Consider the following 111,908-nt stretch of genomic DNA (forward strand, 5'->3'; position numbering starts at 1 on the left):
AGAGAAGAAATAATAAAGTAACATTCCACTTTTTAGGTATCTTGATGAGAAATCATTCCTTCAAGAACTGTATGAAGCGTCTTCTATATGACAGTTACTATATCAGGTGCTGGTAATACAGGAATGAACAGTGCTAATAAACTACTGCCCTAGTGGAGATGGGTGTGGTGATAGTTATTGGAGACAAACTATAAACTAAAATAGCTACACTAATCAATCTCTCTAGTAGAAGTAAGATTTATGGAGAAAATTAAAGGAAAGGAAAGGAAACAGGGAGTTCTGGGGGAAGTTGTAACTTTAAAGTAGAATTTTCAGGTTTGGTCTCATTGAGATCTTGGAATGAAGAATCAAAGAAAACAAGATGTGCTAACCTTGAACTTCAGTTTTTAATTGCCAAGGAAACAAGTGAAATGTGGAGTTGGCAGTTGTATACATCAATCTAGAGGATAAAGGTCAGAGGCAGACAAGCAAGTATGGGAGGTATCAGTCACTAGTGTTTAGAGCTACGGACCTGGATGAGATGATCAAGGAGTAACTAGAGACTGGAGAGCAAAGTTTAAGCCCTGAGGTATACCAGTGCTGAGTGACTCCAGGGAAAAGAACAGCAATACAGAATAATAGGTACTTAGACTTTGCTTCTCAAACTGGGTCATTATTTGTGGGCCTTTTCCTTGTCAGATAGTACTTTATCCTCTAAAGAGGTAAACCATTAATCAGTCATGGAGGTGCATGCCTATAATCTCATCTGCTTGGGAGGCTGAGGCAGGAAATCACAAGTTTGAGGCTAGCCTAGGAAACTTAGTGAGACCCTCAAAATAAAATGAAAAAGTCAGGAGATATAACTCGGTGGTAGAGCACTTGCCTAGCATGTGTAAGACCCTGGGTTCAATCTCCAGCACAGCAAAAGTTCCCCTCCAGAGAAGAACTGCATTTTTTTTTTCAGTGATTGGGATGTGTTTACTGGGGATTGAACCCAAGGGCACTTAACCACTGAGCCACATGCCCAGCCTCTTTTATTTTTTATTTATTTTTTATTTTTTGCTGACTTTGAATTCACTATCCTCCTCCCTCAGTCTCCTGAGCCTCTGGGATTACAAGTATATGCCACCTCATCCAGGTTATTTTTTGTTTTGAAACAGGGTCTTACTAAATATCTGAGGGTCATGCTAAATTTCCCAAGCTAACCTTGAACTTTCAGTTCTCCTGCTTTAGCTTCCCAAATCGCTGGGCTTATAGCTATGCCCCACCACTCCAGGCAGGACTGCTATTCTTATTATAGTTCAGGATACTTCACATTAGGTATCATGTATCTGTATAAAAGGGAAACTCCTGATGATAAGAGTCATTAATTAACCCATTTTGTCACATCATCGAAGATGTGGAACACCTACAAAAACTTAAATTGAACAACAAATATAGTACTTATGATAACTTTGAAATCATTATGTATGCAGAATTGAAAATTTGGGACTAGCCAGGCATGGTGGCATACATCTATAATCCCAGCAATTCAAGAGGCAAGAGGTTTGCAATTTTGGGGCCAGGCTCAGCAACTTAGCTAGACAAAAAGAAAAATGAAAAAGTCTGAGGACGCAGTTCAGTGATAAAGCACCCCAGGTTCAATCCCCAGTGCCATTAAAAAAAAAAAAAAAAAAAAAAAAGAGCTGGGCATGGTGGTATAGGCCTTTAATTCCAGTGATCTGGGAGATTGAGGCAGGAGAATCCCAAAATCAAAGTCAACCTAGCAATTTAGTGAGGACTTAAGCAACATAGCAAGACCCTGTCTTGGGAGTGGGGGAAGGCAAGAAAGAAAGCAAAAAAGAAAACTTGGGACTTGTTGGGTTAAAGAATTTCCCCCAAGTCACACAAGCAACATAGCAACAGGCCTGGGAACAGGTCCAGCCTCAGGATACTCAGGATACACTTTATATATTTCTTAAATTTTTATTTGTTTATTATTTTATTTATTTATGTATTATCATTTCATAGCACTTTACCACTGAACTACATCCCCAACCCTTTTTATATTTTATTTTGATACTGAGCTTGAACTTGAGCTCTTCCTGCCTCAGCCTTCCAAGTGGCTGGGATCACAGGCTTGAGGTACCACACCTGGCTGGCTCTTGGAATACACTTTAGCCATAACCTTGCAACAACTCAGGTTCTGAAGTATCCATAAAAGCTGTGAAACTGAAGAAATTTGGGGAAGAACAAGAAATCTAATTGTTACATTTGTTCCTGTCCCAGCTAGTCCTTACTGTTGTGTAGATGAATTGCCTGGTTAATGAAAGTCACATGCTGAGACAAAACAGAAAGTTTACACTTTAAAGGAGCCCCTAACCTGGAGGGTGACAGTAGGTACAGGGCAGTATGTTGTTTGTAGCAAAATCCAAGGTTAAATATAGGATCATGGGCTGGGGTTGTGGCTCAGTGGTAGAGTACTTGCCTAGCACGCGTGAGGCACTGGGTTCAATCCTCAGCACCACATTAAAATAAATAAAACAAAGGTATTGTGTCAATCTATAACTAAAATATATATATATATATATATATATAAAACAGGATCATATGGGTAGCAGGGTTAATTTTTTTTTTAAGCATGTGGAATGGCACCCAAGGCACTCTAATACTGAGCTACATCCCCCAGCCCCTTTTAAGTTTTTTCATTTATTTATTTATTTGGGTTTTTTTTTTAATTACATTCCTGGGGATTAAACCTAGGACCTTGTGCATGCTAGGCAAGCACTCCACTACTGAGCTATATCCTCAACCCTTTTGGGTTTTTGTTTTGTTTGTTTGTTTGTTGTGGTACTGGGAATTGAACCAAGAGGTGTTTTGCCACTGAACCACATTCCCAGCCCTATTTATTTATTTTTATTTTGAGACAGGGTCTCACTAAGTTGCTTAATGTCTTGAACTTGTAATGTTCTTTTCTCAGACTCCTGAGTCTCTGGAATTACAGGTGTGTGACACCTTATTTTTTATTTTGAGACAGAGTCTTGCTAAGTTGCCCTGGCTAGCCTTGAACTTGTGATCCTCCTGCCTCAGTCTCTGAATAGCTAAGATTACAGTTATGCGCCACCATGCTTGGCTTCTTTTTTGTTGTTGTTGTTGTTTTGTTTTTTTGTTTGTTTGTTTTGTTGGGTTTGTTTTTTGATTGCTAGGGATTGAACACAATGCCTTGCACATGTTAGGCAAGCAGCTTACCACTATTCTTCTGACTAGTCTCAGAAGTACATGGGATATATACTTAACTAAGTAGATATAATACTTGAAGAATACAGTACTACTATTCAGAAGAAATCCTGAGGTCCTACATGTTAGGAAGAAAACTTTGAATTTGTTTTGTATAGTGATTAATTCCCTAGGGTGCAACTTCTGGTTAATGTTTTAGCCAGGATATTTCTGTACCAGAGAATATAAGATCTTCTTGGCTTAAATTCTTGTAATAATGAGAACAAAACTGTATAAGAGGGAGGGCTGGGGTTGTAGCTCGGTGGTAAAGAACTATTTGTGAGGCACTGGGTTTGTTTCTCAGCACTGCATATAAATAAATAAAATAAAGGTCCATCCACAACTAAAAAGAAAAAAACTGGGGCTGGGGTTGTGACTTGCCTAGCATGCATGAGGCCCTGGGTAAGATCCTTAGCACCATACAAAAATAAAATAAAGGTTATTGTGTCCACCTACAACTAAAACAATTTTGTGTGTGTGTGTGTGTGGTGCTGGGGATCGACCTCAGGGACTTGTGCTTGCAGTGCAAGCTCTCTACTGACTGAGCTATCTCCCCAGCCCCAAAATATTTTTTAAAATAAAAATAAATAAAAGAAAACAGAAAAAAAAATTGTATCAGAGGGAACCTGGAGTCCTGAGCTAGTGAGAAGGGAAAATACTGTAAGACCTGTGGAGACTTGGAGAGAGGTGCCTATTCTCTCCTTTCTCCATTGCAAGCAAAGGAACAAGTCTTTTTATCACCTGGGAAGCTTCCTTTAAACTTTGAGAATCTAATAGCCCTATATGAAGGCATCTCCAGTAAAAAGGCCACAGCTTTGTTATAATGAAAATCACATGCCAGTGCTATGCAGGTAGGCTCCAAGTGTTAGCCATCTGAGACCATGAGAAACAGCCCAGGGTAGAGCTCTCTGCATAAGACTAAGAGGGAGACAGGAAGACTCCAGGCTCCAGGACCCCTTCTCTTTGGAGAAGTCCTACTTTTGTTACTTTTGCTCTTGCAATAAACCTGCTGTTTGCTTGGAAAAATAAAAAAGGGACACAGGATTTTGCTTTGGATGTTTGTTGGAGTAGCAGATAAGAGTTCACAGGAGTGTTTTCAGATTTTTTTTTTCCTTTATCCCAGAACTGTTGGGAGAACAAATCATGAAGCTACAAAGTGAGTTAATTGCTTCAGAGAAAATATGAGATATTTCGTTGTCAACTCCTAATATGGCTTCTTTAAACTGTTCTCCAAAAATAAGGGCCGTTTGGGAACAGCTTGTGTTTTCCTGTCGCTTTTATTGCTTTACCTCTAGGAAATTACAAACAGTAGTCCCTTATCCTTGCGAATAACCTGGGGAGCTCTTTAAATAATACTGAAGCCTGGTTCCCTATACCCGTACAATTAAATCAAAATCTCCAGGGGTGGTGTTCAGACATTAGTGTTTTTTAAAAGCTCCCCAGGTCATTCTATGCAGAGTTAAGAACTACCTGTTCTAGAGTCTCACACTGATGTATTTAAAATGATTAGTGCGGCTTTTGAGCATGCCCACATCCTTTACAGCTACTATGCCTAAACTCACTAATCCTTATCCAGCACCCCAAACTTGCAGTGTCCTTCCACAATCTGTGGAAGAAACAACGTCAACGTTCCTTTCCCTCCCTTGAATGAAACCTCTAATTGGTCTGGACCGAGGTTGGAAAAAGTACAGGTCTGCGGCCGTCGCAGGGCTTTTGACCTCGGGGGCGGCGGATGGGGAGAGGGTGCTCCCAGGCCTCGGAGACGCTGGAGAGGCGCCAGGTGAGGCAACCCGGATCTGGGTCAGATCCCTCTCCGACTCTTTTGGACTCCGGATGCCGAACCGCTTCGGCTGCGCCGCCTACTGACTACATTTCCCACAATGCACCCGCGGAGCGGGCTGGGTCGGGCCAAGCGTCTGGAACTGGGCCTCCGCGGGGAGAGGCCAGCGAAGGCTGAGGGCTGCTTTCCTGCGCCGGAGGCCGGGTGAAGGACGACAGGGGGAAATTGGTGCCTTACTGTGGCCATGTCTGTGTTCACAGGGGGACGTGGCCCCGAGAACCTGCGCCGACAGGCCTGGCCCGGCCGGACACCCATACCCCGCCGGGGGTCCGGCAGAAGGCAGTGACTGGCACCCTGTGTGCGTCCTGGGTCCCCCAAAGAAACAGGTGAGTCTGACTGCCAACCCACGTGGTCTAGGGGCGCCGAGAAGCAGGAGAGCTGTCATCTTTGGAGGGAGGGGCTTGAAGACTGGGGTCCTGCCACCCACCGCACCGTTTGCGATAGGAGAAGTGGGTCTTCCTGGGGTCCCTAAGTCGGCTGGACCTTAGCTGGGGAATTAAAAAAAAAAAAACAAGAAAGAAAAGAAAAAGAGGCCTGGAATCCATCCTTTGGCCAAGAGGGTGAGATAGGACTCACACCTACCAACGCACACATATTTGACCCTCATAGTACTCTGTAAAAGCAACCCAAGTGCTGTGGAGCTCCTGGAAGTGTCTTAGGGCTCAGGACTTTGTTCTCAAGGGTGCCCTGGCTAGGTAACTGGGCTGCCGTTTGTACTGAGGCAGGCTTTCTAGGCTCCAGTTCGCTTGAAAAGTGTGAGCAGCCTTTGTCGAGGAGGGGAGTGGCCGCCAGAAGTGACAAGTTCCGGTCTAGTCTTTCAGCAAAGAATAGATATCTTGCCGAAGTAGCCATAGCACAGTCTTACTAGGACCCTGTCTCTACACGTCCTTCATCCTGGCAATTTCCTCCCAGATAGACCACTCTCCAAAGGGTCAAGGCAGGGTGTAAAGCAAGCACTATCCAAGCAGGAAGAGAGAGCAAGGTGATTAGGCCGCCAGTAGGGAGGGGCTCTTGCAAGGCCCACCCCCTCCAGGCACAGTAGGAGGGCTGATTGCACCAACCTGTTTGGTAACATTGCTCACAGGTCTTGCTGGAGACTTCTAGGGAAAGTAGCAAGTCCTGGGGATATCTGGAGGGGCTGCCTGAAAGGGGTCCCCATACAGACATCTGGGGCTGGTTCTGAAAGACCTCCCTTGCCTAACTGATTCAGGCCCAGCCTCCCAGGAGCTTCAGTTGCACAGATTATGGTCTACTGGGGGTTGGGGTGGGTTTTGTGTGATTCACTGAGTCTTCCTGCCTGAATTTCCAGGATAAGTATTCAGAGAGCTGTTTGCTCCATCAGGCTTTCTGGTGGAACCCCAGACTGACCTTGGAGAGACTGAAATGCTACATGATCTTACATGGCAGGGGGACTGTGGTGAAAGAAGCACTCACTAGCTGAGTGTGGTGGCACACCTATGTGATCCCAGCAACTCTGGAGGCTGAGGCCAGGAGGATCACAAGTTCAAGCCAGTCTCAGCAATTTAACAAGGCCCTAAGCAACTTAGTGAGACCCTGTCTCAAAATAAAAAATAAAAAAGGACTGGGAATGTGACTCAGTGACTAAATGCCCCTGGGTTCTATTCCTGGTACCAAAAAATAAAAAAGAAGAACCCACTACCCCCAGACAGCTGACTCTGCTCCCTTTCCCATGCAGGTACCATACTGGGATGCTGGGTATACTCAGACATACTGGGTTTAGTCAGCTGCAGCCTACAAGGAATCAGTGGAGAGTGGGTTCTCAGGATAGGACTAGACCTTATTTGGCTCTCTGACCCAGAAGTGCAAGGCCACAGAGCAGGGGCACTTTGTAGATCAAACAAATATGGGAGAGGCTTCTAGGAACAGCAGAGAGCTAGTCATCTGTTTCTCAACTCTAAAACTCTAAAACTTTTTTTTTTTTTTTTTTAATTTATCAACTCTAAAACTTGTAAACAGCCTGAGTCCCCATAGATGGCTCTTGGCCTGACCTGACAGGTGGGTCACTTCAGGCTAGAGCACACCTGACTTCAAAAGATCAGAAATATGTTTGCCCAGGTCATTCATCAAGTGTTCCTATCTGGCTGAGCAAACTCAAAAAGTTCTGATTTACATGTTACAGACCACTGGATCTGTGTGTGAGGACAGTTACACATGGTCTGAATGCAAATCACGATGTACTAATGACAGCAGTAAACATACAAATGCCTACTCTATACCAAGGTGACCAGATTACATGTATTATCTTCTATGACCCAGTAAATCAGTAGTTTTATCACCATTTTTTAATTTTTTAATTTTTGTTACTGAGGATGGAATGCAGAAGTGCTCTACCACTGAGCTACATCCTCAGTCCTTTTTTATTTATAGTTTTATTTAGAGATAGGATCTTGACATACTGCCCAGGCTGGCCTCAAACTTGCAATCCTCCTGCCACAGACTCCCAGTTAGGTGGAATTATGTGTGTATACCTGGGCTATCTCCATTTTTTTAAAGAATCTCCATTTTATAGATGAGAAAACAGAACTGTAAATCCAGCTCCCTCTAATTGCAGAGCCATTGTTCCTGAATACTTGACTACCACCTAAGACAAGTCTTCTCCACAGAGTTGGTTTATTCATTTGGTTGGTTTTTGCCTCATTTGACATGTGGATCTAGGTGTTCACAGATCTTGCACTGTCTTCCTTCCAAATATGTTTATCTGGCAAATGTTGATTAAACTCCTCCTGCATGTGGCTCTGATTGCCTAAAACTTGTAGCAGGCCACAGGGTGACCTTCAGTCCTGTGAAATAAACCAGGATGAGCAGGGATATTGCTTAAAGGCCTCTCTGATAAGGTAATATTGAGCAGCAACCTGAAAGAAGTGAGGGAGTGACTAATATACTAGTCCAGGCAGGGAAATATGTAAAGTAAGGCACAGGGAGGAATTTCAGCAAGGGTAAAGTTTGAAATAAAGGAATACTTAGGATGTTTAGGAAAAGCTGATGTGACTGAACTAAGGCAGAAATAGTTGGGAGAAAGGGAAGGAGATGAGGTCAAAGAAGTAAAGGAGGAGCTGGATGCAGTCACACATGCCTGTAATACCAGCAACTCAGGAGGCTGAGCAGGAGGATTGCAAGTTTGAGACCAGCTTTGATAATTTAAAGAGATCCTGTCTCAAAATAAAAATAAATAAATGAAAAGGGCTGGGATTGTAGCTCAGTGGTAGAACACCCTAAGTTAATTTCCAGTAACAAAAAAATTTTTAAAGTACAGAAGTGAGGGCATATAGGATAAGGCCTTTTACATAGAGTCTCATTAAGTTGCTTAGGGCCTCACTAAGTTGCTGAGGCTGGCCTCAGATTTGTGATCCTCCTGCCTCAGACTCCAGAGTCACTGGGATTATAGGCATGCACACCGTGCTGGCAGGAAATTGACTTTCTTGCTGAGTAGGTTGTGAACAGAGGAATTACATGTCCTGACTTTTGTTTCAAAAGGATCACCTAACTGTGAGAAGGATAGAGACTATGCATGGGCTAGGATTGAAGTGGAGAAACTGATTAGGAGTAGAGAGACTGATTAAGAGACTGTTGCAACAATCTCCTAGAGAAATAATGTTGTCGTGGACCAGCATGGTTGATAAGAATGGTTAGATTCTGGATATAGGTATTTATCACTTAATGTTAGTAAACTGTTCCAGAAAAGTTGGACATTTTATCTGGAATCACTTAGTATCTTCTTCCCATTTATTTATTTATTTATTTATTTTGCTCTGCTGAAGATCAAACCCATAGCCTTCCATATGCTAGGCAAATGCTCTATCACTGGGCTATAACTCCAGCTCAATCTCTCAATTTATCTATTTACTTATTTATTTAATACAGGGAGTTGAACCCAGGGGTGCTCTACCAGTTATATTCCCTGCTCCTTTTATTTTTTATTTTGAGACAGTCTTGCTAAGTTGCTGAGTGTCTTGCTAAGTTGCTCAGGCTGGCCTTCAACTTAACAATCCTCCTGCCTCAGCCTCTTAAATTTCTGGGAATACAGGCATGTGCCACCATGCCCAACCCACCCCAGTTATTTTAAATGGGAAATCACATAATACTTTTATCATCAAACTGAAGCCCCTGAACCCCAATTCGATTTTCTTTCTTTCCCCATTTTTTTGGTACGTGCGTGTGTGTGTGTGGGGGGGGTGGGTATTGGGGATTTAACCCATAGGTGGTCTACCACTACATCTCCAGCCTTTTTTTTAATTAATTTTTTTTGAGAGAGGGTCTCAATAAATTGCCCAGGCTGGCCTCAAATTTGCAGTCCTCCTGTTTCAGCCACCTGAATAGCTGAGCAACCCCCAATTTTCTAAAATAACACTAAAACACAAAATATATATATAATATATGCTTATTAAGTTACAGTATTTGGATATAAATTGCATAAAATATTCCCACCTGATCATCAAAAAAATGCTTTTGCTTTCGTTCTTTTTTGCAGTGCTAGGGTCTGAAAATGCAAGGCAAGTTCTCTGCCACTGAGCCACACCCCCAGCTGTTTATTGTTTTGAGGTGGTATCACTGTCTCATTTAGTAACTGCAACAGCCATCCTACAAGTAAGACCTCTTTTTTGGCACTCTTTTTTTTTTTTTTTTTTTTGTGCGGTGGATTGAAATCAGGGGCAGTTTGCCACTGAGCTACAGCCCCAGTTCTTTTTATTATTCATTTATTTTGAGACACGGTCTCACTAAGTTGCCGAGGGTCTTGCTAAATTGCTGAGATTAACCTTAAATTTTTGGTCCCCCAACCTGTCTCCCAAGTTGGTAAGATTACAGGCATGTGCCTCCATGCCTGGCCACTTAGTGATTTTTTTTAATCAATTCTATTTGTAATGTAATTTGAGACTTTAAATGTACATTACTTTGTTAAAAATATAGACCAAGTTTGATTATGTAAATATGCATTTTTCTATGTAAACATAAGCTGAATCAGTTTGGTATATTATTTATCTATTTCTGTGTAGAAAAATTATCCCCAAACTATAGCTTAGAACAATATTTTTTATCTCTTACAATTTTTGTGGGTCAGGAGTAGCATAGTTGGATGTTTCAGGCTCAGGGTCTTTCATGAGGCTGCAGTCATCTGAAGGCTTGACTGGGCCTAGATGATCTATTTCCAAGAGAACTCACTTACATGACCAGCAAGTAGGTACTAGCTCTTTGTAGGTTTCCATGAGGTTCTCTCCATAGGGCTGCTTATATGGCTGATGGTTTTTCCTAGAAAGTGACCCAAGAGAACAAGGCAGAAGCGATAATGTATTTTATGGCATATGGTCAGAAGTTACATGTCATTATTTTCTCCTTGGTTACATGGGTCATTCCTGCTCTGTGTGGAAGGGAAATATACAAAGGCATGAATACCAGAAATTGAGGACACTGGAGATAAAGACCACTTTTTAAGGGTTTTTTGTTTGTTTGTTTGTTTGTTTGTTTTGTTTTGTTTTTAATATGGGATCTCTATTATCCAGATTGGCCTTAAATTCCTGAATTTGAGCAATCATCCTACCTCAGTCTCCCAAGTAGCTGGGACTATAGGCATGTACCATGGTGCTTGACTACATCTTTTCTTTTCTTTTCTTTTGGTATCAGGGACCAAACCCAGGGGTGCTTAACCACTGAGCTATCTCTAAATTGCAATCCTCCTGCCTCAGTCTCCCAAGCCACAGGGGTTACAGGTTTGTCCCCACCTAGCTAAGGAACAACTTTTTAAGGGGATGATCGGGTACTCAGTTTTGGGCACATAACTTTGAGATTACATCAAGGAGACAATTAAATATGTGTGCCTCCATAAATCAGAGTGAATGGGGCTAGAAATAAAAATTGTATCCATTCATGTATAGTTGAATTTAAAACCATGAGACTCTCCAGGTGTGCACATGCCTATAATCCCAGCACTTCAGGAGGCTGAGGTAGGAGGATTGTAAGTTCAAAGCCAACCTCTGTAACTTAGCAAGGCCCTAAGCAATTTAGTGAGATCCTATCTCTAAATAAAATATTAAAAAGGCTGGTTAAGCACCTCTGGGTTCAATCCCCAGCACTAAAAAAAATACATAAATAAATAAATAAATAAATCCGTAAGACTGAATGAGATCACCATGGGACTGAGTGAAGACAGAGAAGAAGTCCAATGACTGAACTTTGGGTACCTCTTGTGAAAAAAAAAAAAAATACAGAGAGAACTAAGAGGGGTAGTCCATGAAGTCAGAGGAGAACCAAGAAAGGAGAGTGGTAGTACCAAAAGCCAAGAGGAAAAAGTGTTTCAAGAGAGTGGAAGTAATCAAATGTATTTATTGCTGATTATATGTAAAGTGAGATGATCAAGGTCATTAGTGACCTTGATGGAAGAAGTGTTGGTGGTCCAGTTGGAATGAATTCAAGAGAGAATGGTAGAAATGGAGGTTATAGCAGAGATCCTTACTGCTTACCAGTTATCTGTGAGCTCCTCACATTTCTCAGCCACTCAGCCACGTCACTAGTTCTGAGCAGTCTGGGCTCTGAAGCATTTAAGAGCTGGTACATGATCCTTCAGCTCTGCTCTGTCTTCCCCAACCAGGTGATGTGAATGACATTTCCAAATGACAGAATTATAAGATGCTTGTAGCCTGTATTACTGCTTGGAAGGGAGCTGCTCTGAATTGCTACCAGACCCAACTAGATATTGTGTGAGGAAAAAAATAAGCTTTTAGTTGAGCGCAGTGGCACACACCTGTAATCTCAGCAACTCCAGAGACTGAGGCAGGAGGATTTTAAGTTTGATGTCAGCCTGGGCAACTTAGTGAGACCCTAACTTAAAATTAAAAATAAAAAGAGCTGGGAATGTAGCTCAGTGGTAGAGCACCCCAGGTTCAATCCCCAATACTGGAGGGAAAAAAAAAAAAAAGTCCTTATATGTAAATCTTCTACCGTGTTGTCATTCATTTATTATGATTCACAAACTCCAAATATTGACTATTTTAAGAGGGTGTGTTTGTTATAAAGTACAGCAAATGACATGGTAGCTAGAGAAGAATGATGTGTGGGGAAGGTGTATTTTAATTTTTTTCAGTGCTGGGCATCAAACCCATGGCTTTGTACAAGCTAGGTGAATGCTCTACCACAGAGCTACATCCCCAGTCTATTTTAATTTTTTAATTGAAATAAATCAAACATACAGAAAAATTCACAAATCTTAAGTACAGATGCTTAAGATTAAAATGTAGTTATGCCCCAATAAAACCATCTTAAGTTGAAAATGTAAGTCAAAATGCGTTTACCACACTTAACTTACCAAATATCCTAGCTTAGCCCCATAGTATACCATAAAGTACTGGTTGTTTCTTCTTGTGATTGCTTGTTGAACTGAGAGCTGTTGGCATGTTGCCACTGCCCAATATCTTAAGAGAATATGACTAGCCTAAGAAAAACATCAAAATTCATAATTCAAAGTATGGTTTCTACTCAATGCATATTATTTTCCTACCATCATAAAATTGAAGACCATCTGTACAGCTCAATGGATTATCACAAAGAAAACATATCCAAGGAAGAGTGTTTCCAAGATAAAAGAAATGTCAGTATGTTGGTGCTAGATTTTCCAAGATGGGGAGAAAGAGAGAGAGAGCTGTTAAAAACTATGTTTCTTTTAAACAACAGGGACTGGGATCTGGTATACAGTGGTCGGCTATAGAAGTTTTTTTCCTGGACATCTGCTGATAAAACTGCTTCCCCCACATCTACTAGGGGTACCCTCTACCTGGCCTACAAGCTGTGGAAAGACAACTAGATCAGGTTAAATTTGTCCTGGCCATTTGATGAAATGGGCATTGAGAGTTCTCACATCTGTAGCTGTTTTTATTTACTTATTTTTTGTATGTGGTGCTGGGGTTGAACCCAGGGCCTTGCACATAGTAGGCAAGTGCTCTGCCACTGAGCTACATCCCCACGCCCAGTTACTAGTAAGGGAAGTCCTTGTGCCAAATTCAAGAAGTACAAAAGGATATTCAGAGAAAAGAAGAGCTTCAACTTGAAGCAAAGCCAACAGGGTCTCACTTCTTTCTCTGCAAGCACTAAAATATGCAAAAAGAACTTTGTCAACTTAGTTTTTGTTTTTTGTTTTTTTCTCCTCTGGTACTAGGGATTGAACCCTGAGGTGCTCAACTACTGAACCACATTCCCAGCCCTTTTTTGTATTTTATTTAGAGACAGGGTCTCACTGAGTTGCTTATAGCCTTACTAAGTTGCTGAGGCTGGCTTTGAACTCACAATCCTCCTATCTCAGCCTCCTTAGCCACTGGGATGACAGGCTTGTGCCACCACACCCAGCTTCAACTTAGTTTTTAATGGGAAATAAATGTTCATGGCAGAATATGGAGGCAAAGATATCAAGGTATAAAATTGTTTTAGTTCCCATATGCAGGGCTTTTTTCCTGAAGTAACATTGAACAAGCTGCTTAGACTCTCAGCTTCAGTTCTTTCATCTATGGAGCTAGCTTGATAAGAGCACTTGCCTCATAGAGGAGTGCTCAGAATTACATAACTTAATTCATATAAACTTCTTAGCATACTGCCCAGACACCTACTAAGTGTTAGCCCCTTTTATCAGTTTGTTAAAATATTGCATTTATGACTGGGGATGTAGCTCAATGACAGGATGCTTAGTTTGATCCTTAAACACTGAAAAAAATTGCATTTTATGTATATTTTAATTTGTAAATTTTTTAAATTAAAATATTTTTTATTTTTACAGATACATTTTGATTCATTGTACACAAATGGGGTACAACTTTTCGTTTCTATGGTTGTACACAATATATATTCACACCATTCATGTAATCATACATATATATAGGGTAATACTGTCTGTTTTATTCTACTGTTTTTCCATCCCCACCCCTTCCCACCCCTTTTTCCTCTACAACACCCAAAGTTCCTTCATTCTTCTCTTCCCCCCATCACCCCCCATCATTATATATTGTCATGCACTTATCAGAGAAAATATTCAACCTTTGGTTTTTTGGGCTTGGCCTATTTCACTTAGCATGATATTTTCCAACTTCATCCATTTACCAGCAAATACCATAATTTTATTCTTCTTTATGGCTGAGTCATATTCCATTGTGTATATATACCACAGTTTCTTTATCCATTCATCAATCGAAGGGCATCTAGGTTGGTTCCACAATCTAGCTATTGTGAATTGAGCTGCTATGAACATTGATGTGGTTGCATCACTGTAATATGCTGATTTTAAGTCCTTTGGGTATAAACCGAGGAGTGGGATAACTGTGTCAAATGGTAGGTCAATTCCAAGCTTTCTGAGGAATCCCCATACTGCTTTCCAGAGTGGCTGCACCAATTTGCAACTCCACCAGCAATGTATGAGTGTGCCTTTTTCCCCACATCCACGCCAACACTTATTATTACTTATGTTCTTGAAAATAGCCATTCTAATTGGAGTTAGATAAAATCTTAAGGTAGTTTTAATTTGCATTTCTCTAATTATTAGGAATGATGAGCACTTTTTCATGTATTTGTTGATCACCTGTATATCTTCTTCTGTGAAGTGTCTGCCCAGTTCCTTAGCCCATTTATTGATTGGGTTCTTTGTGTTTGGGGTGTAAAGTTGTTTTTGTTTTTTTGTTTTTTTTGTTTTTTTTTTTTGTTTTTTTTTTTGTGGTACTGGGGATCGAACTCAGGGCCTTGTGCTTGCGAGGCAAGCACTCTACCAGCTGAACTATCTCCCCAGCCCAGGGTGTAAAGTTTTTTAAGTTCTTTATAAACTTTGTAGATGAGTGCTCTGTCTGAAGTGTGTGTGGAAAAGATTTTCTCCCACTCCAATTTTCTCTTTCACATTATTGATGGTTTCCTGTGCTGAGAAAAAACTTTCTAGTTTGAATCTATCCCATTTATTGATTCTTGCTTTTATTTCTTGCACTTTGGGGGTCTTGTTAAGGAAGTCTCGTCCTAAGCCAATGTGATGGAGATTCGGGCCTACTTTTTCTTGTATTTGGTGAAGGGTCTCAAGTCTAATTCCTAGATCCTTTGTCCATTTTGAGTTGAGTTTTGTATAGGGTGAGAGACAGGGGTTTAATTTCATTTTACTGCATATGGATTTCCAGTTTTGCCAGCACCATTTGTTGAACAGGCTATCTTTTCTCCATTATAAGTTTTTGGCACCTTTGTCTAGTATGAGGTTACTGTACTTATATGGGTATGTCTCCATGCCTTCTATCCTGTACCATTGATTTACCTGTCTATTTTGGTGCCAATACCATGCCATATTTGTTACTATTGCTCTATAGTACAGTATATAATTTTTTAGTTGTAGGTGGACACAATACCTTTATTTTATTTTTATGCAGTGCTGAGGATTGAACCCAGGCCCTCACGTGTGTTAGGCAAGCACTCTTCCACTGAGCCATAACCCCAGCCCCAAGGGACACTTTTTTACACTATTTAATTACATCAGTGACTGCAAATTGCACATTCCCCCTCATCCTCCTTGATTTTGTTTGTTTCACAGATAGCCCAAGAGATGGCTGCTGATATGCACAGGAAGAAAAGTAGTGAATGCCCTGATGGCACATTGGCTCCTTCTGATGGACAGAGTGTGGAAAGAGCAGAGAGCCCCACACCAGGACTGGCCCAGGGGATGGAGCCAGGTATGGGCAGAGTGAGTAGCCACTGTCATCTGACAGCTGGAATAGTCAGCCTCTGGCTCTTCCACTCTTTCCCACCATTCATTTTTCGTTCAATCATTCATTGGGTATTTGTCAGGTGCTATGATACTGCAGGGAGCCAAACTAAGTCTTTATCTGGTCTTCCTTTCCATTTCATGTTGTGCTGTTCATCCTGTGTTCTCAGGCTGCTAGTGTGGTTCTCCTCCTGTTTGTGTCTACTGTGTACCTCCCTGGATCCTTTCCCTCCTTAGCTCTCAGGTTAAATGTCTCCTTCTCACAAATTAGGCCTACTCTGTACAGGACAGTAGTCATTTTGTGATTTTCTGCATGTGTTTCCCATCTCTCTCTTCTTTTAGATTGTGTGCTCTTTGAGCACAGGGTGATCATATTACCAATGCCTAATATGGTGCTAAACTTATAATAGAGAATCAAAATATAGCTATTCAACCACTTTGTCAAAATTATTAGTACAGGAACCAGGCACAGTGGCCTCAGTGAGAGGTTGAGGCAAGAGAGTCACAAATTTGAGGCCATACTGGGCGACGTAGTAAAATCCTGTCTCTTTTAAGGGGACTAAGGGTATAACTTTGTGGTAGAGCACTAAGCCTAGCATGCTGAAGGCCCTAGGTTCCCTCCCCATTGCTGGGGGGGGAAAAAAAACTAATAAAGGAAGACTGACATGGTCCCTCTAAGGGGGACACCACAGGCTATGGAGTCAGTCAGGGACTGTGACCTGAAAGGGTGAGGAGTCTTCTTCCAGGGAAAGAAATTCACTGATTATGGGAGCTGCTCTAAGCACAGGGCAAGGTACTGGGCATTCAACAGTGAACAAACAGGTTCCTACCTTACCACTGTAGTTGGGTAGGGAAATAATTGTCAAGTGTCCCAAAGGAAATCAAAGAGAGTCATGTGATAGAGTGCTGAGGTTGTAGGTCAGATGAAGACATAACTAACAGTTTTTCCTAGAGCTGAAATATAAAAAGCATCAAACCACATGTGGAAGTAGGATTGTCTTATAGGCAGACAGCAGGTGCAGAGATCCTGAGGTAGGTAGGGGCATGTTGAGAGGTCTAAAGGGCAAATGGACGAAGGTCAGTGTCAGTGTCACTTAGGGAGAGACCTAAGATGGGAATGAAAGAGGTAGTCAAATACCAGTCACCACTGCTGCCATGAGGGTTTGGGTCTTATTGCCAGTGTAATGAGAGAAGACCAACAGGCTATATGTTGCAGAGAAGCATGAGCCATGGCAGGAGGGAACAGTGACTTGATCCCATCAAGAGAGAAAGTCATGCTAGAGTAACCATGTTAGGTACCTCGCTGAAGAGATTGTCTGCCAGCAGCTCCCTTTCTTGACCTACAGGTGCCGGGCAGGAGGGTGCCATGTTCGTTCATGCCCGATCCTATGAAGACCTGACTGAGTCAGAGGATGGGGCAGCTTCTGGGGACAGTTCCAAGGAGGGGGCTGGGGGTCCTCCATCACTGCCTACAGATATGCATCAGATCAGCCAGGACTTTAGTGAGCTAAGTACCCAGCTGACAGGTGTGGCCCGAGACCTACAGGAGGAAATGCTGCCAGGAAGCTCTGAGGACTGGCTGGAACCCCCAGGGGCAGCTGGGCGACCAGACACAGAGCCCTCCAGGGAGGGCACATCAGAGGGGGATGAGGAAGACGCTACGGAGGCATGGCGCCTGCACCAGAAGCATGTCTTTGTGCTGAGTGAGGCAGGGAAGCCTGTGTACTCTCGCTATGGCTCTGAGGAGGCACTTTCCAGCACTATGGGTGTCATGGTGGCCCTAGTGTCCTTCCTGGAGGCAGACAAGAATGCCATCCGCTCCATCCATGCAGGTGAGTCACCTGAAGGGGGTGGTGGGGAAGGCTGCGCTGGTCAGGGTTAATTCATAGCAGGTTTTGGATTACTACAGACTAGAGGGTTGGGATGTGCTGTGTGATTGAGGGTTAAGTCCCTCCATCCACCTCTCTAAACCTCAAGGTCCTCATCTGACCATAGGATAACAACAGGGGCAGTCTCATGGGACTGCGGTGAGGGCTAAAGGTGACTCTGACATAGCTTTATTATAGAAAAAAGGTGAAAATTGGCTGGAAGGCAGGGGAGTGATTAAGAAAACAAAACAAAACAAAACAAAAACTGGGCATGGTGGCACACACCTGTAATGCCAGCAGCTCAGGAAGCTGAGGCAGGAGAATCACAAATTCAAAGTCAGTCTCAGCAACTTAGTGAGGCCCTGTCTCTAAATAAAATATAAAAAAGGGCTGAGGATGTGGCTCAGTGGTTAAGTGCTTCTGGGTTCAATTCCCCCCATACCAAAAAAAAAAAAAAAGATGTCCAGCTGAGTTAGCATTTACCATAAGAATGTATGTTTTCTGTTTCAGAAGAGCTTGTGTTTCTGAGGGAGTGAATCTGAAGCAAGTGGCAGAGAAAGAGAACAAGGGGATTAGTATGGTGACACACACCTGTTTAATTGCAGGGATTTGGGATTGTAGTACAATGGCAAGTTCTGAGCCCAGCCTTGGTAACTTAGTGGAAACCCTGTCTTAAATAAATAAATAGCACTCCTGGGTTCAATCCCTAGTACCAAAAAAAAAAAAAAAAAAGAAAAAAAGAAAAAAAAGAAAAAAAAAAAGGGTGGGAAGTATATGGGTTACTGTTTTTATCCTGAAGTCCCTGCTGAGTACAGAGCTCTGAGAGAGGAAAAGATGTGGAAAGTGAAGGGCAGAGATCTGGGTAAGGCTTCTGGGGGAGGGCCTGAGGCTGACGCTGTGTCCCCATCCTCAGATGGCTACAAGGTGGTATTTGTGCGCCGGAGTCCACTGGTGCTGGTAGCGGTGGCACGAACACGGCAGTCGGCACAGGAGCTGGCGCAGGAATTGCTCTACATCTATTACCAAATTCTGAGCCTTCTTACCGGTGCGCAGTTGAGCCACATCTTCCAGCAGAAGCAGAACTATGACCTGCGACGCCTGCTTTCAGGCTCTGAGCGCATCACCGACAATCTGCTGCAGCTAATGGCTAGAGACCCCAGCTTCCTAATGGGGGCGGCGCGGTGCCTGCCCTTGGCCGCCACAGTGCGAGAAGCGGTAAGTGCCAGCCTGCAGCAGGCTCGTGCTCGCAGCCTAGTCTTCTCTATCCTGCTGGCCCGCAACCAGCTGGTGGCGCTCGTGCGTCGCAAGGACCAATTCCTGCACCCCATTGACTTGCACCTACTCTTCAACCTCATAAGTTCCTCCTCATCCTTCCGCGAGGGTGAGGCCTGGACTCCGGTATGCCTGCCCAAATTCAATGCAGCTGGCTTCTTCCACGCACACATCTCTTACCTAGAGCCTGACACCGACCTCTGCCTGCTACTTGTCTCCACTGACCGTGAGGACTTTTTTGCTGTCTCTGACTGCCGCCGCCGCTTCCAGGAGCGCCTTCGCAAACGCGGAGCTCACCTTGCCCTGCGGGAAGCACTGCGCACACCCTACTACAGCGTTGCCCAAGTGGGCATCCCTGACCTGCGTCACTTCCTCTATAAATCAAAGAGCTCAGGACTCTTCACCAGGTGAGGGAGGGCACTGCTTCAGGAACACAAGGATATGGGGAGGAGGAGGCTGGTTGGTCCTGAGCTCTAAAATGTAGCCCTGAAGCTGACCACCCCTCTGGGAGTGGACCAGCATGCCAGGGTTGTTGTGCTCTGGTACGAGGGACCCAGACTTCCATCATGCCATGGAAATACACCTATTTCATTACCTGTAAGCCCTGAAAGTGACCATATACTCAGGGAAGAAAGCTAGAACAGGGCTCTCCCAGGTTCCTTGCCCTAGAGCAACTCTGCCCTGGGGGGTCATTTTGGTCCAGCCCAGGATGCAGAGTCCTCCTCCACTTGATCCTCCAGTGAAGGAGCTGGGCAGATATGGCAGCTTCTGTCCTCCCTTTACCTTCTTTTGGCCCAGAGGATTTCCCAGCATACCATTTATCTACTCCAGACCTATCACTCTGTCTTAGACACCTAACTCAAATTGGCATCTCCAAGGAAAAAGATATGATGAATTTGGGAATGTGAGGGGGCAGAGCTCCAGTCTCCTGGGGAGCCTTCCAGAGGGTGGGAAGATGATGACAATATCCTGTCCTAGGGGAACATCTGGAGAGTAGAACATGTGGTAGTTTCCTTGCCTAGCAATAGGTTTTCTAGATCTCCAGAGAAGGCAATAGAAGTCATTCCTTTGTGAACCCACTCCCTCATCTGCAGTCCTGAGATTGAGGCCCCATACACCAGTGAAGAGGAACAGGAGCGGTTGCTGGGCCTCTACCAGTACCTGCACAGTCGTGCCCACAATGCCTCCCGCCCACTCAAGACCATCTACTACACAGGCCCCAACGAGAACCTCCTAGCCTGGGTAAGGTAGCCCTTGTTAGGCTGGGCTTCATGTAGGTCTTGGGTAGGGTCCATGAGGGCTATCCATCTTAGATGACCACCTTTTGCCCCTTCTCCAGGTGACAGGCGCCTTTGAGCTCTACATGTGCTACAGCCCTCTGGGGACTAAGGCATCAGCTGTCAGTGCCATCCATAAGCTGATGCGCTGGATCCGTAAAGAGGAAGACCGCCTCTTCATCCTCACACCCCTCACCTACTGATGGGAATGTGTGCAGACTCAGCCCTTCCAGGCCCATTGGGCATGGAAAGCCCATGGGAGCCTCCAGGTGGGGGTGACTTCTTCTGCCCAGCCAGCAGACAGGGACTATGGGTTGGTGTGTGCATTAAAGTACTTTGGGAAGACACTGTTGCACCCTGTCACTGTTCTTTTACCCATCCACTATCATGTACAAACACTGGATCCTCCTCCCTATCCCTGCACATGTTTCTTCATATATAGGAGCACACGCAGGTCACTCACCTCCTGCCCTTGCACTAGCATCAGGGTACACACATTCAGAGTTGGACCCTTGGCTGGGGTTGTTTTAGTTCACCTGAAATCTTGTCATTACTGTCCTATCTTTGTCCCCCACTCTACTCCTCTATGCCAAGTCTGCCTCTTCACTTGCCTTCCCTCTTCAGGGTGGACCCTCCAGCTGCATGCCCTGAAGGACCACCCAACAAAGGTCTGACTGTGACTCTGATTAATAGATTACTATACATCAGCATGGTTGAGTTGAGTAAAATAAATGGAAGTGGCATAGTCTGGGCTATGGTATGGGTCAGAGCCCTTGGTGAGGCACATATTCAGAATTCAGTCTCCCTGTAGCTACAGGCCTCTCCCTACTTAGGCCTTTTTTTTGGTGGGAACTACTGGGGATTGAACTCAGGAGCATTCAACCACTGAGCCACATCCCCAGCCCTATTTTGTATTTTATTTATAGACAAGTTCTCACTGAGTTGCTTAGTGCCTCGCTTTTTTTTTTTTTTAGATGTTGATAGACCTTTATTTCATTCATCTACCCATATGTAGTGCTGAGAATTGAACCCAGAGCCCCACACGTGTTAGGCAAGTGCTCTACCCCTGAGTCACAACCCCAGCCCCTAGCTGCCTCACTTTTACTGAGACTGACTTTGAACTCATAATCCTCTTGCCTCAGCCTCCTGAGCCACTGGGATTACAGGCATGTACCACCATGCCCGGCCTACTTAGGCCTTTCCATTAAGGGTATCTGCCTCAGCTCCCCTACCTCAGCCAGCACTTTCCTCATAATGGCCCCCCATGAATGAGCTAGAGGATCTGAGAGGAGGTCCACTTGACCTCCAGGGCCTCTAGGAATGAATCTGCCTTAATAAGGGCTGATGTCACTAGGTGCACTGGTTCTTCCTCAGTTACCCTGTTCCCTAGCCTGACATGGTCAGAACTGCATAAAACTCCATGGACATCCCAGGAGGCTTCTTAGTAAAGGCCCAGTCACTCTACCCTGAGAACTTTGGGGGCAGAGCCTAGGACACAGTGCAGAAGACCTCCACGTTTATTGTTGGGGCTCTCCTTGTTCTACTACAACCTCTCGTTGGTCAGGGGAGCAAGAGGCCTAGGAAATGTTTCTGGGAGAAAAAATCATCCACTGAATGTGATCAAAAGGATACTTCAGCCTCTCAGAGTTTGGCCCAGATTTTTCTGCCTTTAAACCAAAGAACGTGTCCTTGTGGGTAGCATCAGCCAAGGATACACTGGGACAGTTGTATTCATCTCCTAGGAAATGGCAGCATATCTTCTGTCATTGGACCCAACCTAGATCACATTTGAAAGTAGCTTGGCAGCAGGCCACATACCCAGATTCCAAAGTCAACAGGGAGTAACCCCACATTTGGTGAGTGCTGCTTATCCTTCACACATGCCTTAAATCTCTTTTCTGCCTGATTTTATATATATTTATTTATTTTGGTTGTAGGTAGACACAATACCTTTATTTATTTATTTTTTTTGTGTGGTGCTGAGGATGGAACCCAGGGCCCCATGCATGCTAGGTGAGTGCTCTACCACTGAGCCACAACCCCAGCCCATCTTTTTTGCCTGTTTTGAGCTTCTGTTCTTCTCCTTGCTCTTGGTTATGACACCAACCCACTGCCTCAGGGACCAGAATGATACCAGGGCAGCTGCTCTGATTGTTACTAGTGTTCTGGTAAACGGTCAGCCTCTAAGTCACAGATGAAGAGGTCACGGTTAGATAAGTCTACCTACCTAGTTAATGGGCACCTAGAAGTGTGGGATTTACTTATTTGGGGATCAGGGTGGAATGACAGGCAAATAAAGAAGGTATTGCTAATAGAAAACCAGCATGTACAAAGTCAAGGACCTGGTTTTAAAAAAAAAATAGCCTGATATTTTGCATGAAGCTGGAGGAGTCTATAAGACCTGGGGTTCTCAACTTCCAGATAAAGGTCTAGCAGTAGAGAGTTGAAGCTGCAGTATCATTGGGTCATACTGCAGTTGGAGAGAAACCTCTGCTGCCACTAAAGTGATCTCTGGATAGGAAAAAGAAACTGGGTCTAGTCCTCTGGAACAGTGTTCAAAGTAGGCTGAAATCCTGAAGAGGGCAAAGTGCCACCTCCTTTATTCATGGCGACAAGATGCCAGGGTAGCTGGGCAGTTCCTAAACCAGTTATGGACCAGGTTTGGTGAGTCTTGGAGGAGCACTTGTACTACTATCAGACCTTCTCCACAAGCCTTTCCTGCCCTCTTCTGCAGAGCTAACCAAGGAGGAAGGAACAAAAGGGTGCTCCTGTGGACCCCCATTATTGAGGATCAAGGATGCCTTAAAGGGGCAGCCAACATTGTGGCCACATGGTGGCAGCAGAGAACCAATTGCTAGCACTGCATATCCACCCCCCCCCCCACATCCCAAAACCTGTGGGTGGATGATCCAGGAGGACTGTTGAAGTCTTTTCCCGGCCCCTAGAAATCCCTCCCAACATCTGGAGGTTGGATAGATTCCAGGTGGAAAGTATTTCATTTCAGTTCTGTCCTGTGTGACTACATCTAGACGTGTTGACCATGGAATCTGGAAGGGTGCCACAGTTTTCACTGGGTGTTTATTCATTTCCGGGCCAATTCTGGATCAGGAAAGGGAGTGCCTTTTATGTTACCTTGGGCACATGGGTGTGACTGCTCCACGTTCCATTTCCTTTCTCAGTCACCAGGTGCTCAAGAAGATCCAGTCTGGAAGGAGGGGAAGTCCTGCCCAGGAAATGGAGAAAGCAAGGAATACTCAAGAGTAAACTGTATTGGGATATGTGTAGCACAGTGTATGGGATCCAGGAGAGGGGACTGGAACAGCCTGGGTCTTGAAGGCCCCTTTGGGGAGGTGCTATCTCTGCTTTGAGAGGAGGACAGAAAAAGGGTGCTACTGGAAAGAGGAACAGGATTTGCAAAGGTCAGTTTAGGAAGGAGGTATAGGCAGTGAGGTGTGCACTGGGTGGGGAGTAGAGGTAGGCTAAATCATTTGACTCCTCCCTTCCCCAACCTCCTTACCCACTGCAGCCCTGGAACCCACTGATAATACCTTAGAACCACCCTGTGAAGCTTCCTTCCTCTGGGGTCCAGGCCCACTGGGTTGAAGGGGCTATCTGGTTATGGATCTCCACCTCCAGTGTTAAGGGAGGTCACTTGCCAAGAGACAATACTGAGGTCCAGAAGAAGGAGATGACAAAGAAGAACTAGATTTCACCCACCAATTCACAGACTGGATAAAGAACTCTAGTTAACCATCTAACCAGAACTTCATTCTTATTTCAGAAACTGACAGTAAGCCCAGATAGGCCTACAGAGCAAATTATAGAGACCCTGGGAACCAAAGCCCACACTCTCACCATATCTTGGGGCACTACAGCAGAAACTTTGTTGGCGGGATCTTTCCGGAGACCAGTTTTATGGGTTGTGCCCCTACAGCTTCCACACACTGAAGCTGCAGTGGAGGAACCAGAGGTAGGGTGAGACCTTCATGTAGCTGCCTCTGACCAGAGAGGCATATCTTAACTCATGTCCCTGGGTGAGCAGGGCACAAAATACTTTCCTCTGACAAGGCTCAGGGCAGGCAAATGGAAGGATTGCCCTTGAAGTGTGGCACACCACACCATCCCCAGTCTCTTCCCCACATGGTAGGTCCCCCAGATGGGCTATGGGTAACAGTATCTGAGGGTGTTGTTCTAACCTAGATCCACCAGAACAAAAGAGCCAGCCTATCCTACCCACTTTTTACCTAGACATGGTCAGTTGTTGGGAGGGACAAAATGGGATGGCTCAGGCCTGCTCTTTTTCTCTCCAGGTCTCTCCACGCACACCCACCCACAGACCCTTGAGAAATAGGCGCCCAAGAGAAGGTGTAGGGCCCAGATTTCCCAGGGTGGGGGAAAATCAGATGGGCTGACAGCCGAGCCTTCGACACGGCTCCGCCCAAAGCCCCGCCCCCAGTACGGCCGCGCCCGCTCGCTGCTCTCAGTCGACTTTCCTCCAAGTTGCAACTCCAAGCTGAGACCCAGCGGCAGGTGAGAAGGCTGTTCCTTTCTCTGTCCGTGTGTCCATCAGCATCAGGTACTCCGAGTGGAGGGCAGAGAAGGGGGGTTGGGCTTCACAGAAACGGCGGGGCTTGGCCATCCAAGGGCTTTTCCACTGCTTCTCAAATCTAAGCTCAGACCTCCACTCTGTTCCCAGCCAAGGCCTGAACTCACAGGGATCCCTAAGGGGCCCCAGCTCAGCCTCGATGGAGCTTCTTCCGCTGCCGCCACTGTTCTTCCTGCTGCTGCTGCTGCTGCTGCTGCTGCTGTTGCCTCTGCCTGCGGTGTCAGGGTCGGTGTCGGACTGGAACTGGCAGTGCCCTCGCACGCCCTATGCGGCTTCTCGCGACTTTGAGGTGAAGTACGAAGTCCCGAACTTCTTCGCTGGCGGCGCAGTACAGGCCTTGGCTACCTACGAGGGCAGGGATGGGAGTGCGGTGTTTGTGGCCACACGAAATCGCCTGCATGTGCTTGGGCCTGACCTGCAGTCTGTTGAGAGTCTGTCCACGGGCCCTACAGGGGATCCTGGCTGTCAGACGTGTGCGGCCTGTGGCCCGGGCCCCTATGACCCATCGGATGACACAGACACATTGGTGCTGGTAGTGGAGCCGGTGCTGCCCGCACTGGTCAGCTGTGGCTCAAGCCTGCAGGGCCGCTGCTTCCTGCATGAACTGGAGACCCGTGGGACAACTCTGCACCTAACAGCACCTGTCTGCCTTTACTCAGCCCACCACAACCGGCCCGAGGATTGCCCCGACTGTGTGGCCAGCCCACGGGGCACCCGTGTTACAGTGGTTGAGCAGGGCCAGGCGTCCTACTTCTATGTGGCATCCTCACTGGATGCTGAGGTGGCTACCAGCTTTAGTCCTCACTCAGTATCCATTCGGCGCCTCAAGGCAGATGCCTCAGGATTCGAACCAGGTTTTTCAGCATTATCGGTGCTGCCCAAGTACTTGGCCTCCTATCACATTGAATATGTGCACAGCTTCCATGCAGGAGCCTTTGTTTACCTGCTGACTGTTCAACCTGCCAGTGTGACAGACTCTCCTGGTGTCCTGCAAACACGCCTGGCACGGCTCAATGCCTTGGAGGCAGATTTGAGCGACTACCGGGAACTGGTCCTTGACTGTCGTTTTGCACCTAAGCGCCGGCGCCGTGGGGTCCCAGACTGGGAGCAGTCCTACCCAATCCTTCAGGCAGCCCACTCTGCTCCAGTGGGCGCCCAACTCGCTGCTGAACTGAGTATCACTGAGGGCAATGAAGTGCTATTTGGGGTCTTCACCACTGGCAGGAATGGCAGTCCTGGTATGGGTCCCAACTCTGTTGTCTGTGCCTTTCCCATCGACCTGCTGGACACCCTAATTGATGAGGGTGTGGAACGCTGTTGTGAGTCCCCAGTTCGTCCCGGCCTCCCACGAGGCCTTGACTTCTTCCAATCACCCAGTTTTTGCCCTAATCCGGTAAGCAGAAAGAAAGGGTCTTTACCTGTGAACAGTCTGTTGGTGGCTGAACACAGGCTGCTCCCTTCCATCACTGAGAAGGCCTAGGAGGGGGAGGGCAAGCAGAGAGAAGCATTCTCTTCTACTCAGTTCATGCAGACTGGGGGTGGTGTGAAAAATCAGCCAAACAAATGCCACACTGGAGGCTCATCTTCCAGCTATTCTGGCCTCTGATGCTTCCTCACTTTGTATTTTTGCCCTCTCAGCCATCATGGCCTCTGATTTTTTTTTTTTTTTTTTTTTTTAGGTAATTTCTTTGGTTACATGAGAATGGGGTTGTATAATTGTCTCTCTGCCAGCACAGTTCCCAAATTGTGGGTAAAATGATGAACATTCCCTCCAATCTGCCCAGTCTGCCTCAGGGACATACACAGAAAAATTTGCAAGCAGGTACAAGTACACATGCAGGCTGATGCTTACAGATTCCCAGGCTCACAGCTACTTCCCAACACAGTTTCACTTTCCTTTTGGGAGCACTTGTTTTGCTCTACTTTCCTAAGGAGGTGGGGTAAAAGTTGCTAGAGAACCCCTGACCCTACTAGGTTTAGGGAGCCTCCTAGGCTTTGAAAGTCTGGGGGTTTGTTGGGGAGCCTGTATGTTCTGTGTTTCACTAACCCATTCTCAATAGGGTAATTGGAGGACGACTCTGGACATAGTGAGAAGGCAGCTTGACTCTAGAATGTTCTGGGAGCCTCAACCCAATGTTGTGCAAGCAACTATAAACATCTGGGGATGAGTAAAGGCCTAGGAGGGACTGGTTGGAATTGGTTCACCCCTTACTTACTTCCACCATAACTGAGGCCCTATCTCAGGCAGGAGGTTTCACATCCCATGCTGAAATAGCGGATCTGTCCAACAGACCTTACCCACGTTCTGTCCAGTCACAGTATCAGTGGGTGAGAATAAAAACAAACAGGACTATCCTTAACAATTTTTTTTTTTTTCGGTGCTGGGGATTGAACCCAGGGCCTGTGCTTGTGAGGTAAGCACTCTACAAACTGAGTTATATCCCCAGCCCTAGGACTATCCTTAAAATGCCACCTTGAGTAACATAGTGGTAGAGTGCTTGTCTAGCACGCATGAGGCCCTGGGTTCAATCCCTAGCCCCTGAGTCTCCTGCCAAAAAAAAAAAAAAAAAAAAAGTGGGAGGGGGGAGAGAAAAAAGAAAAGAAAGAAAGAAAAAACACCCTGAGGACAAAACCAAAACTAATTCCTTAATGCTACTGAAATAGCCCTATCCAGCTGGGCACAATGGCCCACACCTGTAATTCCAGCAGCTTGGGAAGATGAAGCAGGAGGATTGCAAATTCAAAGCTAGCCTCAGCAACCTAGTGAGGCCCTATGCAAGTCAGCAAGACCCTGTCTCTAAGTAAAATGTTAATAAGGGCTGGGGATATGGCTCAGTGGTTAAGTACCCTGGGTTCAGTTCAATCTCCAGGAAGGAAGGAAGGAAGGAAGGAAGGGAGGGAGGGTGGGCAAGCCCATATGGGTTGAATAGAGCATTGGATGAGTGCTCTTCCACCAAGTAGACCCAATAGCCACTGCTCTGAATCTCTGGTCACTCTAAGCCCTTGATCCTGTTGTGACACTTTCAATTGACTCCCTCTCTAGCTCCTATCAATATCCTGGAGGTGAGAGAACTTGTACCCAGTGTGGAGTGGGGAATCTTCAGCCTCCCTCCCTCAGCTGAATACATCTTAGATTGAGAGGCCCTATGAGTGGTACTCCTTGTCTGGGCCTGACAGCCTGCCTGGCCCCTTCTTCTTCCTTCTGGGGAGTGAGAACCTCTCCCCAACTTGGCTAGTGGTCAGTGGGTTAGAAGATACCCAGCATGACTAGGCAGTGCCAGGCACTAGAAGGACCAATATTGAACCCTGCCCACAGGCTGCCCAGGTTCCCAGGAAGTATGTAACCAGTGTGTATCCAGTATTTGTCCAGTGGCACTGGGCTTGCAGCCTCTGGGGAAGTATTCATGTTGTTCCTCAGGGCTGGTGCCTACCCTCCATGGGTTTAGGTAGAGTGTGGGTTCTCCATGGGACACTGGACACTTAGGGCAAATGTTTTCAGGAACTGGGGGTCCCTAGTCAAACCTATGACCCAGAGGTAAGTTCCTGGATCTAAAGGCAAATAAATAGGGGTGTGGCCCTGGCTGAGTTAGGGCTTCTTTTCAACCCCAGAGACCCACCTGTCTGAGTCATTCTGGAAACACCTGGCAGGCTTCTGGCTAGGGTCAGGCCTCTTTCCTTCTCAAGGAAAGATCAAGTCTTAGTCCCTAAACACACAGGCTACAGACCTAGGGTATGTGGGCTTTCTAGGCCCAGTTCTGCACCTGTTCTTGTCTCCAGGACTCCTGCTTAGCCGAGAGGTCTCGGAAGTGGGTTAACTCTTCAGTGGTCTGATAGAGGCTTCCAAGGCTTCTGTTTTGAAGAGTGCCCTGAGGGCTGGCAAAGAAGAGTTCTAAGCACCTGGGGCTGGCTACTGGGTTTTGCTTATACCTCAAACCCAGCCCCAATACTTTAATTTCATACACTGGCTTCCTCCTTTCCCAGAAACTTCCACAGTTGCTCTAGAAAGTGCAGGCTTCAAATCACGTGCTTGCTAAGAGCAAGAGAGAGGTTAATGTTTCCCAGCCTCCGGGGTGTATGCACCCCAGCCTGCACCCAAACTGTAGGGCCTTGGTTTATTCCCTTTGTACAGAAGAAGTGAGAGGTACAGGAGGACCTTTAGAGTCTCCAGGAGAAGGACCGTGTTATCAACCTTGTGCTGACCAATTAACCTCAGAGTTCAACCCCGTATGTGAGTGGAGAAACTGGAACCCAGAGTGGACAGGATTTGCTGAAGTGCACTTGCAGAGGCACAGCAGAGCCAGCAGAGGGTGGGAGAGGACTCTGGTTAAAGAACATAGTCTTCCACCATGGCTCCTCTCCTAAGGGGTTGTGAAACTTTGTATAAGTGGCCAACCCTCTGAGTTTGTTTCTACTTTACCCATGGTTGTGCAGATGTAATGGGATTGGTTCTATAAGACTCAATAAGTGCCAGAATGGACATGGCAGGGTAGGGGAGATCTGGTCTTCCAGCCCAGGGTTCCTTCCTTCCCTGCCCTTGCTATCTGCAAGAGCCCTATAGGGGAGATGAGGGCAGATAACTAGCAGGCCCAGGGCATCTCTTGTCAGGGCAGGTGAGGGGTGGGAGCTTGGGGCTGCCATGATCACTGACAGAGGTCCCAAAGGGTCAGTGCACAGAGCTAAACTTTGACTCTCTCTTCCCTGACCTTTCTCAGCCTGTCCTGGAGGCTCCCAACCCCAACATCAGCTGCCGCCACTTCCCTCTGCTGGTCAGCAGCAGGTTCCCACGTGTGGACCTATTCAATGGGCTATTAGGATCAGTGCAGATCACCGCACTACATGTGACACGGCTTGACAGTGTCACAGTGGCCCACATGGGCACAACTGATGGGCGTATCCTACAGGTAAGTCCCTCACCCCACAATCTCTTGGCTCTTTGTTCCTGTCTCCATTCTCATTTTTCTCACAGTTGATTTGTCCCAGGTGGAGCTAGTCAGATCACTCAACTACTTGCTGTATGTATCCAACTTCTCATTGAGCAACAATGGACAGTCCATTCATCGAGATGTCAGACGCTTCAGAGACCACCTACTCTTTGCCTCTGGGGACCAGGTAAGGTGGGCATGGTCAAAGTCTGGGGCCAGGGTTGTAGAATCACAGCCTTTCTATCTGTTCCAGGTCTCATCAACCTAGTTTACAATGAGAATCAAAGGGTTTATGGGGCCCAGTTTGCTTCTCCAGTCATTCCTAAGCTGCCTATTTGTCATCTCAAGGTCTTCCAGGTACCAATCCGGGGGCCTGGCTGCCACCATTTCCTCACCTGTGGGCGTTGCCTGCGGGCACAACATTTCATGGGCTGTGGCTGGTGTGGGAACATGTGTGGCAGGCAGAAGGAGTGTCCTGGCTCCTGGCAACAAGATCACTGTCCACCTGAGCTTACCAAGGTACAACTTTCCTAAGGATAAGCAGGGTCTAAGGTGGGGTCAGCAAGTTTTGACCATGATCTTGCTCAGGCCTAGAATATCTGCAGTATCTCCAAGGAGGGTATTCTTGGCAGAGGGGATGAGACATGCAAAGACTTGGGTGGCAAGAAAATGCTTGAATGAACTGGGTGCAGTGGCACATGCCTATAATCCCAGAGGCCAGGGAAGCTGAGGCAGGAGGATTGCAAGTTCAAAGCCAGCTTCAGCAACTAAGCAAGGTCTTAAGCAACTTAGTGAGATCCTGTCTCAAAATAAAAAATAAAATAAAAAGGGTTGAGGATACCTTTCAGTGGTTAAGCACCCCTGGGTTCAATCTGATTTAAAAAAAAAAAAAAAGCTTGAATGAGAACTAGCAAGTGACCCAGAATGGCTAAAGTATGGGGCAGGCAAGGTATAAGGCAGGGAATTCTAGCGGAAGAAGATGGGGCTGAAAGAGATCAAACCTGCACAAGAATTCAGTCTCTCTGTTCCTTCCACTTCAGTTCTACCCTGACAGTGGACCCTTAAGGGGCAGGACAAAGCTGACCCTGTGTGGCTCCAACTTCTACCTGCATCCTACTGGTCTTGTACCTGAGGGAACGCATCAGGTCACTGTGGGTCAAAGTCCCTGCCACCTTTTGCCTAAGGACACCTCAAACCTCAGGTACAAGCTGGTCCTGCCTTCTCTATCCCTGATGGTAGCAACCAAGCAACAATTTCCCTGTAAGACCCTGTCCTCTGCTTATCAGGAGCAAGGGGGTATGGGGTAAGCTGCAATGAGTCTGGATGCTTTAAATCTAGGGAAACATCTCTGTCTTGTTTTGAACTGGCATGTGTTCTACCCATCAGTTTAGTCATGGCCTAGGCAAAGTTAGTCCCTGATCCCCTCAGTCCTACCTGCCCTAGAGAAAGGCATGGGTGGAATGATGCCATCCTCAGGCTCAGAGGAGCCCTGTGACTTGTAGTGGGTATACAGGCAGGTCTGTGTGATTCCTGGCTGACTTCAAGGGTCCCCTGGCATTCTAGCCCAGTGTCGCGGAAGGACTTTGTGGAGAAACTTGAGTGTGAGCTGGAGCCCTTGGGCACACAGGCAGCAGGGACTACCAACATCAGCCTCATCGTGACTAATATGCCACCAGGAAAGCACTTCCGGGTAGATGGCATCTCTATGCTGGGAGGCTTCTCTTTTGTGGTGAGGACATCTTGCCCTGTCTGTGCCTTTGTCCAGTGGGTGATATAAGAAGGGAAGGGCTTGGAGTGGGGGTCCTGTTTCAGCTAAGCCACCTCTATGCCTACTTAGGAGCCAGTGCTGAAAACAGTGCAACCCCTCTTTGGCCCACGAGCAGGGGGCACCTGTCTCACCCTTGAAGGCCAGGGCCTGTCTGTAGGCACCAGCCGGGCTGTGTTGGTCAATGGAACCCAGTGCCAATTGAAACGGTAAGGGTTCTCAGGCAAGGTGAAGGGAAATCACAGGGACTCACCCATGGGGATCCTCACCAGGTGGGGTCCTGAATCCTATCAGGGTGGAGAATAGAGGGCTCAGTCACATGGTCAGTATGGAAGACAGTTTCAGGAAGAAGTATCTGCTGCCCCACTGCAACCCAGAGGCAAGAGAGCCTATCAGAGATCAGGTTAGGGATGTAGCTCAATGGTAGAACATTTGATGTGTGAGTCCCTGAGTTTGATCCCCAGCACTGCTGAGAGAGAGAGAGAGAGAGAGAAAGAAAGAAACACAAGCCTATCACAAACTCTATTAGTTCCAGTCAATAGACTTGTTTCCTCCCTGTCCTCGTGGTGGTCTTATTGGGACCAACTTATCTTCAGACAGATCCATAGAGAGTATGGGCAGGTGGGGGAGACAACCAACAAAGGAACAAGGAGGGATTAGTAGGCCTTGAAGGAGGTAAGCCTGCCTGTCATAAAGGGGGTGCCCCTGAGCCCAATCCCTCATTCCTACAGGGTCAGCCAGGAGCAGATTTTATGTGCCACACCCCCTGGGGCTGCCACGGCCAGAGTCCCCCTTCACCTGCAGGTGGGAGGTGCTGAGGTGCCTGGCTCCTGGACCTTCCACTACCAGGAAGACCCCATTGTGCTGAACATCAGCCCCAACTGTGGCTACACGTAAGTGCTACTTCTTTGTCCAAACTACCCTCTGAGGATTGAGGGAGCCAGGCTTGGAAAGTACCCATCATGCTATCTTCCATAGAGGTTCCCATGTCACTATTCATGGTCAGCATCTGACTTCAGCATGGCACTTAGTGCTGTCATTCCATGATGGGCAAGGGACAGTGAAGAACAGGGTGAGTATCCGCTAGACAGGAGGGAGGAAGTTTGAACCAATCCCCTTATCTCCAATCTCACCCCATGCTGGGCTAAGACTGGGGCAGCCATAAGTGGGGCACCTGACTAATCATTCTTATGTGGGTCTCAACAGTGTGAGGGGCAACTTCCAGAGCAGCAACAATGCCGCCTTCCTGAATATATGGTCCGAGGCCACAAGCGGTGGGTAACAGGAAATCTGAGTGCCTGGGGGGATGGAGCTGCTGGCTTCACACTGCCAGGCTTTCGCTTCCTACCCCCACCCAGTCTACCCAGTGCTGATCTAGCCCCATTGAAGCCTGAAGAGCATGCTATTAAGTTTGAGGTAGGTGTGGGTAATGAGGAAGGGAGAGTGGGAGATTAAGAGGTGGGTCTGGGCCACTGGTGGTCCTCATGACTGTCTCTGCAGTATGTTGGGCTGGGTGCTGTGGCTGACTGCGTGAGTGTGAACGTGACCGTGGGTGGTGAGAGCTGCCAGCACGAGCTCCGGGGGGATGTGGTAGTTTGTCCCCTACCCGCCTCCCTGCAACTTGGCAAGGATGGAGCCCCACTGCAGGTAGGCAGCCCTGCTGGTCCTCCACAGGAAACATGGGTTGAGTGCCTAAGGCTGGGCCTGAGATGCCATCTACCCCCAGGTTTGCGTGGATGGTGAGTGTCATATCCTGGGCAGAGTGGTGCGGCCAGGCCCAAAGGGGCTCCCACAGAGCACATTCCTTATTGTACTGCTGGCCTTGCTGTTGCTTGTGGCTTCAATGGCCACTGTACTAGTTTTCAACTACCGGTGGCGGAGGAAGCAATTGGGTGAGCTCCCCATTTCCATCCTGACTCAACCCCTACTCCCAAATAGTGGCATCTCCATGTCCCCACCTCTGCCTGTCCAGATCTTGGGGGTCTCCCATACTTCTCTGGTGGGGTCAGCCACCAGGAGCTTAGAGAAGCTGACTCTGTAGTCTATCTTTCCACAGTTCCTTCTCCCAATCTCTATGACCTGGCATCCCCGGACTGGACTTATGAACCCACGCTCCTGCCTATGCTCCACTTGGGCGCTGACTATAGAAATGGCCTTGGTGAGATGGAGGAGGAGATTGAAGCTAGGGCCACCCCTTTCCCACAAACCTGTCTCTCACTCCCTCTCCCCCACAGAACTCTCTGCTATTGATAGTCCGGATTCTACCATGTGGGTCCATGCAGAATCCTATTCAGACCACAGGGATGGGTCCTGTGTCCCACTGCTGCAAACAGAGTCCATTCGACTCAGGGACCTGGACTCTGCACTTCTGGCTGAGGTCAAGGATGTACTGATCCCCCATGAGTGTGTAATCACCCACAGTGATCAAGTCATTGGCAAAGGTATGAAAGCCAGATGGGTCTAGGGCAGAGATGGAGTTCTGAGATGACATGAGCTCAGCTCTGGCTTTCTCATGAACCCCAAGTGATCTTGAGTATACAACTTAACTTCTCTGAGCCTCCATTTGCTCATCTGTAAAATGAGGATTAGGAAAATTCTATTTTCAGTGGGTTCTGGTACAGATTAAGTGGGCATGGGAGGGCTTCAGGCTCTGCCATCATGAGGCTACTGCTTACTTTTAATGTTAGATTGGTCTGTTTGACCAATTGGTCTGAGGTCTGGTTGCCAATGAGAGGGTGTGCTATGAGCCTGGGCACTGGGAACCCTCTCACCATTACCCTCTCATAAGGCCACTTTGGAGTTGTCTATCATGGAGAATACACAGATGAAGCCCAGAATCAAATCCACTGTGCCATCAAGTCACTGAGTCGTAAGTGTGATAGAGGTTGGATGAACAGGGAGAGGAGCCCCAGAGTGGGAGGGTACTCCTTCCTGCTGTGTTAACATCTTACTGAGTGACCCTGGGCAGGAAACTTTCTTCCTCCTTTCCCCATCTGACCCTTGTTAAGGGCCTCCCTGTCCTGGGCCTGACCCAAGCCATTCTACAGGCATCACAGAGGTGCAGGAGGTAGAAGCCTTCTTGCGAGAGGGACTGCTCATGCGTGGCCTGCACCACCCAAATGTTTTGGCTCTCATTGGTATCATGCTGCCACCCGAGGGGCTGCCCCGTGTGCTGCTGCCCTATATGCGTCATGGAGACCTGCATCAGTTCATCCGCTCACCTCAGCGGGTCAGTGCTCAGCTGGCCCTGGGGGCAGGGGATTGGGCAGCATCTACAAATGGAACTGTGCTGCCCTTGCTCACTAATAACCTTTGCCCCCAGAACCCCACTGTGAAGGACCTCATCAGTTTCGGCCTGCAGGTAGCCCGTGGCATGGAGTACCTGTCAGAGCAGAAGTTTGTACACAGGGACCTGGCTGCTCGGAACTGCATGTGAGCTGCTAGAGTAGCTGGGGTAAACAAAGGGTCAGGACATGAGAGTATAGCTACACAAGGCCATGTCAGGGAAGAATCCAGTCCAGGCTTTGCTGTGTAGCCCTTGGCATGTTTTCCCTGGTCTGGGCCTTGGTTTTTCTGTCTGCCTCATGCAGACTTGAACTGGACAATGGGGCTCTGAAATTTTGTAAGGACCTGAAACAGATGGGTTTAGAGCCTAGTGGGAGTCAGTTCTAAGTGTGATTTCGCCCTTTCAGGCTGGATGAATCATTCACAGTCAAGGTGGCTGACTTTGGTTTGGCCCGTGACATCCTGGATAAGGAGTACTATAGTGTTCGGCAGCAACGCCATGCTCGCTTACCTGTCAAGTGGATGGCACTGGAAAGCCTGCAGACCTATAGATTCACCACCAAGTCTGATGTGGTGAGACTCCACCTGCCCCTAGGTCCTTGGGGCCTACATGCTCTGAGCACTTGGCCTTACCCATTCAGCTCTACCTAATTCAAGCCTAGGGAATTCCCAGGTTGGGCAACCCTCATAGCTCATTTGTTTACCTCTTGGGCAGATGTGAGATATAATCTGACACCCACCAGGGTAAGAGGAGGCTGTAAATTCATTGGCTTTGACAATTTAGAGTTTGTCCAGCCCCAACTCTGGGAAGTCTGAGGTGGTGGGAGACAGAAGGGAGACATCTTTTGTGGTTTTGAGGAATAAGCTCAGAGTGTAGGGTGGGTCCTGCATTTCTAGCTGAAGGACTCTGGAAAGTAAAGGAAGGGACCCACCTGCCCCTATTTTGGGATGAGAGTTGAGTACCCTCTTCTCTCCTCTCCCACAGTGGTCATTTGGTGTGCTGCTGTGGGAACTGCTGACACGGGGTGCCCCACCGTACCCCCACATTGACCCTTTTGACCTTACTCACTACCTGGCCCAGGGTCGGCGTCTGCCCCAGCCTGAGTATTGTCCCAATTCTCTGTGAGTATGTGGAAATGGCATTGGGGAGGGAGCTGGACTCAAGAGGCGGGGAGGGGGAAGGATATAGTTTCTACTTGGTTTTCTGACTGACTGACTCTGGAAAGGGATCCTCTCTGGGACTCAGTTTTCTCATCTATGGACTGGTCCCACCCCCATGCAGGGCAGGATGCTGAAAAGACCTCACAGTTGTCATGGTAACAGCATTCCAACTCAGTCTGGGTTGAGGCCAGTGGTTTGGTTTCCCAGCTCTTTTCCCAGCTTTCCTATGGGGGGGGGGTTGTTTTCCATCTTTTCCACTCACTTAACCTTAAGACTCCCACAACAGCCCTTTGCATCTCCAGATTAGGGTTTTTTCCCTCAATGTAGTTTCAGATTCCTCATTCCGAGAGGGATGGCAGCCACTGTGTTGTCATCAGTGCCTGTGGGGTGGGTTTGGCTCCCTAAGCAACAGGCATGCCTCAGCTGTGTTCAGGTCTGTGTGGTTAGAACAGGAAGAACCAGGCCCCAGGTAAAAGGCATTGATGACTCCTTTCCCAGGCTGTGCTCCAGAAAGGGTGTGAATAGTCCTTCCTCACAACTCTTGGGCTTGATTTTTTTTTTTTTTTTTTTTTTTTTTTTTGTTGCTGGGGGTTGGGAGGTTGAACCCAGGGGCACTTAAGCACTGAGTGACTTTTTATTTCTGAGGCTGGCTTTGGATTTCTGATCCTCCTGTCTCTGCCTCCTGAGTTGCTGGATTGCAGGCATGTGTCACTGCATCTCACTAGGCTTAACCTTTATTATCCAATGCACTAAGGCATCTGGTTTGAAATAAGGGAAATTAGCTTCACTGCCTACATGCATCTGGGGTGGTCTGCCTGAACACACTCAAGCAGAGATTTCTTTTTTTTTCTTTTTTAATGTTTTTATTTAGAGACAGAGTCTCACTGAGCTGCTAAGTGCCTTGCTAAGTTTCTGAGGCTGGTTTTGAACTCACAATCCTCCTGCCTCAGCTTCCTGAGCCTCTGGGATTACAGGCATATACCACCATGCCTGACTCAAGCAGAGACTTCTGTACAAGGTTTCTTTAGTAGGTTGGAGTGAGGGAAGCAGAGTGGGACAGACACAGGAGAGGTTTCATGCAATCCATCCATGGGACTGCTTGAACTGGAATGACCCTTCAGAGTTTTCTTTTTTTTTTTTTTTTTTTTTTTTTTTTTTTGCAGTGCTGGGGATTGAACTCAGGGCCTTGTGCTTGTAAGACAAGCACTCTACCAACTAAGCTATCTCCCCAGCCCCCCTTCAGAGTTTTCTGAAATTGAGACCATGGGTCAGATCTTTGTACAAGGATCTCTGTACAGTCACTGGTCACAGGTTGCCTGGTGAAGGGTGTGAGCTTGGGAGAGGCATTTCTTTTCTGTATAGGTCAGTTCTTGTATAGGCGGACTTAAGCCAAGAGCCATCAGCAGACAACATTCTCAGTCTCTGGGAGAATTAAGGGGAGCTGGGTGGCATACCACAGTAACCTCTACACTAAGGCAAGTCCTTTTTCCTCACTGGGCCTCAATTACTCATCTGTGAAGTAGGGATGATAACACCCTTAAAGAATTCAAGACATATATGAGATGCTGTGTGTAGGGCACTTAAACTATCATTTAAGGTAAGGGTGACATCCCCAAAATGATGGAGCATACTGAGACCCATCAGGCAAACCCTTACTTCAGAACAATGGTGCCCCTGTTGCTGCCCCAAATACTCCTCTATCAGGACTTTTAACCCCCATTTTACTTCCTTCCTGGAAGATGTGATGTGAAAGCCAGTCACAATGGTACATGCCCATAATTGCAGCTACTCAGGAGGCTGAGACCAGAGAATGACAAATTTGAGGCCAGTCTGGGCAAATTAGCAAGACTGTTTCTCAAAACAAAAAATGAGTTGGGTTCCAGGCACTGTGGCTCCTGCCTATAATCCTAGCAACTGGGGAGCCTGAGGCAAGAGGATGGTAAGTTCAAGGCCATCCTAGGCAATTTAGCAAGAACCTGTCTCAAAATAAAAAGTACAAAAGGGCTGGGGCCAAGCACAGTGACACATGCCTGTAATCCCAGTGACTTGGGAGGCTGAGGAAGGAGGATTGCAAGTTTGAGACCAGCCTCTACAATTTAGTGAGACCCTATCTCAAAAATAAAAAGGGCTGGTGGTGTGGCCCAGCAGTAGAGCACCCCTGGGTTCAATCCTCAATCCTTAGTACTTGGAAAAAAAAAAGTATCTGATGATAATCATGAGAGTTTGTGAGCTAGACCCTAAGTATTTCACAGGTACCCTCTTGCCTTGTGCCACAACTTCTCTGTGAACAGAGGAGAACTCAGAGGTATAGAAAGGGCCTTGCTAAGTTGCCTAAGATCACACAGCCCAGTCCACAGGCCACAGGAACCAAAACTCTTAACCTCTGAAGCAGGATGGCCCTTTGCCAGGGTGGAAAGGCAGTACTGCAGCAGTAATCATAGTGATAAGAACTTCCCCTGACTGGACAATGGTAGACAGTAGACCCTGTCACATGTCCTTTTCTCTGGCCCTACAGGGTTTAACTTCAGGTGGACAGTGCATTCTCCCTGGGTGGGGGTACCCCTGCTCTTAACATCCTCCTCCTCTTACAGGTACCAAGTAATGCAGCGGTGCTGGGAAGTGGACCCGGCAGTACGACCTACCTTTGGAACACTAGTGATGGAAGTAGAACAGATAGTATCCTCACTACTTGGGGACCACTATGTGCAACTGTCTGCAGCCTATGTGAACCTGAGCCCCAGTGCCTTGGATGAGATGAATGTACTTCCAGAACAGTTACAGTCCCCACTTGTGCACAGAAGCATGTTGAGGCCCCGGCCCCTCTCAGAACCGCCTCTGACCACTTGACCTAAGCCCTGGGCAGTCCTATGGACCTGCTTGGCAGCTTTGAACCTAATCGCAGTGGATTAGGTCTCTGGGCCATTCCAGGCCAGAGAGCATTGAACCTCCACCTGTCCCTCCCCTTTAACCTTCCAAGGTCATAGAAGAGGAACAGGACACATTAGGTCCCTCCCTCCACAGTGTGAGCCAATGAGGGAGATCCTTCTGTAAGCCTGTATTTATGGAGCACCTGTTATATACTCTGCCTGCTGGGCACCTAGAACTCAGCAGTGACCACAGAGACACTGATCCTTGAAGTAAAAAAATAAATGCATATCACATATAATATGGTAAATACTATGAATGAAAAATAGGAGACTGCTATGAGGGAGTAGAGGACTGCTTTAGATAGAGGTGAGAGAAGTTACCTAAGAAGTGACATTTTTGCTGAAGCCTTATCAGGTGGGAAATATCAGTCAGAAGCAGATTTGGGGAAAAGAGTTTTGGGTAAAGTAAGTAGCACACACAAAGGCCCTGTAACTTAGTGCTTGGTCAGCCAGAAGGCTCCAGAATACTGGAGACTAAGCAATCACTGGGGGCTAAACAAGGCCCAGATCAGATTATTGGAAACTATTAGATGAACCAAGGGGGTGAGTTGAATACACAAGTATGCAGTAGCTAGTATGGTTTCTTCCATGGCTCGGGTTGCCTGCCCCCATGCCCAGCACTTCTCTAAGGCCCCCTTCTACATCTGCAGCACAACCTACCACATACATACACACAGTCAGGACATGGAGACTTGCCTACTCCCCAAACCTGCCAGTATTTTGCTAGCAAACTTGAGAAAGAGGAACCAGCAGAGAGGCCTGGGCTCCACACTATCAAGGAGCCAACTTTGAAGCACAAACTGCCCAACCTATTTATACTCCTCAAGGCCACTACACAATAGCCACTAGAGGGGCATGTTCCTCTAGAAGGAGAAGTTCCTCCTCCTCCTGCTCCTCCCCCATGCTCTGACTGCTGAACAGACAGCTGGGTCCAGCTGCAGGGAGCTAGGGTGCCAGGGTGCCTGGGCTCAGTATATAGATCACATTAATTCTCCCTTGCTCAGGACCCCCAGATCACCCTAATGGGGGCTGGCTCCCTCTCCTCTGTACTCCCAGCTTTGTGCCCTGTCACACATGGAGCCCTGGTTTGGAGCAAGATCTCCCTGCTAAGTTCTGGTCCTTGAGACAAGAACCTTAGTCCAGAGAGAGGCTCAGTCCTAGGGACCTGAAGGACCCTGAGGATAGGTGCATAAGGTATAAAAGAGGACTCTTCTGCTGGAGTACAGGGGCCCAAAAATGAGAGACCTGTGAGCTGAGGGTGGGTGGAGACAGTCTCTGTCTATTTATAGCTGTACGTCTGATGCCTCTCAGTGCAGGCATAAAAAAGGTTGTGGCCTTGCATACTTGGTCACTGACTTTGTGTGTGTGTGTGTGTGTGTGTGTGTGTGTGTGTGTGTGTATGTGAGTGATAGTTGCCTTACTCAAGGCTGGGAGAGAAGCAAGTGGAGCAGCCCCACAGCTGTATCCCTGTAACAGTTGGAAAGGACTGTCTCCATCCCTCCAGCTTGCAGTCCTTACTTCTTAACTCCATCCTGAGGATCTAAGGATCCGCTCAAAATTCTAAACCCTGGGTTGTGGGGTAGGGGCTCCTTACCCACTACTCACAAGGCAGGAACTCAGAGAGGAAGGGGTCTCTGGACAGCAGAGGAGTTTAGCATGGAAAGGGGACCTAGACAAGAAAGCAGGAAGAGAGCTTAAGGGGTGTCAGATTTTTTGCACAGCCACATGTGGGGTTTGGGGCCTGTTTCTGAGCTAAGAGTTTCCAGGGTCAGAATTCTCCAGGGAGGGGGCACCAGTTAAATAGGTGCTTATGGTACTGGATTATGTAGCACAGCTGCCCCCACTCCCAACTTCTGTAGCCCCCAAGCTCACTCCATTTTTAGGGTCACCTGATAGTTGCAAGTCCATCCACAATGTCATGAGCTAAGAACTATTTTAGGGTTTCAAATTGGTGACTGGGCTATTGGTGACAGGGAGGACAGGTAGAGTGGGTCAGCTCTAGGTCTCCAGGTGGGCTAGGGGGTCCAGGAGACTTCTGAGTGGCCTCCAGGACTGGGATAGACTGAGCTGTCTCTCCCCTGGGGAAGGCTTGAGTAGTGGTTCCAGAATGGCAGGTGGTCAGTACAAGGGGAAGGTTGCTAGTGGCCCTAGCTAGTACCAACCCCTCTGCCTCATCTCTCTCTCTATAGCAGCCTAATGGGGCTGGGGGAGCAGCAGATGACTCACAACCTCCTGATTGCCCATCGGTGTCACTTTGTCTGACACCTGGAGAGCATGCGCAGGACAGACTGACCTGCTTTGATGGAGAACCATTAGTTTGGCCTGAGATTCCCATTATGCCTCAGCCCCAGTCTGTAAGGGAATTTTCCCAAGGACCCAAAGGTTCTCTGGGCATGACACCTGAGGCCAGGTACAGTCCCACTCCAAGCCCATTCACATCTCTGTGGGCTGGTCCTGTTTTAAACTCAGGTGGAGGTAGTTAAAAGAAGTTGATGACTCCTTGGTGGAGCTCAGCATGGGCAGAGGCAGGGGGATCAGTGAGCACCAGAGCTCCCTATGCCAAGGACCCCTCACCTCTCCTGTCTGCTCCCTTTCAGGTTGGTTTAGCCACTTGCACACTCTTGTGACCTGTTATGGTCAGGGCATTTGTGATTTGAGATGCATCAGGAAAGACAGCATGAAGGAGTGGGGTTTGAAGTGGTTGAGATCATAGAATTCTACCAACTCTGAAGAAAGTGCTCCCACCCTTATGAGTCCCTCCTTGGATGTTGTAGCCTGGACTTGGAGAATTAGAGGGTCCAAAGAAGTTGACTCCACCCCTGGGCTCCACAGAAGTGACAGATTCAGCAAAGCATGTGTCCTGCTGACAAGTACCTCCAAGTCAGGGACCCCACTCTTCAAAGAGCAAAACAAATATTTTTGTTCAGCTCTAGTCACTCTGCCAACATGAACTTGTGCCCTGATCTTTCTGACCCATTCATCTGTTCCTATACGCTCTACTGGGCCAGGGTCCTGTATGCTCCCTGATGGAGGGTTGTTCCTTTCATATTCCCTCTGCAGATGTGGTTGGAGGGTCTCTTCCCAGCCAACATGAAGCTATGTGTGCTTTTGGCAGTACTTCTTCACCTTCCCTTTGTTGAGTCCTGGGAGGGGGGCTGCTCCCAAGGGGGTGAGGAGCTCACCTAACCAGTTGTGGGTAGCAGTCAGGGAGACTGTGCTGTTGCCCTCCCTCTGGACTGGTGCAGCTGGCCATCTTTCACAGAGTTACGTAAGCTTGACTCAATTGGGGCTCAGAGCGGTTCATTGTAGGCTATTTTTAAGCTGCAACACATCACAGCAGAGGGGTCACTGCACTGCCAGCTTGCAGGGAAGGTTGTTTAAACATCTGTTATTTAAATTTGCCTGTGCCTTAGAGCTCAGAAGCTGTATCCTCCTGTCACTAGTAGGTTCTGCCTTCTTTATCCCAGTTAGGATTGGCTTATGCCCCTTCATCCTGCCATAGGTTCCCCTAGGAATGGGATTCTCTGCCTGTGGCTGTCTTCCTCTGGGTCAGACAGGGAGCCATGGGAGCAAGAGGAGCCACCTCCTTTACAACATAGTTTTACCTCCATGGAATGGGAATATCCTGACCAGGGGAAACTTCAGGGAAGCAGATCATCTGGCTCCTGGGTAGCTCCTAGAAGAGGGGTTAGGAGAAGAAGACACAAAGTGCTGGGCATAGACTGAGAGTGCCTCCCCTTCCTCCTTGGGGCCTCAGTTTCCTGAGTACTGAGAAAGGGTTGGATCACAAAATTCTTTTGGATTTTTTCAGAATCCTGCCTTTATCTAGGTTGTGCTCCTGACTGGAATGCTTCCCTCTTCGGGAGCACAAGGTCTGATTATAAGCCCGGATGAACTTCTGGGGAAACAGCTCTCACTTTCTGATCCATTATGAAGTGAATGGCTATACTAGGAACCCATAAAAATTCCTTCTGACCCTAATGTCCAGAGTCTTCTCATGGCACAGAGAATGGATGGGAGGTGGACTGGAAAGGTGCAGAATAGGAGACTTAATAGAGCTATCTTCTTCCTGGGAGCCAGAAACAGGTCTGTATTGGAGAAGCAAGCCTAGTTGACCCAGTAGGCTGTAGAGCTCCTGGTAGAAATAATCTTCTGTCCCCATACTACCCCATCCCAGATTGAACCCAGGTCCTCACTTGTGTGAGGCAAGCATTCAACCACCAAGCAACATCCCTGACCCTCTTTTTTTGTGTGTGTTTTATTTTGGAGAGTCTTGCTAAGTTGCCTAGACTGCTCTCCAACTTGTGATCTTCCTTCCTGAGAAGCTGGGATTAGAGGCATGTGCTACTGTGCCTGGCTGTGCCTCTTCCTTGATGCCTTTCCTAGTGCCTCTTCACATCCCCCAAGGCCTTCTAAGTGACAAGATTTCAGCTTGATCCACAGGAGACAATGGTTTTCTGTAGGGACTCAACTCTCTCCCTAGGGGTTGGGGCCTTCCCACAAGCCTGCCAGGAGGGATAGGTGAAGTGTAAGGGGGAAGGCAATGTCAGTACTCCCCTCACAGGAGAGACTCCATCCTGCCTTTCCCTCAAACTGATTTCCTTCCAGCAACTCTTGCCACCCCTTCTGCACCCCACGGGCCCTCAATCTGGGGAATGGGCTCAGCCTGGGGGAGGGGCTCTAGGTTGCCATGGCAACGCATGGCCCTCCTCATTTCCCAGAATCAGAAATAGAATTGGAAGTCCTTCTTCCCGGTGAGAGACTATTTAAAAACAAGTGGGGGGAGGGTACAGGGGTACCTTCCTTAGGGGCCTGGACTGGGAGTGTCTACCTGTTGCTCCTCCTCTTAGCTGAATGAGATGGGAATGGGCTTTGGCCAGTCAAGAATTCTAAGTACAAGGACTCATCCTGGCCTCAAGGGATGTACACCTGGCCTGTACTCAACACCACAAGGTTCCTGGGAGGGCACTGGCTTAGTGGCACCATCAAGGAATATACCCCTCTAACACCTGAGCTACCTGCAAAGTTATCTGGAGGAGCAGATCCATGAAAGACACAACTCAGATCTGGGGCTTAGGGCTGTAGCACCCAGAAGGCAGGCATGTAAGCACCCCTCCAGCAGGACTCATGTCTGTGTGGCTTTGGCATGGCACCCAGTCATCACATAGCTTCCTATAGAATGGGTCTAGAGCCTCATGGCCTAGCTGCAGATTCTCACTTTTCTATACACCACCTAAGACAGGCCTCTCTCTCCTTTCTGGTCTTTGATTTCCTTATCTGTAATAATGGTACAATAGTACCAAGCTCATTGAACTACTGTAAGGCTGGGTTACGTGTTCTCTGCATTGCACTGGCCCAGAAGGAGTATCTTCTCAATCAAACCACATAAAATTCATTTTTCCTTTTTGCATTGTTTGCTTATTTCTCATGTGGGTGAGCAGCCAAATCTGGACAGCCAGAATTCAGGCAGATTCCCTGTCTTGGTTGCCAGTGACAATGTCAGTCATTATTATTGTTATAAGCTGGGTTTCCTTCCCAGATGGAATCTTTTCTCTTCTGGCTGCTTCCTTTGAGCCTTCCTTTTTGGATCTTTAGCTGACTCTACTCTGTTACTCCAAGAGACCCCCGGCCAGGTACTCATAAAGGACTCCAACCTTGAAAAGGAGGGTTATGCCTCACTTCTGCAGAGGTAGGGGATAGCTCAGTGGTCAGAATGGCAGGGGTCTCTTGGGGCAACCCTCTATGTTTCCCCAGCCCTCTCAGGAACAGCCCAGCTTTGATGCTGCACAGGCATTCTAGGCAACAACTAGCACCAATGTCATAAAAAGATAATTCTTGCTCTATTCAGAGATTAGCGAAGCTATAATACTCCACAAGTATACATGGCCCAAGTGCATGCATACACATGCACAGTACTTAGACTCTAGGTCTTCTGCCACCTTTCTGGGCCATAGCATGAGGATAAGCAGTTCAGTTCCTCTGTGTCAGAACCATCTGTCTTAACTGGAGCTTGCATCCAGGGAAAGGTAAAGGGGAGGGGGCCCAGGGGGCATGAGATGTGACTGAGTCAGGCTTTGCCCATTGCCAAGTCAGGTGTGGATGCAGTAGTGCTAGCCTGGATCCCTGGTCACATAGCCTCACACACCATGGCTAACTGTAAATACTATTTTTAACCTCTGTGAAAACAAACTGCTTCAGAGGATGAACCTACAGCTGCATTCTCTACAAACCTGTTTCCTGGGTGGAACGACTGAGGCCTGAAGGGACATAGCCCTGGAAAACAGAGGGAGGAGGCCCAGAGCTCAAGACTGGGGGAGGGAGAGGATCTGCCCCTGCCCTGGGTCAGAATTTCCAGACCCAGGCCAATGGCAATTGGTGGCTGGCTCTACCTAGGACTGTCCTCTGTGGCTGCATGGCAGCTCTGGGCCTGGGGGCCTCATAGAGTCCCCCTCCCAAGCCACATGCCCCTGAAGCCCAGAACCAGCATCTCACTCCTCCCTTCTTTTTTCCCCACCTAAGAAGTAGAAGGTAGAACTGGTCTATAGTTTATATTTCTTATGCATCTACTCCACGTCCAGGCCTATTTTCAATTTGTCCTTACGGTACACACAGCTCTGTGTCCACTACTATGTGCTCAGTCCCACATAGGAGATGTCCCCACTGTGTTATTGGCACTGTGCTGTGTCCCTAACACACTTCATTTTATAAACACCACTTGGCTGGCCCTGTGGCCTAGTCCTGTGCCCTGTGCTCTGTCCCCTTGATAGCCAAGGTGAAGCTGACACAATGTGACAAGAGCTAGAACATTCTGACTTGAGGATTCTGAGCAAACTCCCTACCATCACCCTTACCACCCCATCCCCACCCCAGTGGGATACTGGTTCTGGGCTTCAGGGACATGTGACTCTGGGGAGGGGGCTCTATGAGGCACAGGCAGAGGAGAACCATCTGGAGCAGCAGAGACTGCCAAGGAACTGTTGTCCCTAGAGCTGGAGCTGGGGAACATACAGGAGGGGAGTTTGGGTTTGAGCCTGGGCCTCTCACCCTCTTCTGTCTCCTAGCACTAAATGGTGAAGGGGCTTTGCCCATCTCCCCAAAGGGCCCAGTGCCAGGGACTTCCTCAGAGTCTCCCCTGCCTACCTTTCTCCCCTGGTTTTACACAGGCCCCCTCTGGGGCACTGCCTTTACTCTGGAGTTGGTCTGAGCAGAGTGATCACTCACTGGTAAGGGGAGAGGAGGCTGACCTATAGTTGGCCAACTTCACTGAGGTCCCTGGGTTTCTCTGCCTTCCAAGGTCCCTAGGGCAGGCCTCCCATTCCTCAAAGGGTGGGGCCCCTGACTTCTCACACTGTCACCTCCCAGGTCACTGGGGGCTGTGATGTGTGGGGTTGCCGTGACAATGAAGTGGGGGCAGGGCACCTAGGGCATGGAGCAGGACTATGGAAGCCACCAAGAAGGTGGGGGGCCCTGATCCATCGGGCCCCCAGGGCCACCCCTCAGCCTGCAGCCAGCAGCTGAGGGGTGGCCTCAGAGGGTCCCAGGGACCATGGATAAACTCAGGATCCCTATACTTCAAGCAGGGGTTGTCATTTTCTTCTGAGGCCACCACTGATGCAGCTTGTGGCCCAGCCTCCCAGGCCCACATCCCTGAGCCCATTCATCAGCAACTCCAGGACCCTGCTCAGGTTAGCTCCAGGTGCCGCTATATGCAGAACTCTCAGGATGCTCTGAGACTCTCCTCTACTGGCCCGTTTTCAAGTCCCATTGTAGCAGCCCAACAGCATCTTGTCATGGACGACGGGACCCTGAACCGACCAGCGTGCACACGTGTTAATGGCACCAATGATGTGACCCAGTATGGACCCTACCGTCCCCGGCTTCAGGTGCAGGTTGGAAGGGAGGGCAAGGCTCCAGCTAAAGTTCTGATAGGCTGGGGCAAAGGTCCCTGCAACACAGACCAGATGGCCCCCTTGGGCACCAGGAAGAGTCGGTGGCTACCTTACTTTGTCTCAGCAAAGGACAGTACAGCTGAAGGCCAAGGTTCTCTTCTGGCTCCAGCACAGCCTCCAGCACAGGCTCCAGCACAGGCTCCAGCACAGGCTCCAGCACAGGCTCCAGCGCAGGATCCAGCCCAAGATCAGGGACAGAGAAATGACCCAGGTTCGGTTCAGGCTCCTGCCCCAGCTAAAACTTCTTCTTTGCTGTCACTGACTCCTTCAACTCCAGCTCAGGCTACAAATCCAGTTCTGGATGCGACCCCAAAGCCTGCAGCAGCTGAACCTTATACCTATACCCTTGATCACTTGACTAACAACATTGCAGTCACCAAAGACTTATCTCAAGACCTCCTCCTCAGGAGGTGTGGCAATCAGTGGTCAATCCTCTTGGAATCTTCTAAAACTGCCCCATCCTGCCAGGACAAAGTCCAACTTAAAGCGGAGCTTCCTACTGCAGCACCTACTTCAGAAGTGTTCCCAGACCATGCCCAGGAGCACAAGAATGCCAGAAGGCAGGTGCCACCTGAGCAACATGAAAACCCAGTGGAGAAGCCAATAGTCTATACCTCCAGGCCAGGCAGCCCAAAACCATGTCCAGAGCCCCCAGATACCCCCAGTTTCAAGAAGAGAAACCAGGATGTCAGCAGCTCTCAGCCTGACAAGCAGCCCCTGAATGTCTGCAACAACTGCTCCTGTGTGCCACAGTCTGTATACCAAGTAAACTGCCACAAGCAGTCCACACCCCAACTTCCCAGGGAAGCCATGCACATCCCTGCTTCCAGTGTCCCGACCTGCAAGCTCCAGGAAGCTGTGGAAGACCAAGTGCTGGTGTTCGATATGGCCACAGGCAACACTAGGGTAGGGCTACTGTGCCATGATCCTATGGGCTCACGGGCAGTGCTGGTGGGCCTTGTGCCCAGTCATCCATCCCTCTATGTCCCTGAAAATATACTATCCACCCGGTCATTGGTCAGACCCAACCTCTCCCCTGCCAGCAATCACTCCAGCTTCTGGTCCACCACACCCATGCTGTCCAGCCCTGTACCCTCCAGCCTCTCATCTGGCAGCTACCGAGAGGTGGCCTTGGTTCCCAAGGAGGCCAGGCTCAACCTGGAGTCACGGGACTCTCCTGGAATTGAGACACCTGTGAGAGTTGGGATATTCACTGGGCCTGTTCCACTGGAGACACCGCTCCAATTTGGTGAGAGGATACGGCCCCATGTTCCTGATCCTGGCTGGTCCAAACCTGATGCTGAAAAAAATGAACCTAGTCATACCATCTGGATGTTAGAGTCCTCCAGGATGCCAGATACCTCCGTGATCCAGACCAAGAAACTGCAGTGGATGAACTCAGAGCCTGCTTCATCTGTCGACATGCAGGTGGTGCCCAAACCTCTACTCCAAGAGGATGTAGGCAGCCATCCAGAGAAAGAAGTCATTACTGCTCATCCTGATAAACCTCAGACCAAAGATGCTGGGCAGGTCCCCCTCACTGGTCAGAGCTTCCTCAATGGGCAGAACCTCCTTGCTAGGCAGCTACCTATAGCTGAGGAGGGTTCTCAACTTGGTCAGCCTCCCTCTTCTAAGCAGCTCTCCATTACTGGTCAGCTTCCTTTCACTGGGCAGAACCCTCTTATCAATCAGTTTTCTCTCACTGGGCAGGTACCTTTCACCAGGAAGCCCCCTACCACCACCAAAGATCCCACCCTCCCAAAAGGACCCCTCACCTCTGGAGAGACTTGCCAGGTCTCTACCCAGGAAAGTGAGCCCTTGGACCTACCTACCCATGTAGAGGTACTTCGAGTGCCCTTGGTCCCAGAAGAGAACTGTAGCTTTAGGAATAGAGAGATGGTTGGTATTGGTAGTGCTCAAAGCCCCAGTATGCATCAGCTCTCATCCTGGCAACCTGGCAGCTCCCCCAGGGGCCATGAGGAACACCTTTCTCTGATTGCATTTACCACACCTGGCACTGGCTGTAAAGTCTTGCCCGTGGCCATGGTGGACACTGAATCCCAGAGTGGGAACCAGTTCAAGCTGACAGCTGAGGACATTACACACTCATCAGTGGTCACACACCTTGGCCTGCTCCGTGGGGCCTGCTATGAGCTGGTGTCTACCATGGATGCTCTGTCTGGGCGGTCACCAGTTCTCTGCCGCCACTCTTCAAGCCCCTACCAGAACATGGCAGCTGTAGTGATTGATACAGGCACAGGATTCACCAAATGTGGTTTGGCTGGTGAGGACCATGTCCTCAGTGTGGTACCTTCACAAGTCCAGCTGCTGCAGCACCCAGCCCAGGGCCAGCCCCGGTATGCAGTGCCCGAAAACCAAGAAGGCTCCTATCCTGTACTGAATAGGGGTGTGGTCTCTGATTGGGATGCACTGGAGGTGCTGTGGCAGCACCTGTTCTATTGCAGGCTAGGGGTACAGCCTGAGGAGTTGGCTGTGCTTGTGGCTGACTCCCCCATCTCACCACGCACTAACCGAGAAAAGGTGGCAGAAATACTCTTTGAACGTTTCCATGTGCCGGCCATGCAGACAGTGCATCAGGCCCTGCTGGCACTCTATGCTTATGGACGTACCACCGGGTTGGTGCTGGGGAGTGGCCATGGCACCTCCTATGTGGCACCCATCCTCACTGGGGATCTGGCACCACTCGACACCTACCGGCTGGATGTGGCTGGTGCTGACCTCACCGACTACTTGGCTCAGTTGCTGCTGGCAGGTGGCCGTTCACCACTTAAGGCGGGGTTCGTCAACCAAATTAAAGAAGCTTGCTGCTATGTGGCCATGGACATGGCAACTGAGATGGCCCGCACCCAGACACAAGCCCAGGTGGACTTTGTGCTCCCAGACAAGCAGATTATCACACTGGGTTCTGAGCGCTTCTGTTGCCCCGAGGCTCTCTTCCAGCCTAACCTGCTAGGTGTTAACCAGCCAGGACTTCCACAGCTGGCCCTGCTAAGCATCAGTCGACTAGAGGCTAAGCAGCAGAAGCAACTGCTGGCCAATGTGGTGCTGGATGGAGGCAGCACCCTAGTGAGTGGCTTCCCTGAGCGCTTAAGACAGGAGCTGGGCCCTGGTGCCACTGTGCTGGGCTCTCCCCACCGTGCAGTTGCTGCCTGGCTTGGGGGCTCCATCATGGCATGCCGGGACTCCTTCCAGAGCCTATGGCTCAGTCGCCGTGAGTACGAGGAGGAGGGCCCATGGGCTATCTACAAGTACCAGCTGTGAACATATAAAGTTCTGGTTCTGCTTGCTTTAAGCAATGTTGCATGTTTCAGGCATAGGGTAGGGTGGGGGAAAAGAAATTCTGGTACATGATCAGGAATGGGGACCTGCACTCTGGCACTCCATGGGACCTGGCAACCTGCCCTTTCTGGAGAACCTTGAGGTCCCTTGACTGGCATTGACTGTGATCTGGCTTGACCTTCACTGTACCCCAAGGGCACCACAGAGAGTGGCTGATGTGGGTTTTGCCCCGTTGCCCTGACAACAAGTGTAATTACCCTTGATTGCCAGCTAGTTGCCATGGCAATTTAAACATAATGTAATAACCCACACAGCCTGGTGTGAGTCATGAGGTGGGGGATGGGGGTCATCCCCCTCCCCTAGCTCAGGAAGAAAAGACTGCTTGCCTTCCCACATCTTGGACCCTCTTTGGGGGGCAAAAGACAGCAACATGGACAATGGCTGGGCAATTCTAAAGATGACTGAGGATATGGGCATTGACCCTAAAGGAGGGACCTTGTCACAGTCTGGCCTTCTCAGAGGAGCTGGTCTGGTACCACAGGAACCTCCTAGAGTTTGAACCTTGGTTGGAGCTTTATGCTGGGTTTGGCCAGTCAGAGAATGAGGGCATGGGAGTACTGGCCTTTTATACACAGGGTAGGAAGTAGAGAGGGCCAATAAGTCCTGGATCCTAGATGGGAGGCACAATTTGAGATGGGGAGAGAGGCACTGACCTGCTCTGTAGGCTCTGTGGATTCTGAGGCTCATGTATTCTCCTGCCCCTCTGATTTGCTAGCTTTGGTGAAAGCCAGAATTTTGGACTCCTTCTTTTCCCTAGCCTCCCACTCCAGGCAACTCCTGTTTACAGGGTGCCCAGAGTACAGTTTTCAAGAGGGTTCTCCCAGAAGTCACTGGGCAATGACAGTGCCAACGACCTCTGCTCTTGTTTCAAATTCTGTCCTATGCTGAAAGGCTTCATACTGTCCCTGTTGTTAGTGGGTAGCTAGAAGACATGTCTGTTGACACTGCTTGGCTCTGAATAGGGAGAATAGGAACAAAGACTGGGGTTGACCCAGTGCACGGTCCAGAGTTGAGCGAATGACAGTGGTTTTAGTATCCCCTGTCCAGAGGGCACTGCAGGTTGAAGCCAAAACATTAAACTTGTTCCTACCTTTCATGGCTAGAGGCTGAGAGACAAGCCATGTCTTCAGGTTGCTTTCCACAAATGACAAAGACTTAACCACCCTCACATATACCTGAAAGTAAGGGGCTGCCCTGGTAGGGAGCTTGGAAGCAATGATCTATGGTTGTCATAGACTGGGCCCATTCCTGGGCATGGTACAACCCCTTCCTCTGTTCTGCTCCCACAGCCTGATTTGGCCTGAGATTTGTATCAGGCAGAAAGAGAACCCACAGCTCTAGGGACTAACTACAGTATTCACATACATGTGCCAGCAAGCACGCCTGAGTGCATACAGAATACAGACACACATGCTCCTGGACACCACTACACACACTGTGCTGTTGCCATCTCTCTCAGCATAAAAGAACACACAACACATACACGTGTGCACACACGCACTGCCACGTGCTCTCACCCACATGCACACAGAGTGTGCACAGGGCCAAGAAGAGATGGAGTACTGCCAGCATCAGGCAAAGCTCTAGGGAGTCACCCATTCCCCTGCCTATAAATCCCCATTTCAGCTTCTTGTTGGTCCCATGCCTGGAAAGTCATGATTCTTGGGAAAGACAGAAAATGTGTATGACACTTGGGGTCAGCATGTCATGACTTGGCCACCACATACAACTCAGAGTCCCACCGTTTTAAGGATAGTGAACGATGGCAGGAAGGACTCAGTGCCAGGCCATTCAGTCATTCATTCTGCAGACATTAGCTGAACATACTGAGATGACAGTCTCTGTCTTGCTCGTGCCTGGCTTGCCAGGAGATTCCTATCCAGCAGTGTTGTACATGTCCTGACAGCAACCACCCAGAATTTAGGGAGCGCAGAGGTGGTGCCACAGTCTGGCCTGCAGGTGAATCAAAGCTAGGGAAAGATGTTAAGGGCCCCTCAATACCCCACCTGGAGGAATATACAGTGTCCTTGGTTGAGGTAGTCATTTTCCAGGCTAGTTTTCCAACTCCAGCTCCAGACCCAATTTCCTTCACTTAGATTATCCTGTTATCAGTCATGGATAGCCATGCAACATTCTGCCTCCACCCTTGAGGTCAGGACCAGATGACTTACTGGAATAGGTGGGGTGTTAGAGCCCAGCTTCAGATATTGAAAGGCTTAAAAGTCTGGCCTACAGATACTGGGATGGTCCTCAGGGCTTGTGAGGGGAATGCAGCATGTACTGGTTCTATGTACAAAGGATGAAGATGAGGTCAAGGACTTCTTTCAAATCTTCCTAGCAGTTCTGAACTTCCTTCTTCCAAAGTCCAGGCTTTGTGGGATAACTTGGTGCCACAGTTCTCCTGTGACCCCATACCCCAGCTCAGGCCACCTACATGAGGTTGTTCATGAAGGGTTTGGGCGTGATTACACTGGGAAGAAAACAGTCCACACCATGTCATAGGTGACTTTTATAGGTTGGAAAATTCAACATCATACAAGAGGAAGCAGACTGGGCCAGCAACCCTGGCTGTTACTTCTGGGGAAGACGTCTGCCTTGGGGGTGAGGACGGTTGGCACCCTTGTTGCATTACCCTCTGACCACTTGCACATACACGCACCCTTGACTGTTAACTACTGTTAGGTAGGGGGATGCTCTAGCAATTACTCAGCTGGTTCTTCTAAGTGGATCCCGCCCTTTGGATCGGGTTTGGGGAACTGGGCAAAGTCCTGGTCCCGGAGAGACCACTCTCAGGTACTAAAGCTAAGGGACATCAGTGAAGCTCCAGGGTTTAGGCTTTCCCCCAATTCCCCACTCCCTACCACCTACATTGGGCCCAGGAAGGTCCCTCCCGCCCCTCCGGTCCCTCCGGCCCCTCCGGCCCCTGTTGCCGGATGGGTCAGGAAGTCCAAGGTCCTAAGTGAACCGCTGAGAGCCTGGCTGGGGCTCACCAGCTTCGCCCCTCCAACCCGCTAGTGCCCTCCCGCGAGTGGGATTCCAGGGTTGGGGCGGGCCCAGCTAGGAGGCCCCGCCCCCAGCCCGCCCCCGGCCCGGGGTGCGAATCCACTGCCGGCTAGCGGCTGGCGATGCTGGAGGTTCGCAAGCCCAAGCGGCTGCAGCTGGCGCCGCGTCTGCCCCGCGTGCCCCAAGCGGATTCTACCCGCCACACTCTGAGTCCTTGGCGCCCTGCTGAGCCCGCGATTGCTTCCTCCCCGTGACAACCAGAGCTGCAGGTGCGGGTCAGGGCGGGCTGGGCCCCCGGGTGGGGGGCGTCTCCTGGACGCATGTTGGGGGGCCTTGGGGGATTGTTTCCCTGACTAGAGGTTTCCAGCGCAGAGTGCGTGGGGGGCGCCGCGAGGGCTCGGGGTCCCAGCGGGGGCACAGCGCGCGGGCTCTGCAGATCCGGGGGGTGGCGTGCAGGGTCGGGTCGAAGTTCCCGATTACCTCGGACGGCTCCGGGGGTCCCAGGGGAAGCCTTTGCGGTTCCGAATTGTGAAAACATTAACCCTCGAAGAATCGTGATGCCCCTTGAAGGTAGGGGCCAGGGGCTGAGCCGTCTTCCTCGCTCCCAGAGACGCTTCCAGCCCCTCCCAACTGCCCCCAGGCCCCCACCCTCGGGCTTAGCAGTCACTAATTTCCATGACAACGGAGATTTCTTTATGGGCGACAACCGAAGGGGGCTGGGCGGGGCTGCTGCGGGGTTGGGGGAGGAGGCTTCAAGCTTCTGGGGACCAGCAGCCCCCCAGCAAAGTTCCAGCTTCCAAACCTTCGCGAGAGGGCCAACCCGGGTGGGTGGGGGGTCCAAAGCAAGGACCCACGTGCACGATGGGGGTGCCGGGCGCACATGTTCCTGCTGGGAGGTGCGGGGCTTGCTGCTCACACGTGTGCCTCCCGCATGTGTGTTGCTGTGCGAGCGGGGGCGAGCCAGCAGCACTGGGGAAGGGGGTCAGGGTGGCACCATGGTGGGGAGTAGGGCCCCTGACTGTGAGTAACGGGAGAGGGGGGTGGGCAGTTTAAGCTGAGCTTCTGCCTTTCCCAACTTGAACTATCTGGCAGAGACCCTGGGCTCTTGAGACCCAACCCCCCCATCCCGTCTCCCCACCACACCACCAACTGCTTTTATCTGCACACCCCAGGCAGAGCCTGCACCACCAGGTTCCTTCCTAGGGAACAGGACCCTCTGCCCTTCACCAAAACCTCTGAGTCTGTACTAGTGTAACCTGTTCTGCACCTCCCCTACCCCCCAAACCCAGGCTTTGAGCCCCCCAGAACCTTTAGAGACCTGGTGCTTTACCCTCTTCCCCTTAGTGTTGATTCCTGCCATCTCAAGTGGCTTCTGGGCCTCAATTTTTTCACTGGGAAATTAGTGTCTCCACTCTTTTCAGAGTTGGGCTGGACTCCAAGGTGGGGCGGGGTCTCCCTTTCTTATAGATCATTTGGTGTGAACCCCCTGGTTCCCTAGGCTGGCTTTACATATCTGCTGCTGGCCCTTATCTCTAGCCCCATGATCTGGTCTTCATTCTCAGACAGTTGGGCAGTCCTCTGCCTTGGGCCAGAGTCTATGAATCTCTGTTTAGAGAAATTGAGGCATGGGGCACAGAGGTGTTGTGCAGTTGTTATCCTGTTTCTGGGTTGCCTACAGTGCTGTTTCTGGTCCTTCTGACTAGATCCACCAGGGGGTTGGTGACAGATGAAGCTGAACTGCAAGAGGGGCCCTGGGGACCCAAGGCCTGGAGAGGACAGCAAGATGGGGGTTGGGGAGCTGGCTGGGGGTGTCTAGCTCAGAGGAAGAATTGTAAAGGGAAACATCCAGGTCTTCAAGCTTCTTTTCCATTCCCTCAGTCTTGTGTCTTCAACATATTGGACTTCCTTTACCTGAGCAGCCATAAGGACAAGGAGAGTTTGGGGAACTGTCCTGGCTGGGAAACTGCAACAGCTGACCTTTTCCCCACCAGGATGCCCCAAGAATCTGGCCTCTTTGTCTGAGGGATATGGGAAAGTTCAGTCTTGAAGATCCAGATGCCAGGGGTAGCCAGGATCCAGGGGTTCATAGCACATGACCATGGAGGCCTCAGGGTACTTCTAGGCACCTCAGGTCCTCTCAGAACCTCTTCCCTACCTTCCCTTTCCTCCTCCTGTGTCTGTGTCCCTTTTACTCTGTCGCCTTCTTGCTCCTCTTTCATCACAAGTTCTGCTTTTGTCTGTGCCTTTGACCCTTCACCACCTCTTTTCTAGTCTCTCAGTTCCCCCAATTCCCTTTCTTCAATAAGGACCAGGGTCACAGAACCCATGGGGAGGAGCTAGGTCCAAGTGTCAGGGAATTCTTGGAGAAGGAACCTGGCTAACATCTCTCCCTTCCCCCTCTCCTTGTTTAAAAACTTCCATCACCATAGCAACCCTTTACTCTAGTGCCTTCCTCTGCATTTTCCCTCCTCCAACCAAAGGAAAGTAGGGCCTCCAGTGAATTCTCTTTCAGGGGTTCAAAGATTGGAGCCCCAGGTCCTAGGGTGGGGGTGGTAGGGCAGTTGGCTTTTGGTTCTGCCTGCATATTGAGGGCTGAATTTTCTGTAGGTAGCACTGGACTGCATGCCAGGAGTTGGGGACCCCTCTTCCATATTCCCTCATTAGATGGGGAGAGTCAGCCCCAGGAACTGTTGACAGTGGCTCAACTGTACCCAGCCAGGGTACCCCATGCCCAGGTTCCTGAAGCAGTCCTGATACCAGACCCTGTGAGAAGGTCTCTACCTACTCTTGTGACTGAGCCTAGCTGTGAGTTAGAAAGGGCTTGGGCCTGGGCAAGTTCACTGAAGCAGGAAACCCAGCCCTATTCCCTGAGAGGGGAGGGGAAGGGTGCCTGCAGGCTGATGTTCACAGCTGCCACTAAATCGGGAGGTGTTGCCTACAGTCTTTGGGAGACAGCTGGAGGCCTCCTGAACCCCTCCTGGCCTTCACATTTACTGCAAGCTCTAGAGCCCCACATGGTAAGGGGCCAGAACAGCAAGCAGGAAACTCCTGGTTATGGCTATGAAAAATGGGTCCTAAAACCAAGCTGATCCCATGTAGAAGGGAAAGGACCCTGATTATGGGGCCTCTTGGCCTGTTTTTTACTTGGGCATCCAAGTGACTATTTGAGATGCAGTAGAGCCCCTGTGGAACCTAATACTAGGGTACCAAGGGAAAGAGGCTCCCTCAGGTTCCCTGAGGCTCAATTCCCTGAGTACAATGGTCAGGTCCAGGGGAGCAGGCAGTAACTGGGGAGTACTAGGCCCTCAGGCTCCCTGAGAGCCAGCTGGAGGGCAGTGGCAGCACCAGCCTTTGCACTCCCCTCAAGCTCCCTTTGGCAGCCCCAGGTACACACTGTATTTCTCCTGCAAGAATGGAGGGAGCCAAGTCTCCAAGGAAATGGCTGCTGTGGAGCTACTGTGCCCTCCATAGGCTAATGTGGGTCTGACTTAAGGAAGAACCAGGTCCTGTGTTGTTGGAAGCAGAGCTCTCCATCAATGGGCCTAGGCAATGGGGGTAATAAATGCAAACTCCTTGGTGGCTCCTCTAGCTTTGGGGCCAGGGTCCATCTTTTTGCAGACAGATGCCAGGGGCTTGGTGCACACAACCTTTAGCCTCCCAGGGACTAGCAATGTTACTGGTAGCCTAGCCCAAGGACCCTGCCTGGATTCTGGCTGGCTGGATTTGGGTGTCCACCTATGCAAGAAATAGGCAAAAAATGGAAAAAGGAAATATGAACTTTTTGAACAGTTTGATCAAATCTGGGAGACGTACCTAGATTGCTTCTCCCCATCCTGCAGAAGTAGTTATAACTTATGGGAACAAAAGCAGGTGATGTACCTATGCATTTGTTAGCCTGTGGTAGGCCTGAGTGGGTAATCTCCAGCTCCTATCTTCTTTGGTACCTGTCAATGTGTGTGTGTGTGTGTTGGGGAGCAGGGATCACAGCTCTTTATCTTCCATCTTTCAACAGGAGGAAGTTCCTCTTAATTCAGAGGGGGCCCCCAAATTCAGTCAGTTTCAGCAGTGGGTAGCAGATGGCAGAGTGGGTGGAATGGAAGGGATGAAGGTGCTAATTGGAAACATGGCCCCCCTTTCTCGTCTCTTCACCCTGGAGCCTAGTCTAGGAGCACAGTGAGTTCAGTTAGATTGGTAAGGATAGTAATAATTGGCTGAGATCAGGGCAGCCATAGTAGGGGAGAGACAGATCTGTTCTTGTCCCAGCATTGAGTTTGTAGGACATGGCTCCAGGCTGATGTTGCTATAAATTTTCCTTGGTGGAGAAAGAGCCCAAGACCAGTTCTGGCCCTCGGTGGGCATGAGTGCATATGCATAACCAAAAGCTGGGACCCGAATCAGGCATACACAAAACCTCCCACCACACCACACCAGCAGAGATGGGAGCTGTTGGAATGAAGCTGGGCGGAGATTGGAGAAGGTACCTCAGAGAAGGGCCATTTTGCATCTGACTGTGGAGCATCAGAATTGTTTTAGACAATCTGTTGCAGAGACAACCTTAATGTTGGAAATCACAATAAGAGAATTCAGTTCTGGTCTAGCACCTTGCTCATGTGAAGACTGCTCCATAGGGAAGCCAAAATGGGCAGCACCCTTGCCAATACCCACATTTCCTACCATTGAGTAGACGCAGTAGAGCTGGCAAGTCACCTGTTGTTGGACATTTAGGTAGTTGCTTCTTTTTTTAACGTTATAAATAACTCTGCAGTGACAAATAAGATTCTAATGGGAGGCTCTGGGGGAAGGGCATTTTTCTCAGAGCAAACTCTAAGCAAAGCAATGGAGCTGGGATGCAGGTCCCTTACAACCCTCCTGGGAGAACTGCAGGCTGAGCTACCATCTTTCTGCCTAGTGCAGAGCCCTCAGATTCCAGGCTGGGAGGGCAATTGCTGCCTGTTAGAGTGGATAAGGTCTAATGGAGGTCCCCTCCCCCAGATGTTATAGTGTGGAGATGGATGGCCAGCAGTGATAGGTGGCTGTGCCTCTCTGCTCTCAGCTGTAAGAATGGGATTCCAGCCACATGCTCCTCCTCAACAGATGTAGAAGCAGGGCTGTGACCATGGTGGTGGCAAAGACATGTAGTCAGCAATGATCTTCAAAGCCTCTCTTGTTTGCCTCTCTGATGCCTCACTAGATGGCTTAAACTCCGACTTGAATCATGCTGACAAAATACGTTTGTATTCCCTGAGCCCAAGCAACACAGATGAATTAGTATTGGAATTTGCTCCCTAATACTGAGGGCACATTTGAGGGAGGACCTCCAGAGCTCTAGCCCCTAGGAATTGGGGCTGGTTTATGCCTGGGACAAGTGAGTAGCAGTCAGGTCCTGTTTGGGTCCTTGTTCACTCCTGCTGTCAGAATCCTCTTGCTAAGCTGCAGCCCCCTAGAAATGGCTTCCTCCCTTTACCATTATCCTGGGGTTTTGAGTGCTTTCAGGCAGGGAAGCATGTAGGTACCTATGGCCCCAGCCACACCCTGCACACAGCAAGTGCTGTTGTGTAGAGGGAGCACATACACACTCAGCAGAAGCAGAACAGTTCCAGGGCACCCTCAGTAGAACCTGCTGTAGGCCCAGGCTCACACTGACCAGGTATCATGGAGGTTCTGGGGACAGGTCTGTGAAGGTCCTCTACCTCTGAACAAGGACTGAAAGTATCTTTTCCTCTGGGTGCTAGAACCAGCCACCTAGCACAACAGATGAAGACTGAATCACTGGCCGGGCATGGTGGTGCATGCCTATAATCCCAGCAGCTTGGGATGCTGAGACAGGAGGATTGCAAGTTCAAAACCAGCCTCAGCAAAAGTGAGATGCTAAGCAACTCAGTGAGACCCTGTCTCTAAATAAAATACAAAATAGGACTGGCTCAGTGGTTGAGTGCCTCTGAGTTCAATCCCTGGTAACAAAACAAAACAAAACAAAAGATTGGGCCATAACTGACAGTTGCAGACCTGAGGAGCACCATACCCCAGGTTCAAGAGCACCTGAAATGTACTAAGCCAGTTATATCTGGTCTGGGGCCTCATTTCTGGACCTGATGCTGGGTCCCTAGGGGCCCAGCAGTGTAGTAAGTGCTAGGCAGGCTTGTCCTGCTTTTGCTCATCATTACCCCTGAATATGTCCTGACCAATCCTTCCCCTCCAAGCCTAGCCAAATTCTGCCTTTCCACCCAGATGGAGCTTCTCCCTCAGAAGAATAACCAAAGCACTATGCCTGAATGCAATACTTACTAAAGCAATCAAAGCCATCAGAGTAAAAATTCTAACAGAAAACAATAAAAAGTGTTATCTTTGAGGGTCCTACTCCTTCAATATCTAATTCTTGCCTCAAAGAGAACTCTTATTTCCTTTGGTGTCCTTCCAAAGTTCTTTTTTGGTATCCTTCCCAATTTTGAAGGGGTTTATGAAAGTATACCAGTATGAACTTTAAAATATTTACCTAAATAGCAGCACCCTTCACCCATCATTCTCTCCCTTTTTTACTGGACAACTGTCCTACAGCAGCACACTATTCTTAATAGGTACCAAGTGTTCTTCAGTGTGAATGGCTCCCAGTTTTATTAACACTTTTTTATTGTGAAGTATAATAAAAATCTAGGAATATGCTCCAAGCATGTACATCTTTACAAATTATTATAAAGCACAAACCTGTGTAACTACTACTAAGGTTCAGAAACAAGCCCTCTACCTGGCTGTGGTGGCACATGCTTGTAATCCAAGATACTCAGGAGGCTGAGGCATGATGATTACAAATTTGAGGACACCCTGGGCAAGACCCTGCCTCAAAAAATGAGGGATGGGAAAGTAGTTTAGTGATAGTACGCCCTGGGTTCAATCCCCAGCACCACATGCACGAAAGAAGTCCCAACATGTCCTGATTCAATCACCATCCCTCCTTTCTCTTAGAAGGAACCATTATCTGATTCAAAGGTGCTTATTTTCTAGTGTTTCATTATAGTGCATTTGTATCCCTGAACAGTATGAATTGTTTTTGAGCTCTGTGGCAATAGAATCATACTGTGTATATTCTTTTGTACCCTTTCTCACTCAGCACTATAGGATTAACTGGTTCCAAATAGCTGTAGCTCCTTCATTTTCACTACAGTATAATGTTCCATTATGTGACTCTACAACAATATGTCCTGCTCGTGGTGGATATTTGAGCTGTTTCCAGTTTTTGGCAATTATGAATATGGCTGCTATGAGCATTCTGTACAAGTGTTCTGCACAAATGTATGCGTTTGTGTGGGGCAGATGTTTATGAGTATTTCAGGCATGTTTGTTTGACCAAACTGTTTTTTGAAGGAGAGAGTTGCCCTCTACCAGCAGTGCTCATGTTGTCTACATCTTTGCCAACATTTGCTATCTCCAGATCTTCAGAGATGAATATCTGGTGAATGGGTGGTTATAGCCCCTACATCAGTAAAATGGCTAAAATTTATTTTTATTTATTATTTTTTGTGGTATGGGGATTGAATCTGGTGGCACTCTACTACTGAGCTACATCCATTGCTCTTTTTTTTATTAATTTTTTTTCAATACTAGGAATCAAACCCAAGGCCTTGCACATGTCAGGCAAGCACTCTGTCAGTAAGCTACATCCCTAGTTCTTATTTTTTATTTTGAGACAGGATCTAAGTTGCCCAGGCTGGCCTTGAACTTATAATTCTCCTGTCTCAAACTCCCAAACAGCTAGAATTACAGGTGGGTGCCACCTGCTTGCTAAAATAGCTAAAATTTAAAGAAATTGTTTGATAAGTCTTCTCAAGTGTGTATTATGTAAAACTATTGCCTGATACATCAGTGTAATACATTTATAGTTCTGGCAGTCAAACTGAGTGACTGGATATATGGCCAGAAAACAGGGTATGTCTCAGCCTGCTTACCCTTGAGCCCCTTCTGGTGCCCTGGCTTGGTCTGAGCTGGGTTGGGGTCTCTCAAAGGCAGATCCCATGTGGGAGAAGTGGAGAGTGGTATAGCTGAGCTGGATCCCAATCCTGCCCACAGCTTAGAGCCTGGCAATGCCGTTTGGGTGTGTGACTCTGGGCGACAAGAAGAACTATAACCAGCCATCGGAGGTGACTGACAGATATGATTTGGGACAGGTCATCAAGACGTGAGTGCTGGTCCTGATGGGCAAAGATGGGTGGGTGGGCAAACAGAGGGGGAGTGGAGTGTACCCTACACTAAGGCCAGGACTGAGTGGAGGACCTGCCTGCTACAGCGAGGAGTTCTGTGAAATCTTTCGGGCCAAGGACAAGAACACAGGCAAGCTGCACACCTGCAAGAAGTTTCAGAAGCGGGATGGCCGCAAGGTGCGGAAGGCAGCCAAGAATGAGATTGGCATCCTCAAGATGTGAGTTGAGGCCTGGGGGTAGGGTGGGATAGGAGATAATAGGGAAGGGCTTAGAGGGAAGGTAGACTCAGGCAGTACCAGCCTCTGGCCAGTCAGTGCCCTGTGGCTGCCACAGTGACCAGGGCCTCTCCCAACGGTTCACCCAGTTCTGACTACTGACTTTTCCCTTCCACCAGGGTGAAGCATCCCAACATCCTGCAACTGGTAGATGTATTTGTGACCCGCAAAGAATACTTCATCTTCCTGGAGCTGTGAGTGTGGGTCTGGAGTCCCAGGATTCCCTAATTCCCAGGGCCTTTATTTGTCCTGCCCTCAGCAACTAAGGAAAGATCCCTTTCTGAACCCTTGGGGTTCTAAGTCCCTCTGCCTTGCCCAGTCAGCCACTTGGTGAAGGGAGACCTCCCAAACACTCCTGCCCCATCCCCAATCTTGCCCACGCCGGGCTCAGGGGCTGGTGTCCCTCAGGGCCACGGGGAGGGAGGTGTTTGACTGGATCCTGGACCAGGGCTACTACTCGGAACGAGACACGAGCAACGTGGTGCGGCAGGTCCTGGAGGCTGTGGCCTACTTGCACTCACTCAAGATTGTGCACAGGAACCTCAAGGTGAGATAAGGTCCAGAATCACTGGGTCAGTTGGCAGCCAGGCTGGGGCCAGAGTGGAATGGAAAGCATTTGGGGACATTGGTTCAGACTTTGAAGCCCTCATGGTATCTTCTTCTGCCCACCCATATGACATGTGGCTGGAGCAGCTGGAGAACCTGGTTTATTACAACCGACTGAAGAACTCAAAGATTGTCATCAGCGACTTCCACCTGGCTAAGCTAGAGAATGGCCTCATCAAGGAGCCCTGTGGGACCCCTGAGTATCTAGGCAAGCAGGGATGGGGCAAGGGCAGGTTCGGGGGGCGGGGGGAGTCAACCTTTAGGGAATCACTTTGGGTAGGGGGATGTCCATATTCCAGGTAGTGGTTGTGGATGGTACTGCACTTGGCCAGGCCTGATACTGACTAGCATTTGGACACTGTGTTTGTAGCTCCGGAGGTGGTAGGCCGGCAACGGTATGGACGCCCTGTGGACTGCTGGGCCATTGGTGTCATCATGTATATCCTGTGAGTGGATAGGTAGACAAGCAGGCTTGTAGCTGGGTGGGGTGAAGGCCTTGTCTGGCTATCTTGGGTGACTCTGCTCCCATGCAGGCTTTCAGGTAACCCACCCTTCTATGAGGAGGTAGAAGAAGACGACTATGAGAACCATGACAAGAATCTGTTCCGAAAGATCCTGGCTGGCGACTATGAGTTTGACTCTCCATACTGGGATGATATTTCTCAGGCAGGTGAGGAGGTGCTCAGTATGTAGGTAGAGTATAGGGCAGTGGGAAGGGAGGCGCTGCTCTCAGCTTCTCTGCTGGATTCTGCTCCTGCCCCCCAGCCCATTCATCACCTCTAGACATGGGTGCCCATGCGTAGCTCCTCCCTGGCTTTGTCCCCAGCCAAAGACCTGGTCACAAGGCTGATGGAGGTGGAGCAAGACCAGCGGATCACTGCAGAAGAGGCTATCTCCCATGAATGGTGAGCAAGGCCCAGGGGAGAACTGCAGGAGGAGAGGCCAGGGTTCTCTTGACCTCTATTCCTCTCACACCTAAATGCCCCCATCCCTGAGGCCTTGGCCAGAGCTCTGGCCAACCCACTGGCTTTGCTTGTTAGTCTTGGATCCTATAGTGGGAGGGCTGGACAGAATCTCCCCAAAGGCCCATATCCCTCAGATCCAGATGTACTCGTACCCTTCCCAGGATTTCTGGCAATGCTGCTTCTGATAAGAATATCAAGGATGGTGTTTGTGCCCAGATTGAAAAGAACTTTGCCAGGGCCAAGTGGAAGGTAAGTTTTGATGATTTTTTTTTTCCTTGGCCCAGTCCTAAGTGCTCCTTCTGATACCAGTTTCTTGTCCACACCATACCTCTGCAACCATACACAAGCTTTCCTCAGGTCATTATGAATGACTGTCATTACCTTAAGAAGGAGTACTGAGCAGCTGGCCTTAGGTGGTCAGAGGCAGCTGGGGCACCATGGAATGGGCTGGGTTTGGCTATTGCCAAGGAATGGATCCAGCCAGCCTCATCCTGAGCTTCTCTCCACTGTCCTTTCAGAAAGCTGTCCGAGTGACCACTCTCATGAAACGGCTCCGGGCACCAGAGCAGTCTGGCACAGCTGCAGCCCAATCTGGCTCAGCCACAGACACTGCCACTCCTGGGGCTGTAGGTGGAGCTGCAGCTGCAGTTGCAAGTGGATCTGCCACAGCGGGTGATGCTGCATGTGCTACAAAGAGTGAAAATGTGGCCTCTGCAGACCGTAGTGCCACCCCAGCCACAGATGGCAGCACTACCCCGGCCACTGATGGCAGCGTCACCCCAGCCACTGATGGGAGCATCACCCCAGCCACTGATGGAAGTGTCACCCCAGCCACTGACAGGAGTGCTACTCCAGCCACTGATGGGAGAGCCACACCAGCCACAGAAGAGAGCATGGTGCCCACCACCCAAAGCAGTGCCATACCAGCTGCCAAGGCAGCTGCCACCCCTGAGCCGGCTATGGCCCAGCCGGACAGCACATCCCTAGAGGGTGCCACAGGCCAGGCTCTACCCTCTAGTAAAGAAGGAGCTACTGGCTATGCCCAGGAGTCTCCAAGGGAGGAGACCAGCTGAGTGGGCAGCCTGGTGGGGAATGGGGGGCGGGCAGGAGGGTGGGAGAGTGAATGAGGGGCTTTTCATTGTACATAGAGTCACTGGCATGATGCCCTTGCTCCCCAAGCCCCCCATCCCAGTGGGGCATTCCTGGGGGCCACGGGAGAACAGTGTTATCTCCTGTGTGTATGTGTGAGTGGTGGGCAGGCCAAAGGCAGGGTCAGCCCCAACCCCTGCATGGATTCCTTGTGGCTTTTCTGTCTTTTGCTACCTTCACTAATTTCTGTTCCTTATGGGATGCTGCGCTAGGGATACTCAGGGGGGCTCTGCTCTTTGTCCTTCCCTTCCTGCCTCATCATTTACCCGGGCAGGCCCTGCAGGTCCCATATTTTCCCAGGCCCTAAATTGGGTGGCCTTGCCCTGAGAGCTGGTCCTCCAGCGAGGCCCTGTCAGTGGTGTTAGGCTCCTGCATGTGAAGGTGTGTACCTGTGGTATGTGGGCTGCTTTAGGAGTAGAACTGGCTGGTATAGAGGATCCAAAAATCTAGGGCAGTTTGCTTTAAATCAAGACTGGTCATGTGCTGGCTAGGGGCACTGAATGCTAGCTGTGGGGGTCCTTGGAAGTAGGAGAGAATGAATAAGAGGGTAGAAGCTTCCATCTTTGTCCCTGGGAAGGTCCTCCTAAGAGCCTTGTGTTATTTCTTGCCCTTTTGATTCCTGCAGTGGGTTGCCCTGTACCCTGGACCTCTAGGGGAAAGAAGAAGCAATTAGGATGTGGCAATGAGACCTGGGAGAGCATAGTACAGGACCAGCATCCAGAGCCCCAGCCAAGCTGGATCCTTTCCCTGGACCAAACAGGGAGGGCTGATGTCTCTATTCTCTTCCAGATGTTAACTGCACAGGCTCAGCCCTTAAGTCTTCTCTATCCCAAAGGGGCTGCTGATTGGTGGTACCCCTTAGTCTCATTTGGGGGGTTGCCTTTCACAGGGGTGGATTTTCTGTTCTCAGTTTAACAATAACATGGAGAGGATCTTCCTCTGATTCTACTGCTTGCTTCTATCAGAGGCCCAGGGGCCTCTGAGCCATGTCAAGTTGCTTTTGCTGGGATGAGGAAGTATAAGAATCCCTACTTACCTGAGGGAGGTTGCTGACAGGTGCCCTTTGTCAGACCCTACCACAGACTGGACAGGCAACCATACTGGTCCTCGCCCTTGCTTGGCATTTTGTGGTGGTCCTGCCCTTCTCCCTGCATGCCTGTGGGTCTGCTCTGGTACGTGAAGGTTGGTGGGCTAACTGTGTGCCTGCTGAACCTGGCAAATAAACATCACCCTGCAAAGCCTCTGACCACCCTCTTGCCTTTGCTTCCTCTGTCCTACCAAGGAAGAGTCCCTGGAAGGCAATGGGGAGGGGAGAGGCTGGGAGAAGGTTCACAGGTAGTAGCTGATGCTCTGGATTGCTTGAGCTGAGAGTGAAGATCACTCTCACCAGTGTGATCCTCGAAGGTGGTGGTGGGTGTCCTCTAGAAATCCACGTGGATGTTGCATTCTGTAGATATTGGCCCAGGAATACGTCCTGGGCTGAGAGCTCAAGTGAGGGCTGCTGTCCTCACTTCTCTTGATTAAAGGAGCCTTTGTCTTAACTTGGGTATGGAGCCAGAACCCATCCAGGCCAACCACCACAGCAAGCGACCTTGGTGGGCTTTCCTTAGTTGGGGAGAAGATGTAGGATGAGCATTACACCAAGGTTTGGTGCTATGCATTGATTCCTACTTCCTGTGAACACCTGTGCTTCCACCTAGGCCCAATGGGATTTTACTCTGGTATCTTCGGCTTATAAAATGGGGTTCTGCACAAGGTTTCTTCTGGGGAGAGGGAGTAACCCTGCAAAAATGGTGTGAAGATCCCAAAGGAATCTTGCTCCAGCCCAGAAGGGCCTCAGTGAACTCACCAGGGTTGCTGCTTTCTCAGGGAGGATCTCAAAGATAACTTATCTGCAGTGGGAATAATAAAAAGGGTTGTTAGTTCCTGGTTTTCGAAGCATCTGTGCCTCCAAAATTGCAACCCTAATATATTGCCGGGCATGAGGAGTCCTGGGAGCTGAGAGCTAAATTAGGGTGTTGGTCCTAGTATCTCCAAACTCAGGGATCATTAGATCTTACTTGGATAAAGCCGAGGTTACTGGGATGTCCTGATGGGTTGGGACATATGTATCCATCTTTCCAAGATCACTCATAACCTTAGGCTGAGTGGGTGGGGCATCCTTTTGGTCTGGGAACTATGAGCTGCCAGCACACGGTCCAGCACTGCCCAGAAACCCGGGGTCCCATTGGGACCATCGTCCCATCCCCTTCTGGCTACAGTCTTGACTTTCTCTAAATGCTAAAAGGAGAGAGATGAGAAACCCAGGTCTGGTCATTTCGCGCCAGGTTGGGACCACAATACCCAGCTTTGCTCGGAAGAAGGGTCACCTTGCAGAGTTGCTGATTTCCGCCCCAATCCGAGGCAGTGTACTTGCTCCCGAGGTTTGGAGGAGTTTCCCCAAAATCGCTTGAGAGCCACCGTGCTCTATCCCAGGATTCTCTACGGCCGCTGGGTCGCTAAGCCCCATCTATGCTCCCGCCCCACCGAGGGTTAATCCAATCAGAGCCAAATATTCATGCTTCGTTCCGGGTTCGGTGTCGTTATTTCCGGCTTCCTCCCGGAAGTCGCGCAGTGGAGCCAAATTTGAAGCGAGTGGAGACCCGGGGGTGCGGCTACGAAGTTGGACCTATTGCAGTTTCCTTGGCTATCTGGGCCACTTGAGTCCAGCCAGCATGCCTATCCGTGCGCTGTGCACTATCTGCTCGGATTTCTTCGACCATTCCCGCGACGTGGCGGCTATCCACTGTGGACACACCTTCCACCTGCAATGGTGAGTGACAGCGGAGTAGGGGCCCACGCTTGCCCTGGTACTGCTCTGAGGCCCTGGGGTGTCGGACCTCCAGACAACCCATCCTCAAAGCCCAGACGGGCGGTGAGGACCTCAACAGACCGAACTCCGCAGGAGCTTCCTGACCAGAGCTGAAGTGGGTCAGGTGGAGGTGATAACTGAACCAAGCCCAGGGGGACAGAACTGATGTAGTGAAGAGAGTAGGGGCTTCCATGATCGCTTGTGCAAAGAGATGTGATTTCAGAACTATCCTGGGCAGAATTGAGCTTTCACTACATTAACAAGCCCTTTTATTTCTTCAAGATAGAAACTTGACAGGTTTCTGGCCGCCCAAATGGTTTTGTTGTGGTTTGCCTGATGGCTTGATTGATTATATCCAGAATCAGCTCTTTAGCCAGATACCCCAATTTATTTACCATGCCAGCAAACCCGACAGGCAAGGAGGTGCTTCCCTGTCAATTGTCCTGCTGACTATGTAGGTCCATTTTGTTACGTGTACAGTTGGAGGGGAAAGATTCTGCTAGCAACTGTAGACAGGCTTGTTTGGAGCTTCCAGCAAAAACGATAAGTCAGTGACCCCTGGGAATGGCAGGTAGTAATAGTCACAGGGGATTTGAGGTGCAAAATGCCTCAGGAAGCAGGGTAGCCAGGCAACACCCTGATAGCTACTGGGTGCCCCTTACTTGCAAAGCATTGCTCAAAACAAGGTTGCTGATCGCCTGAGCCCCATGCTGAGAGAACCATTGTTTGGTTAGAAACCAAAGTTCACTTCTTAAAATATTTTATTTACTGTTTTATTCTCCGTTTTCTAACTTTTCACTTTACTCTTTTCTGTGTTTTCCTGTTTTACATGTGAAAACAACATTTAAGTTGTTTCAAAGTTGGACTTTTGAAAATCTTGTCTGATAATCTTTGTATTTAACTGGGCCATTTAGTCTACTTAAAATGTTGCAGTTGGGGTGCAGGGGCAACTAGGGAGACTGACACAGGAGGAGCACAAGTTCAAGGCTAGACAACTTAGTGAGGCCCTGTCTCAGAATTTTAAAAATAATAAAAAGGGCTGGAGATGTAGCTTGGTGGTAGGAACCCCCCCATACACACACACCATTGTTCAATCCCCAGAAACAAAAAGCGAAAGAAAAATAATGATAATTATAATAATGCAATTACTGATGAAAATTATGAAATGGAAATTAAGTCTATCATATTGGTGTTCTCTCTTTTGTCCTGCCTGTTGTTTCCTATTCACTTCTTTCTTGGTTTGATTTGAATTGGTTACATACTTTGTATTACTCCTTTTTTTCCCCTGAATGAGTTTGGAAGATATATACCCCATTTCCATTCTTTTAGTGATTATACTATATATATCCTTACCGAATTTCAAAATTAATCAACTCCTTTTTCATTTTCCCAGGTAACTCAGAGCTTAGAATACTAACACTTATCTACATTATTGTTATTTGACTATTTTAATTCTATGAATTTTTGATGAAATTTTTCTTCTTAGAGGCACGGTCTTGCTATGTTGACTAAGCTGACCTCAAACTCTTGAGCTCAAGTGATCATTCTGCCTTAGCCTCATAAATAGCTGGGACTACAGGTATGCACCACTGAACCCAACTTCTGTGTATTTTAAAATAATTTTTTTATTTTCAATAATTTTTTATTTACAGACAAGTTGTAAAGATGGTTCAGATAGTTTTTATTTATTTATTTTTTTCTGATACCAGAGATTGAACCCAGGGATGCTTAACCACTAAACCACATCTCCAGCCCTATTTTGTATTTTATTTAGAGACAGGGTCTCACCGAGTTGCCTAGCACCTTGCTTTTGCTGAGGCTGACTTTGAACTCACAATCCTCCTATCTCAGTCTCCCAAGCCACTGGAATTACAGGCATGCACCACTGTGCCAGCAATTTGCCAGAATTTTATTGAGAATTTTTGCATCTGTGTTCATCAAAGATTTTGGTCTGAAGTTTTCTTTCCTTGATGTACCTTTGTCTGGTTTTGGTATCAGGGTGATAGTAGCTTTTTCTATTTCATGGAATAATTTGAGGAGTATTGGTGTTAATTCTTCTTTGAAGGTTTTCTAGAACTAGGCTGAGAATCTGTCTAGTCCTGGACTTTTCTTAATTGGTAGGCTTTTTCCTTTTCTTTTTCTTTTTTCTTTTTGGTACCAGGTATTGAACTCAGGAACATTCAACCACTGAGCCACATTCCCAGCCCTATTTTGTATTTTATTTAGAGACAGGGTCTCACTGGCATGGTGAATAAATTGGGGTATCTGGCTAAAGAGCTGATTCTGGATATAATCAATCAAGCCATCAGGCAAACCACAACAAAACCATTTGGGCGGCCAGAAACCTGTCAAGTTTCTATCTTGAAGAAATAAAAGGGCTTGTTAATGTAGGTTTCATTGATTTCAGTTCTGATTTTAATTATTTCCTGTCTTCTGTTGCTTTTGATGTTGATTTGTTCTTCTTTTCCTAGGGCTTTGAGATGCAATGTTAGGTTGTTTATTTGTTGACTTCCTGTTCTTTAAATGAAAGAGCTCAATGCAGTGAACTTTCCTCTTAGCACTGCCTTCATAGCCTCCCACAGATTTTGATGTTGTATTACTATTCTCATTTACCTCTAATTTTTTTTTTATTTCATCCCTAATTTCTTCTGCTATCCATTCGTCATTCAGTAGTGTATTATTTAGTCTCCAGGTGTTAGAGTAGCTTCTATTTTTTTTATTTTATGGTTGATTCCTAATTTTATTCCACTGTGATCTGATAGAATGCAGGGTATTGTCTCTGTTTTTTTGTATTTGCTAAGAGTTGCTTCACGGCATAAGATATGATCTATTTTAGAGAAGGATCGGTGTGCTGCTGAGAAGGAAGTATATTTGCTCATTGATGACCACTATTTTAAAAAAACTTTTCATTTTTCCAAATTGAACTACTATATCCCTTAAACAGTAATTCCCAATTGTTCTCCTTCCCAAAGCTGTGATAATCACCTTTCTACTTTGTAACTTTGACTTCTCTAAGTACTTCATTTAAGTGGAATTGTATTATATTTACTCTTTTGTGACAGACTTACTTCTTTTAGCATAATGTCTTCATAGTTCATCCATGTTAATTGTAGCATGTGTCAGAATTTCTTTTTTCTATTTTCTTTTATTTATTTATTTATTTTTTGTGGTGCTGTGGGTTAAACCTAGGGCTTCTCCCATGCTATAACAATTTATCATAAACTTAGTTGCTTAAAACAACACAGATTTATTATATTATAGTTCTTGAGGTCAGAAGTCTTACATTAGGTCTTACTGGGTTAAACCCTAGGCATGAGAAGGAGTGCCTTCCTTGGTTCATGGCCCTTTTTGCCATCTTCAGAAGTTCATAGCATTACACCATCAAACCTTTTGATGTTGATTTGTTCTTCTTTTCCTAGGGTTTTGAGATGCAATGTTAGGTTGTTTATTTGTTGACTTTCTGTTCTTTAAATGGAAGAGCCTAAATGACTCTGATACTCCTGCCTTACTCTTATAAGGGTCCTTGTGATATTTACCCTACCTCAGAGATGGGGGTACAGTTCAGTGATAGAGCACTTACCTATCATGTGTGAGGTCCTGGGTTCAGTCCCCAGCACCACAAAAACAAAACAAACAAAAACCCTGCATCAGGTGATGCAGCCCTATAATCCCAGGAGGCTGAGGCAGGAGGATCGAGAGTTCAAAGCCAGCCTCAGCAACTTAGTGAGGACTGAAGCAACTCAGTGAGACCCTGTCTCTACATAAAATGTAAAAAGAGGGCTGGGGAAATGGCTCAGTGGTTAAGCAACCCTGGGTTCAATTCCTGGTTTAAAAAAAAAAAAAAAAAAAACCTTCCCTTCTCAAGATCCTTAACTTAATCACATCTTCAAATTTCCTCTTGCTACAGTAAGGTAACATTCACAGGTTTTAGGGGTTGGGATGCGAATGAACATTTTGGTGGTGCTGCTGGTAGTGTTCTTACCATTTTCTTTCTAGAACTTTCATTTACACATTTATTAGAGCTTCTCTGAGTATCTTCTATGTCTCTTATCATCTCTATATTTTCTTATCTTTAATTCTTAAGATTTATTCTGACTTATCTTTCAGTATACTAATTCTTCAGCTTTGTTTAAACTGCTATTAAACCCACTCATTGACTTACAAGTTTTGGCTGGTTTTCAGTTTTAGAATTTCCATTTGGTTCTTTTTGTTCCTTTTTTGTTGTTTTATTATTTGTTCTAATTAGTTATACATGACAGCAGAATGCATTTCAACTCATTGTACACAAATGGAGCACAATTTTTCATATCTCTGCAGAGTCACACCATTCATGCAATCATACATGTACATAGGGTAATAAAGTCTGTCTCATTCTACCATCTTTCCCATCCCCATATCTCCTCCCCTCCCCTCACTCCCCTCTGCCTCATCCAAAGATCCTCCATTCTTCCCTTACCCCACCCCCATTATGGATCAGCATCCACATATTAGAGAAAACATTTGGCCTTTGGTTTTTTAGGATTGGCTTATTTTGCTTAGCTTGATATTCTCCAGTTCCATCCATTTACTGGCAAATGCCATAATTTCATTCTTCTTTAAGGCTGAATAATATTTCATTGTGTGTATATACCAGTTTCTTTATCCATTTATCTGTTGGAAGGCATCTAGGTTGGTTCCACAGTTTAGATATTGTGAATTGAACTGCTGTAAACATTGTTGTGGCTGTGTCACTGTAGTATACTGTTTTTTTTTTTTTTTAATATGTGATGCTAAGGATCAAATTCAGTGTCGCATACATGCTAGGCAAGTGCTCTACAACCCCAGCCCTGCGGTATGCTGATTTTAAGTCGTTTGGGTATAGACTGAGGAGTAGGATAGTTGGGTCAAATGGTGGTTCCATTTCAGGTTTTCTGAGGAATCTCCATACTGCTTTCCACAGTGGTTGTACCAATTTGCAGCCCCACCAGCAATGTATGAGTGTACCTTTACCCCCAATCCTTGTCAACACTTATTATTGCTTGTGTTCTTGATATTTGCATTCTGACTGGGGTGAGATGAAATCTTAGAGTAGTTGGGGTTTTTTGTTTTGTTTTGTTTTTGTAATGGGGATTAAACTCAGGGGCACTCGACCACTGAGCCACATTACCAGCCCTATTTTGTATTTTATTTTATTTTATTTGGGTGCTGGGGATTGAACCCAGGGCCTGTGCTTACAAGGCAAGTACTCTACTGACTGAGCTATCTCCCCAGCCCTGTATTTTATTTAGAGACAGACTCTCACTGAATTGCTTAGCAATTTGCTTTTGCTGAGGCTGGCTTTGAACTTTTGATCCTCTTGCCTCAACCTCCCGAGCTGCTGGGATTATAGGCATGCACCACTGAGCCTGGCTCTGAGAGTAGTTTTGATTTGCATTTCTCTAATTGCTGGAGACGTTGAACATTTTTCATATATTTGATGATTGATTGTATATCTTCTATGAAGTGTCTGCTCAGTTGTTCTTTTTGTTCTGTTGTTGAAATGGAGTCTTGCTGTGTTTCCCAGGCTGACCTCAAACTTGTGAACTCAAGAAATCTTCCTGCCTCAGCATCCAAGTAGCTGGGACTACATGCATGTGCTATCATATCTGGCTTTGTTTGATCCTTTTGCAATTTTGCTATGTCAATGGGGAAAAAAATAAATAAACAATAACCAAATAAAATGTGAAAATTTTTACTATGTCATCTTTTAGTTTCTTATTTTTTAAGCAAAAAATGTTTGGTCTGTGTCTGTGCCCCGAAGTCTGTGGGCATGTGCTTTTTTCCTACATGCCTATTTACTTTTACAACCTTTTTTATTGAAGTATAATATAGAAAAGTACACATATAATAAGCATATGACCTGCAGTATTTTCACAAACTGAAAACATTCACATAGCCAGAATTTGGATCCAGAAACAAGGTTGGGATGAAACTCAGTGGTAGAACATTTGCCTAGTATGTATGTGCTGAATTTGAATTTGATCATCCCTAGCACTGAAAACAAATTAAAAAAAAAAAATAGAAGAAGAAGAAAGGAAGGAAAGCCTAATATTATCAGTGCTAGAAACCTCTTTGTATACTCTTCCAGTTACTCCTACCAACCCAACCCTCCTTACATTTCCCACATAAAGGTAACCACTATCTTGAGAGCATAGATGAATTTTGCCTACATTTTTCCTTTATATAAATGGAATTATACAAAATGTACTTTTTTTCTTTGTATAAATGGAATTATACAAGATGTACTTTTTTGTGTGTCTGATTTATTTTCCTCTGTTACATTTTTGTGATTTATTCATAATAGGATTTTTAAAATATTTTTTAGTCGTAAATGGACACAATGTCTTTTATTTATTTATTTTTATGTGGTGCTGAGGATCAAACCCAGTGCCTCACACATTCTAGGCAAGTGCTCTGCTACTGAGCTACAACCCCAGCCTCATAATACAATTTTTAGTTGGTTGACTTATTCATTCTTCTTGCTTTTGTTATATTCCACTGTGCCTGGTTAGCCTAGATTATATGTTGTACTTGGTATTCAAAAGTGGATACCTATGATGATGGTATTATCTTCCAGAGAGGACTTCATAAATTTAAGAATTAAGTTTTTGATGGTCCACACAGATGATACAAAGCTAACCTCTGTTTACTTGTACCATCTAAGTGTAGCATTTGGGATCCTAGCTTAAACTAGGGGTATTTTCAGAGTCCATATCTATGAGAGACCCTGGGCTTTTTTTTTTTTTTTTTTTTGCAGTGCTGGGGATTGAACCCAGGGCCTTGTGCTTGCGGGGCAGGCACTCTACCAACTGAGCTATATCCCCAGCCCAAGACCCTGAGCTTTGACTGTCACCTCCATCCCAGTCAAGGCCCAATAGGTTGGCAGAACAGCTTCAGGCTAATACTACAGGACCAAAAAACAGGACGAGTTGGTCTAAGTGCCGTTAGGCCTGTGGGAAATGTTATAAACGCTGATAGTCCTGTCCTCCTATGTGGGCAGGCATTGGGGTAGTTGAGTCAGGTGGCTGCCTGGCCCATATTCCCAGCCATACTGGGGCTCACCAATCTGTCGTTCTGCTTTCATTCCAGCTTAATTCAGTGGTTTGAGACAGCACCAAGTCGTACTTGCCCACAGTGCCGAATCCAGGTAAGAGATGGGGATGGGCCCACATCAACTGAACATTGTCTTCTTGCTAGGAAACAGGAATGTAGAAAGATCTCTAAAACTGAGCAGTAACTATAACCCTTTTTGACCTTCCTGGTTTGGGCAAGTTGAGTCTCATGTATGCCCTTGAGTTGCTCTAGAGGTCTATCTTAAACCCACAGGAGCTGACAGATGTACTTGTCATCTGGCCCAATCTTTTTTTTTTTTTTTTTTTTTAATTTCCTGAACACAACTTTTTTCTGGACTAGTCTTCACCTGGATATATTTGACTCTTTTCCTGTCTTTAGAAAATGCCCCAGCACCTAGAGTTGAATGTCTTTTGAGCACTCATCGTGTGTGTCTATAGTGACATGACTTCAGTAACAAAACAAGCAGTACCATCCTGGGGTACCTGCAGGAATGAAGGGATCTTCTGATTCCAAAAGATGTACTTTGAAAAGTTAGGCCTGAGAACAGACCTGGCATGCATGTTAGGCAGGCAGTTGGATTCATATACAACCTTCCTCCTTGCCCATGACCCAGCAAGGCAGTCATACTCTATGTTGTTTTCCCATCCAGGTTGGCAAGAGAACCATTATCAATAAACTCTTCTTTGACCTTGCCCAGGAGGAGGAGAGTGTCTTGGATGCAGAATTCTTAAAGGTACCCAGAATGTGTATCATTCCACTGAACTCTGATTTCTGTGGCAGTTCACTTTCTGCTCCCACACAGGGAAGGTACCTAGAGTATAGAGATAGGGTTATGGAGGAGAACAGAGGGTAAATGATGATGAGACACAATAATCAGAGAAATACATTGAAAAGAGGGAGGTGGCCATTGACTGTAAGACCTCCTCTTGGAATTTCAGTGCTGTTCTGACCAAAGGACAGAGTAATTCTCAAGGACCTCTCACCTTATGAAGGAACTGTAGCCTTCCTGCCTTCCACTTTGCTGCTAGATAGTTAGTGACAGGTTAGAAAATTCTTTGACTTCCCAGTCAGGAAAGATATATGGGTCCACTGTTTCCTAATTGGATGTGCTTCAAAATTGCCTAGGGAATTTGGTATAAAGTCAGATGCCTGGGTCTTCCCCAAACCCCAGTAATAAGAGGGCAAAGCCCCTGGAATCAAGATTTGCACACCAAGTAGAAACACACTGCAGGGGAGGCTAAGTAGCTTCCTTCCAGTACTTCTACTATTTCCCCTCCAAATTTAAAATTTAGCTTTCTTGGGGCATGAGGAGGCTGGTTTGGCAAAAAGCTCCTGAGAAAGTCAGAGTAGAGTTCACAAGTGATTGCCGGACCTTGAGGGCTAATTTGCTGGATATTTTTCAGATCAGAGTTCATTCGACCATGGCCCCAGGGGGTCACAATGTCCTTGTAAACTCACTGTGCTGGGAGTGTGGAGCTTTTATGTTTTGAACCAGCATGTTCAACTGCTCCCAGTTTTAAGTGATGTCCTCTGTGATAAAGGCAACAGAAGCAGCTTCATTATTTCCAGGTTTCAAAGCCAAATCTGTGAAACAGGGAAGCAACACCTTGAGTAGTTTATAGCAAGGGGTTGGAAAATACCCTGCTGAGGTGTGGAAGGAGCCAGGAGACTATGGGTGGTGGTGCAGCAACCTTGGACTAGTTTCCTTTCTCAAGCATACCCTGCATGTCCTTCCCTACCTGCCCGCCCCCATTTCTACTCCCAGCTCTTTAGCTTACACTGACCAGCCCATCAACCAGAAGCTTCTGGCCCTGGAGTCCTGGGTAAAGAGTTCATAACAGGGGGTTTATCCACTCACTAATATAGGCCTTTGTATTGGTCACATCTGAAATTTTGAGTCTTATGTTGAACTTAAAAAGGTGATCTAAAGGAAGGTTAGCCTGGGATTCCATCCAGCTACTACCATGGACCCTTGGCCAGGCATTTAAGTTCTGCAAAACCAGGATTGCCTATGAGGATGCCGAATTCTCTGGACTTCCAAATAAGAGCTGCATGCACTTCTACCTAGCTCTCTGTACTGCTTCTGTGGCTCGGGAACATATATAAGACGTTGAGGAGTTCACTTGATCCTCTCAATCTAGTGATACAAAGCTGCCCTGCCTTACTGATTTCTCTTAGATCCTACAGCTGAAATGTTTGTAATACACAAAGTCAGCTTAGAGCTTACAGGGAGGTAGTCTGTGAAGTAGGCAGGACACAGGGTGGAAAGAACTAGTGGTGGCCCAAGATCCTTGGCCATCCCTGTTCTGTGTCCCTGGTGAGTGCAGCTGATACTCAGAGAGTGTGAGGCTAGTACAGGGTCAGGGAAGTGATGAAAGTCTGTGCTGTTGAGACTGATCTGTGGACCTAGCTTCACTTTCCTTGTATCTATTTTACCTCTTTCCCTGTTCTGGGGCCCTGCTTCTGGGATTATTTTCCTCCATCTTACTTATAGTTTAAAAGGCACACAGAGGTTAAGCAATGTTTATCTCTCCATTGTTAGCTTAGCTTGGGTCTCCATGCTTTCCTGGACCTACAGTCCTCATTGTCCCATCCTGAGGCTGTCACAGCCATATGGGAGGCCATCTGGAGACCAGCTGAAATATATTCCTGTTGGTTATTGTGGGTATTATTTTTCAGAATGAACTGGACAATATCAGAGCCCAGCTTTCCCAGAAAGGTGAGTTTTCAAGAGACAGGGGCCCTGGAAAGCTCCTGATTTGGATACTAGAGGGAGGACCTTAGGAGGAAGCCCTCAAACCTTCTGGTAGAACCAGAGACTCTCTGCTTTATATGTGCAAGAGTATTGCCAGATCTTATGACTGGCAGAAAAGGAGAGGAAAGAAAGGTGAATGAAGCTGTCTGCCTAGACCAGGTGAGCCTCTTCTTTCCATCTGAGAATTCTGGCCCAGGACCCAGGCTGGGGAGTGGGAGACTACCTGATGGGACAGAGTATCTCTAGGGGAAAACTCAGTTGCTGCATTTGACAGTGACCTACTTGAATTCTGGAATAATGAATCAGCCAGACCCAAAGAATGGGAAAACAGAGAAGTTTTCCCAGTAGTTGAAGTAGCAAAAAGAAGGCTTATTTTCTAGGTGAAGGCTATAGTTCAATTTGTCTGATTTGGTGCATGCCAGAGAGAGAAGGAGGGCAACCAACTTTCTGATCTAAACCTTGCTCTTACCTAGCTCAGGAATGAGGTGTAGGAGCTTAAGGGCTCTGGTTCTCATTCTGATGAATAGATGGGCATCTCCCTCTACCCTTCACTGCTGTTTCAGAAAGGGAGAAACGGGACAGCCAGGTTATCATCGACACTCTGCGAGACACCCTGGAAGAGCGCAACGCCACTGTGGAATCTCTGCAAAAGGCCTTAGGCAAGGCTGAGATGCTATGCTCTACACTCAAAGTAGGTCCCCAAGATCTGTGGGCAGAGTTGGTGGGGAGGTGCACCTTTAGTCAGGCTTACTATCCTGGACTTATTTTCTGGTTCTGCCTCAGTCAATGCCTTGGTTTACACAATGCACAATATAGAAGCAAATCACTTCTTCCCAGACCCTCCTATACTATATCCATCCAGTCCATAAGAACAAAGTCATACTGGTGTGCTTATGTATGACCCTAACCCTAACCCTAACCCTAACCCTAACCTTCCCAACACTTCACAGAAGGGCTGCTCAAATAAGACCTCACGGAGGCTAGGCTGTGTGTCCAAAAGTGGCTCACACTCCATTGGTGAGCCAGCCTGAAGAACCTTCCATTAGCACTCCAATCCTTGAGTAGGCTGCTCTCTGGAGCCAGATCAAACAGCATCCTAGGGAGGAGCAGGGGCCTTTGAAGTCAGCTGTGCTGAGCTGACCAGGCAGATCAAAGCCTATAGAGCAAGCAGCCTAGACCCAAATGAATTTTGTATCAGCCTAGGTTGGTGAGCCTCTTGCTCTCCAAGGGGCATGAGGCGATTGATGTGATCCCACAATTGATATTCTGGCCTTGTAGGCAGGAGCAGTCCTTGCTGGATGCCATTTGAAAGGGAAAGGAAGTCATCCTTGTGAACAGACAAGGCCCCAGGATATTTGGTCTCTTTCTTCTGCTTCAGGGATGACTGGATCACATGGCCTGGCCAATAGGAGGGAACAAACTATCACCTAGCTGCAGAGCTGGAGTCTGTGATAGCATTCCCAGGTCAGAGATGGAATGATCTCATGCTGAGGGTAGTCTGGCCAGCAGCTGCTGGCTCAGCTGTCCTATTCTGTGCCAGTTCATAGTTGCTGCTGAGGCCTGGGTTTATGCTGTGAATTTCTTTAGCTACCTGTACAATATGCTCCATGAGACCTAGATCACAGGATCTTATTGGTCTATATATGCTGACATTGGGTTGTGACTGTAGTAAGATACACCTCAGGAGGAAGCAGGCAGGGAGGTGAGAAAACAGCTGGCCTAGGGCCTCTTAGCAGAAAAAGCACAAAACAGAGTGGGGTCCACTTGCTTTCTGGGATTTGGGGGACATATGGTTATCAGCAATTTCAAAAGATATATATCACATAGTTTTAGAGCATGGTTCTCACAGTGACTTTAGCCATGGCTCCCAAGCAACATGTTTGAGTGTGATTGCTCTTCAGAAGCAGATGAAGTTCTTGGAGCAGCAGCAAGATGAGACTAAACAAGCACGGGAGGAGGCCCACCGACTCAGGAGCAAGATGAAAACCATGGAGAAGTGAGTTTAGAGTCGGTGCCTGTAATGTTTCTTTGTACCCAGGGGCTCCAGATGGTATAGCTCTTAGGATGTAGCACCTCTGAGGCTCAAATCCCCACAGGGCATGCAGGACTCAGGTCAGTTACATATGAACACAAATCTTTCTTGGCCCCTGTGGACTCTTCACATTTCCATGGTGTCCCTTGCCACACTCCTTCCTGCCCTGTGCCTGTGGCCAGATGACCTGGCAGGTCTTTCCCTCTAGGAACCTCTCTATATGAAATCCCTGACCTTGAGGGCTTCTGTCAGCACCTCTTCCTCAGCAGCATCCCTGAAGCTTTGCTCAGCTCTGCTATATAGCCTTTCTTTGGGCACACCCACCTGATAAAGCATCCTAGCAGCCCAGGCTATTGCCATAGCAACAGCAGCAAAGGAAGGCAGACGAAGCATCAGCCTCCAGATTTCAAATGCTGTGGGCTGGGTGTGTTTTTCAGGATTGAGCTCCTACTCCAGAGTCAGCGGCCTGAGGTGGAGGAGATGATTCGAGACATGGGTGTGGGACAATCAGCGGTGGAGCAACTGGCCGTGTATTGTGTGTCTCTCAAGAAGTGCGTACTCTGGCCCCTTTCAGTGATATCAGGAGCTAGGCCATGGGTCCCCAGCCATGCCTCTGCTGCTTATCTCTTGTAAAGCAGATGGAGTTAAGTGGCAAGCTCTGGGGCCATGCTGCCTTGGTTTGAATCCTGACTACCTGTTACCAGCTGAGTTGCCTTGAGCCAATTTCTTGGCTTCTTGAGCCCTCATCTTCCTACATGAAAATAGTGATAGGCATGGCTCACAGAATCACTGAGAAGAGTATGAATTTTAAGTGTTTTTTGTTTTGTTTTGTTTTGTTTTTGGTACCAAGGATTGAACCCGGGGTGTTTAACCACTGAACCATATCCCCAACCTTTTTTTTTTTTTTTTAATATACATATTTTTAGTTGTAGGTAGACACAATACCTTTGTTTTTTTTTGTTTGTTTGTTTGTTCTTTTTTTACGTGGTGCTGAGGATCGAACCCACGGCCTCACAACGTGTGGGGGGGGGGCGCTCTACCACTGAGCCACAACCCCAACCCCCAACCTTTTTTAATATTTTATTTAGAGAGAGGGTCTCACTGAGTTGCTGAGACTGGCTTTGAACTTGAAATCTTTGCCTTCCAAGCTTACAGGGGTGTGCCACCATGCCTGGCTTAAGTGTTGTTTTTAAGGAGTTGACATAGCTCTCAGAGCTATAAGCCTGGAGTCTGTTTCCCATCAGTAATATGACTGACCCTGCCTGCCTTGGATCAGAAATTTAGCCCCTGTTCTTCACAATAGTGGTATAAGGTTGGTGGCGGGGAGGCAACTTGGTTGACAGGCACAAAAGCAAAATGCCTTCTATAGGGAATAAGTGGTATAGAGGGCCCCTTAGTGAGGCCAGAACTCCCTGCGTACCCTCTCAAATTACAAATACCTTCAGACCAGGCAGGGAACCATGTCACCAGGCTCCTTGCATTCAATGCAGGACCCTCCACAGGGCCACCTGGCTCCTGCTGGACTCGGATGTCAAAGAAGAAATGAGAATGAACTGAGCGGTTGGGCAAGGACTTGTGTTAGGTTGGTGTTGTGACTCATTCTAACTGGCAGAGTGTTCTGTTCTGGTATCTCTTTCTACCATCACTTTGCAGAGAGTATGAGAATCTGAAAGACGCACGGAAGGCTTCGGGGGAGTTGGCTGACAAGCTGAGGAAGGATTTGGTCTCTTCCAGAAGCAAGGTAACTGAGCAGAGTGCAGGGAACTCTTTTTGTCATGCTTGCTCAAGACTCCTGAGCCAGACTATCTGACCTGACAGCACAATTGACTCCATGAGGCTGGTGAATGGTTTCAGGAGACTGAACACTGATTTTCTGTAGCTTTGTGTACAAACCCTGATTGTGACAGCTTCAGAGACTTATTTTTATACCAGACCCAGAGTGGAAGGGCTCCTGGGACAGCTGCTTTCACTTCTGGCATGGTGCATCCACAGGGTTCAATGTGTAGAGAGCAGACTTTGCTCCTCGTTAACCCCACACAGACAGAGTTCTGAGGTCTCCCTTCGTATCTCTGGTTTCTTCTGGACCCTAAGCTACCCTGACTAGGTAGTGGCAGGTGGGGACAAGGCATATGGCCTTCACTTGGCTTGTCCTTTACTCCCTGTTCTTTCTTGTAGTTGCAGACAGTCTACTCTGAATTGGATAAGGCCAAGTTGGAGCTGAGATCGGCCCAGAAGGACTTAGAGAATGCTGACAAGGAAATCACGGTGGGGCCTTCCTGGCCTGATGAGAATGAGGGATGGTTTATGTGTCCTTTAAGAGCAAGACTGGGAGGGGAGTGAAGGGAGGAGAGAGGACATGTAGGTAGAACAATAGTAGAATGAATCGGACATTATTACCTTATGTGCATATATGATTACATGATCCATATGACTATATCATGTACACCCAGAAGAATGAGAAGTTATACTCCATTTATGTATGATGTGTCAAAATACATTCTAATGTCATGTGTAACTAATTAGAACAAAATTTTAAAATAAGAAAGAAAGAAAGAGAAAGACTGGACTGTTTTCTGCCCAAGAACATGTGTATCAGTCAGTGGTAATGGTTCTGAACTCCCTGCGTCTTCCTGGGTCAGGCAGTGGTCAGACTGTGGTCTATACCCTGGGCCTCCTGGGCAGAGGGCAAATAGCCCCATGCATCTTCCCTCATAATCCTACTTCTCTGAGATTCTTAATCACCAGAAAAGAGGCTTTACCGGAGAGAGGGTGTTTGAGTTTCAGGCCCTGCCCTATTCCCAGTGCCCTTCATGCATGCTGCTTATCCTCTGTGTTATCTCTGGACTCGTTGCCTCAGCTTTTCTCTCACATTCTTCTCTTCCTTTTCAAAGAGCTTGAAAAAGAAGCTAATGATGTTGCAGGAAACTTTGAACCTGCCACCAGTGGCCAGTGAGACTGTCAACCGCCTGGTTTTAGAGAGGTTTGTGGACTCCCCTGGGGTGGTGCAGGGATCACAAGCTCAGAGAACACCATGAGAAGAGTCTTCACTACTCATGGCTCTGGTAGGGTGGGTGGTCTGTGTGGATTTGCAGTTTGTGAACTTCCTGCCCTAGGAGCCAGCCAAGATTTGGCAGGAAAGCAGTTTGAGACAAATTTTGGACTCTGACAAGGAAAGACCAGGGAATGCTGGAGAGAAGCTAGGGATAGCCTGAGAATGAACAGGAGCACTGACTGTCTTGGGGCACCCTGTTTATGGACTAGCTCTCTTTATATATCTGTCTGCCCCAAATTCTGAAGCAAACTTGAAACCACGCTGAAATAATCTCCCTCTGGTCCCAGGAATGTGTGCCTTAAAGCTGCCAGCAGAGGGAGCCAAGAGGCAGAGGGATTGGCGTCCCTGCCAGGAGTGGACATTCATTCTTTCCCCTGAGTGTTACACAGAAATAGAAGCTGAGAGCATTTTCAGGACTATCTCCTGCCTGTAAAAGGACTCTATCCAGGGAGCCAGATAGAAAACTTCTGTCAGTGACCCAATGTTTTATTTGAGCCATTTTTCACTGTCCTTTAGCAAATCAAAATGCTCCCTCTGCCAATCACTTGCTAGTACCTGCCTATCTACTAGCCTGTATGGTGCCTTCTGACTCTTTGCTTTGCACTACCTCCATGTGAGGCTTTTGACCCATTTCTTTTTCTTTTTCTTTTTTTTTTTTTTTATGGATGTTGATAGACCTTTATTTTATTCATTTATTTATATATGGTGCTGAGAATTGAACCCAGTACCTCACACATGCTAGACAAACACTCTACCACTGAGCCACAACCCCAGCCCCAGTGACCCATCTTTTTGCTCCTCCTGTCTGCTTAGCATGTTGGCACCAAAGAATTTTCCCTGAAATAATCCTGGATATCATCCCCTTTGCTATATGCCCATACACTGCCAAGATGGGCCTTGGGACACTCTTGGAGCTGGCCTTGTACACTACAGTGAGTCATTAGACTTTAGCCAAATCACACTGTGAACAATATTAGGACACATCTTCCTTCCTGCCTCTATGCCTTTGCTTTATTCAACTCATCCACGCTAATGAGTCAGCTGCCCTGAACAGCCTGCCTTAGTTTCCTTAGCAGGAATAAATTTACCCTCCTATGCCAGGTAGCACTTCTTCACATGCTGTGCCAGATGCCATGGACCACAGAGATGCTCTAGAATCATACTCAATGTGTACTACATATCTCTGAATAGACCAAGATCCACTGTTAATCTGTGCTCCTCATCACCAATTTTCTTACATGTACACCCCATCCCATAGTACATAGTCTGCATCTGCATAGGAGAGTGAATGCACAGGCCAAATTCCTGTGTTCTTGTACTTCAAATCCTTAATCTTGTTCTCCCTTTCTTACCTCAGTCTGCCTGGAACCAGAACTGCTTACCTACCTGCCAGCCTCCATTTAGATTGGATTGAGAAAGGGCTGTGGGAGTATGGTAGGCATATGAGTTGTCATGAGATCCATCATGGGGTAGGTTTAGACAAACTAGGCTATTTTTGGTCCTTCCTCCCTATCTTACCCTCAGTCATTGAGCATGCCTCCTTAGATGCCCCAGAGAACACAAGGGCCCCATCAGGAGCTTAGTAGGTATAGTATCTACCCTCAATTTATAATCTCAGAGACCATGTGATGTGGATAAACCTTTGGAACCAAAGCCACCTCAAGGCAGTGGGTATAAAACCCTCCCTTAGGATATCACAAACGGCTGCAAATTCCTAATGTGTTCTCTCTGGCTTCCATACTATGGACCTCAGGGTGTTGCCATGCACTTGCCTTCTGTGTTTAGCATTCATAGCTAGAGAAAAGCAAGCACACAGACTGCCTCTAGATACCTAGGGACTTTGTGTACTTTCTTTACCACCTCAAGCTCCTCTGAGGCCTGGACTCCTGTAATAGGTCCTTATTGAGTGCCTGCTACATGCCAGATCCTCCCTATCCTCTTGGAGCTTGTGTTCCTATGAGATAGATGAGGTTGGAATTTTGATGGTTAAGCCCAGAGGCTGCCAGCTCCACACTACGTAATGGAATCTGATCTGGATCTCCCAGATGGGGATGAACCTCCATTACTCTGAATAAGCTTCATGTCAGGACCTATAGCCCATGTTGGTACAGGGAGGACAGTTCTTGTCTCCCTTGCCTTTCAAACCCACAGGACATTCCATTTGCCAGGCCTAAATCCTGCATGTAGTATGACTTAACTTTCTATTTTCTCCAGTATTTTTCTGGACATAAAAGTTAGGGAAGCAGGTCTGTTGCATTTAGCATTAACCCTTCTTTTAACTTGGCACAATCTACTCTAAATCTACTCTAAATCCCCTCCTAGGGCCTTGAGCTCTCAGAAGTAGTTGTTGACCCCTCAGTGGCAGCTTTGTCCTTTCTTTTTGCTCTAATGCTAAAACTCTCATAACTACAAGTGACCTTAAAGACCCTGTCCCTGCCTGGAGTCTGAAGTTTAACAATATATATGGCAATGTACAGACTCATTCTCATCCACCCTTTTGATCTGAAAGAAAAGTAGTTCAGGCAGAGAGGATGGCAAGTGTAAAGACCTGAGGCATAGGGCTGGGGAGATAGCTCAGCTGGTAGAGTGCTTGCCTCGCAAGCACAAGGCCCTGAGTTCGATCCCCAGTACCACAGAGGCATGACTGAACTCGGTATGCTTGGAGGAGAGGGACTGGTGGCAAGGGGGCCAAATTTCTTTGGGGCTTTGTAAGTCAACTCTATATTACATGTTTGTGGTTTTTTGTTTGTTTTTTGTTTTGGTGGCAGTGGGGATTAAACTCTGCGCTATACCATTGAGCTATACTCTCCAGGCTGTTTTATTTTTTAAGAAGGGTCTTGCTAAGTTACTGGTCTCAAACTTGTGATCCTTCTGTCTTAGTCCCCCAAGTAACTGGGATTACAGGAGTGTACCATCATGTCCAACACTTTACCAATATTTTTATTATAAAATATACACAACTTAAAATTTACCTGTAACCATTTTTAAGTACAATTCTGTGACATTAAGTACATTCACATTGCTATACAACCATTATTACCATCTATCTCCAGAACTTTTTCATCTTCCCAAACTGAAATACTATACCCATTAAACAAATTCCCCATTTCTCTCTCTCTCAGCTACTGCAACTACTATTTTACTGTATCACTTCAACCTCACCTAAGTGGAATTATGCAATATCTGTCCTTTTGTGACTAACTAATTTCATTCAGCATGTCTTCAGGGTTCATCCATGTTGTTACATGTATCAGAATTTCTTCCTTTTTTAGACTGAATAGATAATTCTATTTTAAATTTGCAAGCATTCTTTCTTGCTGAGTACATCTTTTATAATATGTGCTATTTTTGTTTTATGATTTCACATTGCTGTGTCTCAAGGTCAGTGTTTGTGCATCATGATCTTCCTTTTGGACTTCTCTCCTATGCTCAGTAGTCCTTGGCCCTCTGATTAGTAAGTAATAGAAAGGCTTCCTGGGAGCCCAGCCTGGGTGAGAGTTTTCGGGGAGTGTGCCACGAGCCAGCATCATGGTGAGTCTTAGCTGAATCCAGGATGCAAAAGGCTTTACTGTTAGGTCAGTATTGACTGACCTAGATTACTGTGCATGGATGTTCATGGATGTTTGTTTGGTGTCTTTGAGACAGCATCTTCCATTTCTTGACTCAAGTTAGCTGCCTGACTGCCTAGTGTCCTGCCACTGGGGCCAAACTTACACCTTCTACCAGTGCCCCAGTGTTCAGGCCTGCTTAATGCTTCATACCCCCTCCTTGTGAATTCTGGCTGCTATCCCCCTGGCCATGCACTGTCTCCCAGAATTTTATGGAAGGCTCCAGTGCTGGTGATGGTTGTCCATTCCATTTGTCATAGTAGGGCTATCCTTTGCTCCTGTCATTTGAGGGTGTCCTTAGGAGGTAGCGACCTCCCAGCTACAGAGTGGGTGGTAAGAAGACCTCTCATGGGCTCAAAGGGCTCCTGACATCTGGGCAGGAGACAGCTAGGGAGGCTTTCATGTAGTGGAGGACTATCAGGAGCCATGAGTTTATGAAGGAGATATTAACTGACCCTGTGCCACACAGGTAATGGATTTGCCCAGGGCCTTGTCTCTGGTTTGGAAAGGGGGCTTCAAGTATCTTACTCATTTCTTGAGTTCCCTGACATGAAGCCATATAAGTTGGCCATAGGTGAGTGTCCCATTGCGTGATGGTATCTCCTAGGAGGGCCTAAACAGTAAAGGAGGGGCTACTAAGCCCCAGATTTTTCCTCCTTAAGACAGAAAATGGGAAGGAAAGAAAGTAGACCACTGACAGAAGGGGAAACAAACTTCTAACTCATAAAGAAAGAATGATATACTGGGAATAATTTAAAAGAACCAGAAATGTGTCCCTATGAGCCAGATATGGGGATAGAGGAGACACCAGGAACCTCCCAAGTCTTGTGTTTAGTTTAGTGAATGACAAGCGAGGAAAACTGACTTGGCTTGAGTCAAGACTGAATAATGTGCCTTAAGCATCACTGAGCATGACCTATGGGGATGACAATAAGAGATCCTAGGACTGGGGATGTAACTCAGTTGGTAGAGTACTTGCCTCATAGGCATAAGGCCCTGGGTTCAATCCCCAGCACCACAAAAAAAAAAAAAAAAAAGAAAAAGAGGTACTGTCTTAATCCTCCTAGAGAGTAAAATGTCTGCACCTCACCAGACTGGGTCTGCCTGTTGAATTCACCTCTCCTAACCTTTACCGAGTTAGTAAATGGTAGCAGAATAATAGTTACTACATAGTGGACATGAGTAGTCCTGGCTGTTGCTTTCTTTTGTGGTTCTGGAAGGGGAAATAAAGCAACCAGTGTAGAGTTGGTTTCAGGTGGGTTTGTGCCATCTTCATTTCCACTTGCATGCAAACAGGAGAGTAGAACTTCTAGAGGGCTGGCCAGGGAAAGGAAGTTGTCCAGGCTTTCCAGATTGCTTCTCCATTCAGATCCATGCAGGTAGCTCCCTTTCCTCTGATCTGCACAGTGAGTGGAACTGGGACTGTGGTGCAGCCCTGAATGGTTCCTGAAAGAAGGAAAGAGCAAGGATATCCTTAGAGTTGCCCCTGCCATTCCCCAGGGTTCTCATACCATAGAAACTGGAGAGCCCTGCCAGATCTGAATGGGCTAGAAAAATCCTGTTAGCTATAGTTTTGTAAGGGAAACCCCACCATCACCACACCAATTACAAAAGTAATATCATACAAATCAAAAATTCAGAAAAAGTGAAGTTATTACAGGGGGTAGTTACTATTGGCTTTGTGGTACATTTCCTTCCAATCTTTTTCTGCATGAGGTGGTGGTGGGGTGGATGTGTGCCAAATCATGTGATTGCATTGCACTAAACAGAATTTTGTGTTGCTGTTTAATCTTTTTTTTGTGTGCATGTGCGTTTGTGTGTGTGTGTGTGTGTGTGTGTGATGCTGAGGATTGAACCCAGGGTGTGTGTGTGTGTGTGTGTGTGTGTGTGTGTGTGTGTGTGATGCTGAGGATTGAACCCAGGGCCTTGCGCATGCAAGGCAAGCACTCTATCAACTGAGCTATATCCCCAGCCCCTGCTTTTTAAATTTAACATATGAATGTTTTCCCATATATTAAAAGCACTTTCAAGAAATACTACTTTCATGCCATCATATTTAAGGTCTGGAAGTGCCAGCCCCTAGGGTACCATTTGCTGTGATAAGTAGCAACATCATGGGGAGCTAGGGAGCATTGCCCTCTACATCAGTCTGTGATGATGTCTCTGACTGGCTCCTTGCACTGCATTCTGAGAAATGAGGCTGCATAGTGAAAGGGCAGTAGTTTGTTGTTTATTCATTTGGGTTTTACCTGCTTACTTCTGTCTTCTAGACTTTCAGTAGTCCCAAGCCTATGTGAAGGACTGAGCCAAGTTGTTTATTCTGTAGAGTTTAGGGCTTCCTTGGGGGTGATCCTGAGTCAGAAGTGGGTTCCAGGTCTTTGGATTTGAACTGTCTGATGCTTTAAGGGGCTGTGGTTCCAAGTAACTAGATTATCTGTGCTTTCAGCCCAGCTCCTGTGGAGATGCTGAACCTGAAGCTCCGCCAGCCATCCTTCAGTGATGATATTGACCTCGATGCTACCTTTGATGTGGATACCCCTCAATCCCAGCCCTCCAAATCCCAGCATGGCCACTCCAAGAGGCTCTGCCTTGAGAAGACACAGTGAGTGGTAGTCCTTAGCAGTTTACATGACCTGGAGGGAAACAACTAAGAACTAAGACATCTCTTTAGATCCTACCCTGATCGCTTTGAGTGGTTGATGAGACTTTGCTGTGACTTTGGTTCTAGCTGCCTCTTCTTCCCTGGCAAAGCCTTTCTTGCTCATCTTGTTAACCCTTATCATCATCCTTCAAGGCAAGGTGTTAGAATGTGAGTTAGAGAGGATGCAGAGGTCCCAGAAGGGCAGGTCTGGACTGGTAGTGTTGGGTTGAGTGCTCCCAGTATCTCCCAATGCCTGCCTACCAGACTCCTAGGCAAAAGACTCAACTTCCTCTTCCATTTGAGACTTGAGATGAGACCATCTCAAATGATGGAACTAGGACCTCACCCCACAAGAGAGTAGTCCACTGGGGCAGACATGAGGACCTGTGTGAAGCCATGCTCTATTCTGCCCCAGACCCTTCCTCTACAGATTCTTTAGGAAATCTATGTTCTGAGAATACTTTGTGTGCTGTCTTACTGAAGATCTTACTGAGAGGCTAACTTGTAGAGGGTCTCATGGAAGTAGTGTCCCCATCTCTGGGAAGACAGAACTAGGCCGGAGCTCCTTAGATGCCTTCTACCTCTATCAGGGCATGACTGGACTTCCTACAGTGAGTGGTGAATTGGTTGGGCTTCCCAGACCCATGTAGAACTTGGAACATGGTGAGATGCCCAAGGACTTAAGAAGCATTGGAATCAATTCACATTATTGGCATAGGTCCAATCTACCTTGACTCTGCCTCTTATCTGTCCAGCTGTTCATAGACCTGCACTTGGGGTGGAGACCACTGAGGTACCTTGCCCAGAACACAGCCTGACAGCAGCTGTGCTACATTGTGAATCCTTTTAGGGACATGTACTAAACTTGGTCCTAGTGTTTTGCTAACCTGCCCCTTGCCTTCATGTCCCACGCTTATAGCTCTCCTGTTCAAGACATTCTCAAGAAGATGCCTAGAGGTCCCAAGCAGGTAAGGGCTTCCCAAAAGAAGTATGGGATTCACTATCCAGCCCTTTCCAGGACTGGGTATACAAGCTGGATTTCTGGAAGAATAGTCCCATCAGAGGTTTCTCTCCTGGTCTAGCAATGAGATACCTCAGAGTCAACCTTGGGACCCTGCTCATTATCCTCTCTGCCTCCTGATGAGGCATCAGAGGATCTCGACCTTATCCACCACCATTACCCTCCCTCCTTTGCTGCCATCTGGCTCTTTAAATCTAGTACTGGGGTCTCCCCTGCAGAAATCCCAGCTCTCACTGGGTGGCCAACATTGTGCAAGAGAGCCAGATGAGGACCTGGCTGGTGCCTTCCCTATTTTTATCCGGAATGCTGTTCTGGGCCAGAAACAGCCAAAGAGGACCATGGCAGAGTCCTATTGCAGCACAGATGTGGTAAGTTTGACTTTTCACAAGTGGTAGGTGCCAGTTGTCTTAGTGTTGAAGTGAGGTAGCCCGCCTCTTAACCCATTAGCCTGTCCTACTCACCTCTTCTTTCTGCCCTAGGTAAGAACAGGCTTCGATGGCCTTGGAGGCCGGACAAAATTCATACAACCTGTATCCTTGTTCTGTAGCAGTGGGCTATGCTGAACTATAGAGCTCACACTATGCCTTATCTGTACCCCAAACCACCAGTGCCTGCAGCCTCAGGTGTATAGAGCTGAACCTTGCTCAGTGTAGCAGAACTGCCTGCCCCCAGATCTGAGACTTTTCTGCCTTACATTCCAGTCCCTTTTCCAGGCCTCTTCCTTGACATCTCCTCCAGACTGACACAGCCATGATTCGTCCAATGCCTGTTAAGCCCAAGACCAAGGCTAAGCAGAGAGTGAGGGCAAGGACCATACATCCTCCCTCCCAGGCCAAGTTGGACACCTTCCTGTGGCAGTGAGAACAGTGAGTCTGAGCAGTGGCCAGACACATGCCTCCAACTAGAAGACTGGCCAGCAGTGTTTAGAGGGATGTCCCCTCTTCCAGGACCAGCTCTGAGAGCAAGAGCAGAAAAGCAAATGAAGAATAGAGTTACAGAGACTGTGTACTTCTTTAGCTCACCTTGCCCTATTCCGCCACACAGAGCTGACGCTACCAGCTTACCATTTCCGTCAGCAAAGGCCTGTTCCTGGTTGCAGCCTCCTGTTCATAGCCATGATCTGATGTGGCCAGGCTCTTTCTGTTCCTAGAGACCAGGATCACTTGTTAACTATATGCACAAAAGTACTTTAGGTTTCTTAGGGTAGCCTGAGTCTGAGCTTCTGCTTGGCTCCCTTGTTGCAGGGCTTGGCTGGGCCAAGCATGGTAGGGAGAAGGAAATGGGGAATGATGGTGTGGGGAGGACAGGGAAATATTTCCATGTAAAATAAAAAAGAATCTTTTTCTGGCTCTGGGAATATAAATTTACACCTGGAAGACTGGCATGATTTTCTAAAGCAGGAACATCTTCTAGACCCAAACCCAGCAGTTTCATCCCTGGGCACATGCCTTCTAAAGGGCACAGAGAGACTCTAGCAAAATGAGATCACTGCAGCTTTGTCTATGTTCTGTAACTTGGGAAAAGCCCAAAGACCATAAGCAGGAACGGAATGGGTAAATCAAGATCTATTCCTTGGCTCGGCATCTGGGGACGCTCGCAGCTCTGGGCGCCCGGCCCAGTTTCTTTCAAAATGTCTACTGTTCATGAAATCCTGTGCAAGCTCAGCTTGGAGGGTGATCACTCTACACCCCGAAGCGCCTATGGTTCGGTCAAAGCCTACACCAATTTCGATGCTGAGTGGGATGCTCTGAACATCGAGACGGCCATCAAGACCAAAGGAATAAACTGCCTCATCCATTAGGATAGCAGGTCGAAGGAAGCAGTGGTGTCCTCAAGATAAGACATTTCAGTCCCGCTGGCAGATACACGTCTTCTGGTGTTTCAACATAGGTCCTACCTTCAGTGGCACGGACCAGGCAGATGATCCTGGGCTCCATGAACTTTTCCTCTTTCAGTTCAATTAGAAACATGCGGACAATGGTGTGGGAGAAATAGCTGATGTGGATGGAGTTTTGGGCGTCCAGGGGAGGAGTCTTCCCTCCTGAAACTCCATTTAGTTTCTTTGTAGTTACTGGCATTAGTATGTGTGTAGTGTACCCGATGGTCCCAGCACATTGGATATAGCATCTCAGTGGCTGTTTGCCTGGTAAATAATTTAGGTGAATGCACTGAGATGCCTTCAGACTGCAGTTGGTGCTGTCTCCTAGGTGAGGTTCAGGTTAATCACCAGAGCTCTTTACGGAGATTTCCAATAATTGGATTGAATTCCAACTCTGCTGGCTGGACACTTAGCTGTTATATACAAAGGCAAAAAGCTGTTTCACTAAGAGCAGAGGACTACACAGCAGTTTGTGAGCTGAACTCTTCTTAGGTGTTATTTCTTACCTGGGTTGTTCGGACAAGAGTAAGCAATAAGGGAATGCCCTAAAATTGCTGTCAGCCCCATACCTCATAGAGATAACTGGTGGATGTGACACAAGTCTTGTACACAGGCAGCTTTCCAACAGCTTCTCACTCCCCTCCTGTGATTATCCATTTCTGTCAGTGAGTCTCACACAAGGGGTTACTCAGGTGTTGTTGAAATGCTGCTACTAGGGTCCTAAGTTCTAGATAGTCTTAATCAGTAGAGCTCAGATAGGATCCCAGGGGATTGTGTTTTTAATAAGTACTCCTGGGGATTTCAGTGGTGGCCAGCTGGGGACCACATTCTGATACAAACTTACACTTTGCTTTTATTTCTGAGAATATCATGTATTATGGGTCAGTATTCTATGTTTAGGTCAGTGACTGGTAAGTTGATTTCAGGAAATGTTGAGGTTAGAGAATAGAATTGTATTTCATTGTGATTCTTCAGCATTTTTCAGATATGGGTAATAAAGTATAAGGCAAAAATACATTAATGGGGGAGTTAGATCGCACATGTATATGGGTAGGTGTGCACTCCACTAATGCAGACATAAGTGTATTAAAGTAGCCTCAGTGCCAGGTTTGTGGGCACATGTCTATAATCCCAGCAACTTGGGAGGCTGAGGCAGGAGGATGGCAAGTTTGAGGCCAAACTTGGCAACTTATCAGTAATTGAGTGAGAACTTGCCTTAAAAGAAAAAATAAAAAGAATTGGGGATGTAGCTCAGTGATAGTGCCCCTGGGTTCAATCCATGGTACCAAAGGAGTGAGTGAGTGAGTAAATAAATAAATAAATATAGTAGCCTTGTAACTTTAATGAGTTTCTGATTAAAACTTCCCAGTCCATACCTAATCAAAACTAAATGTAAATTTAGGCTTGATTCTGTTTTGTAGTGTGGAGATGGGGGTAATTGTTAATGCCCCTTCCCTTGTGTGGGTGTAGACATTGAGACCCAGGGGACAGGTATTTATACTGGTAACAGATGCAGAGCTGGGTCCTAGTCTCTGAGCACTGAATTCTTCATCTATAAATAGGAAGAGAAATAGCTGTGCCCACTTGGTTGTTGTGAGGATTAAGTAAGGTAGCATGTGTTAGGATGTTTGGAGACAGAAGGGAATTATATAGATATAATTCCTTGTTATTATGCATACTGTTTTATTCCAACTGAAGTATTTAGAACCACATTAGGAATCTCTTGAATTAATTTGTTGATTCTAGATCAATAAATTGCATGTCATTCACTGTGTACTTAAAAAATGCTTTTTGTGGTCATAGACATCCCACCCTTCAGATGATCACTATTCAAACTTTGGTATAAAGGCTTCTAGATATTTTCTTACCCATACATGTAAATTTTGCAAAAATCATATTAAACTGCTTTGCAACCTGAAAAAAAAAAAAAAAAAGATCTATTCCTACAGGAAACTTAAAACAAGCACAACAAATAACTGGTAACTAAACTGCTAACCTTTAGGTCTTGACTTCAAAGTCATTTTCTATAGTACTTCCCTTCTTGACCCTAGCCTGGGTGAGCCTCCTAAACTATCTTCTCCCCCTATTTGACAAGAGTTCACCTACTTCCCTAGGGACCAGCCTGGGCCTAGCAGAGGAAGAGAAGGTATAGGGAGGGAGTGAGTACTTTAACTGCTGGCCACCAAATATGAAGGAGCACATGGCTTTATGGAAGGAAGTGATGCCCTTGATTATGGGTGTTGGGCATGTCTGGGGCTGACATGAGCCAAGGAGTTTTAGTGAGGGGAAGTGCAGCATCTTGTTGAAAAGAGTAGGGGCTGGCTACTCCTTTTTACCTCCTGAGTGTCTTAGAATTAACTAACCTTCTGTGCTCAGCTTAATCTATAAAGTTGGGACAACAGTGCCAACTGCTGGGGATCTAATGAGTCAGGAAATAGAATAAGTAAGTATGCGTGTATGTATGTATTTATTTTGATACCTGGGATTGAACCCAGAGAGGCTTAACCACTGAGCTGCATTCCCACCCCCACCCTTTTTTTGAGACAGGGACTTGCTAAGTTGCTTAGAGCCTTGCTAAATTGCTGAGACTGGCTTTGAACTTGGATCCTCCTGTCTCAGCCTCCCTAGCCACTGGGATTATAAGAGTGCACCCCTGCACCTGTCTAGATTAAGTATTTATGACAACTAAATGAAATGTCAGATAAAAAAGAACAACTACTATGTAATTCCACTTATATGAAGTATTTGGAATGGGTAAGTTTATAGATACAGAAATAAAGTAGAGACTGCCAGGAGCTAAAGGGAAGGGAAACTAGGGAGATGCAGTTTAATGATCAGAGTTTGTATTTGGGATGATGAAAAAGTTTTGGAAATAGACAAGAGTGATGGTTACCACCCCCCTCCCAAAAAAAAAAAAAAAAAAAAAAAAAAAAAGACTTGTGCCAGACTAAACACATGGAAAGACATCCTGTATTTGTGGGATAGTTAGCAGTATTGCTAAGATGGCATTACTCCCCCAAAGCAATCTACATATTCAATATAATTCTTATCAAAATTTCAATGGGTTTGTTTTACAAAAATGGAAAAGCTGATTTTCAAATCCATACAAATTAGAAGAGGTCCTAAAGAGCCAAAATAATTTTAAAAAGAAGTGTCTTCCCAAATTAAAAAACTTATTACATCCACACATGGCAGCTACACGTCTGTAATCCCAAACTACTTGGGAAGGCTACTTAGAAGGATCACATCTGTGAGGCTAATTTAGCAAGACCATGTCTCAAAAAATTTTAAAAAGGGCCAGATGTAGCTCGGTGGTAAAATCCCCTTGGGTTCAATCCCCAGTACTGGAAAGGGGAAAAAAAACACTACAGAGCTCTAGTAATCCAAACATTGTGGAGTGCAGTCATATATAGTGGTGGAATCAGAAGCTCTAGGGGTCAGTCCCTTGATCAAACAACCATTAAGCTGGAAAAAGCACTAATTGTATCCAACTATCTCAGAACTCTAGACTCTGATCAGACATTTAACAACAGGAGGTACTGGGTGAAGTGACAGAATGTTATTCTTCGTAAGAGTGTGAGTCGAGCAGCTGCCATCTCCATTCCTCAGCTCTACCATGGTTGTGGGATAGCAGTCCCAGTTCTTGAAGCAGCTGGTTGGTGCCAGGCAGGCAGTAGGGACCTTACCTTCTAAAACTTTTGAGTTGTGTACTTTAGTGGGCCTGGTAATACCCTGAGATATTACCTTGCTTCTCCTGTTCACCCTTACGCTCCATATCTCAGAATTTTGCCAGTTTGTTTCTTTCTTTCTTTCTTTTTTTTTTTTTTGCCAGAAATTCTTTGTCACATCACTAGCTGACTGCAGTGATAACATAAACTTTGGTGACCACACACAAGAAGGAGCCCAAAAAGAGTAAGGGCTGGGATTATAGCTCAGTGGTAGAGCACTTGCCTGGGATGTGTGAGACACTGGGTTCAATTCTCACATATAAATAAATAAAGGTCTATTGACAGCTAAAAATATATATGTTTTAAAAAATAGTCTGTAAAAGTCGCAGATGGCTCTGCCCCTCAACAGGAAACAGTTAGCAATCTTTGAGGAAAGGAAAAATCCAATTTCCAGAGTTAACACAGTATAATACTCAATATCCAGTTCTTAACCAAAAAAAAAAAAAAAAAGTTATAAAGTATATGATGAAACAGGAATATATGACCCATTCATAGGAAAAAAGAGTTTGACCAAAACTACCCTTGACAAAAGGGTAAAATAAAATATCTGAAGTGAATTACACGTGTGACAAAGGTTGATGGCTTTCTTAAAGACCAGCAGCAAACAATAGGAATTTGAAATTAAAAGCAATAACATTTACATTAGCATCAAAAGAAAAAAGAAATAGTTAGCTATACTCTAACAGAATGCCCAAGATCTACTTGAAAAGTAATACAAAACTCTGACAAGAAGTCAAAGAACTAAATATATGGAGAGTTTTTCCATGTACATGGATAAGAAGACAGTATTGTCAAGATGTCAGTTCTTAACAACTTGATCTATAGATTCAATAGAATCCACTAGAAATCACAGAAAGTTTTTACATGTATGGATAAACCGATTCTAAAGTTTAAATGGAAAAACAAAGGTAAAGAATTGCCAAGACAATATTGAAGAACAAAGTCAGAAGACTGACACACCCCAACTAAGACTTATTATAAGGCTAAAATAATTACAGTAATATGGTATGGGCAAAAATAGACAAATAGATCAATGGAGTAGAGTAGAGCCCAGAAATAGATTCATACAAATGTAGCCAACTGGTCTCTGACAAAAAAGCAAAAGCAATTCAATGAAGAAAGGATAGTCTTTTCAACAATGGTTCTAGAACAATTAGGTATCCACATGCAAAAAAAAAAAAAAATCTTAGGCCTTTCACATAAACTAACTCAAAATGAATCATCAACTTAACTGTAAAACAAAACTACAAAACTCAGAAGATAACATAATTGAAGAGAATTATCTAGATGATCTTGGTCTTTGTGATGACTTTTTAATCCCAACATCAAAATAGTAATGTATGAAAGAAAAATTGATAAATTGGATTTCATTAAAATTAAAAATTTTATTCTAGGTTCAACCCCAGCACCTGCCCCACCTGCAGCTTGCACACACACAATTTAAAATTGCTCTGTGAAAGGCGTTTTTTTTTTGGGGGGGGTGCAGGGGTTCTGGGGATTGAACCTAGGAATGCTTTACCACTGAGTTACATCCTTAGCCCTTTTATTTTTTATGTTGAGACAGACTCTTGCTGAATTGCTGAGGCTAAACTGGGTGTGGTGTCACCTGTAATCCCAGCAGTTTGGGAGGCTGAGGCAGGAAGATGGCAAATTCAAAGCCAACCTCAACAATTTAGCAAGGCCCTAGACAAATTAACAAGACCCTGTCTCAAAATAAAAAGGGCTGGGTATGTGGTTCAGTGGTTAAGTATCCCCGGGTTCAATTCCTGGCACCAAAAAGCAAGGAAGAAAGAAAGAAAAATGTTACAAAATACTTGACATGCTCAGTAGTCAGTCTCAAAATCATTTTAGAAATGACTAGCAATGGGTTACTGATGTAGCTCAGTAGTGGAACACTTGCCTAGCACATGTGGGTAGGGAAAATTTGGGAAAGAGGAAAATGGAAACTGCATTCACAAAGTTGCCTGCCAAGGACTTCGGGATGAGGGTTAGCAACTCAATAAACTCGGTTCACTGAAATTTACCAACCTCTTCATTAACCTCTCTCCTGGACACAAAAAGTATTCTACTAAGTACTAGATTTCTTTTTCCACCTGCCTTCCATCCCCATGCCCCCAGTACCAGGGATTGAACCCAGGGGTGCTTAACCACTGAGCCACATAGCCAGGCCTTTTGATTTTGATATAAGGTCTTACTAAGTTGCGTAGGGCCTCACTAAGTTGCTGAGGCTGACTGAACTCATGATCCTCCTGCCTCAGCCTCCTAAGCCACTGGGATTATAGGCATTTGCCACCACTCCTGGTTTAGGTACCAGATTTCTAAAGTAGTTACTTCAGGATGACTGCTCAACTGTTTCAACAGAGGGATGGATTCCTGGAACTTTCTAGGTCTTCATCTTCCTTGGCAAGATTTTCAAACAACAAAACCTTAAATAATCAATGGGTCAAACAAGAAATTATAGGGGCTGGAGCTGTAACTCAGTGTTAGAGCACTTGCCTAGCATGTGTGAGTCACTGGGTTTGATTCCTTAGCACCACATACAAATAAATAAAGGTATTGTGTCCGTACACAACTAAAAATATTTTTAAAAAATAAAATTAAAGGGCTGGGGATATAGCTCAGTTGGTAGGATGCTTGCCTTGCAAGCACGAGGCCCTGGGTTCAATCCCCAGCACCATGAAAAAAAAATAAAAATAAAAAAATTACATTAAATTAAATTAAAAAAGAAGAAATTATAAAATACCTTGAGATGAATGAAAATGAACACAATACACCAAAATTTATAGCATACAATAAAAGATGTAGGAGATCCAAGATGGCGGACTAGAGGGAGGCTGCGTTCCTTGTCGCTCCGCTCCGTAACTCTGGTTTCAAGCAGAGGATATCTGTTTCTTGGTAAGGCAGTTTTTGCTGCTTATCGATCCCCTGCTGTTTACCCCATTTGTCTACTGTGATCACCTGCAGTCTGCCAGCGCATCAATGCGTTTTTTGAGTGCAGATTGCTCACTGTCAGGCGCCTATCATCTGCCATTTGCCTGCCTCTTACCTGTCCATCACCCAACGCACGAGGTTCACCTCCCAGTCGTCCAACAACAGTCAGTAAACTGATCGCCAACCGCCAGTGGAGCACCAGCTGCCTGCTGTTGCCTGGAAGTTCACTGTTACAGTACCTGCATGTTTGATTACACGTGGCTGCTGCCATTTTGAGACAACAGCCAGGCCCCGTAGGACCCCTGGCCAGACTGACTGAGCCCCATCTCCAGGATCCCTCAGCCCGACCGATCACTCCCTGCCTCTGGGGCCCTCACATCAACTGACTGCTTCCAGCCGCAGGACCCCCAGACCAACTGACTGCGCCCTATCACTGGGACCCCAGACTGATTGATTGCAACCGGCCTCCAGGATCCCACAACCACACCAAACACACCAACCTTCAGGACCCCTGCCTGACCAACTGCATCCCGCCTCCAGGACCTCCTGCTGACCACAGTCACACCCTGAGCTGCAGCTCCCCATTTGCCAACACATTTTGAAGCCAGAGCGGCCATCTTGGATAATCCTGGAAGCCATAGCTCCTATCTTTAGGTGGGGCAAAACCCATCCTGAGACACCTGCTGGAGGCCTGAAGCTCATTGTCAGGTACCTCTCATGCATCAGGCTACTGAACTCTGGGAGGTTTCATTACGATATGACTGTTACACTGTAGATTTTTCTTTTTTCTCCTTATTGAAAAAATTTAAGTTTTTATTTCTTTACTTTTCTTGCTCTCTTTTCCTTTTGTTTACCTGTTCCCTCAGAGTCTCTTTCTCCCTTTTTTTCATGCTAACATCCAATTTCTTTTGATTACACTCTCACCCTATTTTCTAGAACTTCTGTATATTCTTTTCTTATCCTATTAACAGCCACATTCTACATCCCTCTGCATCCTCTTTGTCCTCCATTTGAAACTGCAGACTATTGCAAATCTATTTGTTTTATTGAAGATAATATTTGAACTCATTATGTTTATTATGACAATTTTGTTTGGTCTAGGATTGCATAGTGTCTGAATTGGGCACTGCTAATATTGATCTCCCCTTAAAGAAAGGGTTTTGGAAACCTATAGGGCCACTATAAGCCTATAGGGGGAAATCTGTAATACCCCAGATCTGCACTGCTAGAGAGGAAGATACATGAACAACATGAAAAAACAAGGGAAGAAAATGATCTAAACAAATCTAGATTCTATATTAATAGAATCCAATGACAGTATGGTAGAAGAAATGTCAGAAAAGGACTTCAGATTATATGTGACTAAGATGATTCACGAAGCAAAGGATAAGAGAGCAAATGCAGGCAATGAATGATAATACCAATAAGCTGAAAGAGCAACTGCAGGAAGCAAAAGATCATTTCAAGAAAGAGCTAGAAATTCTCAGAAAAAAAAAAAAAAAACGGAAATTCTTGAAATGAAGGAAACAATAAACCAAATAAAAAACTCAATGGAAAGCATCACCAAAAGACTAGACCACTTGGAAGACAGAACCTCAGACAATGAAGACAAAATATTTAATCTGGAAAATAAAGTTGCCCAGAGAAGATGGTAAGAAATCATTAATAGAATCTCCAAGAACTATGGGACATCATGAAAAGACCAAATTTAAGAATTATTGGGATTGAGGAAGGCACAGAGATACAAACCAAAGGAATGAACAACCTGTTCAATGAAATAATATCAGAAAATTTCCCAAACCTGAAGAATGAAATGGAAAATCAAATACAAGAGGCTTACAGAACACCAAGTGCACAAAATCACAACAGATCCACAACCAAGGCACATTATAATGAAAATGCCTAACATTCAAAATAAGGATAGGATTTTGAAGGCCGTGAGAGAAAAGCACCAGATTACATATAGGGGGAGACCAATACGAATAGCAGCCGACTTCTCAACCCAGACTTTAGAAGGGCCTGGAACAACATATGTCAAGCTCTGAAAGAACATGGTTGCCAACCAAGAGTCCTATACCCGGCAAAACTAACCTTCAGATTTGAAGATGAAATAAAATCCTTCCATGATAAACAAAAGTTAAAAGAATTTACAAATAGAAAGCCTGCACTACAGAATGTTCTCAACAAAATATTCCATGAGGAGGAAATGAAAAACAACAATGTAGGTCAGCAAAGGAAGGAACTACCTTAGAGAAAAACCACTCAAAGGAAAAACCAAGCCAACTTAAAAACCAAAAATAAGCCAAATGACTGGGAATACAAATCATATCTCAATAATAATCCTGAACGTTAATGGCCTAAACTCATCAATCAAAAGACACAGACTGGCAGAATGGATTAAAAAGAAAGACCCAACAATATGCTGCCTGCAAGAGACTCATCTCATAGAAAAAGACATCCACAGACTAAAGGTGAAAGGATGGGAAAAAAAACTACCACGCACATGGACTAGTAAAAAAGCGGGGGTTTCCATCCTTATATCAGATAAAGTGGACTTCAAGCCAAAGTTAGTCAGAAGGGATAAAGAAGGACATTTCATACTGCTTAAAGGAACCATACATCAGGAAGACATAACGAAAGCAAATATTTATGCCCCCAAAAATGGTGCATCCCTGTACATCAAACAAATCCTTCTCAATTTCAGAAATCACATAGACCACAACACAATAATTCTGGGTGACTTTAATGTACCACTGTCACCACTAGATAGATCTTCCAAAAAAAATCCAACCAAAGAAACCATAGAACTCAATAACACAATCAATAACCTAGACTTAATAGACATATATAGAATATTCCATCCATCAATGAGCGGATTCACTTTCTTAGCAGCACATGGAACCTTCTCAAAAATAGACCATATGTTATGCCACAAAGCAGCCCTTAGGAAATGCAAAAAAATAGAGATACTGCCTTGTGTTCTATCAGATCATAATGAACTGAGAGTAGAAATCAATGACAAAATAAAAAACAGAAATTACTCCAACACCTGGAGACTAAATAATATGCTATTGAATGAAACATGGATAACAGCATCAGGGAGGAGATAAAAAAATTCTTAGAGGTCAATGAGAATGACGATACAACATATCAAAATCTCTGGGACACTATGAAAGCGGTACTAAGAGGAAAATTCATCGCATGGAGTGCATTCCAGAAAAGAATGAAAAGTCAACAACTAAATGACCTAACATTACAGCTCAAAGCCCTAGAAAAAGAAGAACAGAATAACAGCAAAAGTAGCAGAAGACAGGAAATAATTAAAATCAGAGCTGAAATCAATGAAATTGAACAAAAGAAACTATTCAAAAAATTGACAAAATAAAAAGTTGGTTATTTGAGAAAGTAAACAAAATAGACAAACCCTTAGCCACACTAACAAAGAGGAGAGAGAAGACTCAAATTACTAAAATTCGTGATGAAAAAGGAAATGTCACGACAGAGACCACTGAGATACATAACATAATGAGAAGCTACTTTGAAAATCTGTATTCCAACAAAATAGAACTACTGAAGACATTGACAAATTTCTAGAGACATATGCTCCTCCCAAACTGAACCAGGAGGACATACACAATTTAAACAGATCAATAACAAGCAATGAAATAGAAGAAGCCATCAAAAGCCTACCTTAACAAAATATTGGCAAACCGTATCCAAAAACATATTAAGAAAATTGTGCACCACGATCAAGTGGGGTTCATCCCTGGAATGCAAGGATGGTTTAACATCCGTAAATCAATAAATGCAATCCATCATGTCAGTAGACTTAAGGATAAGAATCATATGGTTATTTCAATTGACACAGAAAAAGCGTTCGACAAAATACAACACCGCTTCATGCTCAAAACACTAGAAAAAATGGGGATAGTGGGAACATACCTGAACATTGTAAATACTATTTATCCTAAGCCCATGGCCAACATCATTCTTAATGGAGAAAAACTGAAACCATTCCCTTTAAAAACGGGAACAAGACAGGGATGTCCTCTTTCACCACTTCTATTCAACATTGTCCTAGAAACTCTAGCCAGAGCAATTAGGCAGACCAAAGAAATTAAAGGGATATGAATAGGAAAAGAGGAACTTAAGCTGTCACTATTTGCTGATGACATGATTCTATATTTAGAGGATCCAAAAACCTCCTCCAGAAAACTTCTAGACCTCATCAATGAATTCAGTAAAATAGCAGGCTATAAAATCAACATGCATAAATCTAAAGCATTTTTATACACAAGCGATGAAACAGCTGAAAGGGAAATGAGGAAAACAACTCCATTTGCAATAGCCTCAAAAAAATAAAATAAAATACTTGGGAATCAATCTAACCAAAGAGGTAAAAGATCTCTACAATGAAAACTACAAAACATTGAAGAAAGAAATTGAGGAAGACCTTAGAAGATGGAAAGATCTCCCATGTTCTTGGATAGGCAGAATTAATATTGTCAAAATGGCCATACCACCAGAAATGCTATACAGATTCAATGCAATTCCAATTAAAATCCCAATGATGTACCTCACGGAAATAGAGCAAGCAATCGTGAAATTCATGTGGAAGAATAAGAAACCCAGAATAGCTAAAGCAATCCTTAGCAGGAAGAATGAAACAGGGGGTATCGCATTATCAGAACTTCAACTATACTACAAAGCAATAGTAACAGAAACGGCATGGCGTTGGCACCAAAATAGACAGGTAGATCAATGGTACAGAATAGAGGACACGGACACAAACCCAAATAAATACAATTTTCTAATACTAGACAAAGGTGCCAAAAATATGCAATGGAGAAAAGACAGCCTCTTCAACAAATGGTGCTGGGAAAACTGGAAATCCATATGCAACAGAATGAAACTAAACCCCTATCTCTCACCCTGCACAAAAATCAACTCACAATGGATCAAGGACCTTGAAATCAGACCAGAGACCCTGCATCTTATAGAAGAAAAAGTAGGTCCAAATCTTCCACTTGTTGGCTTAGGATCAGACTTCCTTAACGGGACTCCCATAGCACAAGAAATAAAAGCAAGAATCAACAACTGGGATAGATTCAAACTAAAAAGCCTTCTCTCAGCAAAGGAAACTATCAGAAATGTGAAGAGAGAGCCTACAGAGTGGGAGAATATCTTTGCCACTCATACTTCAGATAGAGCGCTAATTTCCAGAATCTATAAAGAACTCAAAAAACTCTACACCAAGAATACAAATAATCCAATCAACAAATGGGCTAAGGAAATGAACAGACACTTCACAGAAGATGTACAAGCAATCAACAGATATATGAAAAAATGTTCAACATCTCTAGTAATAAGAGAAATGCAAATCAAAACTACACTAAGATTCCATCTCACCCCAATTAGAATGGCGATTATCAAGAACACAAGCAACAATAGGTGTTGGCGAGGATGTGGGGAAAAAAGTACACTCATACATTGCTGGTGGGGTTGCAAATTAGTGCAGCCACTCTGGAAAGCAGTATGGAGATTCCGCAGAAAGCTTGGAATGGAACCACCATTTGACCCAGCTATCCCACTCCTTGGCCTATACCCAAAGGACTTAAAATCAGCATACTACAGAGATACAGCCACATTAATGTTCATTGCTGCTCAATTCACCATAGCCAGATTGTGGAACCAACCTAGATGCCCTTCAGTTGATGATAAAGAAACTGGCATATATATACAATGTAATATTACTCCACCATGAAGAATGATAAAATTATGGCATTTGCAGGCAAATGGATGAAATTGGAGAATATCATGCTAAGTGAGATAAGCCAATCTCAAAAAACTAAAGGATGAATGATCTCACTGATAAGCGGATGATGACACGTAATGGGGGGTGGGAGGGGGGCAAGAATCAAGGAAGGAGGGACTGTATAGAGGGAAAAGGGGTGGGAGGGTTGAGGGGGAAGGAAAAAATAACAGAATGAATCAAACATCATTACCCTATGTAAATGTATGATTAAGCAAATGGTATGCTGTTACTCCATATACAAACAGAAACATGTATCCCATTTGTTTACAATACAAATAAATTTTTTTTTAAAAAGTGACAGTTAAAGAGGTAATTGAGAAAAAAATAATAAAAGATGTAAAAGAAAGATCTTCAGGGCATGATAGCATGTACCTGAAACGCAGCAAGTTGGGTGACTTGAGATAGGAGGACCCCAAGTTCAAGGCCAACCTCAGAAATTTGGTGAGACCCTGTCTCAAAATTAAAAAAAATAAAAAGGACTGGGGATGTAGCTCAGTGGTAAAGTGCCCCTAGGTTTAGTCCCCAGTACCATAAATAAATAAATCAGCCCCTTATTAAAGGACATCTTGGATGCTCCTATGTTTTTTGTCGTTGTTGTTTTGTTTGTTTGTTTTTGGTACTAAGGATTGAACCCAGGGGCTCTTAACCACTGAGCCACATCCCCAGCCCTTATTTATATTTTATTAGAGACAGGGTCTCACTGATTTGCTTAGGGCCTCTCTGAGTTGCGGAAGCTGGCTTTGAACTTGCAATCCTCTTACCTCGGCCTCGCCACTAGGATTACAGGTGTGCGCTACCTTGCCAGACTGCTGGCATGTTTTCACAGTTATGAATAAAGTCACTGTAAATATTCATGTACAGTGTTTTGTGTTGACATAAGTTTTTTTAACTCGTTTGGGTAAATAGCACGATTGTCAAATTATGGTAAGACTATATCTAGCATTCTAAGAAACTGCCAACATATCTAAGATAATTGTAGCATTTTGCATTCCCCCCAGCAATGAATGAGTTCTGTGTCAGCATTTGGTATTGTCAGTGTTGTGAATTCAAGCAATTGTAATAGGTTTATTATAAATAAATCTGAATAGATGTTTAACTAGTAAGTGTATCCAATCAGTAATCAAAAGTCTCCCAAAAAAGAAAGTCTAGGACTACATGATTCTATCAAACATTTAAAAAAGAGTACCATTCTTTTCCAACTCTTCCAAAAAATTCAAGAGAATGCTTCCAAACTCATTTTATGAAGCCAGCATTACCCCAACAGCAAAACCAAAGAACTACAAAAAAAAAAACTATAAGCCAATATCCCTTAAAAATATGGATGCAAAAATCCTCAACAAAATATTAGCAACTGAATATAGCCCACTTTGTAAAGTGCCTGCCTCTCATGCTGGAGGCCCAGGTTCGAGTCCCCAGCACTGTGGGAATGTGGAATAAACAGACAAACGGAACCAAAATATTAGCAACTGAATCCAGTAGCACATGTAGAAGATTTTACACCAAGACCAAGAGAATTCTATCATAGAATTCCAAAGTTGATTCAACAGAAGAAAAACAATCAATGTCATTAGTAAAATGAAGGAAAGCCCCCACACAATCACCTCAATTGATACAGAAATGACAAATTCAACACAATCTCATGATGAAAATACTGAATAAAGGTAGGAATTGGGAAAACTTTCTGAACATGGAAAATTCATATTGGGGAAACCCACAACAACATCATATGTGATGGTAAAAGACTGAAATCTTTCCCCTAAAATCAAGAATAAGGAACCAGGTGTGGTGGCGCATGACTGTAATCCCATAATAGGAAACTGGCAGGAAGATTGCAAATTCAAAGCCAGTCTCAGCAACTTAGCAAAGCCGTACATCAAAATCAAAATAAAAAGGGCTTGGGATGTAGCTCAGTAGTAAAGGGCTCCTGGGTTCAATCCCCAGTACAAAAACAAAAACAGAAAAAAAAAAAAAAAAAAAAAACGCAAAACAACTTAGTTGAATTGGAAAAGCAGTAGTAATATTATCTATTTGCATAGGACATGATCTTAAATATAGAAAACCCTAAAGAATTTACCAAAAAAGTTAAGAGTTAATGAATTCAGCAAAGTTGCAGGATGCAAAATTAACACGCAATATTCAGTTGCAGTTTTACAGACTATAATGAAAGATCTGAAAGGAAATTCAGAAAACTATTTACATTAGCATCAAAAAAAAAGAATGAAATACTTTGTCATGAATTTAACCAGAAAAGTGACTTTTATACAGTATACAAAGACATGTACACTAAAAACTCTAAAACACGACTGAAAAAAGTTAGAGAAAAAAATTGGAAAGACATCACATGTGCATGAATCGGAAGACTTAATATTTAGATGATAATATGACACAAATTGATCTATAGACTCAATGCAATCACTATAAAAACCAATGTTGTTTTAATTTTTTTTTTCATTTTATTTATTTGTTTTGCAGTGCTGGGGATTGAACCCAGAGCCTCATGAATGCTAAGCAAGTGCTCCACCACGGAGCTGCATTCCCAGCTCTTTTTAATTAAATTATTTTTTGGTACGAGGGATCGAACCCAGAGGCACTTTACCACTAGCTACATCCCTAACCTTTGTTATTTTTTTCTTGTTTTTATTTTGAAACAGGGTCTCACTAAGTTACTGAGGCTAGCCTCAAGCTTGCAATCCTCCTACCTCAATCTCCCAAACCACTAGAATTATAGGTGTGTGCCACCATGCCTAGTTTTTTGTTGTTTTTCTTGTTTGGTTTTGTTTTGTTTTGTTTTTCTTTAGAAATAGTAAAGCCTATACTAAAATTCTTATGGAATATCAAAGATTCTGAATGGCCAAAACAACCTAGAAAAATAAAAACGAATAGGATTCAGGAAGCTAAATTCATGGTAGAATACTTGCCTCGTACTTACAAGTCCCTAGTTTTAATCCCCAGCACCAAAACACAAAACAAAATGTAAGTTCAAAATCTACTCCAAATAAAACAGTGTAGTACTGGCATAAGTGTACTTATACAGAACAATAGAATACAACAGAGAGCCCAGAAATAAACGTCACTTGTATGATCCATGGATTTTCAACAAGAATGCCAAGAACATTCAATGTGAGAAAGGACAGTCTTCAACAAGTGATGCTGGGAAAAATAGAGTCATTTGCAAAAGATGAAGTTGAAGCCTGGATGGTAGTGCACACCTGTGATCCCAGTGACTCTGGAGGCTGAGGCAGGAGGATCACAAGTTCAAAGCCAACCTCAGCAATGGTGAGGTGCTAAGCAACTCAGTGAGACCCTGTCTCTAAATAAAATACAAAATAGGGCTGGGGATGTGGCTCAGTGGTTAAGTGCCCCTGAGTTCAATCCTGGTACCCCTCCCAAATAATTATCCAATGCCAGGCATGATGATTCACACCTGTAATCCCAGCAATTTGGGAGACTGAGGAAGGAGAATCACATGTTTAAGGTCAGCCTGGGCTACTTAGCAAGACCCTGTTTCAAAATTTAAAAAAATGAAAAGGGTTGGGGATATAGCTCAGTGGTAGAGTGCTTATCTAGCATGTGTGAGGATTTGAGTTGGATCCCTAGCACAACAAAACAAAAAACTAAACAGAATTGCCATATGATCCTGCAGTTCCATTTCTAGGTATATACCTAAAAGAATTGAAAGCAAGAGTTTCAACAGATATTTGTACACCAATGTTCATATGAACATTTTTTACAATAGCCCAAATGTAGAAGGAACCCAAGGGTCCAGGATTGATAAACAAAAGGTGACACAGACATAAAACGAAATACTTTTTAGCTATGAAAAGGAGTGAAATTCTGATACAAGGTAAACCAAAAAACACATATTATGTGAAATAAGTTAGACACAAAAGAACAAATACTGTAGGTTTAACTTATATGAGCCACCTGGAGTAGTCAAGTCACAGATATGGAAAGTACAAAGGTGGTTTCCAGGGGTAGGTGTTGCAGTTTGAATGTGATTTGTCCCCCCAAAGATTCATGCACTAGAAGCTTGGTCCCCAGTGTGTTGTTAAGAGATGGTGGAATTTTTGAGAGGTAGGGACTAGTAGTAGAAGGTGCTATAGTTTGGATCTAAAATATCCCCCCAAAGCCCATATGTTATAGGCTTGGTCCTCAGACATGGTGCTAATAGGAGATGGTGGAGCTTTTAAGAGGTGGGGCCTAGTGGAAGAAAGTTATAACAATTGGAGGCATCCCTTGAAAGAGTTATCAGGACCCTAACTTTTCTTCTCTCCTTACCACCTTGTACTGGGAATCGATCCCAGGGCAAGAAACCAACCACAAAGCTAAATCCCCAGTCCTTTTTATATTTTTTTATTTCAAGACAGGGTCTCATGTGTTACCCAGGCTTGTCTCATATAAGATCTTCCTGCCTCAGCTTCCAAGTTCTCTCTCTTTGCTTTCTGGCTGCAATGAGGTGAGCAGGCCTTTTTCACCACGTGCTCCTGCTCCTCACTATAGGCCCAAAACAACAGGGTCAAGCAACTATGAACTGAAATCTCTGAAACCATGAGCCAAAATACAACTTTCTTCCTTATAAGTTGTCTCACAAATTTTGCCACAGTGACAGAAAGCTGACTAGAATAAAAGGTGGTTAGGGAGATCCAAGATGGTGGACTAGAGGGAGGCTGCATTCCTTGTCACTCCATAACTCCGGTTTTAAGCAGAGGATATTTGTTTCTTGGTGAGGCAGTTTTTGCTGCTTATCGGTCCCCTGGCTGTTTACCCCATTTGTCTACTGCAGTCACCTGCAGTCTGCCAGCATATCAACTACTTTTTGAGTGCAGATTGCTCACTGTCTGGCACCTACCATCCGCCATTTGCCTGCCTCTTGCCTGTCTATCGCCTGCCTTTCACCTGCCTTTCACCTACCCATCACCCATCGCCCGAGGTTCACCTGCCGATAGTCCAGATAGTCCGAGAGCAGCCAGTAGACTGACCACAGTCAGTGGAGCGCCAGCTGCCTGCTGTTGCCTGGAAGTTCACTGTTACAGTACCTGCAGGTTTTGTTAGACGTGGCTGTTATCATTTTGAGACAACAACCAGGACCTGTAGGATCCCTGGCCAGACTGACTGAGCCCTATCCCCAGGACCCCTCAGCCCGACTAACAACTCCCTGCCTCGGGGGCCCTCAGACCCACTGACTGCACCCTGCCTCCAGGACCTCCAGCCAACCACACCCACACCCTGTTCTGCAGCTCCCCATTTGCCAACACATTTGGAAGCCACAGCAGCCATCTTGGATAATCCTGGAAGCCATATCTCCCATCTTTAGGTGGGGCAAACCTCATCCTGAGACTCCTGCTAGAGACTAGAAGCTCATTGTCAGGTACATCTCATACATCAGGTTACTGAAGACTGGGAGGTTTGAATACTATATGACTGTTAGAGTGTAGGTTTTTTTTCATCCTTATTGAAAAAATGTGTTTTTATTTCTTTACTTTTCTTGCTTTTTTCCTTTTGTTTACCTGTTCCCTAAGAGTCTCTTTCTCCCTTTTCACATGCTAACAACCAACTTCTTTTGATTACACTCTCACTCTTTCTATGATCTAGAACTTCTATATATTCTTTTCTTTTCTGTCCCATTAACAGCTATATCCTACACCCCTCCCCATCCTCATTGTCCTCCATTAGAAATTGCAGACCTTATTGCAAATCTATTTGTTATACTGACAATTGAACTCATTCTGTTTATTATGACAATAAAAGGTGGTTTAGGTCATTGGGGTTATTGCCTTCTGAAGGGATTAATGTAGTTTTCTTGGGACCCCAGTTATTCCATAGAAAATTAGTTTTTATAAAAAGAGCAAGACTAACTGGGAAATAACTCAATGGTAGAGCACTTGCCTAGCATGTGTGAGGCCCTGGGTTCAATCCCCAGCACCACCACCAAAAAAAAAAAAAAAAAAAAAAAAAAAAAGGCAAGGACTGATCCCTGAATCTCCCGACATCCATACCATGTGATGTGATGTCTTCTGCACAACGTCTCACCAAGGTGATGTCATCCCCCATGAAGGCCTCACTGGAGCTATACAGAAACTGGCATCACACTCTTAGACCTGCAGAACTGTGAACTAAACAAACTTCTTTATAAGTACCTAACTTCAGGTATTTTGTTATTGCAACAGAAAAGGGATTAATATAATGGAGGAAGGAGGGGAATAGGTTATCAGGGACTTCTTGTTTAATGGGTACAGAGTTTCAGTTTGGCAAGATGAAAAAATTATGAAGATGATGGTGAGCAGTGTACCAAAATGTGAATATGCTTAATTTAAATGAATTATACATTTAAAATAGTAAATTCCATCTCATGTATATTTTACCACAATTTTTGGAAATTCACCTATTCCACCAGGGACAGTAGCACATGCCTGTAATCCCAGTGACTCGGCAAGCTGAGACAAGAGGATCTCATGTTCAAAGTCAGCCTCAGCAGTTTAGCGAAGTCTAAGCAATTTGGTGAGACCCTGTGTCAAAACAAAAATAAAAAGGGCTGAGGATGTAGCTCAGGGGTTAAGTACCCTGGGTTCAATCCCCAGTACCAAAAAATAAATAAATAAAGAGAGAGAGAGAGTTGCGAAAGCTGCAATCCTTCTACTTCAGCTTCCAGAAATGCTGAAGTTATAGGCATATGCCACTGCCAGGCCTATTTTAATGAGTTTTAAAATTTAAGAATGAACGGGCTGGGTCTGTAGCTCAGGGGTAGAGCACCTGCCTAGCATGTGCAAGGCACCAATTTCGATCATTAGCACCACATAAAAATAAACAAAATAAAGGCACTTTGTCTATTTACAACCACAAAATTACAAAAAAAAAATAAGAAGAAGAAGAAGAAGAATGGTTGTTAAAGACAGAATTTTATTTCAGAATTTGATCCTGGTTTCTGATCCTAGTACATCTGACTCATCCAATAAATGTCTATTGAAGGAAAGCAAAAAGACCACAATGGGGTTTGGGGTTGTGGCAGAGCACTTTTCTGGCACGTGTGAGGCACTAGGTTCAATCCTCAGCACCACATAAAAATTAATAAATAAAGGTATTGTGTCTATCTACAACTAAAAAAAAAAATTTAAAAAGACCACAATGATCTACCTGTTCATACTCACTGATATGGTTATATTTTTTTAAAAAGGAAAGAAAAATAGCTAGTGTTGGCAATGATAGAAAGAAATAGGAATTTGTGTACATTAGTGGGAATGTAAAATGGTATAGCTGCTATAGAAAATAGTTTGGTGGTCCCTCAAAAAGTTAAACATAAGGGTCTGGGGATATAGCTCAGTTGGTAGAGTGCTTGCCACACAAGCACAAAGCCCTGGGTTCAATCCCTAGCATGGGGAGAGGGGAGTTAAACATAGAATCATCCCAAGACCTAACAATGCTGTTCCTAGATGTACACCAAAAATAATTGAAAAAAATACTCAAACAAGTACTTGTTCAAAAATTATCACACTGGGGCTGGGGAGATAGCTCAGTTGGCAGAGTGCTTACCTTGCAAGTACAAGGCCCTGGGTTCAATCCCCAGCACTGCAAAAAAAAAAAAAAAATTATCACACTGAAACTTGAACCCCTCTGGATATTTGGTGATACTAAGAAATTAATTGTTGATTTGGAGAGGTGAGGGATCATGGTATTGTGTTTATATTTAAAAGGGAGGCATTTGTCTTTTAGAAACAAATGCTGAAATACAGATGTAACAAAAAAAAAAAGTGATTACAGCAGCATTCTTCACAGAGGCCAAGAAGTGGACACAGATGAGTTGACAAACACACTGTGATATACACGTGCAATGGAATAACATCCAGCCATGAAAATAAATAAAATACTGATATAGGGTACAACTTGGATGAACCTCAAAAACATGCTAAATGAAGGGAAGCAGACACAAAAAGTCATATTTTAGGAGGAGAATACTGGACGATTTAACCCAGAACAATTTAACTTAGGTACATCCCTAGCCCTTTTTATTTTTTTAATATTTGTTGTTGTAGATGGACACAATACATACATAAATTTATTTATTTGTTTGTTTATTTATTATGTGGTGCTGAGGATCAAACCCAGGGTCTCACATATGCTAGGCAAGTGCTC

General features: G+C 46.1%; 5 protein-coding genes across 12 annotated transcripts; all 5 read left to right on the plus strand.

Annotated features, from left to right (window-relative positions):
• The first annotated feature begins 5,127 nt into the window (after nucleotides 1-5,127).
• On the plus strand, nucleotides 5,128-20,557 carry Mon1a (MON1 homolog A, secretory trafficking associated). The gene is made up of 6 exons (XM_047564013.1): nucleotides 5,128-5,400; nucleotides 15,624-15,762; nucleotides 17,141-17,626; nucleotides 18,576-19,341; nucleotides 20,029-20,176; nucleotides 20,274-20,557. Exons 2-6 carry the CDS (start codon nucleotides 15,636-15,638, stop codon nucleotides 20,412-20,414), a joined length of 1,668 nt encoding a protein of 555 aa, XP_047419969.1. The 5' UTR covers nucleotides 5,128-5,400; nucleotides 15,624-15,635; the 3' UTR covers nucleotides 20,415-20,557.
• Nucleotides 20,558-24,533: 3,976 nt separating this feature from the next.
• Mst1r (macrophage stimulating 1 receptor) lies at nucleotides 24,534-39,543 on the plus strand. Of its 7 annotated transcripts, none has more exons than XM_047564006.1 (21): nucleotides 24,542-24,787; nucleotides 24,908-26,210; nucleotides 29,530-29,718; nucleotides 29,798-29,926; nucleotides 30,088-30,258; nucleotides 30,780-30,940; nucleotides 31,303-31,468; nucleotides 31,577-31,713; nucleotides 32,236-32,397; nucleotides 32,483-32,576; nucleotides 32,711-32,920; nucleotides 33,005-33,151; nucleotides 33,231-33,396; nucleotides 33,561-33,662; nucleotides 33,739-33,945; nucleotides 34,293-34,373; nucleotides 34,552-34,733; nucleotides 34,827-34,936; nucleotides 35,197-35,362; nucleotides 35,775-35,911; nucleotides 38,542-39,540. In XM_047564006.1, the coding sequence occupies exons 2-21, from the start codon at nucleotides 24,957-24,959 to the stop codon at nucleotides 38,795-38,797; spliced, it is 4,227 nt and encodes a 1,408-aa protein (XP_047419962.1). In that variant the 5' UTR covers nucleotides 24,542-24,787; nucleotides 24,908-24,956; the 3' UTR covers nucleotides 38,798-39,540. The 7 variants fall into 7 exon arrangements, 6 of the variants coding, with proteins under 6 accessions (XP_047419963.1, XP_047419962.1, XP_047419964.1 ...); XM_047564010.1 differs by having other exon boundaries at nucleotides 24,584-24,741; nucleotides 38,542-39,543; XM_047564011.1 differs by having other exon boundaries at nucleotides 24,584-24,787; nucleotides 25,270-26,210; nucleotides 38,542-39,541.
• A 6,773-nt stretch (nucleotides 39,544-46,316) lies between these two features.
• Nucleotides 46,317-50,108, plus strand: LOC124992750 (uncharacterized). Its single transcript, XM_047564012.1, has 2 exons — nucleotides 46,317-46,917; nucleotides 46,984-50,108. The coding sequence occupies exons 1-2, from the start codon at nucleotides 46,317-46,319 to the stop codon at nucleotides 50,106-50,108; spliced, it is 3,726 nt and encodes a 1,241-aa protein (XP_047419968.1).
• A 3,137-nt stretch (nucleotides 50,109-53,245) lies between these two features.
• On the plus strand, nucleotides 53,246-66,230 carry Camkv (CaM kinase like vesicle associated). The gene is made up of 11 exons (XM_047564014.1): nucleotides 53,246-53,458; nucleotides 61,251-61,359; nucleotides 61,468-61,599; nucleotides 61,776-61,850; nucleotides 62,065-62,203; nucleotides 62,350-62,470; nucleotides 62,633-62,708; nucleotides 62,796-62,932; nucleotides 63,089-63,167; nucleotides 63,389-63,476; nucleotides 63,746-66,230. The coding sequence occupies exons 2-11, from the start codon at nucleotides 61,265-61,267 to the stop codon at nucleotides 64,298-64,300; spliced, it is 1,497 nt and encodes a 498-aa protein (XP_047419970.1). The 5' UTR covers nucleotides 53,246-53,458; nucleotides 61,251-61,264; the 3' UTR covers nucleotides 64,301-66,230.
• A 765-nt stretch (nucleotides 66,231-66,995) lies between these two features.
• Nucleotides 66,996-93,280, plus strand: Traip (TRAF interacting protein). 2 transcript variants are annotated; one of them, XM_047564235.1, is made up of 15 exons: nucleotides 66,996-67,188; nucleotides 74,335-74,392; nucleotides 74,969-75,052; nucleotides 76,999-77,038; nucleotides 77,638-77,765; nucleotides 78,976-79,070; nucleotides 79,544-79,657; nucleotides 80,760-80,847; nucleotides 81,282-81,371; nucleotides 81,998-82,086; nucleotides 88,213-88,368; nucleotides 89,327-89,375; nucleotides 89,647-89,796; nucleotides 89,908-89,958; nucleotides 90,167-93,280. In XM_047564235.1, exons 1-15 carry the CDS (start codon nucleotides 67,091-67,093, stop codon nucleotides 90,287-90,289), a joined length of 1,413 nt encoding a protein of 470 aa, XP_047420191.1. In that variant the 5' UTR covers nucleotides 66,996-67,090; the 3' UTR covers nucleotides 90,290-93,280. The 2 variants fall into 2 exon arrangements, with proteins under 2 accessions (XP_047420191.1, XP_047420192.1); XM_047564236.1 differs by having other exon boundaries at nucleotides 78,979-79,070.
• The last annotated feature ends 18,628 nt before the right edge of the window (nucleotides 93,281-111,908 follow it).

Source organism: Sciurus carolinensis, chromosome 9, assembly GCF_902686445.1.
Source record: "Sciurus carolinensis chromosome 9, mSciCar1.2, whole genome shotgun sequence".
In the NCBI taxonomy this organism is placed as follows: Eukaryota; Metazoa; Chordata; class Mammalia; order Rodentia; family Sciuridae; genus Sciurus; species Sciurus carolinensis.

Bases quoted from the DNA above. Each gene is read 5' to 3' on its own strand.
- Traip (XM_047564235.1), top strand. From the start codon at position 67,091: ATGCCTATCCGTGCGCTGTGCACTATCTGCTCGGATTTCTTCGACCAT. The intron at 75,053-76,998 runs GTACCCAGAATG...ATTATTTTTCAG, and splicing joins TGGATGCAGAATTCTTAAAG to AATGAACTGGACAATATCAG. The intron at 77,039-77,637 runs GTGAGTTTTCAA...CTGCTGTTTCAG, and splicing joins AGCCCAGCTTTCCCAGAAAG to AAAGGGAGAAACGGGACAGC.
- Mon1a (XM_047564013.1), top strand. From the start codon at position 15,636: ATGGCTGCTGATATGCACAGGAAGAAAAGTAGTGAATGCCCTGATGGC. The intron at 15,763-17,140 runs GTATGGGCAGAG...CTTGACCTACAG, and splicing joins GGCCCAGGGGATGGAGCCAG to GTGCCGGGCAGGAGGGTGCC. The intron at 19,342-20,028 runs GTGAGGGAGGGC...CCTCATCTGCAG, and splicing joins AGCTCAGGACTCTTCACCAG to TCCTGAGATTGAGGCCCCAT.
- Camkv (XM_047564014.1), top strand. From the start codon at position 61,265: ATGCCGTTTGGGTGTGTGACTCTGGGCGACAAGAAGAACTATAACCAG. The intron at 61,851-62,064 runs GTGAGTGTGGGT...GGTGTCCCTCAG, and splicing joins TACTTCATCTTCCTGGAGCT to GGCCACGGGGAGGGAGGTGT. The intron at 62,204-62,349 runs GTGAGATAAGGT...TGGCTGGAGCAG, and splicing joins TTGTGCACAGGAACCTCAAG to CTGGAGAACCTGGTTTATTA.
- LOC124992750 (XM_047564012.1), top strand. From the start codon at position 46,317: ATGGAAGCCACCAAGAAGGTGGGGGGCCCTGATCCATCGGGCCCCCAG. The intron at 46,918-46,983 runs GTTCTCTTCTGG...CACAGGCTCCAG, and splicing joins CAGTACAGCTGAAGGCCAAG to CACAGGCTCCAGCGCAGGAT.
- Mst1r (XM_047564006.1), top strand. From the start codon at position 24,957: ATGGAGCTTCTTCCGCTGCCGCCACTGTTCTTCCTGCTGCTGCTGCTG. The intron at 32,398-32,482 runs GTAAGTGCTACT...TATCTTCCATAG, and splicing joins AGCCCCAACTGTGGCTACAC to AGGTTCCCATGTCACTATTC. The intron at 33,946-34,292 runs GTATGAAAGCCA...CCCTCTCATAAG, and splicing joins TGATCAAGTCATTGGCAAAG to GCCACTTTGGAGTTGTCTAT.